Source organism: Rhinolophus hipposideros (assembly GCF_964194185.1).
Source record: "Rhinolophus hipposideros genome assembly, chromosome: 22".
Lineage (NCBI taxonomy): Eukaryota > Metazoa > Chordata > Mammalia > Chiroptera > Rhinolophidae > Rhinolophus > Rhinolophus hipposideros.
Genome location: NC_138068.1, coordinates 23,848,085 through 23,984,878, shown reverse-complemented (window position 1 = coordinate 23,984,878; position 136,794 = coordinate 23,848,085). Strand labels below are relative to the sequence as shown.

The window sequence follows — 136,794 nt, the reverse complement described above, 5'->3', positions numbered from 1 at the left end:
ATGAAATAGTACCATTTGAGACAACATGAATGGATCCCGCTGAGTAAAATAAGTCAGACATAAAAAGTCGGGAACCTTATGATTTCATTGATATGTGGGATATAATACTGAAAGCAACAAAAGAACAAGATAAACTAATAAAGCAACGAAAACTCATAGACACAGACAATAATTTAGTGGTTATCAGAGGGTAAGGGGGGCGGGGGTGGTAGATGAGGATAAAGTGGATCAAATATATGGTGATGGAAGGAGAACTGACTCTGGGTGGTGAATGCAGCAAACCTTCTTATTGTCGTTTCCTCAGCACATACGGGAGAGGCCCCCTTGTTCCTCTAGCGCTGTCTGCAAAGCGCAGTGTTGGTATCATTTGGGAGCTTTTGTTACATAAAACACAGTTTTCAAGTTTTGCTCTTTCCATTTATGCCTTTGACCTAATTGTATTTCTCTGGTTGCTTGTGTCTGTGTTTGTGTGTATTACAGGTGGTGAGACTCTTGTTTTATTTCCACATGGATAAACATTCCAGCACTCAAGGACTGCACTGCCACCTTTGCCATGTATCACATGTCCAGAGATGTGTGGTTCTATTTATGAGCTCTCTATTTCATTTAGCTACGTGTTTATCTCTCTGTCAGAAGTACCCTGTAGTAATTAGAATCGCTTTATAGTAATTTTGATACCACTTTTACGCAAAGCTACCCACCTTTTCCTGTTTTTTCACATTGTCAGGCTATTACTGGTCCAAATACATTTTAGAATGACTGTGTTAAGTTTCATGAAAAACCCATTCAGAATTATTATTTGATCACTAAATTTATATATTAATGCAGGCAAATTGATATATTTTCAATACTGAGTTTTCCCATTCATGGACATGATACACCTCTATCTATGTTTTATTTTTTCTTTTTCTTTTTTTTCTTTTTTTTTAATTAAAGTTTATTGGGGTGACAATTGTCCGTAAGTTACATAGATTTCAGGTGTACAATTCCGTAATACATCATCTATAAATCCCATTGTGTGTTCACCACCCAGAGTTAGTTCTCCTTCCATCACCATATATTTGATCCCCTTTATCTTTATATACCACACCCCTCCCCCCTTACCTTCTGGTAACCACTAAACTATTTACAGTGGCCAAGACATGGACACAACCAAAATGTCCTTCAATAGATGAATGGATAAAGAAGTTGTGGTATATACACACTATGGAATACTATTCGGTGGTAAAAGATGATGAAATAGGACCATTTGTGACATGGATGGATCTTGAGAGTATAATGCTAAGCGAAATAAGTCAGACAAAAAGCAGAAAACCATATGTATCACTGATATGTGGTATATAAACCAAAAACAACAAAAGAACAAGACAAACAAATGAGAAACAAAAACTCATAGACACAGACAATAGTTTAGTGGTTACCAGAGGGTAAGGGGGTGTGGTAGATAAGGGTAAAGGGGATCAAATATATAGTTATACAAGTTCTACATATGAAAACTGGAGTTTCCCTAACCTCCCACTATTATCAACCGCCAAGAGGAAATCATTTTCAACTGTTTTAGCTGAATTGTTCAGATTTGATTACCATTCCTCATATAGCATGCTTCTATCGCATTCTTGATGTCTCATTCTTAGGCATTGCTATGGACTTCCCACGATGGAAGCTGGTGATAGAATGTTCTGTTGCTCCTGACCTCACACCGCACATGCACACTTTCTATTCCCCATCACCCTGATATCATTACATTATAACTTTGGATAACTGAATAGTCAGTGTCTACACTGTAACGACCATGAGATGGGCATTTACAGCTGAATCCTGTAACATTCCCAGCCTTGCTCACATTGATCTCTCACGTGTATGTTTGTGTCACCACCACCGTGACCAGGATGCAGAGCAATCCCATGACCATAAAGGTCTCCCTGCGAGCCCTTTACAGTGACCCCATCCCGACCGTACCTGACCTCTGCAAATGCCAGTCAGCTCTCTAGTCTATAATTTTGAGAATGTGATATGAATGGAATCATATTACATGTGACGTTTTGAGATTGACTTTATTCACTCAACATAATGCTCTTGAGAAACTTACAAGTTGTCACACATAGCTGAGCAGTATTTCCTTGTATGGAAACATCACACACCACAGTGTGACTAACTGTACACTTATTATTAGACATTTTTGGTTGTTTCCAGTTTTTTGCTATTACAAAGAAAACTGATATGAATATTCGCGCATAGGTTTTTGTGTGGATGTAAGTTTCATTTCCCTGACATAAATGCCTGGGAGTGTAATTGCTCGGTCATATAACTCACTTCCTCTCCTGAAAGAAGTTGGGATATGATTCCTTTTGTTGGATACAGGCACTTTACAAATTCTGAGTTCCACATTGCACTTGCATTTGGGCTAAGATTTACCAGGTCCACCAATAAAATATTAGAAAAAGGAGCTATTTCAGGGGAGACCTTGTTCCCTCTGAACCCTGGTGAACCCCCTTCCTTCCTTCAGGTGAGTAGCTCTTGGTGAGGGTGGTGCTGATGAGGCCACAAGCCGGCCACATCCTAGGGTCTGAGCTTGGGAGTTTGGGACAGAGCCCACAACCACGGACCCTTCTTGGCCTGGGCTCCCAAATGGGGCATCTCCATGAAGACCTTTGATGGGGTGAGCAACCCAGTGGAAAAGAAGAGGTCCCAAGCAGGGAGGTAGCACTATTGATTGTAGGCCTATCCAAGTGTCTCTGAAATCTTAAAATGAATAACTCTTCACTCTGTAACTGCTTTCACTGCCTGATTCTATTTCAGAATCTAGAAGCAAGAACTGTCTAGAATCTGGTAGCAGTCAGCTGTATCTCAGCTCTTTCAATTCATCCTAGGACCTTCCTCTTATATCACAGGAGGCGGGGCTTTGCTCCTCTCACAGAGCAGAGTGTCCAGGTTCTCCCAGCTCACATGTGGACAGAGCAGGCTCCACAGGCCTCCAGGATGACCGTCCCTGCCTCCTGGCCCCACACCCCTCCTTGCCTGCTGCTGCCCCTACTGCTGGGACTCACAGGTGAGCATACCTTGGGGTATAAACCCCTCTCCAACCCCCCGGTCCTCCTGCTGCCCCTGGACTCTTAGGGCCTCCAGGAAAACACTGTGTCACCCAGTGTTGCCATAGAAGGCTAAGGACTGGGCATTATCTGAACATGAAATCAGGGGTCTGAGCATTTTTTCTGGGGATCCACTGCCTGCAGTGGTGACCAGAGGAAACAAAACAGATGATGGTCCAAAGCAGAACAGCGACCGCTCTGTGCGTATTAACTTGTCTAATCCTCACAACATCCCTGTGTGAGAACTATGACAATTTCCCCTAATGTGCAGATGAGGAAAATGAGGCAGAGAGAGGGACTTGTCCAAGGTCGCCTATGTAGGCAGTGAGTGGTTCAGCCAGGATTCAGTTTAGTGCAACCAGCTCCAGAGTTTGTTCTTTGAACCATGTTATGCTGCTCAGCTTCTCAGTACAGGCTGATCGCACAAAAATCAGACAACACTGAGAAGCGTCAGAATAATTATCATCCACCATGCCCCTGTGATATCAGGAGAATTCAAATCTGCTGTGCTTACTCACACACTTTTGTTAATGATGTGCTGGGTTGTTCTTATGTGCCAAAATTTTTCTAACCTTCAAATATGTATTATATTTTCACTTAGTCCTCTAAACAATATGTATGGTAGCATGCTGGGCCACACGTTTATGTATACCAGGGGTGCCAGAAAACATATACTCGTGATTTGTATTCATCTTTTGTTGTCGGTATATATTATTTCAATTTTAGTACAGTTTTGTTTTCTTTCTTAAAATGTGTATACATGTTTTGCACCCCTGTATATATACGTATTTGTGAATGCATGTATCTGTGTGTGTGTGTGTGTGTGTGTATGTGTCAGTGGGTGTGAGGAAGGGCACACACACTGTCATGCAGGGTCTCAGCTCCCACTCCCCGCCCAAGAACGCAGGACATGGTAAGGCCAAAAAGGAACACCCACGGAGCCATAGATAGGGAAGTCAAACCAATATATTCTCGCTGGCGGCAGGGCTGGAGACACAGGAAGCAGGATCTGCATAATCTGCCTAATAGCTGTCCACACTTGCCAGCCACCATCTTCTTGCTAGCCCCCATTCTCTCTGCTAGCATAGCCACGGCAGTTATATTAGTGGCCAATGGCTTACAGGTTACAGCTGACGGCCAGCTAGCCACAGCTGATGGCCATCTGATCACAGTCGATGGCCATTTACTACCTGAGCCAGCACCCTTCTATGTGAGGCCGAGAGCCTGGAAACTGCTTTTTAGGGCTTTGTCCCCACACACACATACACACATGCACAGAATTTTTCAAGCATCTTTCCTTCTTCTCTTCAAATCATTTTGCAGTCTTCATGAAATTCACTTGAACAGATGTTTGGTTTCTCTGTGTCTCAGCCACCCCTGCTCCTTTCTGCTTCTCCAAACTTAGCAGTTTCCTCCCCCGATCTCTTAAGAAAAACATCGTTCTCTGTTGGTAAAATGAGTGGAACTTTTGTGCATTACTATCTTGGAGTCCCTCTTCCATGATGCATGGGGTGAGGAATTAAGAAGGAAGGATGGAGATCAAAGGTCCAGAGATTCCTGCCTGTATGAGCTGTATCTGTAATTATATCCATATCCATATTTATATCTGTATCCATACCTGTATCATCTAATATCAGCGGAAGCCTCGGGAAATCTATTGAGTAATCACATTTCAATTTCTGGAATACTCACTATGTGCAGATACTGTTGGAAATGCCTAGGGATGTATCTCATGCAACCGTTATATTCAAGGTACATCCACTTCTCATCCTTACCTATAGATAAGAAAACAGAAATACAGAAAGATTCAAAGTCACTCAATGGTAAATGGTAGAACAGTGATTTGAACTCTGGAAGTCTGATTCTAGAGCTCATGGGTTTAACCATTACTCTTTTCAAATGCCTGTGTCCCCATTTCCATCCTCTTGAGATTATAGGAGCTCTTGTGAATGGCTGTGGGTGTCGGGGAGAAGGTTTGTGGTTTTCTTCTCGTGGACTCTTCTGCTTTCTGCATATGCAAAAGTTGCTTTTGATTTTCACCAAGTTCTCTACTTGGGAAATTCAGTTTCTGACATAATTTCCACAGATTTACTCCCTTAAAATAGGCTTCTGGGTCTCAGGGAAGTGTCGTACTGGGCAATTCACACATCATTCAATTATTTATTGATACCAACTCTATGCCAGGAACAGTTAGTTTTGGGAACATGGGGTGCTTCAGTAAATAAAAGACAAAAAGTAGCTGCCCTCATGGAGCTTGTGTCCTAGTAGAGAAATAGTAAACAACACACATAATAAATAAGTAAATAATATAGTATATTGGGAAGTGATAAGGGAATATTAAAGTAAATATTAATAAAAAGAGAATTGAAGGAATCTGTGAGGGAGATGTATTTTAAACAATCTGTGTGGGCATCACTGAGAAGAGGAAATTTAAGTGAAGATTAAAAGAAGGTTGGATGGGAGCCATATGGTTACCTGGGGGAAGAGCCTTCCTGACAGTGAGCAGCATGTGCAAAGGTCCTGAGACTAGAATCTTCCTGCTGTGTTGAAGGATTTGGGCTATTGCTCTGAGTAAAATGGTTGCAGTTACAAAGTTTTGAAGAACGAAGTAACATGAGCTAACATGAGTTTTAAATTATTCTAGCATTTGTTTAAGAATAGACTACAACAGGACATAGAGAGAAGCCACCAGAGCGTTTAAGAGGTCATTGCATTAATGTGAACAAGAAGAAGTGGTTTGCACCAGGAGAGTAGCTAGTAGAGATAAGGGAAAGAGGTCAGATTTGGATGCAGCTGAAGAGAAGCCAACAGGATTACCTGATGCAGAGTATGGGGGTGAGAGAGTAAGACTCCCAGTGTTTGGGACCTGAGCCCCTGGGAGAACAAGGGTGCCTCATCTGAGATATAGATGGCTGTGGGAGGAAATCCGGAGTTCAATTTTGCACATGTTAACTGTGAGGTGTTTATTGTGATCCTAGGGAAAATGTGAGTGGACCATTGGACACGCAAGTTTAGAGTTCACAGCAAAGAATGGGCCAGAGAGGTAAATATGAGGATTATAGATTCACAGATGGCAGAGTGTTTGCCGTTCCCTGCTCCTCTCAATATTGATGCCTCTTCTGTCCTCCCTCCTCCATTCTCTCCACTTCTTCCTCCAAGATTCATTCATATTTCTTCCCATTTTTGTCTTAGTAGTTTAGATTCCCCGTCCTTAATCTTCTCCAGACTTAAAAACCCAAACCGCTGATGTTCTTGGTACCTAAGAACCTGCCAGGTGATGGTATGTGGCCTCTTAGGAGGCATATTTGGTTACAAATGATGCTAAGTGGGTGGGTTTCACCAGCTCACACTCTGCAAAAGTGAACAGCTTTTCCTTGAGGAAAAGCTAGGAAATAGAAAAGAACGCAGGATTTATTTGTGGTGCCACTGATTTATATCCCTGCCACCAGAACTCATGCCTGTTTTTCAGGACACTTCAAATAAGAAGTAACGTTTTTGTATTTGTCTGTGTGTCCAGAGACTGCTAGTCACTGAGGCAGTAAAATCAAAATGGAAAGTCTTAGACCTAAAGGTAAATAATTGGTCTAAATGTAACTCTGTTTCTTCAACTCATAACTCATTTTCCAAACATAGTCAACCACCCACAATTCTCTTCAGAACCCAAGTTTGAAGTAAATTGTTTTCTTGCTTGCTTATCCCCATTTCAGTGCAGGTTCTCAAATCTACCAGCCTCTGGAACCACACATTTTGACTTTTTGTTCCTTGAGTCATTTAGTCCAACACAAAGTCTCTCACGGAGCAATCACCTTGTTTTAGTACATTTTTTTGTGTAGTAAAATATACATTACATAAAATTTGCCATTTTAACCATTTTAAAGGATAAAATTCAGTGACATTAAGTTCATTCACAATGTTATGAAACCATGACCACTATACATTTCCAGAACCTTTTCAACATCCTAAATGGACACTCTGTACCCATTAAACAGTAAGTCCCCATTCTTCCTTCTCCAGCCCCTGGTAACCTCTATTCTACTTTTTCTCTGTGAATTTTCCTGTTCTAGGTACTTCATACAAGTGGAATCATATATTTGTCTGTTTATATCTGGCTAATTTCACTTAACATAGTTTTAGGGTTCATCCATGTTATAGAATGCATCAGAATGTCACTGCTTTTCAGGGCTGAATAATATTCCATTTTATATGCATACCACATTTTGTTTATCCTGTATCTGTTGGTGGAAGTTGGGTTGTTCCCACTGTCTTTGGCTATTGTGAATACTGCTGCTATGAATATTGATGTACAAGTGTCAGTTTGAGTTCCCGCTTTTAATCATGGGGGGTATAAACCTAAGAATGGAATTGTTAGCTCATGTGATAACTTCTATGTTTACCTTTTTAAGAAACCATCACTGTTTTCCACAGTGCCTGCACTATTATTATAATCCTATCAGCAATGTACCAGGGATTCCATTTCGCCACATCTTGGCTAAAGCTTATTTTCTGTTATGGCAACGTGTTTCTGTAACTGTCAGGAGAGACGTATGTTGTTGACAGAACAATGCCCCCCCCTCCAGAGATGTCCATGTCCCAATACCCAGAACCTGTGAATATTTTACTTTATACGGTGAAAGAGATTTTGCAGAAGAGATTAAGACACCTTTTTTAAATTTCTTACTGTAGGTTTATTGGTTATGGTTTATAATACTCTGAAAATAATACCCAACTTGAAACATAGGTATGAAGTGAATTAAGTTGGGAAAATATTAACCACTCAATTAATGATAGGTACTACCATTATTTGCTAATACTCCTTGGATGGCAATTTGCAAAAGTCTTATAACAATATTAAATATTGAGACTCTTTTCATCCTTTTTCCAGACTTAATCCATGCTTAAGATAAAGCAATGATCTTTAAAATAGTTTCAATACATTATTAATTATGAAGTATTTGCATATCAAAATATCCTCTTATAAGAGAGTTATTTTTTTCTATATCAGACTTCTGAATTGAAGTTCCAAGGACTTGAAGTTAGAATTTTCAGTTTCAAAGGTAGTCCATATCTCACCTTTAAAAATAAAATTAAGATGGTATTACTCCTAATTAAGATGGTATTACTCCTAAAAATCACAAAACTGTTCAAGTAACTATTTCAGATAATGGCTCATTTTAACACCTGCATGCCCTCTTGACTATGTTCTTATAGTAAACATTGTTTACCATACTGATTCCATGTTTTGGTTTTTTTTTCAAATCCTACTTCTGCCATTTTCTCAATTTGCAGAGTCAGATTATGCTACATGAGGTAATGTGTTTGCAACAAAAAAAAAGCTGTTGCACTCAGCTCACATGTGCACCATTTCCCCCACCTGAAGTCTTTCAGGTATTTACTTGAAATAATCAGTATTTACTTGAAATAATCATATATATTAGTGTAAACAACAGATTTTAAAAGAGATTAGTCTCTTGCTTTGTGAAGGTTTAAACGGTTAATCTGAATTTTGAAAATGGCTTTTCAAAGGAGAATCACTGATTTAAACTTAGTTAAGTTGGAAATGAACAGAAGTTATTACCCTCTGAAAGTTCAGTGGTGATATGCCTGTATCCCATGGACTGGTGCCCAGCCTCAAACATTACATGTAATTTAGCACTGCTGATGGGAGCCTTCCCTGAGAGAGATCATGTAAATTGTCCTAGGGGTCTGGTTCCAAAGAACTATCTTAACTCAGGGATGAAGTGCAGCTGAAAACCTTTCTTGTAACCTTTTGGTAGTTTCATAATACATAACCTTCTTGATTCAATCTAAGTAGGTGAAATAAATACTTCTGTACAATAACGTACAGAGTACACAGAGATAAGTGAATGTCAAGTGGCACTGTTCAGAGGACATTGACACACAGGCTCACCTTAGTTTTTTTGTTTGGTTTTCAGCATGCTATAGCCTTTGATTGGTAGTGGATAACTAACTGCTTTGCTTTTGCTGCTTCTGAGATTCTCTCTTTGTCTACCTTCGATATTTTAATCATAATGCATCTTGGTGTGGGCCTCTTTGGGTTCATCTTGTTTGGGACTCTCTTTGCTTCCAGGGATTATATGTCTATTTTCCTTGCCAGGGTAGGGAAGGTTTCCATCATTATTTCTTCAAATAGGTTGGTAAATCCTTGCTCTCTCTCTTCTTCTTCTGGTACCCCTATGAGGTGAATGTTGGGACACTTGATGATGTCCCAGAGGTCCCTAAAAGTATCTTCATGGGGTTTTTTTTATTCTTTTTTCTTTTTGATGTTCTAATTTGGTGTTTTCTGCTACCTAATCATGAAAATCACTTCATTCTATCTTCTGCTTCATCTGTTGATTCCCTCTAATGTATTCTTCACTTCAGTTGTTGTATTCTTCACTTATGACTTTTTTTTTATGTTTCCTATCTCCATTTTCTATGTTTCCTATCTCTTTGTTGAAGTTCTTCCTAAGATCACTGAGCACCCTTATAAACAGTGTTTTGAACTCTGCATCTGGTAGATCACTTGTCTCCATTTTGTTTAGTTATTTTTCTGGAGTTTTTGTTCTGTTCTTTTATTTGGGACTTACTTGTCTCCCAATTTTGGCTGCCTCCCTGTGTTTGTTTCTATGTAGAACTGCTACATCTCCCAGTACTGGTAGAGTGGCCTTAAAATAAAGTAGGTGTCCTATGGGGCTTAGTGGGGCTGTCTCCCAGGTCCCCTGAGCCAGGTGTTCTAGGTATGTCCCTTGTGTGGGTTGTGTGTGCCCTTCTGTTGCAGTTGAGCCTTGATTGCTATTGGCATGTCAGTGGGAGGGACTGATTGGTTGTGAGGACTGGCCATGACCTACAGAGCAGGATTCAACTTAGCAGTGCTCTGGTGCCTGCTGAGTCTGCCCTTTGGGTGTGTTGTTTGTGGAGGTGGTTGGGTGGTGCTCTGGTGTGGTTTGCAACTGGCCACTGGGTATTGGTTATGGGACCTCTTGAGGGGGTCTCTGGTGCAGGCCAAGGTCAGCTGCTTCCTATGCCCTGCCAAGGGCCACATTGTATGAGCTATAAAGTGACTTCATATGGTTACCACTTGAGCTGGGCTTGATGGTGCCTGGGAGAGGCTAAGCTGTGAACTGAGGCCAGCTGCTGCTAGTGCTGGGCGTGGGGCTGCTTAGCGAGTGGTACTGGGCATGTCCAGGTCAGATGCTGCTTGTTTGGGGTTTGTGAACCTTTGAGATATTTTAGGAGAGTTCACAGTTTGAGTCAAGACAAGCTGTTTGTATGGAAAAGCCACTGGAAGCAGCTTGGATGAGCCCATAAGTTGGGTGGAGTAAGATCTCAGGGAATCACCAGGGCCAGGTGAATGGTGTCGGCCAGGTTGATGAAAACTAAGATATAGTGCCCACCGGTGCATGCTGGGGGTAGGGATCAACAAAGAAACAATGACTCCTGCCAGAACTTCTGTCTGGGAGAAAGCTGCCCCTCCAGCCCTCATCCTGAAGCCAGACAATTCAGTTCCTCCCCAAATGCCCCTAGCATTTTTCAAGCTGCTGCCCCAGTGCTGGAGCTCAGAGCAACTGAGTCCATTGGTGAGTAACTTTATGCACAGGCCCTTTAAGAGGAATGCCTGGGACTTCAGGAGTCCTCCGTCTCACTCAGCCACCATCTTCTCTGGTTTTCGCAGCTGGAAGTTATGGGGATTCCTCTTCCTGTCACTGGAACCCTGGCTGGGCATCCAGTAGTGGGTCTGGGACCCCTCACTCCTCAGGGGGCACTTCTGCAGCCAAGATCTCCCTCCTGATTTTTAACCTGGGTGTGGGACCAGCCCATTCCATGTCTCCGCCACCCCTTTCAGTCTCCATGTGGCTTTGTCTGTATTTCCTTAGTTGTAGGACTTTTGTTCAGCTAGACTTCAGTCTGTTCTGAACGATGGTAGTTCTATAGTTTAGTTGTAATTTTGATGGGGTCGTGGGAGAATGCAATCACAGTGTATATCTACTCCTCAATCTTGAATGGAAGCCTAAAACCCTTATTTGGGGAGATTATCCTAGATATTCAAGGTGGACCCAATACAATTCAAGGGTTCTTATAAAAATAAGGCAGGAAAGTCAAAGGACAAGTGACAACGGAAGCAAGAGGTTGGAGAAATAGATGGGAACCATGAGTACAGGCAGGTGGACAGCCTCTAAAATTTGGAGGAACACAGAACAGATTTTTCAGAAAAAATACAGCTTGGTTGACACCTTGATTTAGGATAAGTACCATCAATTTGGGCTTCTGACCTCCAGAACTATAAAATAAAAAACTTCTGTTGTTCTAAGCTACTAACATTTTGGTATTTTTCTTAAGGCTGCATTAAGAAACTAATATAACATGATTATGTTATGAGGGGGAAAAAATCCCAGGAACCAGAAATAATGTTTTACTTCCTGTTTACACTACATGTTCATTGTGTGTTGGGATCTCTGCACATTGTTTCCAGGCTGATGGAACAGACGCCATCGTGAGCGTGAGGATATCAGTGAAGAGGGAAGGTGAACCATAACGGTTCTTACAGTAAATGCATATCCCACAAAATACATTCATCACCTCTACTCGCAAATCATTTGCCTAAAGAAGTCTCATCATCCCACCCAATTTGAAGTTCCAGAAATGCAACAATCCATGAAGCCAGAAAGCAAACAGCCCGAAATATTTGGGGAAGCATGATACTTCCAGAGAGGGCTTAGATGCTCAAACCCATTCTCTACCACATCACTTAACCTCTCTATGCCTGAGTTTTGTCATTTACAATAAGGTCTCACATTTGAGGCTTGTCGTGAGGGTATATGCAGTGATATAATTAATATATCCAATGTGCTGAGCTCAAGGCCTACTCATGGTGTGGGCTCTGTGAATGAAAACTGTTGCTGATAAACATTTGACAAAACCTACAGGATCACATAAGGATGAATAAATCACTGCTTCGTTTCCCTCCAGGAGGGGCAGGTGAGAAGGAGCTGCAGGTGATTCAGCCTGAGAAGTCAGTGTCGGTCGCAGCTGGAGAGACGGCCACTCTGTCCTGCACCCTGACCTCCCTGCTCCCCGTGAGGTTTGTAGAGTGGTTCAGGCAGACAGCGACAGGCCAGGAGTTAATCTACAGTTTCAAAGAAGGCCACTTTCCCCGAGTAACAAGTGTTTCAGACATCACAAGGGGAAACACCATGAACTTCTCCATCCGCATCAGTAACATCACGCCCGCAGATGCTGGTATCTACCAATGTGTGATATTCCGGGAATGGTTGCCTGATGTGGACTTTAAATATGGACCCGGAATTCAGCTGCTTGTGAGTGGTGAGTACAGTGGGCATCTTTCGTATCCTTGTATGTGACACCTTGTATGTGACAACAAGTAAATCAGAACACCCTCCACTGTTTTCTTGTTGTTGTTGTTGTTTGTTTGTGTTCTTGTTTTTTTAGCAACACCTAAGAATCAGGTGCTGAAAGGGGTGCTTATATCCACAATCTGATTCATGGTCTAATTTCACCCCTTCTGCGTATTAGGGACACTGAGGCCTGAAGAGGTCATGCTATTTGCTCAGGCCCCATGGCTGGTAAATGGTGGGAACAGTCTGGAACCCCAACTTGCCTGGCTCCACAGCCCTTGCCTTTTCCAATCCCATCCAGCCCCTTGGATCCAGGGATGAGGGAGCTGAGAATGTGGGTGACTTGCCCAGTCACAGGGCAGACCCCACCCTTACCTCCAGAGAGTGCTCCCCTCAGTGTGGCCGGGCTTCTCCTTGCTGACACTCACTGAGCACCCCTGGAGGCCAGGCTGTGCTCTGGGTGCTGTAGCAGCAGCAGTGAGCAAAGCAGGCAAAGCTCTTTTTCCATGAAGCTTTGTTCTCTTCCCTCCATGAGGAGAAATCTATCCAGGGCAGGGAGGGGAAGAACGTGTTTCTTTAATTCATCCTCAGAACCATCACACTGAGAAGGAATGCCTAAGAGGCATGGAGTCAGTGTTTTCTCTGACAGCCCTGGTTGGAGGAGGTGCCCAGAGGTTGGGCAGTCACTGTGGTTCTGCCTGAGTCACACAGTCACTGAAGCCTCCGAACAGAGTTGGGTCACCTCAGAATATCTGTCCCTCACCCAGGGAAGAGAATCCCCATGTGAGTTACTTCGGTGTTGCCCCATTGAGGCAACAAAGTTTAGGATCATTTAGGATTTTCTACCACAGGTACAGGATCCTGAATCCTGGAATGTCAGCATACAAAGGATCTTTAGACCATCCAGCCCAAACCCCCATGTATAGATGGAAGCCTGAGGCCAAAGGGTGACAGAGAACTTGCCCACAGTCACATGGTCAGTGATTGAGGGGATTGTTCCAGAACGCCATCTGATTCCAGGCTAGCTCCTTCCTGCCCCAGAGAATGGACACTGTTAGCATTGAAGAGCCTGGTGCACAGTAAGCACTGAATTAAAGCTCATTATAGCAAACCATTGAACATGGATCCAGCATTTCTCTTTTTCATGTCGGAAACAAAGCTTTTTCATTTGGGAAAACAAAGCTTCAGAATGCCCCTCGAATTCATACCCTGAGGCCCAAGGTGATTGGGAACCTGTCCCAACCTTCAGCCCCATCACCCCAAATCAAGCATTTATATCAGCACCTAGAGCTGCTCACTGTTTCAACAGCTGCACATACTCCTTCATACGGAGATAGCACCACTCATTTACAGTCTTCTGTTGATGGGTCTAAGTTGTTCCCAACCGCGGCCAATAAAAGTGCTGCAGTGGACACCCATGCCCATGTGTCAGTCTACTTATGCGGAGCCTGCCCCCTGGGAGTGGCATTGCTAAGCCAGATGGAACATGTACTTTAACTTGTGTAGATATTGCCAAATTTCCCTCCTAGACATAGCAATTGTGCCACCTCACCATCCCCTGGACATAAGCAGGAAGGTGACTTTGTCCTGAATTTGCCGATATTACAAGAGGGCCCAATGGTGTGTCCCGTGCCTAAGTAGTCACAGGTAGCAAGTGGCTCCATTGCCACTCAGATCTGCTGCCTCCTGGTAGAGTGCTTGTTCCTCCTCCCATGTTACCTGCCCAGATGATGCCCTGGGTGAGAAAGCAGGGATGTGGGAGGGGGCCAAGAAGCAGCCGTTTGCCAGATGCTATATCTTCTTTATGGCATTTACTGCTTATAACCAGTGCTGAGAGGGAGTAGCCATTGTTGCCCCTTTAACAGATAAGGACACTAACAGATAAAGATCAGAGAGAGGACCTGACCTGAACAGGAGGGGGAACCAAAATTTAACCCCCAAACAGCATAACGGCTCCCTGCAATACCCTACTGTGCCGATCAAAGACTGGAGAAAGTTCCAGCCCTCTTATTTTAAAATGTCATATTGTTCTGTTCTTCACCAATAAGAAAAAAAAAAAATTCTGTGTGGGAGGCGGGGCAACGTTATGTCCCAGATCAGACAGATACAAAAATGTCTCATGATGTCTGATCCTGTTCCTAAAAGACGTGGCTCAGCATACGTAAAAGTATTCAGTCTTGTCCCATGTGACAACATGGATATTCTAGAGGGTCTTATGGTAAGTGGAATAGGCAAACAGAGAAAGACAAATACCATGTGATTTAACTTATATGGGGAATCTAAAGAGCAAAATAAATGAACAAACAAAACAGAAATAAACTCACAGATACAGAGAACAAACTGATAATTGCCAGAGGAGAGGGAGATTAGGAAATGGGTGTTAAAGGTGAAGGGGAATAAGAGGTACAAACTTCCAGTTATAAAATAAATAAGGCACAGCTATATAGTCCACAGCACAGAGAATAGGGTCAATAATATCCAATAACTTTTCATGATGATAAACGGTTACAGGACGTACCGTGGTGATCACATCATAGGGTATATAAAAGTCTAATCACTACGTTGTACACCTGAAACTGATAGAGTACTGTATGCAAACTAAAAAATTTTTTAATCATTCAGGAGTTTGTTTTCCCCTTCAAGGTGGTTTATTTGCTTCACTGAACAGCCTACAGGCACAGCCTGGGGACAATAGCCTGGATAGAGCAGAGAAGGGCCACTGTAACCCCAGCAACACCGAGTACCCCCTTTTCTGTCAGAAGATAAGGAAGGAGAGGCATTTCCTAGAGGATGCTGGGGGCCACATGTGAGCAAGAGTTCATATTCTAGACTCAGTTATCAGGAACCCACGTCTACCAATTATAGCAATGGGGTCCTCAGGCCTGGGCACTCAAAGATGTCTCCTCCCTATAATTGCCTGAAGGCAAAATCTGAGAGGGAGAAGAAGGTGGTAGTCAGTTGTGGGCTCCTGCAGGTGGGAATATTTGCTCCGTAGATAAACATGAAGCTTGGGGGTCACAGGAAATACCCCTGGGATACTGGGGCATGAAGAGACAGTCCGATCATTTCTTTCAACCACACTTTTCTCATCTGTAACATGGTGATAATCATGGACTCTTTTTTTTTTTTTACGGGGAAGGGGAACAGGACTTTTTTGGGGAACAGTGTGTACTTCCAGGACTTTTTTCCAAGTCAAGTTGTTGTCCTTTCAATCTTAGTTGTGGAGGGTGCCGTTTAGTTTCAAGTTGTTGTCTCTTCAGTCTTAGTTGTGGAGGGCGCAGCTCAGCTCCAGGTCCAGTTGCCATTGCCATTGCTAGTTGCAGGGGGCGCAGCCCACCATCCCCTGCAGGAGTCAAACCGGCAACCTTGTGGTTGAGAGGACGCGCTCCAACCGCCTGAGCCCCTGGACTCCTTTTAAGAGAGTGAAAAAGATTTGAGGACTCTGTGTGAATCACCCAGCACAGAGTAGACACACCCCAAATCAGGTGTCATTTCAAGGTTGTGACCCAGTTCCCATTGCTGAGTTTTCCTCATCTACACAAAGTGTCTGTGACTCTTCTAATTTAATAACAATTAAGAAATTGTTATTAACCTCTATCTTTCTCAGCACTCAGTGATCTTTGTTTTCCACCCAAAATTGACCCAAGAGAAGAACCCAGATTCAGAAAAACATCCGTTCATCCACTCCCTTCAAATTCAGGGACTGGCACAGATTAGCCCCACTGGAATATCTGTGGAAATGATGAAAACTATGGAGTAAATAAATAAATTCCTAAGGGAAGAGCTCTGGATATAAATGAAGTCTGGGTTCCAGATACACCTGTGTTTGTTTATTTTGGGGAAGCATCTTTTGTTTAACTCAAAGCAAAAATGCTTCCACTGCCTGATTTACCCTCATTGCAGCCCCCGGAAGTAGAAATGCCTGCTGTTGCATTTCACAGAAGGAGCTGGACTGTGCCCCAGTCACCCCTCTGGTCACTGGGCCGGCCTGGTTCCCGCTTTCACTGTCGTCCTGCACGTCACTGCTTCCCCTGCATTTACTTCTGTAAACGCTTTCTCTGAAGTTGGGAAGCTTTCCAGGGGAGGCCACCTAGGAACAGTTAATACAAAGAGGGAGACCGATCAGTAATTTTGTCCCCGTGTCCAGACTGGTGTGAAATCACGCAGCAGAGAGAAGAAGGTGGACTTTGAACGCAGGCCTGGAATTGCATGTCAGCCCTGCCCCTCACTCAGAGGTGAACTCTGAGGACCTGTGTGTCCTCCTCTGTAAGATGAGAATGTTGACATTGCCCTCCCAGCATTATTAAGGATTAAAAAATAATATATGTGAGGCTTCTTTAACAGTGTCACATGCTTATATTTAGTGGTGATAACCACAATCATCGTTATTGTTCATTTTGCTCCTTTTGTAGCCAAACCCTCTCCCCCCGTGGTATCAGGCCCCAAGGGGAGAGCCCCACCTAAGCAGACAGTGAGCTTCACCTGTGAGTCCCACGGCTTCTCCCCCCGAAAGGTCACCCTGAAATGGTTCAAAGATGGGAATGAGCTCCCAGCCTCCCAGACCACCATGGACCCAGAGGGAGACAGCGCTTCCTACAGCATCTCCAGCACAGCCAGGCTGGTGCTGGCCCCGGGGGACATTCACTCTCAGCTGGTCTGCGAGGTGGACCACGTCACCCTGCAGGGGGGCCCTCCTCTTCGTGGGACTGCCAACTTGTCTGAGACCATCCGAGGTAGGTTCCCTCCCACCCAGAGGAGCCCACACCTGACCCTCAACCTCCAAGCCTGCTTCTCCCCCTGCTTTTGCTCCAGGCCTGGAATTTCCTGGGATCAAATTCCCGACAGTCCTTCCCATCACCAAGTATCTAGATGTCCCCATCACTTTTCACAAGATCAACACCTACCACTGTACTTGATGGTCATCTACTTTACCAATAGCAGCTCTAATTACTGAGCACCTACTGTAAGCGAAGCCCCTGTGTGCTTGGTGATTTCATTCATTTTGCCACAGTTAGTACATTCCAACTGCATGCCAGGGCCTATGTTGAATTCACTCATATTACACTAATAGGAGCTACAAGTCCTTGAGCACCTACTGTGTGCTGGGCACCGTGCTTAGTGATTTCATTCATATGCAAGGAGTACCCTCAGTGTTTGAGCACCTGCTGTATGCCTGGTAGTGTCCTGGTTGGTCCCCTTGCTGTGGGGGGAGGAGCTAAGTTATGGAGCCCTCCCCTGTATCTGTCTGTTCCTTGAGGTCAGAGCCTCTGCCCTGTGTTGTTTCAGTTCCGCCCACCCTGGAGGTGACCCAACACCCTGTGGCAAAGAATACGGAGGCTGTCACCTGCTGGGTGAAGAAGTTCTACCCCCAGCACCTACAGCTGACCTGGTGGAAAAATGGAAACTTGTCCCGAACAGATATGGCCTCGATCCTCACAGAGAACAAGGACGGAACCTTTAATTGGATGAGCTGGCTCCTCGTGAATTTATCTGCCCACAGGGAGGACGTGGTGCTCACCTGCCAGGTGGAGCAGGATGGGCAGCCGGCGGTCACCAAACAGCTTACCCTGGAGGCCTCTGACCACCAGAAGGACCAGGGGTCAGACATAAATACGGGTGAGGCCACCAGTCCAACTGACTTGGCTTTTATTATATAAATGTTGTGTTTTTCTAAATGTTAAAAGTAGTAATTCATACTTATTATAGAATAATCTAGAAGTCTATAGATAAAATATTTAAATGAGCTCCCCCTCCCACATCCCACATCCAAGAGTCACCACCAGTAAGAGTTAGTTCACATTGTTATAGATCTTTTGACATCAATATACATTGAAGAAAGCGATAAGGGAGGACTGAGGTCATGTGTTCACAGCACCCTGCCTCTTGCTCTCCTCACCGACAGTTACTGCGCTCACCACCCTGTCAGCCCCCCGCCCTCCTCCTAGGTCTTTCTCACTGCTGCCTCATCTCTTTTCCATCCTAGACTTTTCCATCTGGTCCAGGCACCCAGGTGACCATGAATGGCCACAGAAGGGGCCTCCTTTTTTCCTTGGTTGATGACAGTGAAACAGCAATAACCCAATTGCCTCCTGCCAGTTTACTGTAGGAAAATTACAGTTCATCTCTGATCTTCTCTCCTGATTCAACCTCACTGAGTTTGGAGTTTCACAGAAGGGACTGGGGAACAACTTCTTGTCCTCACACCAGGTGATTGGGCTAAACTAATGATTCTACATCTAAGTCCTAGAATATGTTCCACCAGCTTGTACATCAAATATGTGCTAATTAGAGACATGCTCTCCCTCAGCTGGGCATTACCCCAAGATATATACGTCCCATTGTCTATAGGTATAGAGACCCATTTTTTGTGAATAAAATATGTCTTATTTCTCTCTCGTGTAACATCAGGAGGGCATTGGGCCTGGATTCCGGGAGTCTTTACTACAGAAGATCTTTCAAAGGCCCATGTTTGTCCCAACATGTCCTATGATGATGTCCTACCTGCTGGGTCAGTGTAGGCCATCTAGTGTCCATGTCACTGCCTGCTGGGAGAGTAAACATAGGAAGGGGAGGACAAGCAATTGCCCTGAAAATAAGAGTTACACAGAAGTTACATAAATGGGTCCACTAACCTAGTCATTTATGCACATCCGGTTGTAAATGTAGTCCATAAGTGTATGGTCATGATTAATGACATTAGTTTTTCTACAAAACTAACACCATTATATACTTTATAAAATTGACAATAATTCCCTAATGTCATCTAAGTGGACGATATAGTCAAATTTCTCCAAACTTCTTTTATAGCTGTTTTTTGTGCACCAAAATTGGTTTTGAGTCATCATTAATAACTGGGTAGAACTTTCCTGTGAAATCACCTGGGCCTCGGGAATCCTTTTCCGGATTTGAAAAAGATTTTGCATAGTTTAGGACTGTTCACATTACTCATTTCATATTGGGTGGATTGTGGTAGGTGGTGCTTTTTGAGGAATTTGGTCCACTTTCCCTATGTTGTCAAGTCTGCTTGTAGCGTTGTTTATAATCTTCCCTCATTATCCTTTTGATATCTGCAGGATCAGTGCTGATACCCCATTTCATTCTTGATTTGGACGTTGCCATTTCTCCTTTGCTCATCAGTCTTTGTAAAAGTTTTTCACTGTTATTGATCTTTTCAATGAACTGCTTTCTTTTAGTGATTTTCTCTATTGTTTCTCCATTTTCAATTTCATTGTTTTTTTCTTCTTTTTACTTTAAATTTCCTAGCTTCTGTTTTTTCAGGGTTGATTTTGCTCCCCCTTTTCTTGTTTCTTGAAGTGGAAACTTACATCACTGATTTTAGAATTTTTCTTTTTTCCAATGCCACACATGGGTCACCATCTGTGCCTGTGGAGTTAGGAGAGTGCAACTTATGATACCTGGTCATTGCGTTCTTCTCCAGTCCTCAGGTGCCTATCCAGTCTGCCTTTCTCTTCCCCCTCTCAGAGTCCTATGCTTGTACCTGGTACCATTTCTAGGGTTCAGAGTTGTACTGAACTAGAGAGCAGGAGAGATGAGACTCTGCCATTTTGTCTGGACTGACTTGGGTTTGTTTTTTCATCTCTGCCTTCTGCTGGGGCTCAGACCAGGCTGTTACTTCCTGGTACTCTCAGTGTGCCTGACCTAGCACCCTTGCTAAGTATTAGGGTAGAAAATGGTTTTTGGCTTGTCTAGATTGACAGGCTGGAGCAAAGTGCAAGAGGCCTATGTGACCCTGTGCACTGGGTTGCAACATATTACCTCGGTGTCTGAGGGCTCTGGCCACTCCAGCCCTGTGTCAATGGGCCTGGTGTGAAGATGCATGTCTTTTTGTTGATGATTATGGTATTGGGGTCTTTTGCAATATTTCTATCCTAATGGACCTCTCTCTGTCAATATAGGATAATCCAGGCATGTTAATGGACTTTAGAGTTTGTTGGGTCATTTTGATAGTAAGAGAAATGTTCTGAGTCCTTTAATGTTTCTGGTTCTCTGCTGCTTTTCAGAACTTCAAATGTCCCTGCCCACCTTGTTCCTTTGTCTCCTTATCATTCATTTGCCAAACAACGCTTCTTCCTTTATTTCTTTTGCCTTTTCCCCCCGGAAGTTATGCACCATCAATCATGCCTGTCCCTTTAATCGCATCTGTCCTTTTAAAATGTCCCTGCCTCCTTGTATTAGTTTCTTATTGCTGCTGTAACAAATTACCACATATTTAGTGGCTTAAAACAACACAAGTTTATTACCGTACCGTTCTAGAAGTCAGAAGTCTACAATGAGCTGGCAGGACTATGTGCCTTCTCGAGCCTGTAGGGGACAATCAATTTCCATGCCTTTTCCAGTTTCTACAGACACCCACACTCCTCCGCTAAGGGCCCCACAACACTCTGAGCTCTGCTTCCGTCATCACATATTCTTCTCTGAATCTTCTTCCTCCTCCTTTAACTTATAAAGATCTTTGTGATTACATTGGCTCCACTCGGATAATTCAAGATAATGTCGTCATCTCATGATCCTTAACTTAATCACTACTGCTAGATGCTTGCCATGTAAGACAACATAATAACAGATTCTAGAGATACTGTGCTGACCCTTTTAAGTCAGGCGTACTTTGAAATCCCTTCCTGTGATCTGAGCTTTGCTCTACAGGACATTTTTCCAATATTTTCAAATTTAAGGTAGATATTATATTGGCATGATTTCTAGATAACTCTTAGTCTCCTTTGTTAGCTTTCCTCATGTGTTTCTCCACATTCTTTCTTGTGGCTGAGTGAAGATGAGATGGCAGGCTTGTGACAGATTGTGCACTAGGATTTGGTGATTTTTTTCCCCTTTTGACTCACAGTTATTTTGAAGTTTTGGAATTTTTTCTTCCAGTAATACTGAGAGCCAGTTTTGCGTAGAATTTAATTTCTTTTTTTGTTTGTTTTTTTTAGTTTTGGAAAGGATAATTTTGAAGATAAGTAGTTAAGCTGTTGCCGTTGTCTTCAGCAGCTCAGAAGTGGACTGAAGATTTTTGAGTGCTTTGATCCATAAATCCCTATCCCCCATCTCTGGGTCCCATACTTCCCCATACAGGCCCTGCTCTGGCAATCAGGCCTACTGAAGTGAAGAATTCAACTTTCTCTGTAGTTCTGCTCTTCTTATAAAGATGTCCTGGCCCAATCCTCAGCTTATTCTGCCTTGTGGCTCTAGGGGATAAGAATCTGTTAAGCTGTCAAGAAGTTTTCTGGCTCACACTTACCCTGTAACTTGTGATTAATCATTCTTAGCTTTCTTGTCTTTCTCCAAAAGATCAATGCCCCACCAACAGCCATCCAATCCCATAGTGCTTATTACCATTATCCAACTCATTTTCAAATTCCTTTCTGGTTACACTATCCCAGTTCACCACCAGCAAAAAGTTTAACAATTGCACCAATAGGGCAAAACAAAGACCGCAGGTCTCATGAGTGAGGCCACTCTGAGGGCTCCCTCATCTCCTGAGAACATGGGGTCATCCATCCCCACCCTGGTGGAAATCAACACAGCCTTGAAATTCTCCCACTGTGAAACCTCTCCTCACTCTACTCCAATGACATGTTGATGTTTGTTCTAATAACTCTGAGAGGTTGAACTTGTCTTGATCTAAAAGGCAAGGTCTCAGGGTCATCCTACAGGACAACAGTGATGGGTTTCCCTAGGTGTGAATCCCACTAATCTTGTGATTCTCCCTAAACTCTCTGAGCATGTTTCTTCATCGGAATGAGGATAATTCTAACTGCCCCATAGAAGTGTGAGGACCAAGTCAGTAAACCAGGAACCACACTTCTGCATCACTGAGTATACATTCCCTCCACCCCGCCCTCAAGGAGGACAATGCTGGCAGCCTAAAAAGAGGGTGAGTGAGAATGAGGAACCTCTTTACCCTGGTTACTGCCCCAAGCCTGAGCCCAGGGCAGGATGTAGGTTCAAAACCTGAGTGTTGATGGGCCCACGTAACCTCACATGGAGTAAATGGAATGGTCTCCTGTGTGGTCCCACTAATGGCTTCTCCTGTCCCTTATTTCCAGGCCCAGCAATGTCTACTCAATTCCTCATCGCTTTCCTCCTGGGCCTCAAGGTGCTGCTGGCAGTCATTGTCTCTTCCATCTATGCCCACAGGAAGCTGAGGGCCTGACTGTAAGTTGTTGGGCAGGGAGGGCAGGCCAAGGGCTGTCCCAGGAGGGGTAAGGTCAGGAGGAGGGGCCGGCACACAGGTCACACAGGGTCAGGGCCCACGGGGAGTTAACAGAAGGTGACACACCTCCCTCAATACCTTGAGGAGTCTCAGGGGTCCTTTGAAAAGGTTCCCAGCTCCGAGGAAGTGTGTGGGATCTTGCAGGAGGTGGGCGGGACCAAGGGTTTTGAAGGGTGTCTACAGCATCCTGGGGCTTCTATGGAAGAAGTGGGCAAGGGGGCTGACTGAGGGGTAGCTGAGTGAGTGGTTCCTTGGAGACCATCTCTAGATTATTTCCTCACTCAGACTCCTTCGGACAAAAAGAATCCACATTTTAGAGTAATGTTAAGAAGTCCTGGATTGGCTGCTCTGAGGACTGTTTCCTCTCTGACCCTCTGCGTGAAAAGGAAGGACCTGGGGAGGAAGGCTGAGGTGGCAGAGTCCTATCTTACAGGCTGCCTGTCCTCTCATGACAGGTGTCCCAGGAGGAGGACAGTGGGGACATAAGAGACATGCAGGGAACATTTCTTGAATGATGAGCAGGTATTTAAATGTTGACATGTTTCCCACAGCTCCTTCCTTCCCTGGTTCGTGCCACCCTCAATTTCTGCTGCCCGTTCCCTTCCCTAAAGGGCCCAGCCTAAGAGAAAGAGCCGACCAGAAGCTTCCACAGACTCTGCTTTAAGTGCCTCCCCTCCCTGGAGACCTGCCTGCCCACAGCTCCTGCTGCTCCTTCTCACGGTCCTTGATGCCCCCAGAGCTGGGTCTTTATACACGGTCCTGAGCAGGGGCCATGGGCACTAGCTCTAGAGACGGACTCACAGCATCTCCCTGGAATGTGAGAAATGAATCAAGTCTACACATATCAGGATATCTCTCATCCATCGCCTATAGACTTGGCCGTGACCTATACATTCATAACCATGCTCTGAAAGAGTTATTCTGGTTCCAGATTCCTGCCTACCCTTGACTCCCCGGTCTCATTGAGGTTCTCTATTGCCTCTTGAGTACAAATAACCCCCATCCTGGTTTTAAGAAGAAAAATGATTTTTCCTCTTTCTTAAATGCCCTACTTCTCAAACCCAGAAAGTTTTCCCTCCTCTCTCTGTGATGGGAAGACTTGTTCCTCTATCATCTTGCATCTCCCAACCCTGTTGCTCATGGTACACATGCTGTGAGTGCCGAAGCCTTGGAGTCATCCTCGATTTCTCTTTCTTTTATAACCCATATTTAATTCTGCCTTCAAAATGCTTATGTCCAGGGTGAAATGGTAAATGTTTAACAATCAACTCTTCCAAACGGGAAAAAAAAGCCTGATTTTGTAGTGCTTGTCGGTTTCTGTGGTGTAAGTACTCCTAATGTGGCCAATTTCAAGCTACCAACAGTTTAACAGGCAGCTGGCAAAATCCTGAGATGTGAAAACTGGCTCTCCCGAGTGCAAGCCTTCCCCAGCACACCACTGAGTTATGTCCACAATCTGCACACTTCCCACCCCCACTACTACTCCCTGGTCCCAACCACCATCATTTCTTCCTGGACCATTGCTATAGTCTCCAACAGCCTTTGCTGTTTCCGCCACAGTGATTTTTTTGGAAATTAAAGTCAAATACTATACTACTCTACTTCTTCCCCTAACCTATCTGCCTGCCTTACTCTCTCCCTTTTTTCCAGTCTCTGTTCAAATGTCACTTTAATAAAGGCACCTTCCATAAACCACCCTACAGAAAATATAAATTCTTCTCTCTCACCCTAGCATTCCAATTCCTCTTACCCTCGTCAATTTGTTTCCTTAGCACTGACATCCTAATTATAGACAGCCCTCACCTTACATGGTAGCACAGGACCGTAAAAGTGACTGCAAACTAAAACAGTGGAACGTGACCTCAGTAATCAATGAGGAAAATAATGATTGTTCTGTGACCTTTGAAATTTTTTTTCAAAACATTAGACATTTTCTTACTGTCAGTTATAAATGCATAGAAAAATAAAAAATAGTAAAACTGATATTTATTTAGCATACTGTAATTTGAAACAGTAGAAACATTGAGAATTGAACTGTTTTATTTCTTTGTAAAAACTTGTCAAGAGTATTTTGAACAGTACTTGCCTTCTTGTCGTATAATTTACAATACAGAGCAAACATCTTTTCTATGCCCGTGGTGAGCTATCATATTCCTTTCTAAGCTTGGATCACCTTTCAACATTTTATCCCTGTGCTTTTAATATTGTAAAATCTTTACAAAGTGTCCTTTCATTGGAAGTCTTTACTGGTGTCACTTCCTCTGGGACTTTTTTACTCTTTTCCTTACCACCATTTCCCTCATTTATGTGGTAAGTTTGCCTTCACTCAGTTTCTCTGGCTGCATATCTAGAATCTTTCTAATAGTATCAGTTCCAACACTCCCACGGTCAGCTATTTCTTCTATAACTTTATTCACATGCAATTTGAATTTCACTTCCGGCCTTATCACTGTTTGTTTCCCTATTGCACTTTTATGTTTGTTGCCAATTCTTTTTTGCAATTATTCATTTCTGTAAAATGCCACGTGGGTTCCTCGCTGGCAGATGAGGAAACAACACAACTCCATGCTCTCTGTGTGGAAGCTCAGTAATAGAGTCACAGTGACTAATCCCTACAGACCCTGGAAAAAGTGACGTAATTAGTTACCGACCATGATGAGCATCTGTTGGTTACACAGTGGTTCATGGATGGAAGAAAAGCAAGCAGCAACGTGTGTATTTTATGCAACTGCTCACAGTAGTTACTGTGGTAACTGAAATTTGAACCAAGTGTGCGGGACTGATGTTATTTAATTAAACTGTGGTAACTAAAATTCATGCATATCAGCACTATGCAAAGTGAGAACTGCCTGTATGTGTTTGTCTCTTCCTCAGATAGGATGTCAGTTCTAGCAGTGAGGCACTACCTGTATCCTCAGTTGCAGAATAGTGACTACCATATAATATAGACCATCACATTTTCCTAAATAAATGAATGAATACTTCACTGAGGACAATGATGACTACTACCCTGTTTCCCCAAAAATAAGACCTAGCTGGACAATCAGCTGTAATGCGTCTTTTGGAGCAAAAATTAATATAAGACCCTGTCTTCTATTATATTATATAAGATCCAGTCTTATAGTAAAATAAGACCGGGTCTTACATTAATTTTTGTTCCAAAAGACGCATTAGAGCTGATTTTCCGGCTAGGTCTTATTTTCGGGGAAACACAGTAGATGATGGATTTCGAAATAAAATGTGTCATTCAATCACCTGGCTCTTGTATTCTAAAATCCTTTCATTAAAGACAACTCTCTCTTCTTAGTGTTTAAAACATCCTATCAAATAGACTTATTGGGGTTATCACTTTGTGAGGTATATAAATGTCTAATCACTATGTTGCTTTGTACACCTGAAACTAAAAAAAAATATTGGTCAAAACAAATCCCATCAAAAGTTCAACATTCTCCAGAAAATAAGAAAGTGGGGGGGGGGAAACACCAACTCATTGGAATGTGTCAAAGTGGCATGGAAACCAATTAAAAGACCTTCCAATGGCTAAAACTGGAATGATTTGAGCAACATAATATAGTGTTATTGGATTATGCTAAGGTCTGAATGTTTATGTCCCCCCCAAAAAATTAACGTTAAGATCCTAACATTAGAAGGTGGGGGGCCTTTGGAAGGTTCGTAGGTCATGAGGGTAGAGCCCCATAAATGGGATTAGTGCCCTTATAAAGAGATCCCATAGAGCTCCCTAGCCCCTTCTGCCATATGAGGATACAATGAGAAATCTACAGCCCAAAAGAGGGCCCTCACCCAACCATGCTGCCACCCTGATCTCAGACTTCCAGCCTCCAGAGCTGTGAGCAATAAATTTCTGTTGTTTATAAGTCATCCAGTTTGTGATATTTCATTACAGCAGCCTGAATAGACTAAGACAGATTATAACCTCAAATATAAAATATATATCTGAGTCCATATTGATATAACTAAATAATTGAATAAATTAATAAGTAGTGGAAAACAAAAATATCTCCTGTTCATTAAAGTCTGAAATAATTTATATAGTTACTCCACCCTAAAGGAAGGGAAGCCTAACTCCCTACTTCTGAAATGCAGGCTACACATGGTGACTCTCTTCCAAAGAGGACAGAATGGAAAGGAAGAAAAAGAGTAACTTTACAGTGGGAAAACCTGGCAGATGCAATTAAGTCAGGTGGTCAAACGTTCATCAACAGTCACAGATCAACATCAATTGTCATAAATCATGTCAACAGTATGCACCCTTGATATAATGCGATGAAAACGCCACTTTTTCTCTGTAACCTTTCTTCCCCAAACCTATAACTGAAGCCTAATTTTGATTAAAAGAAAAAGACAAATTGCAATAGAGAGACATTCTATTATATACCTGACCAGTACTCCTCCAAACCGTCAAGGTCATCAAAAACCAGGAAAGTCTGAGAAGCTGTCACAGCTGACAAGTGCCTAAAGAGACATGAGGATTAAATGTAATGTGGGACCCTGAACGGAATCCTGGAACAGAAAAGAACATTAGATAAAAACTAAGGAAATCTGTTATGGACCAAATGTTTGTTGCCCTCCAGAATTCATATGGTGAAATCTAATCCCCAATGTGATGGTATTTGGAGGCTGGGTCTTTAAGGGGGAATTAGGTCATGAGGGTGGAGCCCTCATGAGTGGAATTTGTGCCCTTATAAGAAGAGGCCGGAGAGCTGGCTCACCCCTTCCACAATGTGAGGATGCAAGGAGAAGTCGGGAGTCTGCAACCCAGAAGAGGGTTCTTATCAGAACCAGACGATACTGGCACCCTGATCTCAGACTTCCAGCCGCCAGAACTGCAAGAAATACGTTTCTCTTGTGTATAAGCTACCCAATTTATGGTGTTTTGTTATAGCAACCCCAACCAGCCTAAAACAAAATCTGAATAAACTATGGACTTTTGTTAATAATACTGTAACGAAGGTACCACATTAATTGTAACGAAGGTACCACACTAATGTAATAATAGGGGAAACTGTGTGCAGAGGTATGTGGAAAGTCTCTGTATTATCTCAATTTTTCTGTAAATCTAAAGCTGTTCAAAGTAATTAAGTCTATTAAAGAAATTTCATCATCTTATCCTCGGCTGGATCTCTGCCTCTTGCACCCGCTTGGGGATCAAACCTGTGGTGGGGAGACGTCTGTGTTTATGTACCCAGGCTTTACGTCAGTTCTCAGGTCTGACGTTTCCTTCTCTTTCTTCCTCTGCCCTCTTCCAGAGCTCACCCTAGCCCAGGGACTCAGAGATCCCAGAGGAAGCTGCTGCTCAGTCCCCTATGACATTCATCCTAAACTTGTCCAATTAAAGCCCAGGTCAGACCTCGTGGGACCAGAGAACTTTGCGTTACCCAGGTGAGACGAGGTGAGGTATTTTTGAGGACCTAACTGTAGGGCATTTAATACATGTCCTGAGCCTAAAGAGTCCCAGGTAGAGGACATTTCAAAGAGCATAATGGATGCTGTGATGTAGCAGACTGCAGAAGATGGCTCTCAGCTGCCCTCTTTGGCCTCAGCTGAGGAGAACCACCTTGCCCAAGGTCATGCCTTTAACATGCCACATCCAACGGCTCATCACCATGATGCTATAAAGACCTAGCTCTCTCACTCCAGCTCAGGACAAATCTGAAGAAACATCCTAGCACCAGAGCTCCATAGGAGGTCAACTGAGATCTCCATTAGAACTTCTTCGCAACTCTACTTCTCCTTTTATACCAATCCTGCTTTCTTCTCCTCCCATCCACAGATATTGACCCTAAAACTACTCCCTAAAAATTGACCTGCTTGTTAATCTTCATCTCAGAGTCTGTTTCCCAGGGAACCCAAGCTAGAGGCTCTGCTTGGTACCAGAAAATGTGGAGCTCCCTTTGTCTCTAGGAGCCAAGACAGTTATGAAAAGATGGATTGTGTATACTACCATATACCATAAGCCAAATAGTCTTCTTATACTAAAATCAATGAGAACCCACAAAAGTATTTATGTAAGAGTTGGGTGTAAGCAGATCTGTGTTGTAAAACACCACTCTGGCTGGAGTAGGAGGAATTTTACAGAGGGCAAAAGGAGATGGAGTAACCTAGTTAGGAGGCAATTGTTTTCATTTGGATAGGAGATGGAGAAATAGATTCAAGAAGTATTGAGGCGGTAAAATTAACAGGGCCTAGTAGAGAAATGAGGGAGGGTCTATAACATGAGTCCCTTCTTGGTTTGACCAAATGGGTAGATGATGTACCACATACTGAGCAAGGTGTGGTGACAGACGAGAATGTCTCAGTCGACATTATGAACTCAGTTCTGAATATTTGAAGTATACAGATGAAGAGTTCAAGGTCAAAAGATACAGAGGGTGCCAAAAAAATGTATACACATTTTAAGAAAGGAAAAAATGTATTAAAATTGTAATACTCAATATATACATAACAAAAGATGAATACAAGTCATGTGTATACATTCTTTTTTGGCACCCCAGGTATATAAGTCTGGGTGATGGATTCGAGATTGCTCAGCTACTAGGAAATGGATTCAGGATTTGAACCTAAATTGTATCTGTATCTAAAGCATGTGGTCTTGCCACTGAAAATTCCACCCTCTGAACAGTTTCAAGTTCACTGTAAAGAGTGCTGGAGGTAGAGAAGAATAGGATGGTGAAGGCTGGAGGGAAAAGCCTGTCCAGTTCTCAGCAGGAGCCATAGATGGGCCTCCCAGCATGCAATTCATCATTCCAGAATCATGAGATAGGATGGTGATATCATAGGGGGAGGGAGAGTCTTGTCATCTCATAGAGGATGTTTGGGCTCTGCTCTGCATTCTTTTTTTGTTCTAATACCTCTCCTAGCCTTGATATCCAGACAGTCCATGAAGGGAAGTTAGGTCACAAGGAAGTAATGGGAAACAGCTGTAGTAGTCAGTGCCTGGCTATGCATGCTTGGACATTAAAGGGCCACCAGCTGAATGTGGGCCTAGAGTCCCTGGACACAACCTAAGTGCTTGGGTAGCATTTATTCCAGAGGTTGGAGAGAAGGAGGCCAACAAGCTGGTTCCTCCCTCTTTCTGAGAGTGTTTCTTCTGCCCCTCCACTCCCTTCCTCCAGAGCTGGCCTCAGACCCAGCACAGACAGGAGGGGCAGCCCTCACCTTCCGAGGTGTGTTCCTATGTGTGTTGCTTTCCCTCTTGGCACGTGTACTCCATAGCCCCACCTTCCTGCAGGTACCTTCTATCCTCTAAAGCATAAATCATCACCATCTCCAAAATTCTAACCTCTTTCCCAGATAAACACAATTCCTCTACTACAGGAAAAAGAAAGGAGGCGCTTCCTGTATTGGGATCCCCAGCAAAGACAGGAGCTCACAGCAGACATCCTCTGACACCTACAGAATGGGCAAAAGAGTTTTCCTATAAAGTTCAACTCCATTGCCAAGATGAAGCCATAGAGATCCAGCCTCCTCCCTGCAGCTGTGCAGCTCAGTGAGGCCCAGATGTCAGGCTTACGCAGGAGCTGGACACACACCTGCCCATCACAAGGTTCCAGAAACCCCTAGCCCAGACCATGCCTCTAGGGGTCCTAGACAGGCAAGGGCTATGGAGTAAGGGAGAACCTCTGAGATGGGATGAGCTTGGGAAGGAGCACAAGTCTGCAGGGGCCCAGCTCCTCACATCTGGAACCCCCGGACATTTCCAGCAGCACCTTCTCAGCTTGTAGCAACCTTGTCTATCCGGTTCATAATCATGAAGAAAAAGTGTCAGTCTCACAGCCTCTCCTCTCATCATAATATGCTTCCTCTGACATCATGGAGGCAGGAATTGTCCTCTCTCCTCAGAGCACAGAGTACCAGGCCTCTCCAGGACCGCATTTGGACAGAGCAGATTTCAGGGGCCACCAGGATGCATTCTTGCCTGCCCATCCCGCCCACCTCTGCCATCCCTGGTACTGCTTCTGCTGCTAAGACTTCCAGGTGAGTGGGAACTCAGAGGTGCGTGCTAGGGACTCCCTTCTGCCTGTTTACTGCGTTCTCCCAACCTGTTCCCCTAGAATTTCTTCTGGGAAGGTTTTGTCTGTTCCATCCCAGAACAAGTAGAATTTAGTGAAATAGATAGGGATGGCCCCCAACTCACAAAGTCTCCCAGGGTCTATGTTCCACACCCTTTTGTGCAGGAGATGGACTCACCCCGTGGTCACAGGGCTGAACACAGCACAAATCACAGCTCTCAAATCCCAGCCCCTGGGAACACAGCATCTGTCTTTTAAATTTATTACCACCACACAAATACTACCTGCTCAACAGAGAAAAATATTTTGGAAAATATGACATTATAAAGCAAGACAAGAATCCACAATGCCTTCATCCAGAGATAATCACTGTTAAAAATTTGCAGAAGTTTGAGTGTTCATGGAACATTGGCCAGAAGTGATCACCAGAGGTCTCTTTGGGTTAGGGATGGAGCTGAGCCCCGCTGGCTCCCCAGCAGAACTGCATGGTTCTGCCTCTACTTGCTGAAAAAGCTAAAGGGGCATGTGAAATCCTTTCCCCTAGGCCATTGGTCCGTGATGATAGAAGTTTTGAGTCCCAATTGCCACAGCAGATGTTTGAGGTGTTTAGAGTAGATGAAAGGGAAGCAAGATCATTATCTAAATATGAGGAAGGAGGAGGAAGTCTTGAATGTTTGAGGGAAGAATACAATATATGAGACATCCAAGCCCACTGGAGAATTTTAGCAAACATTTAAAGGAGAATTCGCATCAATTTTATGCAATGTTTGCTTACTTGTTTAATGAGGCCATTATTACCTTGATAGCAAAACCAGTTAAAGACTACAAAAAAATATATATATCTACAGACCAGTGTCTCTCATGAATTTAGATGAAAAATCTTCAACGAAATACTGGTAAATATAATTTAATAATGTGTAAAATTATATAGACTAAGTAGTATTTACTCCAGGCATGCAAAGCTGTTTCATTTGAAAATCAATCATTATAATTCATCACATCAACAGGTTAAAGGAGAAAATTACATTATCATATCAATTGATGCAGGAAAAGCATATGATAAAATCCAACACCCATTCATGATGGAAATATTCAGCAAACTAGAAACAGCAGGGAACTTCCTCAACTTCATAAAGAACGTTTACAGAAAACCTATGGCTATCATTATACTTAACGGTGAAAGACAATGTTTTCTCCGTAAGGAACAAAGGATGCCCATTCTCAATTATTATTCAACAACAGTACTTCAAGTTGTAGGAGAGAGAAAGAGGAGGAGGAAGGAAGGAAGGAAGGAAGGAAGGAAGGAAGGAAGGAAGGAAGGAAGGAAGGAAGGAAGGAAGGAAGGAAGGAAAGAAGGAAGAAAGGAAGGAAGGAAGGAAGGAAGGAAGGAAGGAAGGAAGGAAGGAAGGAAGGAGGAAGGAAGGTAGGAAGGAAGGAAAGAAGAAAAGAAGGAAGGAAGGAAATGAGGGAGGGAATATCAATAAGAGAGAAAGAAATAAAACTGCCTGAAAACATTTATCTATAAAGATACACGTTCTCCGACGTTCATTGCAGTTTTATTTACAGTGGCCAAGACATGGAAACAACCAAAGTGTCCTTCGATAGATGATTGGATAAAGAAGTTGTGTTTTATATACACAATGGAATACTATTCTGCCATACGAAAAGATGAAATAGTGCCATTTGCAACAACATGGATGGATTTTGAGATTATTATGCTAAGCGAAATAAGTCAGACAGAAAAAGTCGAGAACCATATAAGTTCACTGACATGTGGGATATAAAACTGAAAACAACAAAGGAACAAGACAAACAAATAAAGAAACAAAAACTCATAGACACAAACAATAGTTCAGAGGTTAGCAGAAGGTAAAGGGGAACAGGGGTGGTAAATGAGGGTAACAGGATCAAATATATGGTGATAAAAGAAGATTAACTCTGGGTGGTGAACACACAATGTGATATTATAGATGATGTATTACAGAATTGTACACCTGAAAACTATGTAACTTTAATAACCATTGTCACCCCATTAAACTTTAGTTAAAAAAAAATCTCTGAGCCTCAATTTTCTCATCAACATGGAGATAACAATACCCATCTCCTAGGACTACGGTGAGGAGCACACAAGATTGTGTGAGATAATTAAATGACTGAGACTACTCCTCCTTTTTCTCGATAAGCCCAGCCCAGGCAGTGTGAGATGTCTGTGTGTTTGCCTGGGCTCCTGCCTCAAGTTTCCGTGCCAGGCAGGCACAGGGCAGCAGGAACAGTTGTCACCAATGATAGGAAAGGAAGAGCCGGGACTATAAACTCCCATGCCCTCTCATGGCTCTTTTTGCTCACCTTCCTTTAGTGGCTCTCCTCCTAGGCCACAAGGTGCTGCTGTGATGGTGGCCCCAAATCTCCATTCTGCAGGAAGCAGGTTGCCTGACTGTGTATAAGTTGAGAGAAGGCCCAGAAAGGTAAGACAAGGTGATGACTACAGCCTGGTCTGGGAGCAGGCTAAGGTCAGGAGAAGGAGTCAGTCAAAGAAGGGCACACCAGGTCACATGGTGCCAATGGTCATCTGGAGGTAAGAGATGACCTTCCCCAGGCATTTCCTGGAATCCTCTAAGAAGCTCCATCTCAGGTATGATAACCAGGGAAATGGGACTTGATCAAGAGTTTGCAAACAATATCTGAGAGACATTACAGGGGATTAGGGCAAGTGTCTGATCTCACAGATCTGAATATCAACCCCTTACATCTCCCCAGGCTGAACACAGATGCTGGCATGTATAGACCCTCTGGAAACCTACACTCACTGACTGAGTAGACACATGGACGTCTTTCCGCAAAGCTGCTCCCTCCCATGCAGTGTGGTAAGTTCAGTCTCTGCTAGCTCCTTTCTTGCTGAGGAACTCAGCCGGAGAAAAGGAGCAATGGAAGCCTGGGGACATCTGCTTTCTGGCCACCTGCCTCCCACACTCCTTTCCACTCAACAGAGCCTCCAAGGAGGGGGTCTCAGGACAGGACCTGGAGCAGCTAACAGGAGACCTCGTGGGGCTCATCCCACCTCCTTAGGATGGAGAACAAAGGGTCCTGAATCCCACTCTTATGACTAACTTCTCATGAGCTCTACACATCTCCCTCTCAGCCTACGCCCTAACATCAGCTTAGAAGGTTTGTTGTTTTTAATCTGTATAATGGGAAGTGATGTTTTATATTATCCTACATTCTTCCCAATCCTGCTTTTAGAGTATAAATGCTCTAGCATGCTGAATTAGTTTTCTATTGCTGCATTAAAAAATTACCTCACAACTTAATGGCTTGAAACAACAAATATTTCCTCACAGTTTATCTGGGTCAGGAACATGAGTGTTGCTTAACTGGGTCCTCTGGCTCAGGTCTCATGAAGACCGCAGTCAGGATGCCAGCCGCAGATACCATCATCTCAGGGCTTGACTGGGCTTCCGGATCTGCTTCTAAACTCACTTCAGTGGATGTTGACAGGACTCAGGTCTTTGCTATCCATTGACTGAAGACATCAGCTCCCTGCCTCATGGATCTCTCCATAGGGCAGCTCTCAAGATGACAGCTGATTTTCCTCAGAATAAGTGAGAGAGAATGAGCAAGACAAGAGTCACAGACTTTTTGAGACCTAATTTTGGAAGTGACTCCCCATGACTTTTGCTGTATTCTAGTCATTTAGAATTGAGTCACTGGGTGCAGCCCACACATGAGGGAGAGAGATTGCAAAAAGATGTGAATTCCTGGCGGCAGGATCACTGAGAGCCATCTTGAAGACTGTCTACTACCTATGCCAAAAATACTGACATGATCCTTGATTCTCTTTTCCCTTATACTCCACATCCAAGTCATACTCCACATCTTATCATCGCTATGTTCAAAATAGACCCAGAGTATGACAACTTCCCACAATCTCCGAGGTTAAGACCTTGGTCTAAGTCATTGCGGTCACTCACCTGGATTGTTGGAACAGTCCCCTAACTCTGGTATCCTTGTTTCCACCGTTACACGCCTCAGGCTGTCATTCCTAGAGCAGCAAGAAGGATCACTTCACTCTTCAAAGCCACCAGTGCCCTCCTATCTCCACGTAAAGCCAAGAGGAGTCTGTGATGACCTAGGACCCCGTACCCAAGTTGCCCTCACTGCTCTGACTTCATCTCCTGCCACTTTCTCACTTACACCCTGGGCTCAGGCCACAATGGGCCCTTGACCTTCAAAGTCCTCCCTCAGGAACTTTGCTGTTCTCTCTTCCTGGAACCCTTTTCTCCAGGTGTCTGCATAGCTCACTTTTTCACTTTTTTCAAGTCTCTACCCAAACATCATGCTATTTTTTAAAAGACTCCCAACTGTCCTATATAAAACAGTAGCCCCCAAGCCTAGCATTCCCATTCTCTTTATTACATGTCCCCACTCACATGCATGTTAGCTCCTTGGGGACAAAGATGTTGCCTCTTTTTTCACTGTTATTTCCCCAGTGTATAAAACAGTGGCTGTAACCAACCAGATACTTAATAAAAACTTGCTGTGTGAATGACTGCATGCTTCATTCAAGACTTTGGTTACTGTTTCCAATGTAAAACAGTTGGAATTCAAACATCCTTCTCCACCAGTCAGCTGGATCTGGCATTCAAAGCCTTAGCTCTAACAGTCTACGGCCTTGGCTTTGAGCTTAAAAGACCCACACAGGAACTTCGCCTTCTCGTCTCAGCTGTGTCTACCTCACTCTTAGTAATGTCACCTTAGTCTCAGGGTCTAATTCTAATGGAGTTTGGGGGAGTAGTCTGTATATACATTAAATGGGAATGTTTGGTGGGGGCCTTCTGTGTTAATATCCCCAAACCATAACCCATCCCACAGGCATTAGTTTCCTGCCCTTTCCTTTCTATGAGACCTACTAAACTCACCAAACAGCCAGGCACCAACAATAGAGACACCAAGAAATCTGCCTCTTTGTCCCCCAGTAACACTCATCCAGGGGAGCTTTCAATACTAAAGCAGAGTCCCGCCCCAACCAAGTAAGGTCAAAGATGAGGTGGTTATGAGGCCACCAGTGTGTCTTAGTTAACGAGTGTCACATGTCCGAGGTGTGAAGGAATGGAGGAGCCCCAAGAAGGAAGGGACAGCTGTGGCATCCAAAAAAGGTAATGCTATCGCTTCTGGGGAGATCACAAGGGGAATGACACCTGGGGTCACTGCACACACACTTACCACGAATCCACTAGACATTCCCTCCTAGGGGTGTTCTAGTTACTGTGGCTACATAACAAAATACCCCAAAACCTAGGGGAGATAAAAAACCATTTCTTTATGATCACTGATACTTTGGGTCAAGAATTCAGACAGGGCACAAGAAGGGCTAGTCTCTGCTGTATGTTGTCTGGGGCCTCAGTTGGAAAGAGGTGACAATTTCTGGGGACTGGAATCACCTGGAAACTTCTTCACTTGTATGTGTAGTAAGTGATGCTATTACTGGCACCTTAGCTGGGCTTTCAGCTACAAGCTGTACATGTGTCCTTTGCATGAGGTCTCTGCGTATGTGTTAGCTCGGGCTTCCTCATAGCATGGTGGCAAGATTCCAGAAATGAGCATCCCACGGGAGCAAGGGAGACATACTGGGTAGTTTTGTGGTCCAGTGTCCGAAGTCACATCATATCACCTGTGTTGTCGTCACAAGCCTGTCCAGATTTGGGGGAAGGGAAGATATACCCACTTTTCCATGGGAGGTATGTCAAAGACCAAGAGAGAAGGGGGATTTTGCTGCGTTCAGCTCTGGAAAATAGAACCTGTCACTGTTGAAAAGAAGGAGTGTGTTGAAATGATGGATGCTGAAGGGAACACTCTGTTCAGTTCCTTCGGTTCCTTGTCAAGAGCCCCACATAGAATCTCCCTGGGGGAAAGGGGTAACTAAAATAATAAAGTCTTAAGGGAACTTGTCATGTGACAGAACAATCTAACCCTATGTCTGACTCCTCTTTCATTCTGCCCCTTCTCTTCACCACTATACAATCAGCCATTGGGTCAGGAGCAGCAGGGAAACTGAGTCACAGAAGCCCGTGTCTGGCATGCAGCCCATAGAAGGGAAAAGCTCATGGTTGACAGACTCTGGACACAATCTTGTGTGCTGACTGCATCTGCTCAGAAGAAAAGAGGAGGCACATCCTGATGTGGGAGTTTCTCCTGCTCATCTATTCCCTTCTTCCCAGAGCTGGCCCCGGACCAAGGCAGACAGAAGAGGTACCCCTGCTCTTCCCAACTGTGTTTCTGGGTATGTTGCTCTCCCTGCAGGATGAGCATGCTAAGGCCCCTCCCCGTCCACAGGCCTCTTCCATCCTCTAAAACAGAAGCTGTCCTCCCCTTCCAAAGATGAAACTTGTTATTCACCCAAAGCCACTTCCCCAACAACTGCACTCTCAAAGCCAAGGGTGCCCATAAGCCATGGCTCATTCTTACCACTGATACCTCTGGAGTGGGGAGTCCAGGCTTCTCCAAGACAACATTCAGACAGAGCAGGCTCCAGAGTCTACCACGATGCTAGTCCCTGCCCTCCAGCCCCGACTACCCTCTGCCATCCTTGCCGCTGCCTCTGCTGCTGGGACTCACAGGTGAGCACCATGCCCTCAGGTACCACTGTGCGGAGATGCTCACTTGGGTTTGACAAAGGTATCGTTTACCCATTGCCAGTGGGATGGATGAATCTCCAGGGCTTCTTTCTTCACTGCCTCTTCTTCTTTAAGACATTATTCTAAATATTGTCTTTTTAAAAATATCTCCTAAACAAATTCCCCCCAGAATTCTTCTTACATGGAGTGGAGTCCTTTCTTCTTTCATCCAGGTCATTACAGGATTTACCCCACCCAGGCATTTCTCAGTGACAGGCTTCTCCTCATCTTCCAGGAAAAATGATGGATCATTCCCATTTTCCATGTCTGCTATGGGTTTTTTAATGAAGGCACTGGCTTGCAAGGACACTGAGTGAGAGCCATAAAGGCCATTTTAGAGGGACTATTTATATATGCTTATATTTGATTTGTAATATTGGATACGCTGAGACCTGCGTTCATTTTTTTCTAGCTATACTATTATGGACGTTAGCATTTGCCTTCTGGTTTAAACGTGCATTTCACAGGTTTACTAGGGTTGTTAAACATCTTTTCATAGATTTGCTTCTTCTCCTGTGACTACCTTGTTTGTGGGCTTTGCAAGGCTATCTGCCTGTCTCTCTCGTCTCTGTATCCCTCTCAGCACCCAGTCTAGCAATTTGTCCATCCCAGTAGCTAATACATGATGTGGAAAGAAAGAGTTCATGAAACATCAACTTCAATCTGGACCAGGAGGGCCACAGCATGGGACTGGGAGCTGACTTGTATTTCCCTCCAGGAGGGGAAGATGAGAAGGAGCTGCAGGTGATTCAGCCTGAGAAGTTAGTGTCAGTCGCAGCTGGAGAGACGGCCACTCTGCCCTGCACCGTGACCTCCCTGCTCCCTATTGGTGGTTCAGAGGGACAGGGCCAGGCCAAGAGCTAATCTCCACTTCCAAAGGAGGCAATTTCCCCCCAGTAACAAGAGTTTCACACTCCTCAACGAGAAACAACACAGACTTTTCCATCCGCATCAATACTATCACCCCAGGAGACACCGGTACCTACTACTGTGTGAGGTTCCGGAAAGGAGACCCTGATGAGGTGGAGTTTAAGTCTGCAGCAGGCACCAGGGTGTTGGTGCATGGTAAGCCCAGATCGCTGAAAATACACCCCACTATGATTGTTCTAAGATAATCTCAGTTTCTCAGCCCACCGCTCCCCCATGGTTAGCCTTTCCATGGACTTAACCTAACATGTCCTTCACTCTGTGCTACCCTTAACTATAGATTCACATAGGTGCCCCTAGAATTAACTTCTTCCTCATCTCAGAGCTTCCCTACATCCACTCACTTTCAGTGCTGCCTACCAGTCTCTTAAGCACAGTGGGAAATCTGGCTACTCTGGGAGCCCAGGACGCTCTGCAAGGTGGTCTCAGGTCCTCCCCACCTACACAGAGCACATACCCAGTTCTGCTCTTCTGTTGCCAGGTAAGACTGGGAGCAGGAAGTCCACAGGCCATGTCACCAGGTAAGAAGGTACAAGTCTTGACTCTTCAATCCCTCCAAATTGAACCTATGGTTTGGAGAACGGCTTATAGAACCTTCAGGGCACCACCAGTGTTGGTTCCCTCCAATTTCCCTCCTCTCTCCTACAAATTAGGCAATTTTGTCTGGTCTCAGAAAGTAACTGGAGAATGCATGTGGTCAGGGGGAAAATGGGGAGGGAGAGACTTCCTCTACAGGAGATCGCGTTTTTCCAATCTTCTGCATCTTTGGTCTGAATCTCAGATTTTGAAACTCAAAGGTGCATTTATTCTCTATTTCTGTAATGACAGTCTCTCTTGAGAAACATGTATTACACGTATTTGCTGTCTACTTTGGTCACAATTAAAACACACAAGGCTGAGGGGAAGGCATCCATAAAAACTGAACTGCAGAGCTCTGCAGTGACACCAACAGGCATGTTTTATAACTGTATGTCAGAAGTCTACCTCAACTCTGAATATACTCAAAAACACTGAATTGTACACTTCAGAGGGGTGAGTTTTATGCTAGGTGAATTACCTCAATAAAGCTACAAAAGAAAAGTTACAATGTAGGGATACTGTATAAAATTATTTAGGTTTTTGGGAGGGGTTGTTTTGGTTTTTTTCATAAACACCAATTTGAGTTGGGGGGGGAACTAATACATTCAACCACACAAAACACCAATTCTCTATGTGCCTTATTCTTACAAATTGCCAACTCTCTCCATTATTAAAATGTGGGAAGAGAGAAAATAACGAGTTACATGAAAACCATTTGGCACCCTCATTTTTCCCTGATGCAATTGATATCAGGTGTGGCAGGAAGAAGCAGAAAAATCATGTTGAGGGCAAGTTCATACCGTGGGATATATTACCTGGTTCTCAGAATGTAAAGCTCTGAATCTCCCGCCAATAGTTTCTATAACGCTTTAACAATGTTAGACTCGTCCACATAGAAGATTTCTTACCACTGTGCACAGAAGCAGTCAGCCCGTGTAATTTTTTTCTCCCCAAAAAGCCTCCAGCCAACTTCCCTTTACATCTGATTGGTCAGAATCTCAACTCATCCCCCAGCTCAGAGAATTACTCACCCAATCAGCAGCCAAGAGGTAGGGCTGTCATAACTGATGTGGACCACTGAAGAGCCATACTCCGGGGCTGGGGAAATGCCTAGGTATTACTGAAAACACTTGCTGAGCAGAATGGGGGTTCGGTTAGCAAGGTGGGAGGAGGATCAGGCAGGAACAATTGGCAAAACTTGTAAGGGGTCTGAGGATAAGATGGTAGTAATGTGTCAATGTTAATTTCCTGATTTGGATAGTATGTGGCCATGGAAGAGAAAGTCCTTATTTGCAGGAAATACACACAAATATTTGGAGATGGTAAGGCAACATGTCAGCAATTTATTCACAAATGTTTCTTTAAAAAATATATATCTGTCCTGTACTTGCAGATTTTCTTTAAGATTTGAATTATTTCCAATTTAGGGGGAAAAGGTAACATTCTGGTATCATGGAGAAATTTATGTCTGTTGCGAAAAAATAACCAGATACCATGTACTGAGAGCTTACTGTGTGCCAGACTCTGTTGAGTACTTACTCTATATGTGTGAACTTGTTATCTTCACAATGACTATATGAGGTATAGCTGATAACAAGCCTTATTTCACAAATGAGGAAATTGAGAAACAAAGGTTTAGTAACTTGCCTGAGGTCACAAAGCTGATAAGTAGCTGGCTGAGATTTGAACCTAGGCAGCCTGTTCAAGCTCCCTTGCTCTAAACCACCAGATGCTCTCCTTTGATGATCTTCTCCAGTCCAATGACCTTAAGTACCATTGCTAGCCCAAAGACTCCTAAATGTATTTCTCCTAATTTCTCTCCCTTGAATATTATGCCTAATTGCCTATTCAGTGGATCTACTTGGATGCCCAATAACATTTCAAAAACTGACTTTCCTCTCCTCCCCTCAAAACCTGCTCCACCCACAGACGTCCCCATTTCGATTGATAGGAACTCCATTATTCCAGGTAATGCAGCTAAAAATCTGGGAGGCATCCTGACTCCTCTCCTCTCTTACCCCACATCCTTTCTATCAGGAAATTCTGTTAACTCCACCTTAAACGTACCCAGAGTCCAACCACTTCTCTCTATCTCCACTGCCTAGATTCACCCACCATCCTCTTTCGCAATTGCTGCAATTATCTCCTCACTGGTCTCCCTGCTTCTGCCCTTGCCCTCTCGTCCATTCTCAATACAGCCAGCAAAGGATCCTTCTATTAAAACAAAAGTCAGATCCAGTCCCTCTTCTGCTCAAAACCTTACAATAGCTGCTCATATCACTGAAAATAAAAGCCTAAGTCCTTACTATGGTCCCATGGCCCCTCATCACCACCTCACCTCACCCCTCTTTCCTTGCTCTATGTTTCTTCCACAGGACTTACCATATTCTAATATAGTTCATGATTTACCGAGTTGCTGTATTTATTATCTAGTATGTATTGCATGTCTTTCCCCCTCCCCCTGCAATGTAAACTCCAAAAGAGCAGCGAGCTTGATCTTTCTTCACTGATATAACCTAAGCACCAAGAACAGTGCCTGGTACTTAGTGGGTGTTCAATACTTGTTGAATAAATGAATGACTACAGTATATAATCTCTAGTGCTGAAGAAACGAAAGAAGAAATGAAGAGAAGGATAAATAGATGCCAAGAGGCAGAAAGGGGCTACAGAGAACATTTCCTGGTTCTGCCAGCTCTAACAGCTTGTCCCATGACCTGTTACTAGAAGTCCCTAGCAACCACAATGTTTAGAAAAAGCATTCTTTTGGGAAGTCAACCATGACTACTGGACAGTAAGAAGGGGTTTATGCAATAGTTCTGGGGGTGGATCCAAGGCTCACCAATGTCTATCATTTTCCTGGCTACTGAAAGACACATTCTCTGATATGGGACATAGTCACTGGTTATCGTCGGGTTCCAGGGAAGGAAGGTAGGGAAGAAGCAGCTCTTTACTTCGGCTCCTCTAAGGGGTAGGGATAAAATTCTTCCTTGTCTCCTCGCTGGCCCCAGGCTCTCTTGCTCCTGCCCCTTCCTCTTAAGGTAGATCAGAGCACAGAGCCCCAGGCACCATGGCTGGGCCCCAATGAGACACACACCTCCACCCCCACCCTCACCCCCACCCCCCGTGTGTGGGAATGAAGATAGAACAGGAGTACGGGGTGCTGAACCCAGAGGTCAAGACAAGAGGAGACAAAGAGGGTCTGTACAAAGGACCAGGACCTTTCCCAACTTCTATTCAGATGAAGTGCACCCGACCCTCTTAAACAGACACCCTTTGTGTTTCTATTCCTGTAACCAATTTGCTGGATGTACTGGACTCAGTCAAGTTCAAGGAGAAAGCTGCTTCATTCTTCTTCATACTGCCTTTCAAATAAGTTCTACCAAGTCATCCCTCCTAATAGGTAATAACGTACCTATTATTCAGGTAACAAAAACTGCAATCTCTTATTCAGTGGGACGAGCCTCAGGTTGGGAAACTTGCGTGATCGGTGGGCTTCTTGGCCACTGCCCACCTTGCTCTTCCATTTATTGTCCTTCTCACAGCTGCCTCTGGCTTCCCCCAAGATTGGGAAAGAGGGAAGGCAGGGAGAGTTCCCTACCCATTTTTCTTTCCCCCTTCTCCCTTTAGCAACACAATGGTAAGTGGTGGGTGGAGAAGTTCAAATATAATTCTTTCAAGCCACACTTTTTTGAGTTCCTCAGTGATGTCCCCAGGGAACTCCAGGCTGCAGTTCTGAGCAACTGGCCAGCCCCTCATCCTACACTTGTCTGGGTGTGAGATAGTGAAAATTCCGGGGGACATATGTCAAGCTTGCTGAGAGTACTCTGAAACCCTTCAGTCAGCCTGAGGTGGGGTTAAACTCCTTTCCCTCCCCTAAGCATTTTCACAATCCATGCTCTAAAGAAATCCCCACTCTAACAAATCTCACATGATTTATCACCCAGCCTCCCCTTATATAATTTCAGGGTAGCTGTCGGGCTATCACAGCAGAAGTAGTCTTTGGCCACCCCTTTTGCACGTCCTGTGTAGACAGATGGTCCAGATCCTCAATTTGCAGAGACGACTGACATCTGTTGTTCTCAGCGTTGGAGTCTCAGTAATTGAAGTCGCATTTAGCGTCCTGTTGTAAACCTTTGCATGCAGCATTGATGATCAGCCAGACACACTGTTATTTCATTTAATTCTTATAAACAGAGAGTAGATCAGTATTATCATCCTGTTTTACAGAGGAGGAAATAACTTATCCATTCATTTCATCTCATAGGACCAAGGCCAGAAAAAGTTCTTTCTGTCCCTCCTCAAGTGCCTCTCCATAACGCCTCTCTCTCTCTCTCTCTCTCTCTCTCTCTCTTTCACGCACGCGCGCGCACACACACACACACACACACACACACACATTCAGAGTTTAGGTCATGCTCCCAAATTCACTGCTAGTTCTTGGGGAATCAGGAATCTGAAAGACTCACAAGAACCTGCCACCAATGTCACAGTTGCCTGTGATTTTAGGTCATCTGCATGAGAGAGTGTAGGGGCCACTGCAAAACCTCACGTTTGTCATCTGCTGATGCCCTCGCGTGTGCCCTGCTCCATTTCTAGAAGAGCAATCACACCTCTTCTTCCCTTTACCTTCCAAAGCTAATGCAAGCAGCTCTCCTCAGTAGAACCTAATGCAGAACAATGCTGAGGGTTCTGGAGAATGTTTCCCAGGCTTTTAGCCCTGCAATAAAGAGAAGAGCAGACAAAGGAATATGTTGCTACTGTTTTAACTGGTATGTATTTGATTGCTGATGAAGTTGAATGTTTTCTCTAGATTTGCTTACTATATTTTCCATTTTGTGGTAAAAGTGAAGCAGTTGTTATTTTAACAAAGTTCCATTTTTGTAAGGGGAAAAAGCCAATGTGAGTATAGATGTATGTTTTATATATACCTCAGGTGTCCCTATTGGAAACAACTTAGGCCAACTCCTCCAGGTGGTAACAGGCACCACTGTTCCCGTGAAACCTGGTCACACTCAGCAGGAGGAGAATCACTGAGCCGTTACTAGGAGCCAGTGCTCCACACACTGTTGCACCCATTTTACAGGCAAGCAGAACAGGTCTAATATTTTTTAAGTACTACCTTGTGCATTGTGCCCTAACAGTAGTCTAGTTCCATCCGGGGCAGCTCTGCCCCTGAAGCCTGAGATTTGTTGCCTCAAGGAGAAAGACAGAGGGCTGGAGGGGTCCCAGTGAGAACAAAGGAGACCATCTGGTCTAGGGAGGTCTAGGTTAGGAAAGTCCCTACAGAAGGAAAAAAGGGGAACACCTAGCCTTATGACTTGGTGGAAAATGGGAAGAAAAGGGGTGAAGGTGGTTCAGTCGGGAGTTGAGATGGCACCCCCACTACCCTGAGGTCAAAGCTCTGGGATGGGACATTGCATACAATCCCCAACTATGTTTAGAGAGGCCTAAAGCAGAAGCGGCCATGACCTGGCTTCCTAGGGTGTCCAGGGGCCATGTTCAACCTGACTTCTGAGCAACAGATCAGAAATAGGGAAGGAATTAAATGTCTCCAGAAACTGGTGACTGTAGTTAACCCTGAGGAAGGCAATATCTGGGAGCCTTATAAAGGACCTTGAATCCTGTGAATTCTGAATCCTGTGGATGCCCATGGTAGACAAGTTACCAAAATGTTCATAATTCTTTACTCCCTCCCTGTATCCATGCCCTTTGCAATAAGATTCTGCAGCTCCTCCTATCAGGGGGGAAGCCTAGTTTCTATCCCTTGAAACTGGTCTGCTCTTGTGACTTGCGTTGGCCAAAAGACTGTGGATGTGGCATACGTGACGTTGTACCTTACAACTTCTACTTTCTCTCAAAGCTGCCCCTCTCATGTGGACAAGCCCAGACTAGCCTCCTGGAGAATGAGAGACTACGTGGAGGGGAGCTCAGGTGGCCCAGGTGAAAGTCAGCCAACCCCAGTAGCTACGTAGCCAAACTGCCACTGATCTCAAGTGCACGAGCAATCAGTGGAGATGAAAAGAACCATGGAGTGGAGCCCAGATGAAATTATCAACCCACAGACTCACGAATTAAATAAACGGCCATTGTTTTAAGCCACTACATTTTGAGGTGGTTTGTTACACCACAATAGCTGACCAATACAATGCCTGACCTAATAAAATAAATTAAGTGAGTTTGTAGTAAAACATGAGAAGAAAAGAAATAGCTGGCAAAGGAATCCACACAGATGAGCAGATGATTCAGAAGTTCCCCCAGAAGGATGACATAAAGGTGCTGAGGGTTGGTAGAATTTTCTAGGTTTGCGGTCAGTGCAAGAGGCCCTAACATATGGGTCTCCTCAACAGGAGAACAGTAAAGGGAGCAATGGGATTTAGCAGTAATGCCAATGCAAGGCCCCAAAGGCCAGAGAGGACAGCCCACACCTCAGCAGACCCAGTGGAAAGTGCACAGGGATCCAACCGCCTCGAGGAAACTTCAGCTACTTCTGCACCCAGGACCAACTGGAGTAAGAAGGAGGGATGGAATAACTGAAAGCTTGAGCTTTTTTTTTTTTTCTGGAAAAAACTTAATTAACCTGAAAAACAATGATAGCAGCACATACAGTACTCACTCCACCCCATACATGCAACCATATTTTTATTCTTGTTTTATAGGTAAAGAAACTGAGGCACAAAGTGTTCAAATGATTGTAATGACTGGGTAAAGCCAAGATGTGAACCCCAACAGCGCAGCTAACGAGGCTGTCAGAACGCGAAAGAGCCAAAGATTGCTTTCATTGGCTCAGAAACAGGCTCAGAGATGGCAAGTGCGTTTGAAAGGTCACACGGCCAGGAAGAGGCAGACCCAATCCTTAATCCAAGGTCCAGCTGACTTGAGCTCACACTATGACAGCCATGCTCGTCTCCCTCCCAGGGTGTTGAGGACAGCATCTGTGGCAAGTGGTCATTAAAGTTTTTTGGTTTTTTTTTAGGTGTATAAACTATTTATTAACAGACAAGGCCTACAGATCTATTTCTTCTTAGACACACCCACAGTGCGGCCTCGGCGGCCGGTGGTCTTGGTGTGCTGGCCTCGAACATGAAGTCCCCAGAAGTGGCGCAGCCCTCTGTGGGCCCAAATTTTCTTCAGTCGCTCCAGGTCTTCACGGAGCTTGTTGTCCAGACCATTGGCCAGGACCTGGCTGTATTTGCCGTCCTTCACATCCTTCTGTCTGTTCAAGAACCAGTCTGGAATCTTGTACTGGCGTGGGTTCTGCATAATGGTGATCACACGTTCCACCTCATCCTCAGTGAGCTCTCCTGCCCTCTTGGTGAGGTCAATGTCTGCTTTCCTCAACACCACGTGAGCATACCTCCGCCCTACACCCTTAATTGCTGTGATGGCAAAGGCTATTTTGCGCCGCCCATCGATATTGGTGTTGAGTACTCGCAAAATGTGCTGGTACTTCTCAGGGATCACTAGAGACATGACGGCAGCCCCAGTGGCGGCGTGTAGGCCTCCTGTGAAAAAAAAAGATCATTAAAGTTTTGACAGAAATGATTACAGGAACAACTACCCAGGCACGAAAGCCGGAAACCCCTCCACCCAGCTCCTTCCTCTTGCGCCAGCAGCCTTATGGTGCTGTAATGAAAACACTTCCCCAAGTAGTCTTGACCACGGGACTTCAGACTCCAAGACTCACCAGACAGAAGAAAGGTGGCCAGTGTCAGGGACCACAGAGGCATCCTGAGCCCTTCGTCATGCCCAACCCTCCCCACCCGGCCCACTCGCCTCCCTGCTCCCAGCTACTGGCACTGTTCCTTGTCCTCTCAGGTAAGTGGAGTCTGGGACAGAGCAGAGCCCACCCCTGGCTGGTCCCAGAGAAGGGTGCCAGGTGCTCTGGCATGCCTGGGGGGGCTCGACCCCAAGATGGAGTAGGAGGAGGGAGCTGAGAACTTTCCTGACGCCAGCAAAACACAGACCTGGTGTCCCAAACAGCAGAACTTCTTGGGCAGCACAGTGAAGTGAAGCTCCCAGGCTCTGGGCTTGTGCCAGCTGGGTTTCAGCTCAGACACTTGTGTGCCCTTATCAGGTGCCACAACTCTTCTACAAAGCGGGACCACTAATGCGACCTTTCTCTAGAAGTGCTGTGAGTGTTAAATATAAAAATGGTGAGGCTCAGCCCAGGGCTGGTGATGTAATTTTCAGGGCCCAGTGCAAAGTGAAAACACAGGTCCTTTATTCAAAAAGTATTAATAATTTTAAGACAGCAGCAGCAGAGCATTAACGCAAACACGGGCCCCTGTGTGACTACATATATGCAGCAAACACCCAGGAGTCAACACTGGCTCAGCCTGGGACAAAGTTGGGCTCAAATCTCACCACCAATTGCTTTAAGTGACTTCTCTCTGAGCCTCAGTTTTCCCTGTCTGTAAAATGGGCTAATCATAGAACCTACCACGTGACTTTGTTAGGAGAATGCATGCAACAATACCTCTCAGTACAATTGACCTTTGAACAATGCAGGGGTTAGGTACACCAACCCACCATGCAATCAAAATCCACACATACCTTTTGACTCTCCAAAAACTTAACTAACAGTCTACTTTCGACCAGAAGCCTTACTGATAAGCAGTCGATTAACACATATTTTGTATGTATACATATTATACATTGTAGTCTTGCAATAAAATAAGCTAAAGAAAATGTTATTAAGAAAATCATAAGGAAGACAAAATACATTTATAGTACTGTACGTATTTATTGAAAATATCCACGTATAAGTGGACCCGCTCAGTTCAAACCCGTGTTGTTCAGGGGTCAGCTGTACATGGCACAGTATATAGATTTAAAACTGTTGGCTATTATTATCATACCCATGTCTCTTCTAAGTCAGGATCAGACTGATTTAGTTCCAGAGTCTTGGGGCTCCTGGATATTGCTCAGCTTCTGACCCCAGCACCCTCTGGTCCACCAGCAAAATGCTTGATTCTCAGAGTGTTCATTCCGTCTCCTGCCCATATGGCCCGATGCCCCAGGCTCTATTGAGGTGTAGATTCAGTTCATCACACATTGGGTCCTCCAAGATGGTCACTCCCAGGAGGATCCCTGGTGGGGCTCAGGGGTGGGCCCAGATCTGGACGCTCCCTTGCTAACTGGCTGTGACTTGAGGCACCACTTCACTTGGAGCTGTTTTCCTTGAATAATGATGGCTGGTATGTCAAGGATTCACATTGTGCAGAGCCCTCCATCAACTTTTGAAAGGATATTTCAATCTCACACCTGTAGCTGTGGATTTGTCTATTTCTTGTTGTAGTCTATTAGGATTTGCTTCATCTACTTTGAACTTCTGTTATTAGGTGCATAAATGTTTGGAATTCATATGCCTTATTGATGAATTTACTCCTTTATCATTATGAAGTGGCATTCTTTACACCTGGAGATCTTCTCTGCTCTGAAATCTACTTTATCTTATATTTATATTCTTCCGATTTGTGTTAGTATGCTATATGCTTTTCTATCATTTTCCTTTTAACCTATTTGCACCTTTAATATTTAAAGTGCATTTCTTATAGGCAAAAGACAGTTGGGTCTTAATTTTTTATCCAATCTGACAATCTCTAACTTTCACTTAGGGTATTTAGACCATTTACATTTAAAGTGATTTTCTATATGATTAGATTTTAAATTATTACTCTCCTTTTTGTTCTTTGTTCCCATTTTCTTCTTTTCCTGTTTTCTTTTGGTATTTAAAAATTTTTTATAATGCTATTTTATCTCCTTTATTGGTTTATTAGTTATAGCTCTTTATTTTCATAGTTTAATGGTTGGTTTCAGGTTTATAGTATATATCTTTAATTTATCACCGTCTACCTTTAAGCGATATCATACCATGTGTCACTTGAGGACAAGGACGAGGAAATGCATCGTTAGGCGAATTTGTCATTGTGCAAAGGCCTAGGGGCCATGATGAACAAAAGACGAAATTAAATGAAGCACAAGAGAACATGGTGCAGTCAAGAGACACAGTAAACATGAGATGCATGAGGCTGTCATGTAACACGGCACACTGTTTTACGGCAGACTTCTATTTTATAAAAATAGAAACCGGACACTCTAAAACAATGATTAGAAGTATAGTATAGTAAATACATAAACCAGTAACATAGTCGTTTTCTTATCATCCTAAAGTACTATGTACTGTACATACCTGTATGTGTTATATTTTTATACGACACAGTACATTTGTTTACACCAACATCACACCAGCATGTGAGGAATGTGTTGTGCCATGACCTTACCACAGCTACAATGTCACCAGGCAATGGGAATTTTTTACCTCTGCTATAATCTTATGGGACCATCATAGTATATGTGGTCTATCATTGACCAAAACATTGTTAGGTGATATATGACTGTGGCATAAGAACCTTGCAATGGTATACTATTTCCCCAATCCCTGCCTTTATTCAGTTGTTGTCTTGACTTTACTCATAGATGGGTTATAAGCCTCACAATAGAATGGTATTACTTTTAATTATTTTGAGGCCTTGCTTTTCAGATTTGTTAGGTGGGCCCAGAGCACTTCTCTCTGGATAGAGCACCCTCTTCTGCATAGCCTACTCATTGCCCACCAATCATGAAGTTTTCCCGTTTAGCTGGTGGGAACAGGCACTATTCTCAGCCCTGTGCTGAGTGATGGGCACTGTTCTATGCATGCAAGGAAACTACCTGAGGCCAGGAAAGACCTACCTGAAAAGATTAGAGAGAACAGATATGACTGGCTAAGATAACGGTGTTGGCGGTAGGTGATACTGAACTTCTTGGAATTAAGAACGCTAAGGACCAAAGGCATCCCTAGGGTTGAATATGGGGTGTCCCTTGGTGTCAACTGTAAGGCAGTTCTTAGTGGTTAACCGTACACATTTAGCAGAAGACAAGCAGGAAGACAATTTAGAATTCCACAATCCTTTCCCAGGTCCTCTTAGAAAGGAATGTTTGCTTCACCTCCCTGCTCTCCACCTCACTCGCAACTGAGAAACACCATGATACACTGCAAGCTTATGTCACGGAGTGAGACCAACTTATTTCCATGATCTGATGGAAGCACAAACCAAGGGAAACTCAGGGCACAAAGCTGATGGCCTTGTGTTGAGCAGAACCCTAAGTCACCTAATCTGAGTTCAAATCCTGGCCACGACACCTACTGAATGCATAGTTCACCTCTCTGACCATTAGTTTTCTCCTCTCAAAAATGGAGACAGTAGTAGCACCCACTCATGGAGTGGTGGTACCTGTGTTCATAACCTGGGTGTAGAAGAACCTGCATAGGCTGCCTCCACCCTCTTTCTCTGAGCCCAGTCTGAGGCCAAACTCAAAGTTCAACCTATCTCCCAAATAGACCCCCTTCACAACACATCAAGAAGTGCTGCTGAAGGAGTCACAGGAGGCAGGGAGGGCATTTACATGTGGTACCACAGCACATAAACTTTGTGTGATACATTTGAGGGTTAAGAGAAGAGGCTCCGGAAAGGCTTTAAGGGTTTGGACTGAGATTCTGTCATGTTCTTTTTGGGTGACATATTAATTTGCTAGGGCTGCCATAACAAAGTACCACAGGCTGCTGGCTTAGACAACAGAAGTTTATTTTCTCACATTTCTGCAGGCTAGAAGTCTAAGATGAAGGGTAGAGTTCTTCGGAGGCCTCTCTCCTTGGCTTGTAGACGACAGTCATGTTTTCATATGGCCTTCCCGTGTGTGTGTGTGTGCACGCACGCGCATGTGTCCTAATCTTCTGTTCTTAAATGGACACCGGTTGTGTTGGATTAAGACTCACCCATGTAACCTCCTTTTTAACTTAATTACTTATTTACAGACCTTATCTCCAAATGCAGTCACATTCTGAGGTACTGGGGTGAGGACTTCAGCATATGAATTGCAGGAGTGGGGTGTACCATTCAGCCCATAAATGGTGATCCTGGAAAAGTCACCTAACCTTTCTGTGCACTCAGTGTCTTCTGTTCTAAAGTGGGGATAATGCTGCCCACCTCACGGGAGCATTGGGAGGCGTACATGCCATAATACTAGATGTATTCCCTGGCATATGGTGAGCCTAAGTTCTCCATTCAATAGCTCTGTTATCTCCAGCCAGCAGCTCCTCCTTCAGTTCCGTTTCCAACAACACCCCCAGAGTGTCCTGAACAATTTGTTTTGGGCCAGCTACGGACGAGTGTGTGTTAAACTTGCCTCGTAGGGCTCCAAGTCCTTCCTGCCCAGTGCAAGGCCTTTCTACCTCTCTTGTAGGAGCCTGTGAGTTGAGCAATGGCAGTGAGTGGCAGGTGCTGCAACCCGAGGGTCCCATGCTGGTGGCAGAAGGTGAGACACTCTTACTGAGGTGTACAGTGATCAACTCCTGCATCCATGCCACGATGAAATGGATCAAGGTGAGCAATCAAGAACAGCGGGAAATTTATAACTTCCAATATGGCTTCTTCCCTGGGGTGATGCCCGTGATCCAGCAGACCCCGGAGTCACATAATTGCGACTATTCCATCTACATCCACAACGTCACCAAGGAGCAGGCAGGAACCTACCACTGTGTGGGGCCTGATGGCTTGAATGAGCACTCCAAAATGCAACTGGATGAGGGCACCTCAGTGCTTGTGAAGGGTGAGTATTGGGCCCTGCAGGTCATAACATTTTGCTCTGATCTATCTCCCTATATGAGTCACCTTTATCTGCAATCGTGCTACACACACAAAATCTCAGTGACACACAAAAATTAGCATATCTCACTCACACACATCGGCCGCTGGGGTGGTTCTATTCCACGTGTCTCATTCCAGGGCCCAGACTGGCCAGAGTATGTTTTTCTCCTGGAGATGGCAGAAGCATAAGAGAGCAAGTCCCAAAGCCCCCAGCACTTTTCAAGCTTCTACTCTCATGTCTGCTAACAGTACGTTGGCTAAAGCAAGACACATGACTCAGCTCAAAGTCAAGATCATTTAATCTACTACACTCCCCAAGGAATCAGTCACGATATTTTTAAGTTCCCCAATGATGACCTGGATACCCAAATCCTGGGTCTGTCATTCAACAGAAGTGTATTCTTGAGTCCTTCACTTCAGCTCTATATAGTTCAAGTGCTTCACTTGTAAACTCCGCAACGCGATTCCTACTTCAAGAATCATTCAGGTGATAAAATGGAAGCAGAGATGTTTATGAAACCACTCTGTAAGTTGCTGACATGGAGAGGATCTGTGTATGGTGAGGGTTCATTTTAACTTAATATAAGCATTTCAGGAAGACTCCTCTGACTCCTTCCAAGCTGTGACAGGTTCCTTCTCTTGGTCCTGCAGTTCTCTGGGTTTCCAACCTCAGTGTGATGTTCTGGACTTCCTCCACCACCCCCAGCCTGAGACCCTCTTCAGGGCAGGATATTTGTGTGTCTTTTTGAGCTTCATTTTCCCCAGTTCTAGCATCAGCACATAGTTGATGTTGAGAACTTTTTCATGGAGTGACTCAACTAGTGAATAATGAGGAAATGTGGGAGGGAGTAGTTGAGTGAAAAAAAGCAAAGAAGGGGGAGGAAATCAAATCAAATGAGTGAGGAAATTAGTGGACAATGGAAGAAAAGGGGGAATACAACAGTGATCTCTCTTTGTCTTCAGGAGCTGGGGACCTAGAGCCAAACCTCTGGATTATCCAGCCCCAGGAGGTAGTGTTGGCAACCACTGGAGACACTGTCTTCCTGAACTGCACAGTGCTTGGAGATGGTCCTTCTGGACCCATCAGGTGGTTTCTGGGAACTGGTCTGAGCCGGGAGGCCATTTATAACTTTGAAGGCATCTCCCAGCCCAACGTGACAGCGGTCCGGGCCTCCAACAGCGATTTCAGCATTCTTCTGCAAGGTGTCTCCACTGAGCATGCAGGCACCTACTACTGTGTAAAGTTTCAAAGGAAACCCAACAGGCAATACTTGTCTGGACAGGGCACAATGCTGAGGGTGAAAGGTAAGACAGGTGGTCTAAGAGCTACTGGGGGAGTGAGGGAGGTGGTCCACAAGGAACATTTCACTATGTCCCATACAATCCAGCTCTTCTCAGCCTCCATGGCTTTACGTAGCTGTTTGCTCTGCCTGGAATGCTTTCTCCTTTTCTATGGAGAACTCCTATTCATCCTTCAAGACCCAGCATACATAGCCTCTCCTCTATAAAACCTTCTCCTTCTACCAGGCACAGCTCATTTCTCCTCATTCTGGGCTCCGCAGAACTTTGTATAAACTGTTAATGATTCAACAAACATCTATTGCATGCCTGTTGACTGCTCTGCATTGTATTTGGTGCTATACATAACACAATGAATCAGACACTGTTCCTACCGCAGAGATACTCAAGCAGGTCTAACTAGTCCTTCATAATTATAGGGTTAGACTTCTAGCCCTCCTCTCAAGTAGAAACTGACAGACTCAACTTGATAACTCTAGCTCCAAGCACAAGGATTCAGGAAGTGGTGGGACAGAAAGAAAGAGGAAATATAAGACCATTTCTCTCCCTTGCAGCAAAGCCCACTTCTCCCCAAGAGATACAAATCATTGATCAACCTGTAGCCAGGACATTTCCATCAGGTGAGTGTACCTACCTTCAGTGGGGTTAACCAATCCCCGCAGGCAAGGGGGGTGGGGTCAAAGACAGCTTGGCCATGGGAAGGGAGTGGTCTCAGATTTCAAGAGTCCATGTGCCATGAAGAAAGTTTCCAGGACTCCATCTCAACTGCAGAACCTGGAAACCCAGAGAACCATGTTATAGCTCAGAGAAAGGATTGTCTAACAGCCGGGGCTAACTGTTCAGTGGGTGGGCTTGCTTTAGAGTGAGTGAGCTCCCATGATTCCTTGCAAGGATACACTGTGAAACTGTGCATAACAGTGCCGAAGAACATGGCTGGGTAGCCAGGCTTCCTGGATTGAGCCCCTTTTAGCTGTGAGATTGTGAGCAGGTTGCCTCACTCCTAGAATCTCTGGTGTCCTGCTCTGTGAACTAGGGGAGAGGGGGGGTAAGAATCAGAGAGCCTCCCTCACTGGGTTGTGTGCATATCAAATGAGTTACACATGCCAAGAATCCAACACTACACCTGTCACACCACCTGTTAGCACTCAGGGGTACTCGGTAACTGGGGGGACCTGGGGATAGAGGTGGCCACGTTAGCCTTCTGATGCTCACCCGTATGCCTGCCATTTTGGGAGCCAGACCATCTGGTCCCATCACTTCTTTGACACATGTGGCCCTAAGCAAATCCCTTCTCCATTCTGGGTCTGTCTCCTCATCTATACAAATTGAATTCCTATCCTACCTTGCAAGGTTAGTTTGAGGATTATACCGTGTTTCACCGAAAATAAGACTGGGTCTTATATTACTTTTTGCTCCAAAAGATGCATCAGGGCTTATGTTCAGGGGATGTCTTATACGAGCATCCTGAAAAATCATGCTCGGCCTTATTTTCCAGTTGGGTCTTATTTTTGGGGAAACACGGTATTAGGCAATGAAGAAGCGCTTAGCTCAGGACCTGGGGCAGAGGAGCAGAGCAGCCAATAAAGGAAAGCAGTTTCCTATCATAGCAGGTCCTTGAATAATGTTGTTCCCATCATTTCATTATAATATTGATGAGATGTCATAGGAATTTAACTCTTGTGGATATCAATTAGCCTATGGTAAAGTTCATTTTGTTATATGTATTATATGTTTCACTTAAAGTTGCAGAATCTCAACAACGTTAAGTGAGGACTTACTGTATTGTCAAAGGTCAGGGATTCTATCAAGATAATTAAAGGTACAGGTAAGATATTGAGCAAAGCCTTTTCGGGCCTGGGACAAAGGGAGGAGAGGACTATGAGTTTCTCTTCCAGTATAGAAAGGATGTGGCCCCAGATGTTATAGGACAGCTGAGACCAACCCCATTCACAGGGGTCTGCTGAGGGCTCACCTGGGGTCCCTCCTAACTCTCCTTTGTATTCCCCAGGCCTCCTGTCTGTGCTCACAATTGTGGTCCTGGGGCTGAAGACAGTGACCTTGGCTGCACTCGTGATAGCTCTAGCTGCCTGCGGGAGAAGGGCAGGACGAGAAGATATCAAAACACAACGCCCAGCAGAGCTGTATTTATCTTAACGTGGGGCATGGGGTATGAGTGAGGGGTTAATCCCAGAGTGGTCCTCTGAGTCAGAGAGGGGCCAGGGCTCCCCAACCATTTCTCTGCCTCTAATCCCAGCTTCCAGATACCACCACCAGCTGCCCCCCACCTCCAGGCCTCATGGAAAACTCCAGGATCCCTACACCTGGTTTCAGATCAGCTGGTGAAATACACACACTTGGCACTGGGCTTCCATCTGTTGTGACTTCCTCTCTCTTCTCAGCCTGATCAAGCCCTCCTTGTCCTTCAAAGCTTTATCCAGGTGTCACGAGTGCCTGTAAGGGCAGTCACCACATTTCAGTCTCTTCCTGAAAGTCAAGGGGACATTAACCTCTTGGCACAGCCCTACGTGCCTGTGTGGTACCTGTGATGCTAATAGGGAACAAAGTCCTGACACACAGGTACAGACAGAGTGAGTAACACAGCTTTATTTGGGAGCCAATGTCCCTCTAGAGGCCAATGCTCTGGTAAGCACAGAAGGTTATATGAGATAGAATAGACTTTAATAACAAACCAAGTCGCAGAGTCAATCAAGGTGGAGAAGGTCCCTGGTCTGGGAGAGACGACCAGACCCACGGCGAGTCCGAGGCCAGCTGGTCTTGCAAGGAAGAACTTCGGAGAGTCCCGGAATAGTGCAGCTTACACCTCGCAGAGGGCTCTGTCGGATCGCCCAGACGAATGAATGTCCCCGAGGATCATTCCGGAGTGTCTCCCTCAGAGCCTGGCAAAGGGGCTTAGCCAGAGCGCCCCGTGGGACCATTCATGGCGTTGCTCTGGAATTCTGCTTTTATCCTCTTTTCCTGGGACTAGTTTACTTCTTAGGTGATAACCAGAAGTTGTTTGCCAGGAATTGTTTTGGTGAACGTGTTTACCACTCAATTTTGTTACACTCAGTTTCACACATAAATATAAGCATGTTTACTTTCATGTGTATGTTTTACACTTAAATATGTTTACTTTCACTTTATTCTTATCAGTCTCTCACACCTACTAGTAAACAACTAGTAAACAAGACTCAATCCAATAACAACCTTGTTTATAGTATATTTCATGCGCTCTATACACCAGGTCTCTCCTCAAGGCCCTTGCTCCTGCTGCAGTGTCTGCTGCTATCCTCCCCCTTCCTTCTCTTCACATTTTCTCAACCTTCAAGATCCAACTCAAAAGGGATCCCTGAGCGTCTCTGTGCTCTCCCAGCCACACTGCCTGTGCCCCTCCATTTACATCCTTTGCTTCCCTTTCCTGCCTGTTTTTCCTTCCCCACTGTGGCTGGCTTGGGTAGCTTTAACAGTTGAAATTCAGTTTGGGCAACTTTAACACAACTCTTAAATAACAGTGGCTTAAACCAGAACAAAGTTGGTTTCTCTCATAATATCCAAGCATAAGCAGGTGCTGCAAAACAGCAGCTCCCTGGTACTGAGACCCAGGATTCCTAGATCTTGTTGCTCCACATCCCAGGTAGCAAGACCAGAGAAGAAGGCAGTGAACCTGAGCATGACCCTCGACTTCAACTGCACTGCTAGAAATTTGTCCATATCACATGGTTATACCTAGCTGCAAGGATGGCTGGGAAATGTAGTCTTTACTTTGGCAGCAAGGTCCCCAGCTGAAAATTTTCACTACAGAACAGAGGGTAAATATTAGTAGATAACGTAACCAGTAATTTCCATCTCAGTGGCATCAAGGCAGCCTCTTACTTGCTCTGTGAGATACCTGAGTTCCATTCCCAGCTGAAACGGCACTTCTTTGTGCCACCACCTAAACTAGGGCAGCATAATGGAAGGCCGTCATTCTGAAGAAGAGATTTTGTCCCCCAGGGACATCTGGCAATGTCGAGAGACATTTTTGGTTGTCACTACGTGGTGGGGGAGAGGGGTTGCTATTGCCATCTATGGGGTAGAGGACAAAGGTGCTGCTGAATACCCTATAATGCACAGGACAACCCCCACACAGAGTTGTCTGGCTCTAAGTATTAGCAGCGCTCAGGTTGAGAAGCCCTGGTGTAGGGGGAAGCGTCCATTTCCTAGAGTCAGACATGCCTAACTTCTAACCCTGAAGCCCCCACTCCCTCCCTGTGTGCCCTTAGAATGGGGAGAACAACAACGTGGACTTTTCTGCATTGTACCAGAACCGATTCAATTCAACATTTGCTGAAGGCTTACTATGTGTTGTGTGCACTGTGTACACTCAGGACATGTGAACCCCCTTCTCTCTTTCCATGCAAACATTTATTAACACTTACTATGTAGGGAAGTGGAGTAGCCTGGATGTTTTTCATCATAACAACAGAAAAACAGGTTGAACAAGCCTGAGACAATAAAGACATTAATACAATTGAATAAATCATTGAATTACCAGACATCAGAAAGCACGGATATGCTGGGCTGAATAACATCTCCCCATACATACACCTCCAAAGATATCCGTATCCTAATTCCTGGAATCTGTGAATGTTACCTTATATGGCAAAAAAGGACTTCGCAGATGTGATTGACAACCTTGAGAGGAAGAGGTTACCCTGGATTAGGCCCTGAATACAATCACAAATTGGGAGACACAGAGGGAGAGACAGAAGGAGATTTGACACAGAACAAGAGGAGGAAGCAATGTGACGGCAAAGGCAGAGATGGGAGCCACAAGTTAAAGAATGCCAGCAGTCATTGGAAACTGGAAGAAGCAAGGAACAGATTCTCCCTGGCGCCTCTGGAGGGAGTACAGCCTGCTGACACCAAGATTTCAGCCCAGTGATACTGCTTTCAGGCTTCTGGCTTCTAGAACTGCAAGAGAATAAATCTTTGTTGTTTTAAGTCACCAAGTTTGCTGTCATTTGTTACAGCAGCCACAGGAAACTAACAGCAGAGAGGCATGGAACTGGGCCTGCGAAATAAATACAGGTGGTTTCCTGCTCTGTCCCTGAAAACCCCCTCAGCTTGCAGGGCCCTGCCACCTGCCTGATCTCATCTCCCATCACCATGCCCTAAAACGACTCTACTCTGCCATCCACCTGGGCCTTGGTCATACCATGTTCCCTAATTTATCCAAGTCTCTGCTAAACTGTTTCCTTCTAGGGGCTTCACCGACCACTGTGTCCACCATGATATCACTCTCATTTCCCTTATGCAGCTCAAGTTTACTTCACAGCACTTACTGTTACCTGAAATAAGTGTGTGTGTGTGTGTGTTCTTGATGATTGTTAGTTGTCCCCACTAGAATTGGAGCTCACTGAGAACAGGAATCTAACCATTCATTCCGTCATAAAAAGTGGCTGAAGGCTGACAATATGCCAGGCACTGATCAGTGTGCTGATGAGACAGGTTGTTAGGTAGACAGGGAGGTCCCTGGTAGGAGAAACAAAGACAGCCATATCCTGAAACTCCAGGTTCCAAAATGGCTCATTTACTCCAGGACAATATGTAATGGTGACTTGAGGTTAATACCTTATCTCATAAATCCCTTTGCCTGGACAAATGGAGCAGATCTGATAGATGGGAATGGGTTATTTCATTAATCCTGTCAGGATGGGCAAACAGAACAAACCTGATAGACGAATTCCATTAGAAGGTGCCAGCTTCCTTCTCCAAGCAGGCAAGGGAAGATATAAAAATAAGAGCTTTTGCCTTAGACAGTGGGCACCCCAGTCAGTGACCCCCTCTCGTTCAAGAGCTGTGACACTTTACTTTTAATAAACTATCCTGTTTTGCAGTTCCTCTCCTCTCCCTGGTCGGCGCTTCCATTCTTCAGCTTCACGAGACCACATTCCCGGCACTCGGAAATATCCCACATCACTGAGAATAAAACAGAAAAGTCAGCTCTCTCAGAGCTTCCATCCTACTGGGGGAAGATAAACAAAGAGCCAATAAACATAGATAAGTAATATGTCACCTGGTAATAAGGGCAAGAGAATAATAAGGCAGAGTGGGGGCAAAGCAGGTGTCAGAACTAGCTGGAGGTGAGGTGATCAGCTGAGGGTGGTCAAATAAGGTGTCACTGAAAAAGTGACATTTGACCTGAGACCCCAAGGGAGAGAGGGAGAGAATCTAGCAGATGTGTGGAGAAAGAGCTTAATATAAGCACAAAGAACAGCAAGTTCAAAAGCCCTGAGGTAGGAGTATGTTTGGCATTGCAAAGAAACTGCGCGTACTAAGCAGAATGCTTGGCACATGTAAATCACCATAAGTATCTGAGGGGACATACAGGGTAGAGGTGAAGTTCATGGTCTCGGGAATCTGACTGCAAGGTCAAATACCAGTTCTCCCACTGTCTCTCGGTGTGTTTTTTCTCCCAGTGTGTCTTGGGTTTCCTTATCTATAAACTGGCAATAACATTCATTAGCACCTCCCTCTGAGATGGCCTTGAGGCTAAAATGCGTTAGTGCATTAAAGCATTTACCGTACAGGGGAAGCACTAAATAATTGTTGTTAGGTGTTGACAGCATAAACTGCCCTCACCATGTCAGGAAACATGGCAGCCCACAGTGCCTGGGTCCCTCATGTTGTGGCTACAGCCACTAGAGGGCCCTGAGTCTCATCAGATTCTGTTGGGAAATCTTAAGAAAAGACATTGACGTGATTTATAGGGATATGGGGGGGGGGGGGGGGCGTTCCCAAAAGAGAGGGAGAGACTGCTGGCAAATAAAACAGATGGTGGCCAATTCAGGTCGCTTGGGCACTTGGGGAAAACCTACCTGCTCTTGACAAAATGAAAGAGTGGGGAATGAACTGAAGTCAAAGTTCTTCAATCCTGCCACTCCCCTAGTCTGGGGCCTGGGGCCCTATACAGGCAAGATGACCAGCCAGACAGAGGGGGGCAACCACTAGCCTGCAGAAGCTCCTAGCAGGGGCCCCCAGGCTGCTTTTAGTTCACTGGGCTTGTGCCTTGGGATCCAAACTGCAGGAGGTCAGTGGCTGTAATCCAGTTCTCCCTGAATTAGAGCATCTGTTTCTCTCCCTCCTCTTTTTCTGTCTTCTCCTTTTCTACTGCTCTTCTTTATCTGTCCCCTTCCCCTCCTGTGATTCTTTCTCCTCTCCTTCCCATCAAGGGCCCCCCACTTGCTCCTGCAGATAAGGCCTAGAGCAGAAGGAAGAGTGGGAGTGTCCAGACACCACTCAATAGAGGCAGGGGGCAGGGAGTGGGACCAGGAATGGTCCTGGGTGATTTTGCAACAGAAAGGAGAGTCTCAAACCACAAAGGTTGTCCTTCCATCTGACCTACCTGTAAACCTATTTATAAAAACCTGAACCTAGACACTAATTCATTTGACATTGACATATAAACTTAAAGTATCTGTTGCCCAGATTTAATATACACCAAATTTCCCAGGAATGTAACTACTATGTTAATTGAGGAAAGACCAAACTTTATATTGTTCATATTGTTAAGAGGCTTTTTTTTTTTTACCATTTTGAGAAATTATGTCACCCACAGCAACACATTTACAGTATTTTAATCACTCATAAAACAGCCCTGTACATAGAGGCAAGCATCTAATTGCTTCATTTTGTCTTGTATTATACTTACACCGGAGGATTGAAGTACAGATCATTTTATTCCAAATTACTTTCCCTTTATTTCTCTAGTTAGGGCATGATCTTGATTTTTTTCAATAAGTGTGGGTTAATTTTATTATCTCTGAATTCCATTTAAAGTAGTAACAGGGTGATACAAAATGTCTGTCATGAAAAAGGGGGTGTGGGTCTGAGAGAGCTGTGAACACCGGGCTGGGCTACCTCCCACCTCCCACCTTGCTCAAAAGTAGGCCCTGAAGCCCAGAGAGGGCAAGAGACCAGCTCATGACACCCAGCTTGTCCAGGGAGAACCCAGCACACGACCACAATGAAAACCGAAGAGAGTGGCTTTGCAGTCACGTCACTTGGGGACAGCGCATTTGCAGATGTGAGTGCCCAGGCCATTTATCCTCAACACAAAGGCATCTGCTTTATGGGAAATGAAAAGTTTTATTTATTGAAATTAGGTCACATCCCGCAGCCAGCTCAGCACTCCTCAGGTACCTGCCGGGCTTCCTTGTTCGCAGACTCTGACCTCTGCATTGCTCACCTGGATGTTCAGATATTCAAGGTGTCATTCACTCGTTCCTTCATTAGTTCAGCAAAGAGCCAGTAAGGAGCTATTTAATGCCAGTGACTGCGGGTCAGAGGAGACAAAAGGACATGTGCTGAGGGCTTACTAAGTGTCAAACATTGCTCTGGGCACTTCGCATTGAATCGTCACAAATCCCTCTGAGGTAGGTACTGTAAGGAACTCCATTTTACACATCAGGAAACTGAAGTTCAGAGAGATCATTTGCCCAAGATCATATAAGCGGTAATAGCTGGGCTTCCACCCCAAGCTGTCGGAGTCCAGAGCCTGTGCTCTGAAGCAATATTGTGCTGGAGACAGCCACAGGCCACGCTGTCCCAGGGAGTATGGCGCTTGGGGAAGGGGAACATTTAACGTGGAGCCACGGAGCACACACAGGGGACTGTCTGTTGGAGCCTGGGGACGTAGAAAGGCCTCCTTGAGGAGGAGACACTAAAACTGATACTGGAACGAAAACTGCCAAAGGGAAGAGGAAGAGAAGCACACACCCCAGGCAGGGTGGCAAGAAGGCGAAGAAGCTGAGGACCTAAAATACAGGATTGTATCTGAAAAGATGTCCTTGGAGGCCTGAAGAAAGCGAGGGAGCAACTTGGCCACCCGTGAGCGAAAACTCCAGACAAAGGGAGAAGCAAAGGCAAAAAGACTCTGGTGCAAATGCGTGTGTGGCACATTCGAGGAACAGCAAGAAGGGCCGTGTGACGGGAGCAGAGGAAGCAAGTGAGACGCCTAGGAGGTGAGGTGGAGGGGTTGGCGCCTATGACACGGGTGTTGCAGGCCCTGAGGCTCACGCAGAGTGAGATGGAGGGCCACGGAAGGGCTGGGAGAGAGGAGTGACATGTCGTTCAAGGTCTGTTTTTGTTCCCTAGAATGTGAGCTACAAGAGGGCAGGGGCTTTGCTTTGCTCGCTGCCCATCCCTAGCCCTGGAAGAGCACTGGGCTCTTGATAACACTCAGTAAATATCTGAACAAGTGAATGCACGAATGAATAAATGAATGAAATGACGGGATTAGTTCATGAGCAATTGCGACTGACGCCTTTAGCTATCCCGCCTCCTACAGGTATGTTTAAGATCCTCCCCGCCTCTCCTCCTGCGCGCCGCTCCCACCCCCGCCGTTGGGCTGCGGGTCCGCGCCACGGCCGCCAGAGGGCGCGCAGCCGCGGAGATCCCGCACGGAAGACTTTGCGTGAGGCACCGCATGGGGCGGGGCCTAAGGGCGGGCACCGCGAGGCTGCGCTGGGTCCACCCAGGGGCGGAACGCGGCTGTAGGGCTGAGGCTGTGCGGCTGGAGCCGGAGCGCTTTGGGCGGTGCACGGGGTGAAGATGGCGGCCGAGAGGCAGGAGTCGCTGAGGGAGTTCGTGGCGGTGACGGGAACCGAGGAGGACCGGGCCCGCTTCTTCCTCGAGTCGGCCGGCTGGGACCTACAGGTAGCGCTACGCGGCGGGCTGTGTCGGGCAGGCCGGGGGCTGCGGGTCGTGGGCGCCTGACACGTGAAGCCCGTGGAAGCCGAAGCGCACAGTCATCCCGTCGGGCCGCGGCCCGAGCCAGGCCGCAGGGGCCTGTGGCCGCTTGCCACGCGTCGCCAGCTCGGCTTCGACGTGGGACAACGCCGGCCAGCCCGGGCCCCGACCGGCTGTGCGTGACTCAGTTTCCCCTTCCGCGTCGCCGGTCCGCTGGGCCAGCGAGGCTTTGGGTTGTGCCGCCACCCGCGTGGAGAGGGGGCGCCCGGGGGCGTGGCGGCCGCGCCGGGTGTCGAAGGGACCAGGAGTGACCGGCTCCCGGGGGGGCGGCGCCGGGGACGAGGGGGTCCTCGGCTTCCATGCCCGCAGCCCCGGCCGCGGGTGGGGCGAGAAGCCCGGCCCAGGATGCGGCTCACGCCGCCTTCACCTAATAACCGGGGAAAACGGCCTCGGGCTGGCGGCGCGAGGGTGCAGCCTGCTGTCCTTAGTGACCTCGTCTGTGAAACGGGGGTCTCGTGGAGCTTGTCATCTAGTCCACTGGCGCGTACGACGTCCCGTAAATACTTACCGATTACGGCGTTAAGACGAGCTACGCGAGGCGGAGGTGCTCGTGGCCTCCTGGGTCGCCCGTGCCCAGCGCGACGCCCGGCACGTCAGAGGTGCCCAGTCACTGCAGAAACAATTCCGGAACCGTGCCCGCCTCTCCTACGTCTTAGGTGGATGATTCGCGTTTGAGGACCTACCACGAGCCAGGTGACCTTTGCACTTGGCAGCTGAGGTTTCGGGAGCTTAAGTTGCGTGCTCCCGGCCTCACTGGCCACCAGGTGAAAGACGGCGTCGGAACTCAGAGCCCGGACTCTGAACCACGTGCCCTGCACTTTACAGACGTTGATTTGCTTCCTTCTGGCACCACTGAGTTAAGATGAGCCCCATCGTACAGAGGAGGAATCGGAAACTCCAAGGGTAAACGATATGCCCAAGGCCACAGAACCAAGAAGTCCTAAGTTTGGGATTTGAACTGGGTCTTCCCAAAAGTAGGAGTTAGATGAAGCATCGCGCCTCTACAGGCCCGGTGTGAATGAAGCTTTTGTGCAGGGCAGAAATACAAAATGCAGCTTCTGCCTGAAAGACCTAGAAGCTCACGGTGTTATAATTGGCAGTTCGTCGGTCCCAGTCTCCTCGCACTATAGGTGGGGACACTGAGGCTCGTGCATGTGACATGACTTGCCTGGCAGGGCCAGAACTTGAATGTAGGCCCCCACGAATACCAAGTCAGTGCGTGTCCCATGACACCTTTTTTCTGTTGGGCCTGTTATGTCCTGCAAAGGCACACTGCCTCCAGCAGATTGGTTATATGCCATGAAGGCACACTACTCCTAGTAGGATGATTATGCCCCACAACAGCTCACAGCCTGCTACAAGGCTGGTGACCTTGAGGACAGGAGCCATGTTTTTTTCATCTCTGTAGACCTCAGTGCCTTTATTCCTTTGTGCAAAGTAAATGCCTGTCCATTGACTCAATGAGAGAAACATACAGCCACAAATGGCCAAAAGACTCCTATATTCCTCATGTATGAGCTAAGGCATGACTATGCATAAATATTAATGCATCCTTTCATCCATTGTGCAGGGTTGGTGGGACGGGTGTCCCCATTGCACAGGTTAGGAAACCGGGCTTCAGAGAGAAAGTAAAAAGTAGCGATCAGGAGTGGCCTCACAGTTCCTGACTCCTGGCTGTCACATAAGGACTGAGAATAAGGGCCTGAGCAGACTACCTGGGATGGAACCTGGCTCTGCTCCTTACCAACCTTGTGACCTTGGGCAGTTTTCTTAACTTCTCAGCACTTCTGTATCAACTATAAAATGAGACGATAATAGTACTAATTACGTAGGGTTCTTTGAGGATGAAATGAGTTAACATGAATAGTTACACTCAAACAACGTGGCACATGAATGCTCAATAAACGTATACTGCTTTTACTAGATCACATTTCCTAATAAAATGAGAATGAGGAGTGTCTCCATCTCAACTTCTTGCCTTCTTTTCCCCATAGCAGGTGGAATTTGTTTCAGGTAATGTAAAGACTAACAGTTGGGCTCTCGCCTTTTTCTGGGTCTAATTTTTCTGAATCCCCAGAGACAGACCTACTTGTAAGTGTGGGCCATGTCTTTGTGTCTTTGCTCCTTCATGCTTAAAGAAGATATGTGTTAGATGAAATCATAGTTAAGGATTCCAAGTTACTATCTCTCTGTTTCAGATCGCCCTAGCGAGCTTTTATGAGGATGGAGGGGACGATGACATTGTGACCATTTCGCAGGCAACTCCCAGTTCAGTGTCCAGAGGCACAGCCCCCAGGTAAGGGCCAACTTTAATTACTGCTACATGGGTGTGTTTCCAGCGGTGATGAGGAGCTGTTTCCTGACTTGTCAGAGGGTTCAGGCCTGGAGATAGGGACCAGTGAGTTGAGTGAGAAAGAGACCGACTGGTAGGTAGTAGTTCCTTGTCCAGATGGAAAATGCAGACTGCATTCTCAGAAGCCAAGTTTGTGCTACACCTCTGAGCAATTCTGTGTGGAGCCTGCCTTCCTCCACTCCAACCCTATTTGACCTGACTGTGCCTTTCCTTTAGAGATAAGCATGGTACATTCAGGTAGAGACTCGTACCTGAAAGTAGTTTATGGTCTAATCCTGGAGGAAACCACAGAACCTGCTTTTAAGATGTTGGAGGGTTTTTTATTTATGAAATGTGAGGAGTCGCCTCTCCATCTCTGGAAGTTTTTAAGTAGAAACCAGGGGACTTCCTTTCAGGGGTGCTGTAGATGTAGACGATTAGGCCCGATGACTTTAGAAACGTGTTTTTTGTTTGTCCGTTTGTTTGTTTTGACATTGTTGGATGCCTATTACCCTATTAAGAAGTCTTAGAGAAAATAAACTTGTGTAACCCATCTTTTCCAAAATTTATTATAGAGACTATATCTTAGGCGAACTTGTGTTAAGCATCACGATCCTATTTCCTTCCCCTGCCCCGCCACCCTGGCTCCAAGGTTCCCACAGCAGATCACTGCTTCGATCTGCAGAGTGAGAGTGCTGGTCTTCCAGGAGACAGGCAAGGCCTCTTCCTACAAAAGGCGCTGAGCTGCACCTGCTCTCTCTGCTTTAGCCTGATTTGCTTCTATTGTCTGGTGTATGTTTTCACCAGAAAAACTTATTTGGGTTTAAACTCAGTCCCAGAATACAAATATAGTATTTCTTTGCCAGTGAAGTTGTAAATTGTATTTCTCTGTAAGGGCGTCTGAACCTTAAATTACATCTCCTCTCTTTGAAAGAATACTAACCCCAGATCTCATTGCTTCCTTAACTTCGTTCCCTTCCTCCCATTTCCAGAGGAGAGGGGTAGTAGGCAAGTGATCTTTCCATTACTGACTGAGGGAGAGGGAGTGCTAACCTGTGAGGTGACGGTGAAGGCACTGCCTGGGACGTGGTTGCTAGGGGAAGGGCTCTTGCAGCCCTGATAGAGACCACTGATTTCCTGGGGGTGGGGGGGTCTTTCACAGCCACTCCAGGTTACTGTTGGGGTGTTGGCATGTCAGAACTACAGAGGCAGAGAAGTTGTAACTTCGCCTCTGAGGTCAGTCACATATTCATGCCTCCCCTCTCTAGGAGTCCCTATCAAAGGAGTAGTTTCACAAAGCACGGGCCTAGGAGCCTGACTGCCTAGGTTCAAATCCCAGCGCTACCGCTGTGGAGATTTGTGATCTTGGGCAGCTTCCTTAACATCTCAGGCCCTCAATTTTCCTCACTTGTCAAATGGGAATGGTTAGTAATGCCACATGGGAGATTAAATTAGTTAATACTTATATGGCACTTAGCACACAGTAAATGTTAGCTGCAGTTATTACCATTTTATTATCATTAGCATCCATTCTCACATTCCCCATTCTTTATGTTCCCTGACTCATTTCACAGCAAGTACATATATTAAAAAAAGTAGACATAAACGTAAAAGAATCAAGGAAATAGTGTTTAATGTTAAGGCTGAGAGGAGTAAACAGCCGAACACATGCCCGCCTAAAGGCTTTGCTTTATTGCTTTGGCTAAGCCTTAGGCTTGGTACTGGGGGGAGGGAGGGCACAGTTCGTTGCATTGTTGTCCTTGTGCAGACGGGAACTGCCACATTCTCAGAAGCCATGCTTGTGCTAGCACCTCAGAGATTCTGTGGGGCCTGCTTCGCCCCCCACCCCCAACCCTGTTAGACCTGCTGCTGGGCTCTCCCTGTACCCCAGTGTCATCTCACATATCTTTCATGTCGTCACTGCTGCCATGGAAGGACAATTAGTGAGTTCTTCCTTTGACTCTAGAACAGGGGTTCTTAGTGTGGAGGCCCTGAACCCCTTGGAGGAATCTATGGAATGGATGTGAGAAGGTCCATAAATTACCTGAAATTGTAGGCAAAAATTTGTGTGTATGTTGTATCTTTTCTGACAAGGAAATTCATAGCTTTTGTCAGATTTTCAAAGGACTGTGGGCCATAAAAAGGTTAGCCATTGCTATAGGAGAAAGTCTCAACTCCTCAATGGTAACAGCTGTCGTGCACTGAGCACTTACCAAGTGCCAGGCACTGGGTTAAGAAGCCTTTGCATACACGTGTGTTTAGCCCTCACTATAACCCTCTGAAGTGGGTATGTTATTCCCACTTTACAGATGAAGACACTGAAACTGAGCATTCCCAAGATCACACAGCTAGTAAAACAGGAGCTTAAATGCAGCTCTGTTTCTGCTCCCAGCATTCAGCCAGAGCGGTGTACTGCCAGCATTTGCTATGCTGGAGGGTCCTCCAGCATTTGCTATGAACCTACCATCCTAATCTTAACCCCTTTTCCTCATTTCTTAAATCTTTATTCCAACCAAACTGATTTCTTTGGTGTCTCAATTTTGCCTTATTTTTTGCTTCTGCCGTTGTCTGAGCCTCTCACCTGACTGGGCATGCCCACTCTTTCACTTTCTGCCTGTCCACATCCCACGCTTCTTTCCAGGTTTAGCTCCATCCCCACCTTCCCTATTGAGTACGTTATCCCCAACCCAGAAGCGGCATGCCGCCGTCCACTCCTCCAGTCCCAAGTATAATTCATTCGCTTCTGTGACCACCCATATCCTTGTCCTGCTTGGTGACATCTCCTGTGCTGTCTTCAACTCTTCTCTCGAGATTTAACTTAATTTTGTCTCCCTAAGTACATCATTAAGTTCCTGGACATGGGACGACTAGTGTAGCAGGAGCACCCACATCTGTCTAGCTCTGCCAGGTGTTCTCACCTACGTTCTCTTCTTGCACTTCAGTAGCTGTGGAAGTCGGTAGGGTGCTCACCAACCATTCGTAGGGCAAGATGCTGAGTCTGTGAAAGGTTGAGTAACTCACAGCTGCTGTTCTGGCAGATTCAAGCCCAAGTCTGTCTACGTCCAAAGCTGCTGCGTTCTCCCTGTCCAGCACCTCCCACCCTTGTCCCTAGCACAGGGTCAGGCAAGACGTAGCAGTTCACTTCCTTTTTTTTCTTTTATCCAACAAAACTTACTTCCTTAGAATTTCAGGGACTGCCACTGTGTGATTCTCTTAAAATTCTACTGTCCAGTGTGGTAGCCACTGGCCTCATGTGGCCATTTAATGAATTAAAATTAAATAAAATATTCCATTATTCATTTGCACTTTGCCACATTCCACATGCTCAGTAGCTACATATGCCTAATGGTTTGCACATTGGACGATGCAGATGCAGAATTTCCACACCACAGAAAATGTGATCTGCAAAGGACATTTGTGCCCCTTCAGGGTGCCAAAGTAGCCTGAGAGATAGAGTTTTGATGATGAAAAATTGAAATTTCTAAGACATTTTGCCAGTTTGTAGAGGGCGCAGATAAAATATTCTGAAATTGATGGTCCCTGAAGACATCCGTACCATTAAGTAACTCTCAGAACAGTGATTTCCAAACTTGAGCGTGTGTCAGAATTACTTGGAGGGCTCCGTAAAAGCAGATTGCTGGCCACTCCTCCGGAGTTTCTGATTGAGGAGGTCTAAGGTAGGTCCTGAGGATTTGCATTTCTCAGTGTCACAGGTCATGCGGATGCGCCTGGTCCAGGACCAGCACTTTGAGAACCACTGCTCAAGAGTAGTATTGAAATGTGCCACACCATGCGTCAGTCCCCCGACTGTTCACAGAAAGCCCCTGAGGCTGGTGACATGATTGTCTCCATTTTCACATGCGATAACAAAGGCTTAGAGAACTTCACTACCGGACCCAGGGTCCCAGGGTGGGAGGCTCAGTGGGGATCAGACCCAGGTCTGTGGACACCAGAGTCTGCGTCAGATACTATCAGTCTAGGTGTAAGAACTTTTGGGGAAAGAATCAAACCCATAGCCAGAGCAAGTGGTTTGCTCAAGCAAGTGTACACATGTGTACTGGAAGCTGTTTGACAACAGAGAACGTGTTTCCCTAGTTGTTTTCTGAAGCATGTCGTGTAGAGCATCAGGGAGTGCCGAATGCCCAGGTGGTTACTCTCAGCTGACTCAAGCAGGGATGTCTTTGCCTCATCGATTGGTGTTTGTCTTCCCATTTCTAGTGGATTGAACCTCAGAGCCTGTTCTGTCCCCGAGTTGTCTCTTTCAAATAAATCAAAACTGAACTGGAGCTTGCTTTCTAGTACACAAGTCCTCCTCTGGCTATCCTCACTAACTCTGTGTTACCCTCTTTCCCCCAATATCATAGCGAAACTACTATTTTCCCTTAAGAAATGCAGAAAATGTTTTTATAAATTATGTGTCTCGTGATCCTTGAAAAACTTAAGATTGTTCCTTGAGTACAAATCTAAACTAGGGAAAAAAACGGCAGTGTAAGACAGTGTCGGAGGAGAAAGCTAACCCTCTCACACCCATTTTGCGTGTGCACGCCACCATACCTACACAACTCTGCGTTTTTTCCTGAACACTAATAAATACTCTTGACTCACCTTGGTACAAGCACAAGGCCTTCCTGCCCACATACTCATTTCATGTCTACGTCTGAACGATGTTTCCTTCCTCTGATGTTTCTCTTGCTCGTCTTTGTGTCTGTGCATACGCTGCTTTCCTGTAGTGTCCTGCTGGTCCCCTTTCCCTGCCAGCCCCACCACCCTTTGTCCAGTTGACTGTCCACCAGTTCTTCAGCACTCAGTCCGAATGTTGCATTTTTCTGGGAATCTTTCTTGATGTTTCTCCTTCCCCACTCAGAACATGTGCTCGTACATCCCATTTCCTTCCATCTGTCATAGTCCCTGTTGCACAGTATTTAATGAGGGGTTTCTTGGCTGAAGTGCCACTAGTCTAGCAGCAACTCAAGAATAAGAACCATGTCTTATCATTTTTGTAGACCTCGCATCCAATTCAAGTGCCAGGCACAGGCCTTCTCTCAATATTTAAAAATTAAACGATGAAAATAGCTATTCAGTAGTAAGTTTTTAAAGTAGTACTCTCTTTTTGATTGATTCTCAGTCCTGTGTGACCTTGAAGAAATAAATGCTGCATTATTTTGCACATAAACTTAGAGAGATAAACCCTTTTCCACAAAGATCGTCTTCTTGTCCTACCAAAAAAATCTAACCCCAGTATCCTCAACCCCTTAACAGCTGATGACAAGCGTTACCTTGCTTTAAATCCCCCGGATCATTTTGCTTTTTTCTGTGTCTCCAGCGATAATAGGGTAACATCCTTCAGAGACCTCATTCATGATCAAGATGAGGAGGAAGAGGAGGAAGAGGGCCAGAGGTGAGTCTTTGGTGGGGGGCACAGGCCAAGGGAAAGTCCATGATAATGTGTAAATCATCTAGAAGGATAAACACATTTGGTTATCAGTAGCTGTTACACCTGTGAGCTAGTCATACACACTCCCTTCAGCTTAGAAGTAATCTTTGTCCCGTGTTACTGTTTTTCTTTTGGGGTATTCTGGGTTTGTTTTTGTTTTTAATTGTTAAAATAATGTGTATTTATTGAAGAGTATTATGGAAAAGGAACAAATAAAGAAAAAAGGCATTTGTAATACACAACCCAGAGGATACAAGAGGTAACCAGGTACCAGTAACATTTTTGGTGTTTCCAGCATTTTCTTTTTAATTGAAAAAGCAATGCATCACATAATAAACAGTAAAAGGCTTATAAATGTATATTCCCCCAATATACACAAACATTGTTTGTTTGTTTGTTTGTTTTTAACCTTAAGGAATGTTAGTGAAGTTAGTGTCCATTGTAGAAAATACACAATAGTGTAATGAAAAAATATAACATCTACCATTTGGTAACTACAGTTAATATTTTGGCATATTTCCACCCAGTCTTGGTTCTGTGTATGAGTATACATATACTTTGTTTTATGTTGTATTTCACATGGTGAAGTTCAGATTATTTGGTTGCTTACTTTCATTGGATTAATGCTACATCTTGAACACTTCTTCATGTCATTAAAATTCTCCATAAGTGTTTTCAATTACTATAATGATAATCCATTATATGGGATGTCTGGCATTTAGATTGTTTCATTTTTTTACCACTGTAAATATCAGTGCTGTCAACATCTCCGTCTATTAATCTTGGACTTTGTTTCAGATTATTTTCCTAGAATAGCTTCTAGAAATGAAAATACCAGGCCAAGGGCATGAATATTTTTAAGGTAGTTGATCACAGGCTCCTAGTTCTTAAGCCAACACTTTGAGATTCCTTCATAAAGACCTTATAGTCCATTACGTAGAACTTCATCTACCTGGAATGAACAACAGTGAACTGGCTGCAGCCTCATTTCACAGGTTTTGCTTCTCCGTGGGCTCTGCCTCAATCTGCCACACATTCCTAAGGAACACTGTATAATGACCGTTACGGGAATGCTGTTACCTCATCATGGACACTCTTTGGGAAGTGGCCTGAGAAATTACATGAGCTCTAGTCTCTGTTTTCATCCATATACACTTTACGCTGCCGCAGGTCCTTCTTAGATACACTCAAAAGTTCAGAAATAAATACTAACTGCAGGGTAGGGTTTTACACTTCTTGAGTACCAGACAATGTTATCACGTATGTGAATGCCCAGCTCCTAAATGACCTCCTCCTCCCATCCTGTCATATCTTCCAGGCATTGGTCTATCTTTATTTCATATCCTGATTCCTTCCTTCGCCTCTCAGCATTTCAGACCTGATGACACTGGGTGGTGTCCTCGCTAAGGCCTATGGCTTTGCCTTGCATTCCTCAGGGAATGTCAGGAAATAGAAGGCTGAGACTAATTTTTGTAGGTTCTCCATTCTCCCCATCCAGGGACATGCTGCTGACTTAACTGTGAATAGGAGTGATAAGGGGGCAGTTAGCCAGGCTATGTGACTACTGGTTTTCTGACCCAGGTAAAAAAAAATGCTACTTATTCTCAAGCCATGCTTGGCTCCTTGCGAAGCCCAGTGTGGGTATCTTGGGGCCTGGATTTGAGCTTCCCTGACCTTCGCTAGTCCCCTGTCCTCAGTTCCCTCCGTGTCTGTCACAAGAGTAGCAAAGCAAGGCTTGGGTGAGCTCTCAGTGTGGTGTCACACCCCCTTACATGTGTGCGTTACTCTGTGCTTGTTCTTTTGCATACATCTGCTGATTTGAACCTCATGGCCCTGACTTAAGGAGCAGGTAGGTAGGGCATGTGGTGCTTCCCTCCCATGTCAGAGACAAGGAAAGAGGTTCAGGACAATGCACTGGCTTGCCCAGAGTCGCTCAGCAGCAGAGCCAACACTAGAGCCTTGCTGGTTGTACTAACGTGCCACTGCCACCATTAACCCAGAGCTGCTAGTGGTAGCTGCTTCTGATTGTGACCATAGCTGCAGTATCCTGGAGAGATGCTGGCCACCGGACGGAGAATTCCCAGCTGGGACGTGCTATCGTGCATGCCTGGAATGCCCTCCCCTGATTTCTTCACCTGATAGCTCATCTTCCTTCTCCAGACTCAGCCCAGAAGACACCTTCTTAGGAAGCCTTGACTGTCCTCCCCAGCTCAGTGTTCCCAGAGCACCCCTTAGACTGACCTCTATTGCTGTTCACACTGCATTATGCCTGCCTGCCTCCTTACACATGTCCCTAAATCGATAGTAAGTTCTTAGAGCTGGGCATTGTACCCTTCGCCTCAGTGTGCCCAGCACCTAGCCCAGAGCCTGGCACATGCTCTATTCATGTTTTCCAAGTGCATTCGGTGTTAGATGTGTATTTTCTGCACAGGTTTTATGCCGGAGGCTCAGAGAGAAGTGGACAGCAGATCGTTGGCCCTCCCAGGAAGAAAAGTCCCAACGAGCTGGTGGATGATCTCTTTAAAGGTGCCAAGGAGCATGGAGCTGTCGCTGTGGAGCGAGTGACCAAGAGCCCTGGAGAGACCAGTAAACCGAGAGTGAGCATGGAGGGTCCTTGTCTGTGTCCACAGGACTCGGGTTCCAGAGTGGGAGAAGGAGGTCTTCCTCATCCCGTGCCCAGTAATGACTTAAATTCATTGTGTTTTGTTTTCATTTGCTCACTTACTCTCATAAGCAGAAGAGCAGCCCGTTTTCCCCTATCCTTTACCATGAAATCAAGATTTGGGGCAAAGTTTTCAAACCTGTGACCTATAATCTGGATCAGATCCTACACATGTGTTTTATGTAGCCTATCCAATTTGACTTACTCAGTTTTTTGCTTTATTTTGTTATCATTGAATTAATAGTCACCTGTTTTACGTAATTCTGGATTTCTGTCTTCTTTGAGAAAATCAAAAATTCTTCAGTGTTATCCTGCACCCAGATACCTACATGGCCGTGATTAACTAGAGCTAGTAGCACCTGTTCCCTTTAGCCCAGCAGCACTTCTCGCCCCAGTCCTCTCCTCTCAGTGGCCGGGCATGTAGCTGGCCCTGCAGCACTGCCCGGGCCTATAACTCTTGAGTTTGATACCCAGAGAAAGCATGTCCAGTAGTTAAACTTTCTGTACATCATTTTATCTGAGTAACCCCACCACCATAGACCCACTCCTCAAGTGTTCATGACTTTGCCTTCTATAGCCATTTGCAGGAGGTGGCTACCGCCTTGGGGCAGCACCAGAGGAAGAGTCTGCCTACGTGGCAGGAGAAAGGAGGCGGCACTCTGGCCAAGATGTGAGTGCATCTACCTTCCTACGGGGGAGCTTGTGAACTGTTCTGCCATTTGGGGGAAGGGGTTGGTCACATGTTGTGCGTGAACCAGCAGTCTCTGAAAAGAAGGAGACAGTGCCCTTGCTCTGGTTCCTGTACAGAGGCTGACTTGAAAATCAAAGTCAGCTCTCATCTGGTCAGGCAGGGGCCTCGTGAGAAGGAGTGGGCAGAGGGGATAGACAAATGAAGGACATTTCTGGGCATACCATAGACCTCAGGCAGAGGGACAGTTTTCTGGTGGTATGAGCATAGCTAAAGAATTTGGTCTCCTTGAAGCTGAATAATAATGAATGTCAACTATAATTTTGTATATATGTATATATATATATACTTGTATATACATGTATATGTACATATATATATAGTCACAGGATGTGGAGTACAGCGTAAGGAATAGAGTCAGTGGAACCGTAATGCTCTATACGATGTCAGTGGGGTAGGAGATTGGGGGAGGGGGGTTATCACTTTATGAGGGGTATAAATATCTAACTATTACAATTTGTACACCTGAAACTAATTTTTTTTAAAGGAATTTGATCTTCAGACTGACCACCCAAAGAGGACTGAAATGCAACTTTAAAATAGTTTTCCTTGTTATTTTCCCATCCTGTTTTCCCTGTACATAAGGGTGCCCCCTCCAGCAAGAGTAATCATACTATATAAACAGTTTTAAGCTTTCTAAATTTAACATTATGCCATAAACTTTTTCATACAGCTTTGTCACCGTTAGTTTCTATATTTGCTTTTAATCATTTTGGGTTTATTCCAAAGTAAAGGCAGCAAGAAGAAAATAAAAATTCTATCCACCTGAGGCAACATCTGCTGTAAAACATTCATTTTTAGCCTTCTAGACCCTCTTCTGTGACTATGTACAGGGAGTTATAAATATCATTTCTGATGACTGCAAAATAATCCCTGAGTGTAGTTGAGCACGGGCTACATGCCAAGCACACTGGCAGCCCTACAGATGAAGCCACAGCTTTGATTGAGTCACCTGCCCAGACCCACTGAGCTAGTGAGTGGCAAAATGAAGGCACAGACCCTGGGCTGCTTAAATCAAAACCCATTGCTCTTAACCTGTGCCATATTTTTTATTAATACTTGTTTGGTGGTTGTTGGTTAGTTTCCTCGTGTGTGTGTGTAGGAGTGCGTCTGTGTTCTAATAATGACACAGTAAAATAGCAGAACACACAAACTTGCAGGTTCACAGTGGTGTGCTTGCCAGGTTGCTGACAGTGTGTGGACTGACTGCTTGCCTCCTGTTGTCACAGGTTCATGTAGTGTTGAAGCTCTGGAAGAGTGGATTCAGCCTGGACAATGGCGAACTCAGAAGCTACCAAGACCCATCCAATGCCCAGTTTCTGGAGTCTATCCGCAGAGGGTGAGCAAGAAAAGCCTTCCTCCGGGTTCCATGTCCGTGAGTAAGATGGCAGATGGGAAAGAAATGGCTGATCCGAATGTTTACGTTTAAGAAGTAAACGTTTTTAAGCAGATTTAGCACAGCTGAGATACAGATTCACAGATCTGCTCCAAAAATATTGTGTGTCTGATTTTTCCCCCTGTGGGCTTGGGGCAGAGCCAACTGACTTAAATGACATCAGGCCTCGGCCTTGACTTTGAGCAGGCAAGAGAAGGGGGAGGCGGATAGGAGCCACTAGAATAGCCAGCTCCCTGTTGGGGCCCAGCAGTTTTCACAGTTGGAACTGAGAAATTTATTCTCACACCATCACTCATCCCCATCCTGCTCTGTGTGGACCCCAGCATGGCCTTTCCTCCCGCAGGGAGGTGCCAGCAGAGCTGAGGAGGTTAGCTCACGGTGGGCAGGTGAATTTGGACATGGAGGACCATCGGGATGAGGACTTCGTGAAGCCCAAGGGAGCCTTCAAAGCCTTCACTGGCGAGGGTCAGAAACTGGGCAGGTAAGGGGAAGCATGGGGAAGCGGGACCACATCCGTCGTTCCTGCCAGGTTCAGCAGACCCTTCCTGTTTACCCCTCACTTTGTATGAACCTCCACTCCTTACACAGTACTTCACATTTTATTTTTGTGGGAGGGAGAATATGGAGAACACAGGCTTTGACATTAACAGACCTGAGTTTAAAAATCTTTACTTTTTAGCCATATGACCTTGGACTACATAGCCTCAGTTTGCCCAGCTATAAAATGGAATTGTTCAGAGTCCTTACCGCCTTGATGATTGTTGGGAGCACAAAGAGCACTGCCTCCACAGTCATTGTAAACTGCTTTGACTTAGTAATCTGGGGAGTTCAGGGCAGGGGTGACCTTGATGGCTTAGGCTGAAACACACACACATTTGGGTCACCTGAAATCAGGATTCAGAGGGAATACGGAATCCCTGCCTGTCTCCCAGCAAGCCCCGTAGTGGGATGGTTCAGGACCCAAAGAAACTCGAGGACATTGTTGCCCTTAACAGGCTGCTGATCCACCATGATGATAGCTCATCTCTACTTCTGTGGCCCTTCCTGACACTCACTCTGTCACTTGTGTCCTTTTCTGCCCTGTGGCCTCTACCACTGCCTCCATCTTGCATTCAAACCCCTGATAGGATCTGATCGGTTGATAGTCACTGTGTGTTGTCCCCATCGTCATTCCTGCCCCCTCCTCCGCCTGCCCCCCCACTCAACCTTTGGCCATGGCCATGGGGTCACTTTGTCACTATTCTTCAGAGGGAACTGTGCACATGAGAGGCGCTCGAGCATAGTACAGACCTTACTTTACAAAGGGAACACTGAGGCTCGTGGACTTGGTTTACCCTTGCATGCGTGACTGGTATGTGGTAGAGTCGGGACTGGACCCTAGGCCTTCTGGTTGGCCCTCCTTCCCACACTCGTCCTGCCCAGCATTCACCCTCTCTGACCTAGGTGTGGCAGCTCCTGAACTAGGCACTGCCCTAACCTCACCCTCATCTACAGGGATCAGAGTGTGGCCCGCCCTCAGCAGTGCTCTTTGCGATGCTGGCTGGCCCTCTCCTAGAATCCCGACCTCCCTCTTGGCCATTCATACCTCCTCAGGAGCAAGGGTCAGAGCTCAGGACATAGCTCAGGACCAACCTAGCTCCGCCCGTCCCGTTCTCGCAGTTCTCCTCCGTCGTTAGGGCCCATGGGTTAGTCCAGCACAGCTATGCTCAGGGTGGTCCATCTACAGCTTCTCTTGGCAACTTTGTAGAGCACAGATAATTTTTTTCTTTCACTATTAACATAAAATGTGTTTATAATTTTTAAAGGAAGAAGAAAATACAGATAAAGGATAAGAACTGTTCTTAAACCTAACTCCCAGATATATCCAGTTAGTATCTGGGAAGTGTCCTCTCAGTCTTATGGGGGGAGGGGGGGGAACGAGAACACATGCTGTTTTATTACTTGCTATTTTGCCTGATCAAAGTAATAAGGCTGTCATTCCATATCAGTAGATGTAGTTCTACAGTATTATTTGCAATGGTAATAATTTTCTGTCCTGTTTATGTGCTGTAATTTACCCAGGCCCTGCTGGTAGACGTTTTAGGCAGCCACCCGTATGACGAACAACATTGCAGTGATTGTCTCTAACTAGATCTTCATGTGCCCTTTCATCCTGGGCTAGAAGTGGAATGGCTGGCTCCAAACAGCTTCACCTTTTTAAGATGTTGTCAAATTGCCCTCCAAAAAGATTGCATCCATTTTTTACCTGCCAGCAATTATAAGGAAGGTCTCAGAACTCAGAACACCGTGCAGTTGGGTTTGTTTGGTTTCATGATACTAACAGGAAATGCTTTTACTATTGGAAGTTCTAACTATATAATGTGTGTAAGAATCCACATCTCAAAAAATGAAGATATTTTTAAGAAAGTCGATTCTAGCAAGATGGGAATACATACTTCATTAGTGTGGCGGATGAACCCCACAAGTTGAGACAGAGCTGGATAATCAGGTGTGATGTTAGCTAAATAAATGTTCATTGCCAGTTCCACTTTCATTTTACGTCAGTTCTGGCTTTTTATGAAAAATCACCTTTTAAAAAGTTTTATACAGCTAAGTGCGATGGGATTTTAGCTTTTTAGTCTAAAGCAGATGGACAGTGTTTTTAGTTTTTCCCATAAATTTTATCGTGTTTTCCTTTGTCATCTTGTCAACTGAAATGATTAAGAGCCAAAAGTTTAAGAAAATTTTCTCAGGTTTGCCTCAAAAATTAGTCAGTCTTGGGTTTTTTCCCTGATAATCTGGAAAAACTTTAAAGTGAAAGAATAGATTGTTTTCAGTTGAAAAAAATCTTTCAGTTACATTAAAGGTTTTTTTGTTGTTTTAGGTGTTGGATTTGTTTGTTTGGATAGGAATCAGTCTGAAGGTTTGAGAAAGAGTAGCAAATACCAAGAGTGCACTTGGGTGGGATGGGGTCATTGCAGCGGGGGGGGGGGGGGGGGACGAGCTTTGGCTGCTCGCTGTGCTTTCTGTAGTGGTCATTTCTGTAAAGGGGATGGCAGGGTGTCAGGACTTACAACTGTGGCAACAAAGCACCTTAGTGCCTGCTTCTTTGCCACTACAAAGGAAATGAGCAGTCAGGTGATTGAGACTCTTGAGCTGAACAAGACTCAATTTCCCTGTGACTCATTAAATGATATTTGCAGGGAGATGTTAAAGAAACTCTTTCTGTAGATGTCTTATCTGACCTGACCATTCCTGCCCCTGGGCGAGATGCCCTCACTGCTACAGATGGCCCAGCCACTGCTGCAGAGGAATGGCTCAGGTGAAAGCAGTCCTTAAGAAGTGCCAGACAGGCTGGTTCCCTTGAATGCACGTGTTGGTCCTGCAAGATGATGGCAGCAGTTTGGAGCTAATGCTCTTTGAGTGTCGTGCTCCAAATAAGAAGCACGAGGCCGGTGTTGAGGTTTCTCCTCCTCCACTCCCACCCTCCGTGAGGGCAGAATGGGCGGGGAGCGCCTCTCAGCTGACCTTCCACTTACAAGCCATGGGTGGACAGTAGCATCTCGGAGGGATTTGGGTCCAGACTGTAAGCAAATACTAGGTTGGTGCAAAAGTAATTGCGATTTTTGCATTTATTTTTAACCTTTTAAACCGCAGTTACTTTTGCAGCAACCTAATATAAATGGAACAGGATCTGGAAGAATGATAGTAATTGGCTATTTGAGTGTTTTTCTGCTGTTAGCTAAGCACTATACTAAGCATTTCACATGTATTACGGCTTTTGATCCTGTTTTGATCCCCATTCTACAAATAAGGATTATGAGGCTTACGAGGTCGTCACACCCAAGGCCACACTGCTGGCCAGTGCAGAGCTGGGCTCCATCCAGTCTCTGCTCTTTTCCCCCATGCTGCCTTGCAGCCTAGATGTTCCTACATAGATACGTAGACTTTTATTTGTGCTTCGACTGTATTCTGGGTATGCTGCATTATTCTTAAGCTATTGACTGAACTAAGAGATTTTATTTAACTCCTACTTTATTGATGAAGAAACGTCATCTTGGGATAATGTTCCTGAAATCAGGTCTATGCCTGACTCCCAGACCTGGGGGAGAGTGTGGCAGGAGTTAGGAACTCAGGGACGTAGATTCAGACAGCTTGGATTGTATCCCAGCTTCACCTTGAACCAACAATGGGATCGTGGGCACGTTGCTTAATCGCACTGTGCCTTGTTTATAAAGTGGAGATGATGAATGAATCCCTTCTTGACAGGATGTGGTGAGGATTAAGTGAACTGATAGTGTAAAGTAGTCAGCGTAGGGCCCAGCTCGGTGACGCACGCTGCACAGTGTATGCTGTGTTCATCTTGCCTCCCCACCCACCTTACTTCGGGTCTATGAGAGAAACCATCACGTGCAACCAGCCAGGGCCATGTATCAGGTCTTTTCTTGACCTTCACATGATGAGCACCAGCTCTATGCAGGAGGCTGTGCCGGGACGAAAGCCAAAAACATCGTAGGACTTCCTGAATGCCCTGTGTTGAGCCGTCTGCATACGTTCTCTCTCTGCTCCTCACAGCAGAACAGTTCCGGTGCTACGTACACGTGGAGACACTGAAGCCCCAGGAAGATGAATGACTTGCTCAAGGCCACACCTCTTGTTTAGTTTAGTGGTAGAGCTGGGACCAGGTAGTGGGCCTTGTGCTGTTTCCCCAGCATCACACTGACTGACTCTCCATCTGCCATTTAGTGGACTGCCTAACCTGCAAGGTATGGAGTCAGTAGAGATAGTATTCCCATTGTACAGAAAAGGAAATTGGGAAGCCAAGATGTACAGTAACTTGCTGGGTCACACAGCTCATAAGTGAAGGGTATATCAGATTCTCTGGGAACAGAAGTTTGAGAAGACATTTTCAATGTAACTTGTTTTCCTAAAGTAAACCATAGAAAGTAAAGCTTGACAAAGACCTAGCTGTGTTGGGCCTTCTGATCCTTCTGATTCCTATTCTGTGTAGGAATACACAGAATAGAGCGAGAAAGCTTGTTTATTGCTCAAGTTTTTAGAAATTTAAAAACTGCTCTACAACATGTGCTTCTCTTTTCTCATCTATAAAATGGAGATAATGCTCATCTCAAAGGATGGCTGTAATGATTCGGTGAGGCCATGGACATTAAGAAACCCTAGGCAGTGCCTGCACAAACATAGTTTCAATATCATTTCCATTTTCCCTCCTTCCTATCCCTACCCTTGCCTGAACTGATAACGTCAACTACTTTGGAATGACAGCTTTTTCTCATTTTAGGTTAACTGAAAATGTAAGAGCTCCTTTCTGACAGACAGTAGCTTCAATGAGTACCTGTCATTTCCTTGGAATTGTTATAAACAATTGAGGGACAGGCTGCCTACAGAGTAGTTGGAGAGTCGACCTAACACCCATAAAACTAATGAACAAAACACAGCAGATCTCAGGCACTTACAGGGGGAACGCTTAACCTTCCACTATTCCCCAGCACCTCTGAAGCCATGTGGTGGTGTAACTTCTCTGTGTGTCCCGGCCCACATTGGAGTGCCAGGTGCTGTGAGGCTCCTCTCATAGCTAGTAAGTGTAGCCAGCATTCTCTTCTGAGCTCCACTTTGCAATTCTCTAAGCCTATATTTTTCACATTTGCAGAAAAGAATTTCACTTTTTAGTTCTTTGTTCCTAGTTACATGTTGTAGGGCAATGTTTTGCAAAATGTGTTCCATGAAATTATCTGCAAGAAGTTAACAAGTGTAACATGTAAAAAGGATGTAGTGGTGACTCATAAGTTTGCCTTAACTGCATGATCTCTCTCAAGACCTTTAATATGCTAGTGGCCTGTGATGCTGCTGGTGTAATAGGTGGCATTTCTGAAACTTTTCGGAGATCATCTCAACAGACTAGGGTCCCAGGAAACACACTTGGAGAAGTACTTCTAGTTGTATTTACTAAGGATACCCTTTCTAGATTTAAAGATCTGAGGGAAGGGAGAGGTGTAATGAGAGGCTTTAGGGAGAAGCAAGCAAACTTGAGGTCTAGGCCAGAGCATCTGCGAAGGAAAGGGCTGAGAATGAAATGTATGGTGGTTTACAGGAGAGAGGTGAAGGCTCCAAACGGTGTAGAGAATTGGGAGTTCTGTGTGTATTTTGTGATGTCAGCCACCCTAAGTGCTTTATGTAATCCCTTTAATGCCCACAAAAATTGAGTAAGGCAGGTAGCCTTAATCCTTGTAAAAGATTAAGGATGCTCGTTACTCCCCTTATTGAAACCAAGGGAATTGGACTGCTCAACACCTCATAGCCATTGAGTGAATTCCAACCCCAGTCCATCTGATTCTAAGAGCTGAGCTCTAAACATTGCAACAAATACCATGTCCTGTTCCTATTGTGTAACGAATCCCGGTGGTGCCGGGCACTTAAACTGGCCTTTAGGAAATCTCGCTCCCCCACTTCTGATAGTTGACACATAAGTATGAAATATGCACATAACTGAGGCTGCAGTCGGGAATGCAGGTCTGAATATTCCATTACAGGGAAAGAGACTAGACTCATCCGTTACCCCATCGGCTGCTACCAGGCAGTGTCAAGCCCCCCTCCACTGCAGACGTCGAGTGCCCCCTCCCCATTCTGCCTGCAGCCTCTCCATTGAGACTAAAATGCATTCTGGTCTGTTGGGTCCTCCAGCCTTAGGGCCCAGTCTCTCCTGCCCCATGCTGTCATGCCATGCATACTGCTCTCCTTCCTTCAAGCCTTTGTTCAGGTGAGGACACAGATGAAGAGGGGTTTAGTAACATGCCCAAGATCACTAGAAGTGAGTGCTAGCAGTAACTCAGAGTTTGCCGTGAGTTCTGCTGGATCTGTACATTTCATCGTGGCAGGCATTGTGTCTCGGTCACTCCTGTTCAGCAGCACCAAACACAGTGCTTAGTGCAGCAAAGGCTCGGTAAATATGAGGCAGGGTCCCCTTCCTGCTAGGGGCCTTGTTTCTGTCATGCCCTGACACAGTCCTCTCTCCTCAGCACTGCCCCCCAGGTGTTGAATACCAGCTCTGCAGCCCAACAGGCAGAAAATGAAGCCAAAGCCAGCTCTTCCATCTCAATCGACGAGTCACAGCCTACCACAAACATCCAAATACGGCTTGCCGATGGCGGGAGGCTGGTGCAGAAATTTAATCACAGCCACAGGTACCTTGCATTGTGTGGCCTATCTTGTTCTAGGAGGGTCCCAGAGACTCCCACGAATAAGTGGGAAGCGGGGAGCTGTTCCTCCTCACACCAGCAGGCACTCCATGCTTTCCTCAAAGGAAAGTATGCAAGTCTGAAGCTTTGGTTCTGGTCCCCACTTCCATTAAATGTAGCCAGTGACTGCTCACTTCCCTCGTGGGGGTCTCCTTCCTCATCTGTAAAATTAGGGGATTGGAATCCTAAGGCATTTTTTAGCCACCAAACTCTTTGTTCAAAGGAAATCTCATGCTAAAGCCCAAGTATAGAACAGATAAAATTTGAATTATTGTGGTTAATGGAGGGGAGAGGGGACACAGTGCCAGCATCCCACCCCACAAGGGATTCTGAAAACCACTAGGTTATTAAGGTCTTCCAGATCTTGCTTTTGAGAATTCTAGAATACCTGCTCTACTATCTCAAATCACCTGGGCTGGATCAAAGCAAACTGTGCCTCCCCCATTTTAAAGAAGGAAAACTGAGACACAGAGTGATGAAGTGATTAGTAGGGGAGGATTGTTGCCTGTAAATATATTTGGCAACTCTTTTTTTCTAGAATAGCAGTGTCTACATTTTATCAATCACAGATCAGCTAAACCAGAATGCACATGCGGATGGGACTCAGGGAAGGGCTTGATAGTCCTTGAGTGCTGACAAGGTTCATATGTGGAGTAAGCTGCAAAACAAGCTCCGGGAACACACAGAGGCTTTGTTCAAACTCTTCTTGTTCAGTAGGAGCCATTCACTGTACTTCAGGTGCTTTGTGTGTAAGGGGATGAATCCGTCTCATTGATTGGAGTACATTGCCTCCGTTTCATTTCACTCATTAACTCCAGCCTTTCAGCACGACTGCTGCTCATTCCCCAGGGTGGACAGCCCATCCCAAGAGCTTACCAGCTGGGTGAGAGCTTGTCTGTCTGATGAAAGTCTCTGATCAGTCCCTTAGATGTGCCAAATTGTGGATTTTAAGGGTTGGGGACAGAAAGAAACTTCTATTTAAGTGCCCTAAAGGAGAAGGCTATCTGTTTCAGGTGACTCCGGTCGCATGATCACCAGGTGTAGGACACAGGCAGTGTCTAAAGAAGGGACTCCTGGCACTCAGGAGTTGCTGACCTTCAGTAATTCTTCTCACTAATAGTTTCAGTGATGTTCAAAAGACATATTTTCTGCCCTTGTGGAATTCATGGTGTACAGCAGGAGACAGACATTAACCATATCCCAGAATCATTTGATTATAAATTTGATCAGTACCATGAAAGCAAGATCAGGGAACAGAGACCAGGAGCTTTCGGGGAAGGCTGCCCTGAGGACGAGGCCTGAGGCTGGATTAGGATTGCAGGGAAAAGGATCAGGCAGAGGAACCTCGAGAAAGAGGACGCCAAATGTAGAGAGGGAGCAGGCATGAGGAAGAACTGAAAGGAGAACAAGGCAAAGGAGGGGGGTATAAAATTAGGCCTTGGGACCACAGCAAGGAGGCTAGTGTTTCTCCCAAAGACAATGGGAGCGACCATGAAGGGTTTTCGGCAAGGGAGTGCCCGATCCGGTGTGCTTCCAGAGGAGAGCTTTGGGTGTGCAGAAGGAAGGGGCTGGGGCAGGGGCTGGGGCGGTGAGGAGCCTTCCTCGGGGTTAGGATTTGTGTACCACCGAGAAAGGCTCTGCTCACCCACCTCTCCGCTCCCCCCTGCTCCCCCAGGATCAGTGACATCCGACTCTTCATCGTGGATGCCCGGCCGGCCATGGCTGCCACCAGCTTTGTCCTCATGACTACCTTCCCTAACAAAGAGCTGGCTGATGAGAACCAGACCCTGAAGGAAGCCAACCTGCTCAACGCCGTCATCGTGCAGAGGTTAACATAACCGTCCCCTGCTGGGCAGCCTCACCTTCCTCCTGTGTCTCCTGTGGCCAGCCGCCCTTGGGGACCGCCCCTCCCAGCCTCTCCTGCACACCCAGCAGTCCAGCGCCACATCTCCTCTGTAGCTCTGGGTTCTTAGATCTCAGTTGGACATTTGTTTTCTCTTTAGTTGCATTTCCTGGGTTTTTGTGACGATCAATGGACTTTAAAGAAAAAAATAAAAACAACCAAAAAAATTGAAGGAATATCACCAGCATGTTAAACGGAACCTCTCCCACTGAAGCAGGCTCTGATTGCTTTAAAGTCATATTTATCCCCAAAGCGTGTGGAAAGAGCCTTCCTTCCGTGCTCTCTGCATAAAAATTGCTTGTGGCACACAATACCCGTCCACTAGTGTGTCCACCTGCCGCCCTGGTCGTGACTAGTGGAGATTTTCCCCATTTATAGGGAAGGAAGTGAAAGGACTTGTAGAAAGAGGTTTTGCAGCCACTCGTTCCCATAGGCACAAATCTCGCCGAGACAAAACCAGGCAGCAGCAAGGGGCGCCTGAAGTGAGAGATCAGGTCTAGATGCACAACCCCTCAGGCGACAGTAAATACTTGCCTGTGCTCCTTTTGCTCAAACCCTGGGAAATCCGAGCTCCCAGGCCTTAGCCAGTTGGGATGCTAATTACACCTGCCTGCCCAGCCCTCCTCCCCCCTCATCCAGGCTGCGCTCGCCCTGGTGATTCTCAGCTACACCATCATTGTACTCTGCGTGGAGAAATCCGTACCTAGGACGTTAGACGGGTATCTTCTCATTGGGAAACAGCTCATGCCAACCCAAATGAGTTAAGAGTCAGGTATCTTAGCAACAGAATCGAAAAATCACTGAGCTATTCACTAACGATGTGCGCAAACCCCATGTATTAAAGAAGGGGGGTTCCCTGTGCTACCAGCCCCTTTTCCTGTGTAGCATTTACAAGAGGCCTCTGCTGAGTAAATTTTGAGGGTAAGTGTAATGTCTGCCTGGCTTTGGTGTGCAGGTTCCACTTAAGGTTCTCTGCCCTGCCCTGCCCTGTTCGGACTTGCGTCAACTTGGGCAGTAGTCCCAACCCGGTCAAGACCTCCCCCATAAGGGTGCTTTCTGTGCAGATTTGGGAGGGGACGGGAGGCTCACTGGGGTCTTGAAAGCCTTTCCACCGCCCTGTTAAGGGAACCATAGGCTTAGAATCATCACCGACTCAGAATCTCCTGGTTTTGAATCATAACGTGCCTCAGTCTTTCTAAGCAGTCATCACCCACCAACCACTCCTGCTTCACACCTTGCGGCAAGCCAAGAAGCAACACTACTTCCACCCAGAGCTGGGAAGGGCTTGGGTTGCCGCCAAGACCCATCCTGAGAAAGGGACATGGCTTGGTGCTTCTGATCCCAAACTGGCAGGGGCCTGCCAGGGCGACAGCGTCTGCCACACAGTGTCCTCCAGGATGGAGGCAACTAAATGCAGATCTGGAAAAACTTTGTATATTATTGTTGCCTTGATCATTAAAAACCAGAATGAGGACAACGGAGTTTTGTACTTTCTAATGGGTTGCTTTGAAGTTTTTTAATAGCAGCCATTGTAAGTACTGCAGTGCCTCACAACAGTCCCATTTTACAGTGCAAAACCTGGCGTCCAGGTCTCAGAGCTGGTAAGTGATAAGCTGGTAAGTGCTTCCAAAGCGCTGTGCTCTTAACCACCATGCCCCTTGTACGTACACTCTGTCCCCAACCCCGCCAGGGACACATACCCTCACCCCTCCCACCCGCTTCAGGGTTTCCGCTTAAGTTCTTTAGTACACACCACCAGCAATCACAGAAACAGCGCTTAAAACCTGCGTCTAGGAAAGTACAAGGCCTCCCGGGATTCCCACCTAGCCCTGGGAAGTGATCTAATTATCGCAGCCACCACAGTTCAGACCAGCTAGGTGTGTGGCCCAAGGTCAGAGGGATTGCCAGCCCCAGAGCCAGGGATCACACTGGATCCAGGCTGTGTAAGGATGTTTTCAGTTCTGGTCTTCTCTTCTGGGTGGCCCACAGGGAAAGGTCCATCCACCCAGAAAGCCTGTCAGGTTTTTTTTTAAAAAAAGGATACTCAGCAGACACTGGTTCTGCTGCTGAATTCAGAGCAGTCGATCTCAACTGAGGCATTTTGTTAATCAGTGGGAGCATTGTGGATCATCCCAACAATTGGTTGGCAAGCAGGGAACCTCCCAGCATTAAACGAGCCGGCCAAGAATATATTGCAGTGCGTGGGACGTGTCCTGATGGAAAGGTCCAAAAGTGATCACAGTGAAAAAAGCAAGTTAGTAGCCGTGAGGATGCCCTCTCTAACAAGTTCGTGTTAAACTGGTGTTACTAGGAGACGTGTGGTGTTTCTGTTTGGTCGTGTAAACTATACACCATGCCAACAACCCCGTCAGTCCAGTTTGGGCCACAACTGGTGGCTTCCTCAGCAGACGGCCATGGGAAGAAGCAGGCACGTGGAGTGAGATCGGGGCACATCTATGGCTTTGAATGGCATTGCCGAAGTGCCCTCCAGAGCAAGTGTCCCTTGGTGTGCCCACCAGCAGTACGAAGCTTGCCAATTCCCACCAGGCACTTGAAGTTGGCTGAGCTCATTCCGGGGAAGTTCCTGGAGCAGAAGTGTGGGCTTCATGCTGCTCTCTCTATCCCAGCCACTAGCATTTTCAGAGGGAGCTGACTTGCTCCCAGGACCCATTAAAAGGAGGTCTTCTTCAAAATGGGTTTTGCTCCTGTGTCATGGGCTGTCGCTGTGGCCTCCCATCCCACCTCTTCCAGGTCCACTCTTTTCCAGACCAGGACGGGGAAGCAGAACAGAAAACACATTGTTGACTTCTAGTGTCCAGTCTGGGTCCCAGGCTGAGCCAGCTCCTGTGCTGTGTGACAACATCCCTTTCGCTGGCCCATGCCTCACCCCACGTCCAGTCCATCAGCAAGTTCTCTGGGTTCTGCTGCAAATGCTTCCCAAATCCAGCCATTCGTTGGCCCTCCCCTGGGATCTCCCCGGCCCAGCCTCTCAACAACTACAGTGACCTCTGTCCCTGAAGAGCCCCGGAGGACCTGGCCCCTGCCCATCACTACCCCTTTGTCCTGCCTTATTTTCCTTCTTATGCTGTCTCCATCTGATGCACCATATACTCTGTTCGTTTCCGTCATCCTTCCACTGGGTTATAAGCTCCATGAAGGCAGTGGCTTTTGTGTTCTTCACTCTTATACCCTGAGTACCTGCCACAGTGCCTGACACATAGTGGGTCCTCAACACATAACTGGTTAGATGAACCTGTGAAATGAAGGTAAGACCTCCCTGTCTAAAGGATGAAGGCTATGATGCCTTAGTGTCCCATGTAGCAGTGCTTAGGTAATGGCGCTCTCCCTTGCTCCCAAAGCAGGTTCTCCTTCAGCCACAGGGGGGCATCGTTCTAAAGGGCACCTGGGGCCTCCTCCAAGGTTTCCAGGTTCTTCCAGCAAAGACACTAAGAGAAGATGCAGCTGAGAGCAGATGTGTATGTGGGGTGGGAGAGCAGGATGTGAAAGGACTGCACCCAGCACTTTCCTGCCCTGCCTGGGCTGGACTCGGAAGTTTAAGGGCCAATTACCCTCCATGTTGAGCCCGAGACCCTCGATGCCAGGACCAGGTCTTCAGCCACTACTGACGATAATAGCACCTGCCATTATTTGAGCACAACTGGTTCTGGGCCTTGTATGTACCTGACCTGCGCTTTGACAACAACCCAAAGGTACCATGGTTAGCCCATTTTATGGAGGAAGACACTGAGGCTTAGCGCCATGAAGGAATTTAACTGAAGTCACACCCCAAGTAGAAGGCGGAAGCAAGATGTGAATCCCTGACTGCCTGAGCCCTTGGCTTTAGGAGGGGTTAGGTCAAGGCCAAGTTATAGTAACTCATCTGGAGTCTGCCAGGCTGTTCCAGTGAGGGCTGCTGGGGCCTGTCTGGACCACGATTGAGGGGGTAGACACAAGGAAATGGATGATTCACGAAGAAACTCAATGTAGTCTCACTAGAGAATCTCAAATATGTGTCCCTCTTAGAGAGGGTCAGAGGATTCATAAGGTGTCCATTTCCAAGTGGTCACAACATGAAATGCATCGAACTACGTGCAAAACTGCCTGCATCACCTTCTCCTCCACCGTCTTCCACCACGTCATCCCTTAGCGTCCTCTCCTCCCCACCCCCCCATCCCTACACCTCTCCCGTTGTCTTCTAGGACACTCCACTCTCACCTGCCCCCTCCCAGCTTCCTTTGCTACTTGTTTTTTTGTTAAGTTGGTGGGTTTTTATGAGCACTTTATTACTTTCTATCACAACAAGATGCTCCAGGATTATCTTGCAAATTTTCTACCCTAGTCATAGAATCAGCCATTTTTACAAGGAGCCCTGGCTTCTTTCATTGCGGAATTGTATTAGAAACCAAGATCTGGGCACCCAATTCTTTTTTGGGTGTCTTTCTTTTAGGCCATCTCAGCTAACAGAGCAAAGAAATATACATATGCCTGTATACTAACCTATAATATCCATAAGTATTCCTATATGTAACCATCTGTATCTATATTAAATTAAACATGAGCTCTTAACTGAAGGCTCTTTTTCACAATGTCTACTTCTTTGCTGAGATTTTTCTGGGGTTTTTTTGTTGTTTGTTTCAAGGGAATTTGTAAGGATTATTGAAGTATTTTTATGATGGCTGCTTTCAAACCCTTCTCACATCATTCTAACATTTGATTCATCTCAATGTTGGAATCAGTTGATTGTTTTCTCATTCAAACTGTGATTTTTTTGGTTCTTATTATGATGAGTGATTTTCAGTTGTATGCTGGTCATTTTGTCTCTTATGTCCGGAAACTCTGGATCCTATTTAAAGCCTTCATTTTAGCAGGCAATCACACTGTTTAGATTTAACACCCAAGTCCTGGACTACTTTTGTGGGCTGTGATTCCAATGACAGTTTAGTTGTCAGAGGCTTTGCGGTATTATTTTGGTCCGCTTGGTTTGTCGGGTGTTACTGGGTCTTCCCCAGGCTTCTGTTCCTGCTGTCATGAGGGTGGAAGGGGTTTCCCCAGGCTGGCCATCCTGTGTCTCTAGGCGGGGAGGGAAGTGTCAGACCTGTGGTGGTTGCTTGTGGTGGTGAGGTTTCTCCTGCTTGTTCCACCTTCTCACCCCTGTGTCTCGCTGTGGGAAGGAGAGTGCTTCCCCCGCATGCTTCTTGTTAACAGGGTTCCCCATCAATCTCCCTTGTCAGTTGTGTTGGGCACACTGGACATTTACAGAGGTGCCCCCATTGAATCCAGGACTGCCTACGTGGGCTGCCTTCTGCTGCTAGGTTGGGTCAGGAAATGCCATGTCAGGGTTCCTTCTTCTGTGGGATGGGGAGACATTAGATGCCTACTTCTGTATTGTTCCTCCAGCCCTGGGCTTCCAAACCAGGTCACCTTCCTCTACCACCTGTCACAGTGCTCTTTGAGTTGCTTCTTGCTTTATCATTGTGCTTAACAGGGAAGAGCAGGAAGGAATGGGTCTATGTCATCTTGTCTGACCAGAAGTCCAGTAAGTGCATTTTTTAATGCTATGGATGTGTGTTGCCAAACTACCTTCTTGAAAGGCCATTCTAATATCTATTCTCTCAAATAATGAGTGAGTGCCTGTTCTCATTTTACAGAGGAAAGTGACACTCAGAGTAAGGTGACCTGCCCAATGTCACACAGGAGCACATGGTAATGTCGAGTCCTGCCCAAATCCTGCGTTCTTCCCCTGGCAGCCCCACCTGCCACCACCGTGGTCAGCGCCACTCTGCAGCACTCCAGGAAGCTCACAGCCTGGCCAGAAGAGCAGGCCCAGGAGTTCACGCTCTGGGGGAACTGAAAGTGGGCGGGGACCCAGGCCTGAGAGAGGGGAATCAGTCCAGAGGGCACATCCCTGAACCTGACGTCCACATCCCCGCCCTGCACCATGCTCTGCCCAGAGCCCCCGCTCCTGCCCCTTCCAGCCATCTGTGTTATGTCAAAACACTTCAGTCTCCAGGCCACTGTGAATACTGCAAGTGTGAATTCAAGGTCTTCAAGTGTGGGGACTCCTGCATGTCACTCGTGATTAGTGCCACCAGTCCTCAGGACAGGAAATAGCAGGAAGAGCCAGGCACCTGTGATGGAACAGGTACAGACTGCTCTGGGGGAGTCTGAAGACCCTGGTCTAATCCTGGCTAAGCTGATCTCACTGGGCAAGCCGCTGCCGCTGTCTGAGCTTTAATTTTTTTCTCCCTGTAAAATGGAAATAATCGTTCCCATCCTTCAGAGAATCCATGCTGTGAATAGGCTGGACAGACTGTAAGTCCTATTAAAATGTGAGAGATGGAAAGCTCTAAAATGACAAATCAAATCTTGTCTCTCGCTGACTCAAAACCCTCTAGTGGCTTCCATCACATTCAAATTAAAACCAAGGCCTCACTGCAGTACCTCAACCACCTCTCCCACCCTGCATCTCTCTCTCTCTCTCTCTCTCTCTCTCTCTCTCTCTCTCTCTCTCTCTCTCTCTCTCACACACACACACACACACACACACACACACACACACACACACACACACACTGTAGCCACACTGGCCTTCTGGCTGCCCCTGGGGCTGACCCAGCAAGAGCGCATCTGGGGCATTGCATCTGCTGTTCCCTTTGCCACACATGGTTTTCCACAAGATGACTGCATGATCGCCTCCCTTCAACTCATTCAGGTAGCTGCTCAAATGTCACCTCCTCAAAGAGGCCTTTCCTGGCTAAAGCAATACCCTTCACCCCTTGCTTTCCTTTACCCTGCCTTAATTTTCTTCCTAGACTGATCACTTAAAGTGTGTGCATGTGTGTGTGTGTGTGTGTGTGTGTGTTTTCCATCTCTCTCCAGAAGCTCCATGGAGGGAGGGACCACGTCTTCTCCAATCACTTCGTCATCCCTGACCCTAGAACAGTGCCAGGCACGCAGGGGACTCCTGCCTTCCTGCCCCCAGCTTTCCCACTGCACCACCCACCTCGCCCTGGAAACTTTCAGAATCCCTTGTGTTTCTTCTTCTCTGTGCAGGGCTCATATCTGCAGGGGAACTGCTCTGTGCTGGTTCCCTGACCACCTTGCATACGTCTGCCTAGGTCACGTAGGCAAGGCTTAACCACAGCTGACCTAAGCCTTGGTGAAACGCTCTGGGATCCTCCCCAAACATGAGAAGTCAGCTGGTGTTGAGAGGAGCTGCCACAAGGCCATTCCTATCTTCATGGAGGCTGCAGTCATAGGCTGTTTCTCATCTGCCTCCCAGGTTCTGATGAGGTAGGGCTTCCCCACCCCAGAGCCCCCTGCCCTCCTCCCAGTGGGGTACAGCTACAGGCTGTCAAACTGCTTAGCTGCAGCACGGACTTGGGCCCATCACTCCCATTGCATTTGATCTGGCCCCTTTTGTTCAGTGTATCCTGTGGACAAGGGGTGGGGGGAGCTGACACCATTGTTGCTCTTGCTTTCGCTGTCTATGTTAATAATAAACCATCCCAATCTAGTGGGGCTTAATGTGTTCCCACCTGCTAACCCTACAACAGATGGCACTCTAATGTAGCAGCTCCTGTACTTGGACTCCGTTAGCCTGTCTGATAATATTACTTTCCCGTCAGCACGATTGTCCCCTCGTGCTCCCCTCATCCTTGGTTGTCCCTGCCCCCACCCTCCTCAGGAGCCACTGGGGTGGGTCCTCAGTTACTCAGAAGACTGAACCAAGGAGCATCTTCAGACCACCACATGGAACAAAGTCAGTCTTCACAATAACAATTTTTTTTAAAGAACACCATATTCGCCAAGCCAAATATAATGATCCCATATAGATTCTCCACGTTCACTCTACCTCCACTTGTGCCCATCATATGAGTAGCATTTATATTCTTCCCCTGTGGCTCCACAGCACTCAGAAAGCGGCAGAGTCACTGGGGCCAGACCGACCTGGGCACATTTCTGGTTCTATGTGGTGTGTTATTTTCCAAGGCTGTTGTAGCAAATTACCACAGACTGACTGGGTGGCTTAAAACAACAGAAATTTATTCTCTCACAGTTCTGGAAGCCAGAAGTCCAAAAACTGTATCGCTGGGACAAAACCAAGGTGTTGACAGAACCATGCTCCTTCTGGAGGCTCGAAGGGCGAATCTGTTCCCTGTATCTTCCAGCTTCTGGTGACTGTTACTCGTTTGCTTGTGGCTGTATCCCTCCAGTTTTCATGGCTAGCATTTTCAAATCTCTCAGCTCTGTGGTCACATCACCTTCGTGTGTGTGTGTGTGTGTGTGTGTGTGTGTGTGTGTGTGTGTGTGAGAGAGAGAGAGAGAGAGAGAGAGAGAGAGCGCTCTGCTTCCTTCTTATGTACATACAATTACATTTAGGGCCCACCCTGATAACCCAGGATTATCTCCCCATCTCAAGGTCCTTAATTTCATCATATCTGCAAAGCTCCTGTTTCCATGTAAGGTAACATTTATAGATTTCAAGGATTAGGACCTGATTTCTTTGGCAGATTTCCCAGTTTGTTGTTTTTTTCTTTTATCCATTCACTTGCACCCAAGGCCCCAAGAAATCCCACGGTGAGGGTGGCAGCAACAACATGGCCTGCATCAGCAGGAGCCTAAATCCCTGAGACATGGGACCCTTCCCTGCCAATCACAGGAGCTATGGTCCCAAAAAGGCAGGGCAAACTCCTGTTGCTTTTTCTTTCTCTCTGTTCACTCATTGATTGGTCCCAAACACAGATAAAAGGGTAAATAAGTTCCCAGATTTCTGATTGGAAGATCAAAAAGAGGAGTCCCAGCAAGCCAAAAACTCACTGAGGCAATCACAAGAGGGAAGAGCTCGGGAAAGCAATAAAATTAGTTATGAACACCTGAGCTCATCCCCCTGTTTGGTATGTGTGAATTAAATACTAAACAGTTCACATAGACTTTGAGAACTTACTACAAGACAGATTACTGCCCAGGTCCCAAATAGACCACTGAGTGGTGCACACACAGGACAGATCTAAAAGGCATGGGAAAGTCTCTGAAAATAGAAATGACATTGAAGTCACAACCTACAAGGTCTGCTTGGACCTCACAGCCTGAGCCCAGTCTAGTCAATTGACTGCTAAAACAAAAATATCACCATTCCCCATAGGATTTTAAAAAGACTCTGAGTATTATAACATGATATTGAGAATCTCCAGGATATATTCCGATATTACCTGACATAGGAAGAAGCATGAAAATCTCAACTCACACGGGAAAAGACAGTCAACAGATGCGAATGCTGAGATCACACCGCTGTTGGAATTATCTGACAGTCTTTAAAGCAGCTACTATAAAAATGCTCCACCAAGTAAGGGCAAACCATCTATGAAGAGAGAAGATTTTATTAATTAAAAACTAGGCTTAAAATAACAACTTGTCTCATAAGAAAATTTTGTGAAAAAAATTGATAACTACGCTATATAGTATGAACATAGAATCAAAACCAACGTGGAATGAAACTCTCCCAGTTATTCAAAGCAAATAACTAGAACATATAAAGAACAAAATGGAACTCTTAGAGCTGAAAAATAAAGTAACCAAAAATTTAAAAACTCTTTGGATTAGTGCAAAGAATGGAGATGGCAGAGAAATAAGTCAGTGATCTTGAAGATAAAAAAAATTGAAGTCCAATCTAAACAATAGAGAGAAAAAAGATTGGGGGTAAATAACCAGAACTTCAGGGACCTGCGGGACAATTCCAAAAAAAGCTAAAGTTTGTGTCATGAGAATCTGAGAACACAAGAAAATAGAGTAATGTAGAAAAATATAAATATATATGAAGAAATAATGGCTGAAAACTTCCCATGTGTGGTGAAAGACATAAACCTACAGGTTCAAGGAGCTGAATGAACCACAAATAGGCTAAAATCAAAGAAATGTCAGCTCTGTTTTTCAGATTTCAGAGCTGCAAGGAAGGAATCACTTCCCCTGTCATCAGGGGTGCTTACACCTTGAGACTCAAATGATTCCCTGTTTCCCTCGTAAACCATAAAGATAATAAACAAAGAGAGTAAAAATAAATGCAATCAGTTCAGAATATTACATGAAAAGTCACATCTCCTGCCATTTCTCCCAGCCCTACCTCTTAGAGTCACTCACTATTTCTGTTGTAAGTTCTTCTAATTGCTAAAGGGTGGTTTTCAAAGATTTGAACACTTAACATTTTTATTAATTAAAAACTAGGCTTAAAATAACAAATTGTCTTGTAAGAAAATATCGTGAAAAAAATTAATAACTAGGCTATATATAAACGTAGAATCAAAATCAACATGGAGAGAAACTCTCCCAGTTATTTAAAAAAATCTTATGAATGTTGCCCTAAATTTCCTTCCCAAGAAATCAGTGTGGCTAAAAGTAACCAGATTATGTTAAGCCCTTTTTCGATAACACCAGAAAAGTCTACACATACTGTCTCTGTAAAATGCACTGTGAAGTTTAGACTACCCTAGGTAACATTCATCTTGTGAGCTTCAGGAACAGCCTTGAAATACATTTCCCCCCCTCTATTCCAATTTGCCACAATTGTACGATGTGCATTAGCTAACAAGTTTCTCCTGATACTGATGATAAGATGTAACTCCATTTTGAGAACGTTGGAAAGTGAAAAAAAAAAATAAATGTTTACTTCAAATGGAGAAGCTGTGGTTATTAAAAAGTATGATTATTTTGTCTCAAAAAGAAAAATCTTGCAAATGTTTAGTAAGTCCCTTGTGTTGCACAGCACACCTCAGTCCTGGGGTCCAATTCATCTTAGGCCTGTTACATATCACCACGGAGAGCTGACATGGTAGTCACGTTTCTTTTCTGCAAAACAGTGAAGAAAGGTGGTGCGAGCGTGAGGTTCTTGGTGAATCACCGCAGTAAAAGGTAAACAAAGTCTTATTACCATGGATTTAAAACAGACTCAAAAGCTGGTCTGTTTTGAACTGATGCCCAATCTACAGCCCTAAGAGAACCAGTGGATCACAATGAAAGTGAGGGAAGCCACGTGCTGCTGGGCTTCAGGGAAGACTGGACCGAGGAACTTTCTGCAGTCTGACTTTCTCTAGGTGGTGGCCAAGGTGGTGTGTGGTGGGGGAGGGAGGGGCGGGAGCAGTGTCCTGGCAACTGCTGGGCTCTCTCCCTTTTTAATTTTGTCTCTTAATATTCATTCTTCCCTTCTTCTATAGGCACACAACCCCTATTTCCAGTTAGGCGCATGCCGCCCAGAATGAAGATTATGTTTCCCAGCCTCCCATGCAGCTACATTTGGCCACACCACTAGATTGTAGCCAATGAGGTGTGAAGGGGAGACACGTGTGTACTTAGGTCATGCACTTAAGGGAAGAGGGAGATGCCCTCTCGTTCCACCCCCAGCCCCTTTCCACTGTTTGGACCATGCATAGGAGGGGCGGATCCTAAGGACAGAGAGGCACAAGTAGAAGGAGCATGGGTCTGTGGACAGCCTGCGAAGCCCAGCTGTCGTACCTGCCTCTGGACTGTTGTAAGAATGAGACAGCAATTTCAGTCACAAGGTCAGTGAGATTCTAGGGAAGGGGACGTAGATGATTGGGAGAATGTCAAAGAACTTGGAGGTCATGTTCCAAATGCCTCAGGAGCACAGGTATGGGGACCCAGAGAAGGATAAGTCCACATCTGCCTCCCTCAGGTCTGGGACTGTGTCCCGACACTGTCTCTGGCCACAGTGCCTCTGGGTGTTCCTTTCACCTCTCCCACCCCAACACACACACAGCTGGTCAACTGCTTCAGGTCATGGCCAACCCTGGTCACCTCAGGGAAGCATTTCACTACCCTCCCGTCTGAGTTAGACATCTCTGTTACATGTCTCTCATACCGTAACGCCATGCATCACTCTCACAGTACTTATAGATTTAAAGCGTTACATTTCTCCGTATGGGTTTTGGTGGTCTGTCCCTCACCAGAATGTAAGTTCTGTGAGGTCAGGGACTGAGTCTGTCTCTTACGTTGCTGTTTCCCCAGCACCGAGCACAGGGCATGGCGTATAGCACGTGCTCAATGAAGGCTGTAAATGGAATGAACGAATCCAGGGTAAATACTGAGTCCTCCTCCAACGCAGAAAAGCAGAGCTCACTATCTTGAACCATTTATTGAAAGCTACCGCGCACGCACATCTGCACTGACTTCTCGCGACCGTCCTTTTTGCAGGAGGACTATGTATGCACTCAGACGTGTGGTCCTGCTCAAAGTCACCCAGTCAGTCACTGAAGGACACCCCAATATTCCTCCCATTTCTCAGATGCGGAAACCTGACGCCGGCATGTCTGAAACCACAGAGAAAGGAAAGTTGGGGGGGGGTGCAGGCAAGGCGGCCATCCAGACGGCGGCATCCGCACGCCTCGGGGCTTCCGGGCTTCCGGTTCCCGGCCCCGCTGCCTGGGCTCGGGGACGCGCGCGCCGGGTGGGGCGCGCACGCAGGGCGGGGCGTGCGGGGGCGCGCGCGTGCGCAGGCGTCGCGCTGAGGGACGAAGCAGAGCCGCGGACTCGCCGCCAGGTCCGGTCCCGGTCCACGCCGCCCATCGCGCCGCCCGCCCGCCCCGCGTCCGCCGCCGCCGCCGCCGCCATGGGAGTGCAGGTGGAGACCATCTCCCCCGGAGACGGTGAGTAGGCGCGCCCGGCGGTCCCGAAGGCCCCGCCGCCGGGGGCATCCGCTCACCGCGCCCGTCTGTCTGTCTGTCTCTCCAGGGCGCACCTTCCCGAAGCGCGGCCAGACCTGCGTGGTGCACTACACGGGTGAGTCGGCGGGCCGGCGGGGTGGGGGCCCCAGCCCGGGGCGGCCTGGGGGCAAAGGCCCGGGAGTGGTGGCCGCGAGGCCCGCGTGGCCCGAGGCTGCGGCCTGGGCGGTGGCAGCGCCCCCGAGGGGGCGGCCTCGGGCCTGCGGTCCCCGGGCGGGTCGGAGCCGGCGCTCGCGGGCGCTGACTGCGTGCGTGCCGGGTGTTACCTCCCCCTTCACGAGGGATTCCGTGCCTCACATGCTCCCCTTGTTCCCACTGCACAGATGGGGAAACTGAGGCTCGGGGAGGCGAAGTCGCTGGTCCAAGGTCACACGCTCAGGAATGGGCAGAACCCGGCCAGCGACCGTCAGAAAGGATCTGTGCCATGTCTGTCCCGGTTGACACCCTTCCCCCCTTCCGGCCCGGCCCTCCCTCCGATGGAGATAAGAAGGGCGAGGTACTTCCCAGTCTGCCGGGCCGCCCCTGCCCCCGTCTGGGGAGTCGGGCTTTGTCCCTGTGCCGCGGGTGGAGGAACGTCCCGGTGCCTAAGTCATCGCTTGGGCGCAGCCTGGCCTTGGAGGAACTAGGTCTGCATGGGCTTTTTTCCTCTGTTTGCTCTTCAGCCACTTACACGTCCAAGCCTCGGTGGCAGTGATGGCCCAGCCCAGGCTGACGGAATATGCAATTTAGTCCGGCAACCCTTCTAGGAGTAGAGACTTGCTCATCCCCATTTTAAAGATAAGGAAACTGAGGCCAGTTCGGGTAATAAACAGTAACGTAAGCCAAAGGGAATGGTAGACTTTCAGCCAGAATTGGGACATCATAGTCGGGTGCCTGTAAGACCGTGTCTTACTCCATGCCCTTACAAGGCCTTCCTGTGTGGTATTGGGGAGGGGGTGGGGAATCGAAGCAGGCGGAGGCTCCCTGGAGGTGGGGGTGGGGGTGATTGCTGTAGCCACAATTGCTGATAGGAATAATTTTCCCTCCCCTCCTCTCTCCCCTTTCTCCACCCTCCCACCCTTTCTCTGTTCCTCCTCCTCCTCCTGGGTAGTAGTAGGCTGTGGGGAGTTCTTTCTGAGGGAGCTGCTCAGGGATAAGCCCTCTACCCTTCTAAGCCCTGCTCTTCTCTCCCAGATCATCGGGGTATGTAGGGGGACTCTGTTGAGTGAAATGACTTTCATTAAGAAGGGAAAAAAGGCATCTACCATTCCCTCTTCATGTGCCCTTTCATTTTTCTGGCTCTGTTATTTCTCTGGCCCTTCTCCATGGGTAGAAATGGGGGCAAGAGGTGGAGGGAGTTAAGGACTAGAACCTTAAAAGGCTACAAAAGGAGAAGGTATTGAAATCCATCTTTGTAGGGAACAGTCTCATGCCGGTGAATGAAACGGGAAAGTGGTTTTTGACATTTGAAATGACTGTCTTTTTACACCATGGTCAGCACCTGAGCCTAGGGGGTCCAGTGGAGGAAAGCTCGTTGGTTGGGTGGATTTTGATCAGTGGGATAAAAAGAGTAACCGTTTCCTTTTGCAGTGCTGGGGTGAGTGGGCAGTTCAGTCACTTCCCACAGCCAACTGTGCAGACTGGGACTCAGGCGAGGAGGTGACCCCACTTCCAGGTCTGTGCCCCTTGTCCTTGGCTTATCCACTTCTGGTGCTGATGGCAGGACTGGGACACCAGCACGTAGGCAGAACTCCACTTCACTGTGCCTCTTGGTGAAACATCCCCACACAGCATGTCTGGAGCCTTTCTCTGCGAGAACAGATGTCCCTGGGACCCGGAGCACCATCAGGGCGCCCTGTGCCTCTTCTCCAAGTCTATGTTTTCCTTGCGTGTGGCACCCACCCACACGTTCCCAGAACAGCAGCAGGACCCTGGCATCCATTTGGACAAAAGCTTTCTTTTTAATTTCATTTTTGATAAGCCCTACAATGACGCCTTAGTGAGATGTCAGCCTTTGCCTCCTGCTCACAGAATAGGCTGTTCTCAGGCGGCGGCTTTGTTCCTGTGGGTCTTTGCCACCAGCCTCCAAGGAGGAACCTGTTTGAGACCTGTGGGGGCGTGAGAGGAATGGGTAAGGCACTTTGAGATTTCATCTGTAGTAGTTAAAGCTTTTAAGCAACCTGGAACAGAATCCATTTGAGGGAACATGATTGGGGCGGGGGTTGTGCAAGGATCTTAAGATTCAAAGGTCTTCAAAGGCAGGAAGCCCACTGGGCCTTAAGAACAGAGAAGAAATTCTCATGATGCCCCTACTTTTCATGTCTGCTTTTCTCTAGCCGGCTGCCTCAGTAGTTTCCTATTGCAGATTGCTGTTTTTCTGTTTCTCCCAAGTGGATGGTGGAAGTCCCCTGTGTGCCCACCCACCCTCCTCCATACCCCCCTCCATGCCCAGTTTCTCTGTCTCCTTTTGGGTGTCTAGCTCAGATTGCTTGGCTGTGTGACTCCACCGATTACAGTTCCTAGGAGGGAGAGTCTGATTGACCCAGGTTCTGGGAAGGTGACCACTCTTGATCTAGTCCACTCTGGCCAGGCATTCACTACTGCTGATTTGGGAACAGTGGAAGGCAGGTATTGCCAAAATCCCCTCTCGGCCACCTAAGGTACGCATAGCATAGACTTTTACCGCAGGGATGGTGTAAATGTTACGGGTGGCTGCCCGTAGTAGCCCGGATGCTACCCTCTGGTGCCTTCTGTGTGGCCTCCAGCAGAGTACAGCATGAGCTTGGCCTCAAAGAACGGCCTGCATCACCTCTGTGGTACCAAAAGGAACAATGAAAACTTGACTGTCACCGGCAAGCACCTCCTAGCAGCACGACGGGCCTTGAGGTAGGAGGAAGGAGGTAGAAAGAGAACCTGCCAGCGATGCGCCTGGAGGCCCAAGTGCATCCTCACGGCTCCCTCGCCTAGGGAAGCCTCTGCGTCGTGACCATGGAGCTTGTCCTGCCAGCGAGGCTTACGTCCCTTCTGCTCACGTCAGCAGCCGCGTGCCTGCCATTGTCAGAGCAACCTCAAGTGGATGGAGGGAAGTCTCTTTAATCTCTTAAATAGTAATTGACATCTTGTCCTTGAGATCAGGTTTGTCAGTAGCCTGGCTTCTGACTTGAGAAAAACCAAGGGTGGTCCCTCAGCCCCCCCATCTCCTCAAAAGGTCCACTTGGGGCAGCTGAAGGAGCTCCCAGGGCAGGTCTGACCACTTGCCTGCAGCCTCCCTGCCCCCCACGCCTCTAGCCCCTAGCTTTTCTTTAGCCTGTGTCTCTTCTCCTCTCCGCTTTATTCCATCCACTCCCCTGCTGGTGTTTCTTGGCTGGTGAGCTGATGTCTGGAGGAAGCCTTACTCCCAGCAGAGACTCCGCAGATGGCTTCCCCTGTGCCGTCTTCACGTAGACAGGCCGTAACTATTTGGGCTGGGCTATGACAGGACCCTTCCTTCCTACAGCAGATGTTTATTGAGCAACAGCAACAAGTCAGGCACTAGGGACATGGCCAGTGAACTAAATAGACTAAGACCTGATCTGGTGGGGCTTACCTCCGGTGACAAGACTAATAGCATGAGGTGGTGAGAGGCACTGTGGGGAGATGAAAGCAGGGTGAGGGTGTCGGCGGCGTGGGGCTTGGTTCAATAAGGGCCGTTGGAAAAGGCCTCTGCCAAAATGATATTTCAGTATTTACCCAAAGGAAGCTGGGGAGTGGGGGACATGGCTGTCTAGAGGAAGAGAATTCCAGGCAGAGGGAAGAGCTAGTGGAGAGGCTCTGAGGCTGGCGCATGCTTGGTGTATTAGAGGAAGAGCAAGGAAGCCGGTGAGGGGGGAGTGGCAGGAGATGACGTGATGGTGGAGCCGTGTGGGTTGTTACATAGGGTCATTGGCTTCCTCTCAATAAGGTGGGATCAGTGGAGGGTCACGAGCTGGCTTGGGTTTTAACAGGCCCTCTCTTCTGGCTGCTTTGTGGACCTTGAGCTGTTGGGGCCAAGGGCAGAAACAGGGCTCTGGTAATACCTTAGGTGTGTAGTGTGCCATCCTGGGCAGATGGGCAGAGATGGTGCCAGGTGGACATGATCCCCAAAGATGTGGGTCCTTTGCTTGGTTCACATCTTGCCTCTGCCACGTAGCATATTGAGAGCTTGGCAAATTGTGCTACTTTTCTTAGCTTCCATGTGCCGTCTGTAAAATGGGAGTGATGACGGCTGCTGTGAGGAGTAGCTGAGGCGAGTGCATTCCGGGAGGGGCAGCAGCGGCGTGGTGCTGTTACTGCACATGCTGTCGTTAAGGCCACTGTGTCCCAGGCACTGCCCGGTCGTTCGTCCACCCGGCGCCTCCTGTGATGTCTAAAGTGGGAGAAAGGCAGAGCCCTGGTCTCAGCACTGCAGCGCCTGGAGTGGCCCAATTGTACGTGCAGTTTAGGCTCAGTGGAGGTGGATGGGCTGAGACCTCACCGTCCTTTCATTGTACAGATGGAAGAGATGGGCACCTACACAAAAGAGATAAATCTGAGCCCGGATTCATCTTAACACAGGCCTACATGTTGCCTACGGAGTATATTGGCTAAGAAAGCCACAGCCATTCTCTTAAATTTGAGGACCAGGGGAGGGTTTTACTGTTGTTTCTTGTGGGTATGAGAGGGGCACAGTTGGGTTGTACCAGCTTGGCTGTGTGAACAAGTTATGGTGTCACTCCTTTTTCTCCTCAAGTTTCCTTAACATCATGGGATTTTAACATTTTGAAAACAGATCTTGTTACGGAAACATTATTTCCTTTCCTCTGGAATTGTGATCACTGAAATATACATCCTACCAATGCCATTCTCTTCTTCCACAGGTGAGGGCAGAAGGCTCGCTGGTCTTAAGTGAACCAGAGGCCCCACAGCATTCTCGTGTGTATGTGCGACTCTTATGAAGTTTTCAGAAATAGAGAAAAATCAAAGTAGAATAATAAACACCATGTGCTCACCACCTAGAATCCACGATGGTTGACATTTTATCATATTGGCCATTTCTACCTTACAGAATATACTATATGTTTTGGGGGTTTTGTTTTGTTTTTTGCTGAACCATTAAAGTTACAGACATCATGATACTACCTGTAAATACTTGAGCATACTCTTAAGAATGAGGATATTCTGTTTGTCCTCCTACTGGTCACATCTAAGAAAATTGAAAATGACTCAGTAGTATCTAAAACCAAATTCATATTGAAATTATCACAGTTGTCTTCAAAGTGTTTTTTTGTAACTTTTTTTTTAAAAACCAGAATACAGTTGAGGTTTATTCATTATGGTTGGGTATTATATCAGTAGTATCAATCTGGAAGAATCCTCACATTGATTTTTCGGTAGTTAAAAACTGATTTTTGTGAAGTGTTATTAATGTGTTCATTATATCTGTAAACTGGAGAATCATTTGTCTGCCTTCAGATTTTCTCTAAAAATAGTATTGTCACCTGCTGTTTCCCATGGAAAAGACCGGGGGTATTTTGGATAACTTAATGCGTCTACTATCCAATTCTCCCTTTGGTGCTCATGGCAGTGTTTACTTGTTTTTATTTTTATATGTCCTCTCCTGGTTTTTACCTACTGAGAAACTGAACTGAGTCCTTGCTTTCCTTCCTTCAGCTCCCTTTAACTTGGACCAGATCAATTCTAGCAGTTCAGAAAGGAGGAGGAGGACAGGGGGAGAACGGAGAAAGCCTCCGCTCCTGGCTGCTGCTGTCTGTTCTCGTTGCCTTTACTCTTTCCCTCCCAGGAGCTCAGGCCACCCTGGCCTGCATTCAGTTCCTCACACACACCACGCTCCCCCGCCCCCCAGGAAGGTCTTTACTCCTATTAGGCTTAGGTGCCACCCCTCTGCCCCCACTCCACATCACAAGACAGGCTGCTATCACAGCTTAAATGACACCCTGTCACTGGGTCGCCCCTGACCCGTGGCTAGTGGTTCTTCACACATGCACACTCACACCTGATTCTCCAACAAGGCACCCATCCATTTCCTTCTTAGCCTTCCTCACAGTCAGGCTGTGTGTGGTCGTGTCTAGTCTTTCTCCTGGAGGCCAGAGCCGCTCTGGTGGTGGTCTCCAGGGTCTCTCCCCGTCAGTGCCTGGCATGGAGTAGGTACTCTGACTGAATGAGTGGTTAGATACTCCTGTTTCCTTTAGGTGAGAATAAGAAAGAATATTTACAACATTTTGGACTTTGCCCAATCCCTAGGATTAATGAAAGTGTGACCACTCCTACCTCTCACACCCACTGCACACCGGTGAGCACACCAAACCCTTCCCTCAGTCAGTAGATAAACGATAAACGTGTTAGGAGCTGGGAGAGGAAGCCTCAGCCTTCCCTCGAGGGCTTACCTTGGAGGGAGTGCCTTCCCTGGTGCTTAGGTTACAAGGGAAGTGCCTGGAGCAGCCCAGCCCTGGGGCTAGAAGTGCCACGTGGTGTTGGATGTGTGTGTATGGCTCAGGCGAGAGGAAAAGGCTTGCCAGGTGTGTGCAAAAGCCTGGATGGAGTGGGGGGAAAGATGCCTTTGGTTTTTCTACAAGTACTTACGAGGTGTGATCAGAAAATATGGTGAATGTTTACATTTTTGAAGGGGAGTAATAGCAACGTGTCTTTTACTGTAATTTTTAATATTTAAACATTCACCGTATTTTTTATCACACATTAAAAATATACAAGGCACTGTTCTCAGTACCCAGAATATCGAAGAAAAAGACACAGGAGGGGGCAGGAGAAAGTTGAGATTTTAGACCAGTGAGGGCCTCAATGAGAAAGGGACATTTGAACAAAGACCTGAAGGAGGTAAGGGAATAATCCATGTGACTATCTGGGTAAGAGCATTGTAGGCAGAGGAAATAGCAGAGACGCCCTGCAGTGAGAGTATCCCTGGTGTGTGTACAAAACAGGGAAACGATGTTCTTGGAGTAGAGAAATCAGATGAAGTCAGACTGGCATGGGATGGCAGCTCTAACGGCTTTGTAGGCCATACCATGTTTCCTCGAAAATAAGACCTAGCCGGACAATCAGCTGTAATGCATCTTTCAGAGCAAAAATTAATATAAGACTGCGTCTTAAGACGAATTAGAGCTGATTGTAAGGCTAGGTCTTATTTTCCAGGAAACATGTATTAAGGACTTCAGCTTCTATTCTGAGGTGAGATGGGGAGCCATGGGAGTGTTTTGAGCAGAGAAGTAATAGGGTCTGACTTGTATTTTAAAACAATGTTCCTCTGGCTGTTGAGTCAAGTTTAAACTGTAGGAGAGGAAGGGCAGAAGCAGGGCGGCCAGGGAGGGAATTACTGTAGTAATCTGGAGCCTGGCACCAGAACTCATGCCTTGAACCATTGTGCCCTACAGCCTCCTGCCTCTGTGTTTTCTGGAAAACAGAAAAAGAAAAGAAAGCTAAAGATGATGCATATTTTTACTATTTCCAGAGAGCCACTGTTGAACTGTGTTTCCTTCTGTAGCCCCTGCCCTCTCCCCTATGAGACATAATGTGGCAGTCCTCTTATTTGTATTGTGATAAAGTGGGAAATGGAAAGGCTTGCCCAGAAGGACATGCACTCTGCTTTGTGTTCTGGGATCATGTGTGTGCTTCCCCTCATGGGCCCTCCTTTGAAAATACACTTTGGTCATAGAATCTAAAGGGATTTTAGCCAAAGGTTAGAAGCATTTCCAGATGGGAAATATTCTTGCACTCAGTTTATGTAATAGAGAGGAAGAAACTGGGTTTTTCTTTGGGTAGGCATTCAATCTTTGATCATGCCACGTGTGGGTTATTAGAACTCCAATCCAGGAAGGTTGCCCTGTGAATCAACCACAGAGGCTGGGAAATAGGACAAAGACGTGAGCTTTGAGTTAATACCTTAGTTACCTCGGTGTGTAGACTCTCTTCATCCATCATGGTTGGGACAAGTGGATAGTTGATATGTTAATCATAAAAGTAACGTGGCTTCTGTACATATTTTATTTCAAATCCAAACATAACATTGACTAAAGGGCCATGTCTTTCTTTGAGGATGGCTCTTTTGGTAGTTTCCCTTCAAGGTTCTTGCAAAACCTAATTCTGGCTTTTGAAGTAGAGCAAGGACTCTTTTGAAGTAGATCAAGGACTGTTGTGAGGTCATCTAAATGCCAACCCTTTCTAGATTTTTAAGATTTCCTTCTCCAAACATACATTGGTCTCATCCACACACAGTTATTCACCAGCAATGTTTTTTGGTGACTTGCTTTTATTGAGTCTTTCCCAGCAATCACTTAGGACCACTGTTTCTCTATTCACAGTCATATCATTTGTTTGCATGCTATTTAATTATGTCATGAATACTCAGTAAGTAAAACTGACATAAGTAGATTTGGGAATAAACATAGCTCACTGACCCTTGGTAAGCATAAAACTACATGGGAAAGGAGTGAGAATAAGCGAGAGACGGGGGGGGGGGGGGCATGAAGGAACTTTCACCAGGCTGGTGCTGTGCAGGCTGTAGTTCTTGTAAGTGTCTCTGTCGAGGCAGTTAAGTAAAAGGTGTGTGAGAGAGCTTCTGCATGTGAAAAGAAGGGAGGGAAATAGCTAAGCCTAAGTCACTGCCCATTTATACCTAGGATAGTACATCCACTTGGGAATGTTCCAGGTGGCTTCAGATGCTCATCTGCAGGAAAATTGGCAACTTTTGAATTTGGATTTCCCACCACCAGTCAAACATTGCACTTCGTACTTAGGAAATTACCTGTTGAGTCGTAAGTAGAAAGGTTTTCTCCCTCCCCCAGCTGTAAGTGGGAAGAACTTTCTTTGGTTTTGAAAGTTTAGGGTTTGAGATGATCTGTTTTGTTGTCATTGTTTGACTTAGGTGTGAGGTTTTTGTTTGTTGTTTTTTGTTGTGTTTCTTTCAAATCTTAAAACTTTCCGTATTTTGGACCCTGTAAAATGCTGCCTGTGAAAACCACCTGCAAAGATCCGTCAGCAGCTAAAAACCACATTGTGAGTCATGAGCTGTACCTACAAGTGCTAAAGCCCTAACTCCACAGGTGCCTTCTTCAGTCATCTTCCCATACCCGGTGGAGGGCATGTGGCAACTCTGCCTTCCAGGAAGCAGAATGCACGGAAGTGGCTCCATTTCTGTTGGACTGTTAGCGAAATAACACCCCGTGGTCCTCTTGAATCGCCACGTCCTGGCCTTGGGTCTTCACCACTGCTTCTGTGACTTGGGCCACTTTGCTCAGCATCTGCGGGTTCCTTCTGCGTGAGAGCACTCACACAGATGAGCGGCAGGAAGGAGCAGCCTGCTAATGGGCACATGAACTCAAGGCGTCCCCATGCCCATCTTTTTTTTAAAGCCCTCCTGCTCCCCCTCCAAGGATTTGAGTCTGGTTCTTCCCCACAAGAACAGCTAAACATTTTGGGAGGAGACCCAAGCAAACAAAGGTGATATCAACTGCCTTGCAGCGAGAAGCTGCTTTAATAGTCCCTCATGCAACTGTAGCTTTCATTCTTTTCATGGTCTTGTGCTTTTAACTGGAGACCCCCAACTTTCAGTGTTCTCACTGATTAGCATTTTAAAGGTGCGAAAAGTAAAAAATGCCATTCTGGGATTACCCCTCAGCTTCTTCCTGCCATATAGGAAAGAAGTCTAAATATGGAAGCCTCGTGCTTGTCCTGCTGGTTCTTAAAAACCATGCAAGTGAAGCAAATCTGAAAGTGCTCTTGAGTGCCAGCGTTGTGAGTTGCCAGGGTTTGAGCTGAGTGCCACAGGGACACAGAACTCTGAGTCCAGATCTGTGACCTTGAGACAGTTCTTGAAATCGGGAATGTGGAACTATCCCAGGCAGATTCTGGGTCATGAGGTATATAGGTTTGTGTGTAGTCAGAAGTGAAATCGGTTAGTTCTGCCAATAGGTCACGCTGGTGATGATTTTTGCTTAGAGTGGCCTTTGGAGCTTACAGTGTCAGCTGTCATGTCTGAATTGTAACCTCAGTTGCCTTTGCTCAGCAGAGCGTGCTTTCTCTAGGAAATCACGGCACTAACTTGGCAGGTGGTTTCACTGTGAAAGGGCTCCAGGTCCTGGCACAGAGATGGCCAGAGTTAAAATGAGAGCAGCTGCTGAGGCTTGTTGCCTGCTTTACCTGCTCCTTCCCCAGAAGAGGAAGCACCTTGCCATCTACTGCCAGGTTGGATGGAGGAGGTGAACAGACAGAATTTTAGTAAATCTCACTTTTTCCCATTAAAAAAAAAAAAGTTTTATAGAGGCATAACTGACATGCAATAAACTGTTCATATCTGATGTGTAAAATTTCATAAGTTTTGATGTGTTTCTTTGTTACCCTTTGAAACCTGCCCCTTTGCCCATCTCCAACAACCACTGATAGGCTTTTCTGTCAGTGTAGATTAGTTTGCATTTTTTAAAGCTTTATATAGATGGAATTGTACAGTATATGCTCTTTTTAAAATGTTTTCAATTAGACTGGTCAATATTATATTAGTTTCAGGTGTCAGTAGGTACTTTTTCTGTCTGATTTTCACTTGGCATGATTATTTTGAGATTATTTTGTTATTCCATGTATCAGTAGTTCATTCCTGTTTATTAGTGAATACTTTTGTATTGTATGATATATTTGTTTATCCATTCACCAGTTTGGCAGATATCTGTTGTTCCAGTTTTGGGCTATTTATTACAAGTAAGTCTGCTATTAATGTTTGGATGTAAGTCTTTTGGTATGGACACAGGTTGTCATTTCTCTTGGATAAATATCCAGGAGTAGAATGGCTGGGTCATATGGGAGGTGTATGTATCACTTAAACTGCCAAGCTATTTTCCGAAGTGGTTATTCCATTGTGTATTTCAGCCATCAATGTATGACAGTTGCAGTTCCTCCAGTTCCTTGCCAATACATATTATGATCAGTCTTCTTAGTTGGACTCATTCTAATTGGTAGTATTCATGTCTCATAGTGGTATTACTTGGTATTTTTTAATGACTAATAATGTTGAGCATCTTTTCATGTGTTTACTTGTCATCTGTGTATCTTTTTCAGTGAAGTGTCTGTTCAGATTTTTTGCCCTTTTTTAATTGAGTTGTTTTCTTATTGTTGAATTTTGAGAGCTCTTTATATATTCTGGACACAAGTCCTTTGTCAGATATATGCTTTGCAAAGATTTTCTCCCAGTCTGTGGCTTGACTTTGCATTCTCTTAAAAGCATCTTTTAAAGTGCGCAAGGTTTTTGATTTTGATGAAGTTCAATTTATCCTTTTATGGGTTAGGCTTTTTGGCTTTATATTTTAAGAAATCTATATAAGATGTAGTCACAAAATTATTTTCCAATGTTTTCTTCTAGAAGTTTTACAGGTTTCTTGTTTGCCTTCAGGCTTATTATCCATCTTGAGTTGATATTGATTTGATACGAGATATGTAGATCCAAGTTTATACTTTTTTCCTCTTTCACAGGATTTACTTTACATGTTTTAACAGCCAGAACACTTTTAAGCAGACATGACTGTCCTTGTCCTAAATCGTTTATTAGGTAAGAATTTTACAACCATTACTTATACTAGCGGTGACGGTGGAGCTGGAGAGTATCGCGCCTTCTCCAAGCTGCACGGCGAGAACCACCGATGGTATGGTGGAATTTGTGGCCCTTTCCAAGGCCACAGCTGTGGGCCCAAGGATCTCGGCCTTCGCATCACCCTGCGCTTGGGGACTGGTTTGGTGATCCACTGGGTGTCAGGAATCCGTCTGACAGCTTTGTGGAATGGCTCAATGACTATAAGCTCACAGAATTTGTACGTGGGGTCTTCAACAACCCAGTAAGAATTCAGGACTCTCACAGCCTCTCAGTGGCGTCCAGCTTGCTCCTCGGCAGCAGACAGAAGGCTTCCAGCAAACCTCAGCTGGTTAACACCGTGATGGACAGGCTTGACGTAGGTTCCACCCTGAGGAACCCGGCGTTTGTGGCCACCACGGTGCACATGAATTCGATATATGACATAACCTAGTTTGGCCTTTTATCTCATCCTATGCGCTTTATTGGGCTGGGGGAAGAGGGCCGAGGGGGCTGTGGAGCACAGAGCGCTGGCAGTGCTGCAAGCAGTGCCCCCTGAGAAGAAAGCGCATTACATCCACTGCTTCTTCCTCCGGAGCTCCTGGATGAACCTGTAAGCGCCCATCTTGGTTTACCTGATGGCTGCGGGCAGGTGGGAAAGAAAGAACCTTTCTCCCCACAAGTTTGTACTTTTCGTCTGTGGATATCCAATCATTCTAGCCCAGTGCATTTTTCATCTTGGGCATTGTTCTCATCTCTGGAAGTTTGATTTGAATCTTCCTGTCCTTACTAATTCTAACATTGTGCCAGTCCTGGGTTGGTTTCCATGGATTGATTAGTTTCCTCATTTGGGACATGTTTTCCTGTTTCTGCGTGCTTGGTAATCTTTGGATGCTAGACATTGTGAATTTCACCTTTTGGGGTGCTGGATAGTCTTATTCCTATAAGTCATCCTGGGCTTTGTACTGGGAAGTGCTTAAGGAAATAGGAAATAGTTTGATCCTTCTGGGTCTTGCGTTTATGATTTGTTAGTTGGATGTGCAGCAGTACTCAGTGTCAGGCTGGTTCCTCCCCACTAGGTTTGGAAGGTGAGATCTTCCTGGGTAGCTTACCAGTGCCTCCGGAACCATGCCCTTCTCCTGTCTTTCCGGTGGGAACAGGCACTAATCCTTCCGACCCTTTTGGGTGGTTATTTTCCTAGCCTTGAGTGGTTTCCTTATACATGTGTATTGATTAGTCCTCTGCTGAATGCTTACGGGGACCCTCTGCAGATCTCTGGGGATCCCTCAATAACTCTTCTCCCTGGTACGTGTCCTGTGGACTCAAGCTGCCTTGAGCTCCATCCCAGTACCCTGTCTCTGGAAACTCCCAGGGATGTAAGCTGGGCCAGGCACGGCTCACGTTGTTAGTTTCCTATCCCTGAGGGATCACTGTCCTTCATTGCAGTGTCCAGTGTCTTAAAAACCATTGTTGAAGCCATTATCTGGCTGGTTTCTCTCCCTTTGTGTGTGTGTGTGGGGTGGGGGGGTTGTTTTGTTTTTTATTTGTTTGGAATTTTTTGTTTTGTTTTGTTTTGGGTTATTTAGGTGTGAGAGTAAACCTGATCCCTGTTCCTTCATCTTGGCCCAAACTGTGACCTGTTTTGATGTCATAGCTTCTCTTACATCCTGCATTCAGCGCAGACCAGCCTAATTCCCACTCCAGAAAACACTGTATGCGCAGTCATTCCTGCTTCAGGGACACTGCTTTGCCTCCTGCATCAGCTCCTCCCCCACTCTGACAATTTACAGCCATATATACAGTGGTCTGTTCCTCCCCACTGGGGGAGGCCCTCCTTCTAGCACCCCTTTGCCCCTACAGCCTGTGCCAGCTGTGTGATATCCTGCTCAGCTCTGAGGATATTGTTAACCTTTTGGACTTAGATTATAGGAAATCCCCTCCTCAGGCCTAAGGAACCCCACCATTACCAACACCAGCACCCAGCCCTTCCCTGTGAAGAAGATTTCTCCTAGAAAGTAGGTGAAATTGACAGCTGGTAACTGGCCTAAAGTTCTGGAGCAAGGCTCATGTCCTCTTCCCAGGGACAATAGTTCATCTGAAATGGAGAGGAGAACAAGATCCTTGGCAAAGCTCCTGCTTAAAGCCCCTCTACTCAGAAATTCTACTTGTTGGCATTTACAGTTTTTTAAAATAAGAAGAGGCATCACCCCTCAATGTCCCAGGAGAGCTTAAGAGAGCTGAGGTTAGACAGACATCTCCCAGACCCACAGTCTCTTCACTGAAAAGCATCTGCTTCTCCAGGGTTGCTCAGCAGCAGGTAGAGGCGGGCCGCACCTTGTGCTCCCAGCTGGTTACCAGTCAGGCACTGAAGCATCTCACCTTCAGGCAAAGTGGGACGGATGCGTGTGACATCTGGAGGTTGCTTGGCAATGCATTGGATCAGGAATAAAAGCAAGTTTAGGGAATATGTCTCAGGACCGTGTGGTTTTCATTGCATTCAAATACTATCTTGCCCTGGTTGGGAACATGTTCAAATTTGGCAGGAAATAGGATAATTCGTTTGTAGGTATACTGTATTTTTAAAACTGAGTTGCAACCCATTAGTGTATCATGAAATAAAGTTAGGGGTCACAGTCAGCACTCTTTTTATTTCTTCTTTTTTATTATTTTTTATTGGGGAATGTTGGGGAACAGTGTGTTTCTCCAGGACCCATCAGCTCCAAGTAGTTGTCCTTCCATCTAGTTGTGGAGGGCGCAGCTCAGCTCCAAGTCCAGTCTCCATTTTCAATCTTAGTTGCAGGGGCCGCAGCCCACCATCCCCTGCGAGAATTGAACTGGCAACCTAGTTGAGAGCTCGCGCTCTAGCCAACTGAGCTCTCCGGCTGTCCCTCAGCATACTTTTAAAAAGTGAGAATTGTGTCCCATGGAGTAACTACCTCATGTAAACGTTGTTTTGTTTATGTACATGTATGTATGTGCTGGGTCCTGATGTCACACTCGGGTCTGTCGTCACAGTCAGTGACAGCTCTTTGTGACGTGACTTGTTGAGTTTCATTTCTCTTAGTCCTCTCATGGCAGCACTACAGTCAGTGAGGTAAATGTCCAGTAAAGATTTCCTTCATACCAGTTGGGTTACAAGTAACTGGAAACCTGACTTAAGGCAAAGCAGACTTGTAATCACCTTAGAACACAAGTCTTGGAGGTGATTTGGAGCTGGTTCAGACCAATGGGATGGCTACTCTGTGCTGCTCCTGACCTTTTCGTGCTTACCAGGTGGCTGCCATGGCTCCAGACATCACATCCTCACACGACAGCATGCAACAGGAAGGGAGGGCAGGAGCTTTCTTCCTGAGTGTGTTTTTCTTTTTTACCAGTGAGTCAGGTCTTTCCTGCAAGATTCCAGTAGACTTCACAGTTAGTCTCAGTGCCCAAACTGGCCCATATGCCCACCCAGCGTCAACCCTAGTCTAGGAGAAAGGCTCAGATTGATTCCAGTTCATCTGTTGGGCCAGGCTTTTGCTGCTCTTGGAAAGTTGATACTTGGTTAGGAAGGGGGCTGGGGGTACCGAGTCTGGATTTTCCAAAGTCTAGAATGTGGCACAGGCTGGGTTCCCGGTGCCCCTCTGGGCAGGTTTTTCTCTGTGGGTTTTGTACAGCCAGATTTTGCAGCTAGTCGGGGCTCAGGAGCCAGGGTCTACTCTCTCATCCTTGGCCCTTTCCCAGAAGGAGGGTTCTTCATCTAGTGACTTATCCATCATGGCTGCTCAGAAAGCCCCAGGACTCTACTCAAGGTCTGCTCTGAAGAGCGCATACCAGGAAGAGGCTATATCTGGGCTTCAGTCTCCTTTGGAGCTCACAGTCCCCATTGGGCTAAATAAAGCCTTTTGCTCGAGCCAGACCCCACTGCCCACTGGCTCTGACCTTAAGCAGGTCACTGAGCCTGGGAGTTGGTGCCCTTATTTCTGTTACAAGCAGTCTCGGGGGTGGATGGAAAGGCTCCCTGCCTGGCCAAGAAAGGATCTGAGAGTCCTAGCTGTTCGTTGCCTACTCTCACCCTTAACGCTGAGTTCAGTTGGATTGGATTCAGTGTATGAAGTTAAAGCTCAAAATGGGGCAAAGGGGCTGTGTGTGTGCAGTGAGTATGTGGAGGTGGAGACCTGTTCTCCCAGGTACTCACTTACAGAAAACTGTTCAAGTCCTGTCCTTGTCATTTCTTTAATCAAGTAGTGAGTGTGTTCTGGTACAGAGGTGAGCTTCATGGACATCCCAGCTTGCTAGTTCTGGGGTTCCAGTTCCTGGCTCTGCCCTGACTTGGCGGGGGTGGACCTCTATTCTCCTTTCCCACAGTCCTTAGCTCCTGGATCCAGGCCCTAGGCAGTGCGACACCCTCTGTCCTCAGGACATCTCCCGTCCTGCTCTGTTAGGATAGCACTTCCGTCCCCATTTCCTCTTTTGTCAAAGTACAGATAGTCTGGTGGCTGTGATAAAGCTCTCAATTGATCTCTGCTTCCTCAGCCCACTTACAAGTGGTGACATTTTTTAGATTGGGATTTTCCTCCTCTAAAAAATACAAACATAGCAGAATTCTGTATTTTGCTGTGTCTTGAGCGGTGCTTAGAACCATGGGGGGGGGGTGCCCACTCAGACTCTAAGGGAATCAGCTTCGTGTGAATGATGTGGCAATACCTGGCTGACCCTTCCAGTCTGGGATTGCAGTGCGCCAGTTTTCAGAACCTGAGTCACAGACAGCTCTCACATTGGCTGACACTGACTTCCTGAGAAACCAGTGTGATGTTCTTTCTGGACAAGAAGTTGCAGGTGTCTGTTCCTCTTTGCTCGTGGCACTCGCCCTCTGGAATTCCCCCTTTTAGTAGAGAGTGCCATCATGGTTGTCTGGCTTCTGGGAAACTGGGATAGTAGAATGAACACGCTTCAAGTATAGCGTTACTAGTTCAGCAACTTCACTTCGTTCTGCCTCAGTACCTTCATCTGTGAAATGGGGACAGTACCGTGGGGAGGATTGAAAATGTTTATGCATGGAAAGTGCCTAGCCCACTCCCTGCCCCCAGAACTGCTTCCAGAACTGCCAACTGGAGTTGTTAGCTGTTCACTGAAAGAGGTTTTCTGTGTCTTTTCCAGCGCCACTTCTCTGATTCTCCGACACCAGCTGGTATCCTACAATTCAGTTCAGTTCTGACACTACCCACATTTCTGTAAAAGGTGACAGGTGATTGAGGAAGAAATATTGTTTCTTTTACTGTATGTGACTTTCAGCCATTATGTGCACCTGAAGGGCCTACAGTTATTCTTAGTCTGGGAGGAAATCTTCAGGGTGTTGGAAATTCACGCCAGGAGTGTGTACACTTGCCCAACCTCCAGACCGAGGGAGATCGCTGCTGCCTCTGGTGGTTCGCGTACTGGTTGGAGTCGGGAAGAGCATCCACAAGCCCGGGCAGAGGGTCACCTCAGCTCCTTAGGGACCCTCTGAGGACACAGGACACCCTCCCTGGACGCTGCAGTTTCTCCTCAGTCCGGGGCCCCCTGCCAGGCCCTTCAGGGCTGGCATCTGGGATTTGCACTCTGCTGCTGGCTTCTGACTTGCCTCGTGTCGTTACTCCTTGTTGCTCATGTTACAACTGCCCTTTTTCACAGGGATGCTTGAAGATGGAAAGAAATTTGATTCCTCCCGGGACAGAAACAAGCCCTTTAAGTTTATGCTAGGCAAGCAGGAAGTGATCCGAGGCTGGGAAGAAGGGGTTGCCCAGGTATGCTCTCATTTGTTTGTTTTGTTTCTTAGTGTCTGCCTTTTAAACTATGTTTATGGGTAGGACATTCATATGGTTCAAAAATCAAAACAGGTGCAAGTGAAAAATTTCACTCCCACCCCATCTGCAAGTAATTCCTGTTATGAATGTTTCTTGTGGAGTTTCTTTAAGCACACGGGTATACAAAAACGTATGCCTATCTTCTTTTCTTTTTACTTTTAGACATACGCACACATTGTTCTGCGCTTTACTTTTCCACTTAATCTATCTTTGACACTTTACATACCAGGACAAAATGCAAAGAGCTCTCTTACAGCTGCATTTTGTTTCCTTCAGTGGCGGACTCCAATTTATGTGACCAGTACCCTATTGGGGGCCATTTCGGTTGTTTCTAGTATTTTGCCCTTGTAAACAGTGCTGCAGTGACTAATCTTGTGTGGACTTTATTTTACATTTGTGCGAGTGTTGCCACAGGTGGATTGTCCGTAGTGAAGTGAGTGGCTCGGTGGTTGTGTGCAGTCTTGGGCATGTTACCAAGCGGCCACCTGTAGCGACTACACTGAGCCGCCTGTCCTCCCAGTCCCGCCAGTACAGTGGGGTGTGAAACTTGGCTTCAGGACACTGTCATGAGTAAAATGTTGTCTTGGTGTAGTTGTGACCTGTATTTGTCTTATTGACTGTGTTGTGTCGGACCAGTTGTGTCAGACCACTTCTGAGAGGTCATATTCATGGAGAAAGTTATTTTGTTTGTCTTGAATCTGTTTCTTCACCTCTCCCCTCCCCGTTTGTGTAAACAGCTTTTGTTCTGCCAACACTATGAAATTCCCAGTAGACAATAGGGGACCCAGGGTTGCCAAATTTCAGTTGGATTCTGTCCTTCCATGGAGCCCAGGAATTTTTTTCTTGGCACTGACCAGGTAAAGGGATGTTTACAGTGGCCCGAGACCCAGGGGGCTTTATATTATAATGAGGCCCTGCATGATGGGTAATTAGGCTATTTCCCTCTCACCAAAGATGATTGGAGATTTAACCAAAGTGGAGAGAGAGATTTCTGTCTTTCTCTTTTCCGGAGTAGACATTGCTCTACCTCCTCTATAAAATATCCCTGAATTATCTCCAAATAAATTGCTTAACTCTCAGAAACATTGAGCCATCCACTCCCAGGTGTCTAGATAATCTGTCCCTGCAGGGCAGAGGGTTGACAGTACAAGGACATGGGCTTTGTGGTTTACTTCCCTTTGGAAACCTCGCCAACCATACCTTTCTGTCTCATCCTGTCTCCCGCCCCCTGCATCTGGCCAGCTCTTGAGTCTGTAGCCCATCCCCCATCTCTCGTGCCAACCATTGTCCGCACCACAACTCATCTTCTGTGGCTGTTCCAGCACTGGAACAATCATTGTGTGTTCCAGGAGCTGTGAACTGCCCCTGAGATCATGTTATCAGCCTATTTCACATCCCAGGCTTGGCACAAGGCATGGCAGGGTGTTGGGGAGATGCCCAGTCTCCCCCCAGCCCCAGTGTCCTTTGGGGTCAATCACAGCTCTGTCGCTTGAGAAATCTGGGTGGTCTGAGAGCGACGTGCATCTTCTTTTCAACTCCCCCACAGAACACGTCTTCCGGCACGGGAAGAAGGGGGTGGTTTCGTGCCCCTTCCCGGTTTCCCCTGATATTGGTATTCTGGTTTTACATGTTTACAGGTGTGCAGTCCTGCTTCAAGTACTGTTTCAGAACTTGCCTTCTTCATCTACTGATGTGCTTGGAGCTTCTTTTACATTTAAGGCCACTAGATTCTTTCTAGTGGCTAATCCGTGGTGTAATTGTGCCTTTGACACACTCCCCTCGTAATGGACATTTGGGTTGTTAGCAGAAGATTCTGGAAGTAGAATTGCTGGGTAAAAGGATAGGATCATTTTGAATTTTGTTGTATTAAGCCCTATGCTTTTAACTGTCCTTACTTGCCACCTTGATCCAGCATGTCCCTGTTCCTGAAGGGAGCTGTGGGAAGTGAGACTTCTGAGTTGCATTAGAAACTTCATTGCAGCCCACTGCTTCTGCCCTAGTCACCGTGTCTTGGGCTGGGTAAGAGAGCCCCTAGTGCACATGTGGAGACTTAAAAGACAGGCTGAAGGATGGAGATACGGCAGAGAATGTGCTCGCACTTCAGAAAATAGACATTTAAACTTAGGTTTGTATTTGTTTAGAAAATGGAAAAAGTACAAATATGTATTTTAATTTTTATTTATTTTAAGTGTGTTTTTCCAGGACCCATCAGCTCCAAGTTAAATCGTTGTTTCCATCTAGTTGTGGAGGGAACAGCTCACAGTCTGAGACCCACTTGGGGATCAAGCTGGCAACCTTGTTGGTAAGAGCACCGTGCTCTAACCAACTGAGCTAACCAGCCGCCCCCAAATATATTTTTTAAAGTGGAAATTTTCCCTCCACCCTGGCCACAATATTCGAGCCTCTGCATAGAAAAACACTGGCTTATATAGGCAGGTACAAATATAGAAATAGTGTCTTCTTTTTCACACAAGTGGTGGCATAGTGTACGCTGCTTTGTACCTCTGTAAAAAAAAGCATAGTCTTTTTTACCCCCTATATTTCTGAACTATTGAGTATAAATATAGAATGTACAGAAAAGTAGACTACCCCAAAATATTACCCGGTGTGTGTGCACGCGTATGTGTGTGTGTATAGCAAAGTTTTGATTAAAAGACTCCTTTTTTAAGAGAGTAGATGCCACGTCACATGTCCTTTGACAGACAGACCACTTGAAGGGTTAGGTGGTGACACTTCTGGATAGAGTCAGGTCAGTAACACTTGGGCAGGGGGCCTAACCGTTTTGGGATCGAGGGGTTTTTATTTACCACTGGGCCCCTGGGAACCAGATGCAGGGATTGTCCAGTCTGGCTGCCGACCTCCATGTCCTGCATAGGGCAGGGGCCTGCCTGCGCCCAGGCAGCTGCACAGACACTGGAATGTCTTAGTCACACCGTCCTGGCCAAGGGACACCCAGGTAAACAGCTCTGCTTCTTAGGGAGACAGTTGGGGAGTGTGTCCAGCTGATTCTTTCTTCCTTGTTTTCTTCACAGATGAGTGTGGGTCAGAGAGCCAAACTGACTATCTCCCCGGACTATGCCTATGGCGCCACTGGGCACCCAGGCATCATCCCACCAAATGCCACTCTCGTCTTTGACGTGGAGCTTCTAAAACTGGAATGACAGGAATGGCCTGGCCTCCTCCCTGAGCTCCCTGTTCTTGGGTAAGGAACTTAATGCTGAAGGGCCTTTAACTATCTTTGCTCTTCCTGTGTTAGGCCCAGTGTATGATGGGTAACAGGGAGAACCAAAAATGCCATGGGTTTTCTTATCCCTACATTCTACCTCTATCGGGTATCCTTTCAGTTATCAGGGTATACCTTGTACACCTTGAATGTAAAAGTCTGTCACTTTATGGAAAGGGATGGCATGTGTTCTGGAATGTACTAAAACGGGATGGGGCAGCTGATGGTAGCCGTTTAAATGAAGTATTTTTATATGTAGCTTATACCTTAAAACTCAGTGGTGAAGTGGAAATATAGGCCACATTTGTAGTGCCAACATTTTAGTTCTTTAGAACTAAGACTGTTGATGACTTTGCTTACCTGCTCCTAGTCTGTGCATCTCCCTGACCCATAGCTTGTGGTTACTGCCAGTTAGATGACATGAGAGGCATTACCACCTAGGCCACCTGCCTCAGGGAGCGAGCCCAGAACAGTTGAGGCCAGCTTGTTACCAGTGGGTTGAAACACAAGACCAGAGAGTATCTGAAGTGTAAAGGGTGCTCTCAGACAGTCCTGGGCTGGGGGCAGGGGGCGGTTCTTAGGGACCTGAGTCGGCCTTCCTGTGCAACAGGTGAGGAAACTGAGGCCCAGGAGAAAGGCCTCACTCAAGGTCACATCCAGGCAGTGGCAAAGAAGGACCAGAAGCCCTTTCCTGCTGTCCTGCCCTGGACTTGTTTTGCTCCCATTGCCCTCATTTCTAGGAAACCAAACTCAGTGTCCTAATGGCACATAACTTTTCGTGTGGGTGTTCAAATCATAAAACACGTGAACATTGTCATCTCTCCAGTTGGCCCAGACCTCTACCTTTGCTCCCGTCCTTCCCCTGGGACCAGAGGAAAGAAGATGACAATGTTCATGTGTTTTATGATTTGAACACCCACACGAAAAGTTATGTGCCATTATTAGGACACTGAGTTTGGTTTCCTAGAAATGAGGGCCACAGCCAGGGGCTGAGTGAGAATGCTTCTTTTTGAAAGCTGCAACAAGTGGCTACCAGCCTGTTGTGATGGTGTAACCTGATCGTATTGTGGACTTCTTTAAGGAGGAGGGCTCTTTTTTATTATTAGCTGGTTTTCTTTTTTAGTGGTTTGAGTTCCACACACCTGTATCATGCAGTCCTGGTCAGGTTTGAGGACTCTGGCTCCTCCCCCTGTCATTCCTACCAGGAAGGAGCCTCTGACATTTTACACAGCCTCCCTCTGCCCAAAGGTCTACATCTACTCCAAACCCTCTTTGCTGTTCTTTGAGAGCTGAGTCCTTGGAACATAAATGTACTTGAGGGAGCCTTGGCGTTATCCTGATTTGGGAACAGACTTTCTGTAAATCTGGTCGGATGGAGGGTGGGGAAGGAAAGAGAGGGATGAAGGGCACTGCCCCGTGCACTGCCAGAGAACATCACAGCTTCTTGGAAAGGTCTTGAAGGAAAGCCCAAGGACAAACCCAGAAAGTTATAGATTTGAGTGAATGAATGAAGACAGCAGACATTTTTTAAGTCTTTTCAACCTGGGGAATATCAGCTCAGGGCTTTGTACGGGAAAGTCACCTGGGAAGCTTGTAAGACTTCCCTGAAGCCCAGGCCACACCCTGGATGGAGCACTGCCTCTCCTGCTGTCCTTAGCAAGGTGGTAAATTTAATCTTAGGTTTAAGGGAAAAAAAACAACTAATTGAAGCAGGAGGGAACTTGCTCACCTTGGAATCCAGCCTGAGCCCAGCTGGCTCTCCCCAGTTGGAGCAGAAGGGTCCAAGTGAGACTTCGCAGCTATTGGGGAAGGGACTTGGTGCAGTGGCCAGCCTTGTGGCTGTCCCCATTGCACACAAAGAGCTCTGAGTTGCTGGAACTCACAGATTTTCTGTCCCCAACAGATGTGCCATGGAGGGATCTGGCGCCCCCAGACGCGCACACGCATCTGTACGGAGCTTTTCCTGATGTTCCACTACACTCTTTGTATAAACATCTACCCCGACTGAATGTGTTCTGTCCTCCAGCTTTGCTCTTCCCCTTTTCTCCTCGTATGTGTGTTGACCTAAACTATATGCCATAAACCTCAAGTTACTCATTTTATTTTGTTTTCGTTTTGGGGTGAAGATTCAGTTTCAGTCTTTTGGATCTAGGTTTCCAATTAAGTATTAGTCAAGTATTAACAGCACAAGTAATGGGTTAACTTTAGACTAGGAATTGGTGTGGGGGGGATGCAAGAATCTTTATTTTATTTTATTTTTTTGGATTAAATTTTTATCTATTATATATTAAACATTCTTGCTGCTGCGCTGCAAAGCCATAGCAGATTTGAGGCGCTGTCAAGGGCCGAATTATTCTCCAAGTTGAGAACTGTCCTTGGGTTGAATTAAGAGCCCTACCCAAAACAGAAGTGGGGCGGGGGACAGCCCTCGCCTCCACTGCCCCATCTCACTCTCCCCTGAAACCCTCTGCCTTTTAAAAGCAAATCGTTTTCACTGAGTCTCTGGACACTACAGCTCTCTGTCCCGGGCCAGCAGGGACCGCTGCCGCCTTCGTGGCCTGGCTCACCCCACCCCATCCTGTGGTTTTTCTAATGGATAGTCAGGACTTTTATAATCTCATAGCTATCCAGGCTCCACTTCCTAAATTTTAAGAACTTGAATTGAAAGTTTAAATTGCAGGTGCTGTTTGTAGACACTTAACACCCAATGAAAGCCCAGCCATCATGACAAATCCTTGAGTGTTGTCTTAAGAAAACGATGCTGGTCATCACAGCTTCAGCATCTCCTGCTTTTTGATGCTCAGCTCCCCCTGCTCATCTCAAAGTTTCCTGGCTTTTCCTTCGCCCCTCTCACTCCTTTGCTGTCCTGTGTAGTGATTTGGTGAGAGGAATTATTGCTGCCTACCGCCACCCCACCCTCCGCACTACATATGAGTTTCAAGTTTTATTATTGCAATAAAAGTGCTTTACGCTGGCTTTTCTCAGCTCTGTGTGATGGTGGTTACTTTCAGGTGCCTCCCCTGCCATTTGGTGCGGGGGGATGAGGCTGGAAATGTGACAGTGGGGGGTGTAGTGGCAGACGTGTCTTGGCAGAAGAAGTGCAGCAGGGACACCCTTTCCTGTTGGCCTCTCTGGGAGGCGGGGGGCAGCAGGTTTGCGTCTTCACCGGTGCAGGGAACTACCTGGAGGTCAGGCTGGGGTTGGCAGGGAGCATCTCCTCACCCGTCTTCAAATGTTGATTACCTACGTGGTCTGCGGAGAGCACTGTGCTAGGTTCTGTGCGTTACCAAGAAATGGGAGGTGTAACCAACTCAAGAAATGAGCCACGACCAATTGGAGATGTGCTACCAGCGAATTGATAGTTACCGAGGGAAGATGTGGTTTTAAAGTGGTGCTCCTCAGTGATGCTGGGTGTGGAGGTCCTGGGTGGTTGCAGTACCTTCCTGGCCCCCCTCCTTCCTCATCACAGAGAACCCCCAAAATGCCCCCATACCTTCATAGGGTTTCCAAAATTGCCTTGGTTAAGAACCTTAGATTTTAAATAGGTTGCCCTAGTAGTTGCTTGATTTTCCAAATCCATCCCTTTATTAATTTAAGTTACCAGAATAGTATTATAGGATCGTATCTTATTTTCTCCAAATTTTTTTAAAAGATTTTATTGGGGAAGGGGAACAGGACTTTATTGGGGAACAGTGTGTACTTCCAGGACTTTTTCCAAGTCAAGTTGTTGTCCTTTCAGTCTTAGTTGTGCAGGGCACAGCTCAGCTCCAGGTCCAGTTGCCGTTGTTAGTTTCAGGGGTGCAGCCCACAATCCCTTGGTGGGAGTCGAGGAATCGAACTGGCAGCCTTGTGGTTGAGAGGCTGCGCTCCAACCGAGCCATCTGGGAGGCAGCTCAGCTCAAGGTGCCGTGTTCAATCTTAGTTGCAGGGGCAGAGCCCACCATCCTTGTGGGAGTCAAGGAGTCGAATCGGCAACCTTGTGGTTGAGAGCCCACTGGCCCATGTGGAATCGAAACAGCAGCCTTCGGAGTTAGGAGCACGGAGCTCCAACCGCCTGAGCCACCGGCCGGCCCCTCCAAAATTCTTTTAGAAAGACTGTCAACAAAGGATTCTTACAGTGAGCACCCATATACCTACCTATCACCTAGCTTCTAGTATACGACATGTTACTATATCTGTTTATCACATTTATCCATCCTTTTATATCACATTTCAAAATAAGTGGCAGACATCACTACAGTTCCTCCTAAATACACATCATTAGAATGCCGTATTTGTTTACACTTTTGTACCTAAACCCCTATCAAGATAGAACGTAGCCATCTGCTCAAAGTGTTCTTACGTCCTTTCCCCCGATCAGTCCCCACCTACCCCAGAGGAGGCAGTTTTAATTTGTGCTACCATAGTGTTGCCTGTTACAGAATTTAAATAGGATCCTACAGTATGTCCTCTTAAGAGCTTAGTGTGATACCTTCACTCGGATGTGTACATAGGGAAGCTGTTAGTTGTTCAGAGAAGTGCTGTGGAGCGGGAACAGGAGTCTGACAGGTAGAAGCAAGGGGCCCACAGATGCCCACATTCTAATTCCTAAAACCTGAGAATTGTTATCTTATATGACAAAAGGGAATTTGCAGAAGCATTACTTGAAGGACCCTGAGGTGACGAGATTATCGTGGATTATGTGAGTGGGTCCATTGTGATCACCGGCTCCTCACATGAATCAGAGATGTAAGTACAGAAAGACATCCAAAGATGTCATGCAGCTGTTTTGAACATGGAAGAAGAGGCTGAGCCAAGGAATGCTGGTGGCCTCTAGAACATGGAAAAGGCAAGGAAATGAATTCTCCGGGCTCCAGAAGGAACCAGCCCTGCCCACATGTTGGTTTTTGTCCAGTGAGACTCAATTTGGACTTCTGACCTCCAGAACTGTCAGATGATGAAGCTGTGTTGTTTAAAGCCACTATGTTTACCGTCATTTGTTACAGCAACAAAAGGAAACTAGTACAGGGCCTTCATTTTAGTTTTCGTGGGTAACAGAGAACAGAATAACCCAAATCAGGATTTTTTGAAAACCTCCAGAATGTACCACCCTAACAAGTCAGACTTCCGTTTTTCTCCTTCCATTCCTGTTCTTGTCCTAGATGCTTATAGTTTTTAGTTTTAATCACAATCTAGTACAAATTTTACATTCTACTTTTTTCCCCACTTAATATTTTATCAAGAGTATCTGTCCATCTTGCTATATGGTCTTTGTAACTATTTGAAGAGGGCTGTAAGTAAAATCAAATGACTGTACTACATTTATTTAAGGATAAAAAAAAATTTTAAGGCAAAATCATGATTCAAATACAAAAAAACATGTTAAAAGTTTAACATATTGATTAGTGAGAGAACCAGCAAGATGTTTTATTTGGTTCAGAGGAGACTCCACAGAGCAGATAAATACACAGTAACGCCTCGCTACGTGTCATCCATAGGTCCTGGGAAATTGCAACTTGAAGCGAAACGGTATCATGAAACCAATTTTACCCTAGGCTAATTGATACAAGCAAGAGTTAGATTCCTACTGCATACTTCTGGTCCCCAAAACAGCACTAAATACCCAAAACACATCTAATATTAACCATTGAAATAAATGTGAACTATGTGTACATTTAAGAAAGATTAGTAAATGAGAATTATCTTCCAACTCACTCCAGTTCAGAGTCTCCAGTAGGAGCCTCTCCTGGCAGCTCAAAGCACAAGGTGGGAACCCAGCCTGGACAGGATACCTTCCCACACACTCCCACACGCACGCTGTGACAATTGAGACATCACTTCTCCTAACATGCACCTCTGGGATGTGGCAGCAAACCCATGCAGACATGGGAAGAGCGTGCAAACCTCACAGACAGTGGCCCTGACTGGGAATCAATTTTATTTTTTTCTCATTTGTTCGTTACAACAAAACCACATTATTCGAGGACCTGCTCTATAATACCAGTAGGATACAAAACTGGCAGAAGTGGCCAGTATCCACAAAGCAATGCTCAATGACATTCTACTGGACGCAATTTGTATTTCTGTGGTCAAGACTCACCTGCATTCTTCGTTTTCCTCAATTTACATCATTGTAAAGTAGCTTAAAGAGGTTGAAAGGTGGGGATGACCCAGAAGAGGGGGCTAGCTGGAACACCCAGTTATCAGGGAGGGGCAGAACCTACTTCAAAGTCTTACACGGTGTTGCCTGGTACTGTCCCACCTACCCACTTTCCCCTCACGTTCATTGGCCAGAATTAAATCTGGAGAATTGTCTGATCTGGACCAATTGAGACACGCCCCCTCCCCATTTCCGTTAGTGATGGGGATGGGCTCAGGCTCCTGGAAGCTCCGAGCCCCTGAGCCCCAGAATGGGATTAGGATTCTGTTAAAGAAGTGGGGGAACCAGTGAGGCCGGCTGGCACTGGCATACGTTGCTATTGACATTTTTATCTTCTTTCTGAGATGCATTATAGTCACAGTCCTGCGATTCAGGAAAACTTTCTAATTCTGTTTCTGACCTCGGCTAAGGCTTAGACACCACATTACCCTGTTTCTGGGTTTTTCCGTTTGTTGAATGGACTTGGGGTCCGGTTGGTGGGTCAAAGTGACCAGATGAACTTAAGATAACTTCCAACTCCAAAATTGTAATTATTTTAAGTTTGATGGTCTTGTGAGAAACTTCCTGCTGTGGAATCCACACAAGCCCTCCCCCTCAATAACCATGATGACAGCTTGCCTACCAAAAGGCAACCCATTGACCCCCACTTGTTCCAGGAAGTGGCTGGCAACAGAAAACACTCCCCCCCTCCTCTTTTGAAATGTCCCCAAACTGCTTGCTTGCCCCCTTGCCACTAACCTCGGGTGGCCAAATGTACTCAAAGACCAGTTAGTCTCCCTCATTCCACAAATCCTACCCTAACAGGATGTTTTCCAAAGAGACAATTTGTCAGTATGTCCTTTTTACTTAATAAAACATATTTAACACTTTTGAACCCCTGCTGAAACAAAGGTGATGGCAGAAGGCTTTTCTTCCCTCAAGCTTAGGAACAGGCTTTATTAATTTTGTGTTCTTAAGATTTATCTTTGACACATGTAGGATGTGTATATAAGAATTCTGCCTTTGACATGCTCCTGCTTCCTGGATAAATGTGGATTCGCTTTGGGTGACAGCCTTGGACTACACTAGCTTCTTAGGAACCATTGAGAAACCATAGTTTAGGGATTCTCGTTCAGCCCTCTAATTAAATCCAGAGTTAATGAGGGACAGCTGACACCAAAAATGGATTAAAATTAAAATGCCAAGGGCAGTACTCCTCTGGCTTCTGCCCAGAGTATGTCAGTTGAGTTCCTCGAGTTCCGTACATGCATAGGGCAGATTGGTTACGGACCTGTCAGAGGCTGGGCTTGCCGCAGCAGCTGCCCCATAGGGCACACAGGAAAACAGCTGTCAGTTTTTATTAAGAAGGTAGAAACACTTGCCAGTGAGTATGTAAGACTGGAATCTTATTGAATCTGTCTACTAATTACCACCGTAGTTTTCCTATTTTGGAGTGAATTCATATATTTCTCAATGTAGTACATGCCCAAGATGTAGGGAAATAAATTCCTTAAATCTGTAAAATATATTTATGGTATGCCATCCCTGTGATCAGTGCTGCTCTAGGTGCTAGGAGTGAATCCAGGATAGGACAAAGAAAGGCACAGCCTGCAAAGACCTTCCATTCTAGTGGAGACCCGAAACAGGAATAAATAATGTCAGCTATCCAGAGTGTGAAAGCAATGAGGAGAGTGAAGTAGCCAAGTGAACGCTTGGAGGAAAATAATTGTAGGCTATGAAACAGCAAGTGCAAAGGCTTTCCAACCCACTTTGAGGAGTGGTGAATTAGGAGTGCTGGGAAAACAAAAGCAGTATGTGGAAAGCAGAGATGTGAAGGACAGACTTGGGCAGGGACCAGGTAAGACAATGCGTGACGTTACAGATATAGTGAGTGTAATGATGCCATTGGTGGATTTCAGTTGGGGAGTGATACTTGTTTTTTAAAACATGTCTCAAGAAACTGGAAAGTTGCCCGAAGGGGATCATGGTAGCTAGTCTCCAAAGATGGCCCCCAATGATTCCTCCACGTCCCTTGAGTCTGGGCTGGCCTCCTGACAGCTTTTAGCATTAGCAGGGAGTGAAAGGGATGTTCTGGAACTTCCAAGCCCAGGCCTTAAGAGGACTGCCAGCTTCTATTTCCTTCCTCTTGGAACACTGGCTCTTGGGCTCAAGCTACAGAGAGAGGCCACATGGAGGAGAATTGAAACCTACGGCCCACCGTTCCAGCTAAGGACCCAGCCAACTGGCCAGCACCAATGACAAGCCAGGTTGAGTGAGCCACCTGCACATTCTGCCCAGTTGAGCCCACAGATGTCCACAGCCCCAGCAACACCACGTGAATAGAGGAACACCTCCTTCAGCTCAGGGAAACCACATAATGAGATTTAATAAATTGGTTTTGAAGTGGTTTATTTCATAGCAATAGATAACTGGAACTGGGGCAGGGTTGGAAACAGGACACCAGTGAGCCGGCTATTGGAGTCATTTAGGTAAGAGATGATGGAGGCTTTGGCCAGACGGGTAGAAATGAGGGTAGTAAGTGGTCAACTTCGTGATACACTTTTCACAACAGAAAAGCAGTGTTTCCTTGCCTGGCCCTCCTCACTCCAGACCACTCCGTAGAGACAATTATTTTAAACTCTTAGCTCTTGGTTCTTACAGTCACCACCATATTGCATCAATTGCTTAATACTGGGGGTTTTTGTTTGTTTGTTTTTAAGAAAGAAAGATTAAAGTACACCTTTGAGTGGAAAGAGCCTTTATCTTAAGAAACAAAACTTTAGTAGATATGACCACCAAAAATTAAAAGGAAAAAACAAAAGTTCTGTATCATAGAAAATACCTAAAACAGTTAAAAGATGAGTCTTGATGGAAAAAAAAAATATTTGTAAAATATAGCTTTCATACTCGTACACTAAATATATAAGCAATTCTAAAGAAAAAGACAATCCAATGGAAAATAACGTTAAGCTGCTCTAAGAATTTTTATGTTGCTGCGTCATAATGTATCACTTTTAAACATCTTCCCATGTGGCCTGTCATCCTCCGGTACACAAGCCCAGGCTTCTTCACAGCTTCCAAGAAGATGAGAGGAGACACTTCATGGCCTCTGTAAAGCCTCGGCTGTGGAAACCATCTAGTGCCATTGCTGCCACATTCTGTTGGTCAAAACTCACAAGGCCAGCCCAGATTCAAGCAGATGAAGGAATAGACTAACTCTCTCACTGGAAGGACTGACAAAGTCACATCACCCAGTGGTGTGGCCATAGGCAGGTGTGAGTCACTGGGGACCATTATACCAGTCACGTGATGTGTAAAGGTGTCTTCCACCCTCACGATTGATTGGTAGTTTGGCTGGGACTATTATTCTGGATTGGGAAATATTTTCCCTAAGAGTAAAGGCCTTGCTGCATTGTCTTGTCGTTTCCAGTGTTGAGAAAGGTGATGCCATTTTAATTTCTGTTCCTTTGTATGTGATCTCTTAGTCCTCTCTGAAATCTTTCTGGATCTTCTGGTTATCTGTGGTATGATGACATTTTATAATACGGCCTTGTGTGAGTCTTCTTTTTTTCTTCTTTTATTTCCTCCTCCTCCTGTTTTTCATTTGCTGGGCATTTGGAAAGTCATTTTAGTCTGGAAACAAGTGTCCTTCTGTTTAGAGGTTTGTATATTATTTCTTTGATAGCTATATTTTTCACCAATACATTTTCTCACGAAACAGAAGAGTGGTGTTATTTTACATTTTTGCAAATCTCTTTAATGCTTGGCTTGATAGAAGACAGCTGAATTCTCTCATTACTTCTGTATTCCATCTGTTGCAATGTGTTGTTTTAGTTGAAGTATATGAAGAAATTCCGACTAGGCACATTTTAAAAGGAGCTTGTGTCTGAACAGATAGTACAGAAACCAATATAACTAGAAACCTGGCAACCATCTTTTTATCTTAGGACTTTGCTAAATGGGAAATATTCAGTCACCTTTCTTGAAAAGCATATATCCAACCTTGCATTGGTAGAAAATAAAATTGACTTTGTACAAAAACCACTTAGCACTTCATTTGGAAGTCTGAATGCATAATTTTGTGAAGAGAGCAGTCAGAGAAATCATGTATCCACTACGTGAATAAAACTAGCCAAGAAAGAATCTACAACTGGTCTGACAATTGCCATTGCAAAGTGAATCAGCTGCCCAGAGTAACGAACTTCTTCCACCAGGGATATGAGTGCATGGATTGGACAGAAGACAAAGCTTCGATAACCTGCGGGTGTGGATAAGACTGTTTGGTTAGGTACTCAACTCATCACAAGCCACTAGGTATTCCACATGAAGGGACGGTGACAGCTACACAGGACTGTGATCTGGAGGTTATTGCACATAATGAAGAGCATGTCCGCCTTCCTATTACTAACTCAGAGACCATAGACAGCAATATAAGACCAAAGTTACAAAGCCCTAAAATTCCCTAGCGAGAGAATGACTGTTTTTTATGTACTTTGGTCTGAGCATGTGATTAGTAAGTATTTGATGGAGCAGATCAATTCAGGAATCCAGAAGAAAGCACCCTTTTACTCTAAAATTTTATCCTGCCCATGCCTTGGAATGAGTACAAAGTGGTGTATCAAAATTTTTCTCCCTTGGATCAACGAACAGGGACTTTGAGAGAACGACAGCAGCAGTGGTGACAGGAGCAGCTGTGGTCCCTTGGCTCTTGGGGTCTGTCAGGCCAGAGCAGTGGATAGTGAGAATCCAAATGAAAACACAGACAAAAATATAATGGATTGGTATTCAGCAATAAAAAGGAATGAACTGCCAATACACCCAGTGATATGGATGAATCTCACAGATATACTGAGTAGAAGGCAGACTTATCAAAGAGTACGTTCTGTGTGGTTTTCTTTATCTGAAACTCTAGAAAAGACAGGTCTAATCCATAATGACAAAGCAGATCAGTGCTTGTCTGAAGCCTGTGATGGGGGCAATTGACTGGGAAGGGGCATGAAGGAGCTTTTTGGGGTGATGGAAATGTTCTTTATCTTGAGTGTGGTCACATGGGTGTATATATTTGTCAAAGCTCATGGAAATGTACCCTTTAAGTGGGTACTTTCTATTGCATGTAAATTGTACCATAAAAAGTTGATTTTTTTAAAGAAAACATCTGGGTCTTCCATTTCCAGACAAGATGTAGTAAATGGATTCCATCGTATTCTTCCACTTATTACAACTGAAAATTTGACAAAATACATAAAACAGCTGGCTATTGGAGTACTCTGATGGTGGAAAAAAGGTGGACTGGCGAGGAAACTTGGGTCTCAAAGGATGACCTAGCTGGGGGTCTTCAGTGTCTGTACCTCTTCCTAAATCCCAGCCTGGGCACTAGAGAAAACCACAACCCCAAACTACCACTAGGGACAAAGTCCCAAGGACAGCCTGCTTTCTTGGGTCAGAGGACGGGGAAGAGGAAAGCAATGAAGGACAGATCTTTTGACAATACTTGCTCTTCTCCAGGCAAACACTGTGAAAGAAGCCGTGGCCCTCCCTCTCCGCAGGCTCTGCAGAGACTGGTGTGGAGCTTGTTGGCTTTCCGTACTATGCACTAATGTGTGTGGGCAGCCCTCTACTTCTTACCAGTGATGACATGTGGAGCTCCATCAGCTCCACTTTGCACTGATGTGAACAGAGGGGTTCCCCCTCGCCCTCCCCTCCCCATAGAGTGCTGTGGAGACTGAAGGTGGGAGCCTGTCACTATCCTTGCCCTGGACTAAGCAAAGGTAACAAAGAGGTAGCACCCATCCCCGCACAGCTAGGGTGTGTGCAGAAGGTTACAGAGAAGAAGGAGCTACAGAAAGAGATTCTTCCCATTTGTGTATGAAGTCTGGGGCACACCACCAGGTGACTTATGCGTGAACCCACCAGAATGATCGTAGCAAAAGCTTTGACAAATGTACTGTGATGTGGAATACCGCATGGTTTCAGATTGGCCTCTGAGTAGCACACAAGCACAGCAGACCAAAATATAACTGAATTTGAAACTAAACTGACATTCAAATTCACAGAGCACAAAAGTGAGCCGTAATGTGCATGTTCTGAACTTAAACAAGTTGAATACATGCTAAAATAGGAGACTTTAAAAGAAACCAGAGTCTTGTAACATAATACCCAAAAAGTCCAGGATAAAATCAAATATTACGTGTCGTACCAAAACCCAAAAAGTCTCACTGGAATGAGAAAGGGCACTCAACACATGCGAACGTCAAGGTGACACAGATGTTGGGATTGTCTGCCAAGCATTTTAAAGCAGCTATCATAATAAAAATTTAAAAAAGAAAGAAAAAGGAAAGCTTCAACAAGTAACTATACACACTCGTGAAAGAGAAAAATGGAAAGTTTTAAGAAAGAAATTAATTTAGAAAGAAAAAAATGGAAATTTTAGAACTGAAAAATACAATAACAGAAATAACATGCTTACTGGATGGACACAGTGGCAGAATGGAGATGACAGAGGAAAGAAGCAGTGAACTTGAAGATAGACCAATAAAAATTATACAATCTGAAACAGAAACAATAGATGAAAAAAATGAACAACTTCAGGGCCGGTGGAACAGTACTAAAATACGTTTACGTTATTGGGAGTCCCAGAAGGAGAGGAGAAAGAGTGGAGTGCAGAAAATATACTTAAAAAGTAACAGCTAAAACTTCCCAAATTTAGCAAAAGACAAACCAACAGATTTAAGAAACTGAGTGAACCCCAAACCAAGAAGACATAAAAATGCTAAAATAGTATGCACTAAAAGGCAAACTCAGAGAGACAGAATAGAATGGTTTCCAGGGGCTGGGTGGAGAAATTGGGAAATATCGGTCAAAGGGTACAAACTTCCAGTTATAAGATGAATAAGCTTTTGGATATTATTTGGAATATTATTCAGCCATTAAAAAAAGAATGAAATCTCTCCATTTGCCACAACATAGATGGACCTTATGCTAAGTGAAATAAGACAGAGAAAGACAAATACCACATAATCTCACTTAAATGTGGAATCTACAAAAAAACAAACCCCGAGCTCATGGATACAGACAACAGATTGATGGTTGCCAGAGGCCACGGGGGACAGGGGGCAAAATGGGTGAAGAAAGTTAAAAAGTACAGACTTCCAACTAAAAGTGAATCATAGGGCAGTAATGTACAGCATGTTTAGTTTATAAATACTATACTGCATATTTGAAAGTTGCTAAGATGGGTATTAGATTTGTTGGGGTGATAAATGGGAGAGGGTTGGGGGCCAGGATGAAATAGTGAAGGAATTAAGAAGTACAAATTGACAGTTACAAAATAGTCACGGGGATGTAATGTACAGCATGGGGAATATAGTCAATAATATGGTAATAAGTATGCATAGTGCCAGTTGGGTACTAGACTTATTGGAGGGGATCACTTCATACATTACATAAGTATGTAACCACTACGCTGTACACCTGAAGCTAATATAAAATAATGTTGAATGTCAACAATAATTGAAAGAAATTAAATTAAAAAATAAATAAAACTGCTTTTCCTGTAATAAACACTGCATTCCACATGGTAGTTAATCCAGAGAACTTCATTATACACTTGGCTCCCAGCTCACCTGACTCAGCGACAGGCATTTGTTTCAAGTTTGGTAACAATTTGGAGTGGTTAAACTCGCTTCAGACACAGATGGTGCTCCATCCGGTGTTCCACACACCCTGCATTTAAACAGCACATGTGAAATAAGCAATGGCAGCACTGTGGTTGTGAGAGGCAAAGAGCTGGAGTGACCTCATGCTGTCATGCCGTGTGCAAATCACACTCTGAACCTCATGGGCTCTCTTTTGCAAGTGTTTCTTAATGTGTCTTTTCCTTTTTGCAAAAAAAAAAAAAAAACAAAAAACGACATTAATGTGACTTAAAAGTATTACTTCATTACTATTTTCCCTTTTTGTACTGCATTGTATTTAGTTATTTTTCCCTGCCACAATTATATGTGTGTGAAATCCAATAAAGGAAAACTGTCACTATCTGCATTTTTCTGTTCATTCGTATTACTCATTTTGTGATTGTTCATGCTTATTTGTGATGATAAATAATTATGTCGCATGGCGGTGGGTAGAAAACAGCTGGTGCGTGAAGGCCAACTCCGTGGCAGGCTGACCACCGGAAACTTCCTATCGACCTCATGAGATGAGTTTTTGTCGCCCCTTTTACAGTGAGCATACTGAGGCTCAGTGATGAGGGGAAATGAACCCAGGATTCTGCCAGGGAATAAGTGACAGAAGGAAGATTCAAACCCAAGGTCAGCCAGCCTCCAAAGCACGTGTCCGAAATGCCAGTGAGTGTTGAGACCCTGCCAGAGCAAGACACAGGGACGTGGAGCAGGGTGGTCAAGGAGGGCTTCTTGGAGGATGGGGTGCTGGGAGAGACGTTTACAGTGAAGCATCAGGACGAGCATGAGGAGCCAGGGAACGGAGTTTCCAGCTCAAGCCCTGTCACTCCCCACCTATATGGCCACGGAGTTCCCTCTCTGGAGTTTTCAAAGGATCCCACAGATCAGGCTTAGACAGTGCTCTGGGTAGTGAGCGTGGCTGGTGAGTATGACCTAAGAGCTGGACACCAAGCTCCCCGGCGCACCCCACCCCTTGCACCTCTGGAGTTAGGAGTCCCGCCCCTACCTGGAAGTCCAGATCGCATCGTGGCTAAGGACATGAGCCTGGCCTGGAGTCCCAGGCCCACCACCTCCTACCCAGATGAGTGATCTCGGACATGCCACTTCTTGTCCCCGATCTCGGTGTCCTAAACAATAAAGTAGGCTCATCAGTATTGACCTTAAAGGGTAGTAGTGAAATTAAACAAAATAATAATACTTGATACTTATTGGACAAGTCTGACATGCCAACACTGTTCTGAGAATTTTATATTTTTCTCATTAAATCTTCTGAACTACTCTGTGAAGCTATTATTGTCATTCACAGACGTGGCACTTGAGAACGGGAGTGGTGAGGTTACTTGCCCCATGTCATACCTCTGTTCTGCTGAGCTCAGTGCCTGACTCACAGGAAATGGTAGCTATGATCATAACTCGTTCTGACAGACGCCCCACACACACATCTTAACGTTTCTGGAATGAGGATGTGCCCCACAATTGATGCCAAAGGAATGTGCCAACCAGCCAACCAGCGGAGGGTGACTTAGGTGTTTCAGTGTCTGCTGTCTAACTGCTCAGATGGCTGCGATCAAGCCTGATGGAATTTTACCAGATCCCAAGTTTCACTTAAAATGACCTCTAAACTGATGCCGTGTGGAAATAAAAGGTTATCGAGTGTACGAGGGTTATCACCGGCCAGGCAATGCAATTAGAAGAAGTAAAAGAAGAAGTAAAAGTTGCCAAATTCAGTCAGAAAAAGTTTAGAATATTCAAATCGCCAAAGGAGACCGTGATGCGCAATTTTATGAATAAAAACATACTATTGTCCGTTTTTTAAAGGGGCACCCAGATATGCTTTTTTTCCATCCAAAAGTCATTAAATAGATATATCGTCCTTTTAAATATCATCTTATAATTGATGGTGCCATCGAATCAAGTAAATCCAGAAAAACAGTCAAGATTCTTCTGGTTGCAAGCAACAGAAAACCCATTTCAAACTGAATTAAGTGAAAAGGCATTTCCTTGGCTCTGGAACCTGAACCCGCCTAAGTAAGGGTAGGCAGTTGGCTTCAGGCGCAAACTGGACTGAAGGGATTAAGCTACATGGGCAGGCCCTGGTCTCTCCGCCCCCAGCTCTGCCTTCTCTGCCATGGCTTTATTCCCAGTGGAGGCAAGATGGCTGTCAGCAATTCCCGCTGTCAACCCTCCCAGGTCTGAAGCTTCCAGACTTCTCTACAGTGTTTCCACATCTTGTGTTCAAAGCCGGAACCAAGCAAGTATGAAGCCACCATGTCGTGGGAAATTCTCTGTGGAAAGGGCTTGGGTGCAGCAATCTGATTGGTGGTGGGAGGGGCTTGTCTTAAAGCTTCATTTGCATAATAAACATCATTTTATCTAGGTGCATATTTTCGGGTGATAGAGGGTTTTCTGAGGGAGTTGGGAGGGGATTAAGTACCCACCAGCCCACTCCTTGGTACCATCATTGTCATTACCAATTTAAATTAGAGGAAGCATACCTAAATTCAAGACAGGGCACCTGTGGCGGAAATCCAGACCCCTCAGCTGGTGGGGAAGATGTATGGGGTGGGAGCAGGGTGCATGGAGAAGACCTGCCCAGCATGGTAGGACTTTAAACAAGGATGATAACTGAGAGGACAATATTTATGACAGAAAGCTGTTAATACAAATGAAAAAGGAAAATTATGAGTATATATAGCGTGTGTGTGTGTAAAATTAACAGTGGTTAAGAGCATAGGATCTGGAGCTAGATTGCTTAAGTTCAAATTTCGTTTTCACCTTTTACCTTGGGTATTTTACTTAAACTCTCTATGCCTCAATTTCTTCATCTGTAAAATGGGGCTAAAATGGAGGAAAAGTGAGGATTCCATGAGATAATCCATATAAGGCGTTTAACTCTAGTCCTGGCATTTAGTAAACGCTCAGTGTTAGTGGTTAATCTTGTTAGTCTCCTGTGCAGGGTCTTCATTCCTCCAGCCGGCTCCACCCTAGCTCCGGAACCAAGCACCCCACTGCTGCCAGCTGCCCATTGTTCCTGCCTTCCGGCTCTGGCTGCTCCCAGAATCCGGCGGGAGCAGCTCTAGTCTAGGCTGGAAAAGCATCCGGACTCTGCGCAACTGTCCCTGCCCCCTTATGGGCACTCAGCCAGGGCCCTCCTGCCTGGAGCGCCTGTCTGAGGAGTGTGAGGACTGAACTGAGAGTCCTGGGACCTCAATCCTACTCGCCTCAGTTTCCTCTCTTGAAAAAATAGAAAACACAGAGATGCCCACCTCACAGGGCCAAATGAGGGTTCAGTGAAATCACATATGCAGGAGGCTGAGCACCACGCCTGGCTTCCCACCAGGAGCACTCTGTCCTCAGAAGTACTGTCTCACTCAGGTCAGCTCTCAGAATGCCGCTCCCAGCTGGGGTGCAGGGGGACTGATTCAGCCCCTAATGTCTGGGCCTGAGCAGATTTCTCGGAAGATCTTGTTGCTTCTCCCTATAACCTCCTTCCCCCAGCACCAAGCAAAAAGTGGGTGAAAGGGTTGGGCAGCTTTCCCAGGCTGGCAGCTGGAACAGACCAGGATCTGGATAGTCTGTGCTACTGAATTGCTGTGTGACCTTGGGCAGGGCCTTCCCCCTCTGTGCCCCTTTCCCCTCTCTATTGGTTTAGGAAGGCAGTTGCGGCTCCTCCCCCTGGCTGTACCACTGGCTGGCTAGGTTACAATGAGATAGCTGTTTGACCCCTCCACTGCTCAGTTTGTCTTATCTGCAAATGGTATGTAGATTAATGTGACAACTCCTGATCTCCAGATGTTTCTTTTGTCATCTGCCACCCTCTCCCCCATTTCTCTGCTCAGAAGAGGAACTGTGCCACCAGACTGAGGCTGGCTATTTGAGACATCTGGAGAGTAAAGCTGAGCCCTAGCAGCATGTTTGTCTGCGCTGGGCAGGCCCGGACCCGGCGTTTGATGTGCTTTCTTCCCACCTCCGCTCGGGGAAGTGAGAGTCCACCGGCTGGCTTTCACATGGCATGGACGGCAGCATGTCGAGTGTCCATGGCGCAGGAGAAAACTTCCTGTCAACAGAGGGAATTTACTCAAGATTTGAGAAGGCCCTGGGGCTTACCTCACATCACAACTTCAAAGCCTAACCTCCGTTAGGTTTTAACTCCGTTAGGGAGTTAATCTCCGTTAACTCCCCCAAAGCCATCCCAAATAGTCACCCCCAAAGACATCTTAGGAATATATTGTGCTTCTGTAAGCACACACAGTCTTAGAATAAGCCCCCCTCCAACCTGCCGCCCTCAAGCCCTTCTTTGCCAAGCTCCTGCTCTCAAATGTGCCCACCCAAATTCATCAAAGGGCTCAGTAGGCAAAGGGTCTTCCCCCTGGGGTAAGGCTGAGTTGGTCTTCGGTCGGATCTTAGCACATCTTGGCATGAGTGGCTGAGACTGCCCGGTATTCATGCTCCCCTTGTTCCTTCATAACAGAACCCCATTATTATCTGATAATGAGCCCAGCCCCCAGACTCCATTTCCCAGCCTCTGATGCCAGCAGTGTGGTCATGTGATTCAATTCCTGCCACCTAAGTTGAAGTCTCCCTGGACTTCCTGGTGGGCATCCTAGGAGATAGGGGAGGCCGACTCAATGGGAAGTCAGCTTTTTGTTCTTCTGCTTCCTTTCCTGATGCCTGGAATGTAGCTGTCCTGTCTGCAGCACCAACAGCCATCTTGGGTGGTGCAGGTAATACACAGTAAGCCTGAAAACTCTGAAGACAGAGATGTTTTAGTGTATAGTAAATGCTTCATAAAATCTCCTGTAAAATGGAAGATGTGCCACAAGTCTGATGTGGTTTCGTGCCCATCTAGGGGAGCCTTCCTGTATCAGGTAAGTCACAGAAGGGGCCTGCAAGAGTTATCTCTGGATTGGCTGAGGGGGCCTGAGGACATTTGCTCCAGCCATGAAGGAGGGCAACTCTTGGGCAAAGCAACTCCGACAGCTGGTGAAGTGGGGCTTTGAACATACATTCTAGCATTCTCTACACCTTCCTTCTCCTGCCCAAGTCCCCGCAGAGCCCCCACCCTTCCCACCCCACAGCCTTCTTCGGAAGCTGGCTCTCTGCCAGACAAAGGGTTTTCCCAGCTGGCTGTCCAAGCAGCCTTCGGAAAGGTGGTCAGGACTCCCCAAGATGTGGAGCACAGAGTGAGAGAAGCCCAGTGGAGAGACACCGGCCTTGCAGTGACTGCTGCTCTGTGTGCTAGACAATCCCTACTCAGGTCCCCCATCTATAAAAGGAGGCATAATACT

General features: G+C 45.9%; 5 protein-coding genes and 2 pseudogenes across 10 annotated transcripts; 5 read left to right on the top strand and 2 right to left on the bottom strand.

Moving 5' to 3' along the window:
• Positions 1–2,946: 2,946 nt before the first annotated feature.
• On the top strand, positions 2,947–22,616 carry LOC308491090 (signal-regulatory protein beta-1-like; the record flags this gene model as incomplete). Its single annotated transcript, XM_081034009.1, has 5 exons — positions 2,947–3,049; positions 12,057–12,410; positions 16,855–17,175; positions 17,729–18,058; positions 22,510–22,616. 5 exons carry the CDS (start codon positions 2,947–2,949, stop codon positions 22,614–22,616), a joined length of 1,215 nt encoding a protein of 404 aa, XP_080890135.1.
• Positions 22,617–30,444: 7,828 nt separating this feature from the next.
• LOC308490971 (signal-regulatory protein beta-1-like) lies at positions 30,445–41,968 on the top strand (annotated as a pseudogene). The gene is made up of 4 exons: positions 30,445–30,671; positions 37,186–37,320; positions 38,096–38,442; positions 41,922–41,968. The product of its transcript is annotated as a signal-regulatory protein beta-1-like (transcript).
• Positions 41,969–45,601: 3,633 nt separating this feature from the next.
• SIRPB2 (signal regulatory protein beta 2) lies at positions 45,602–57,860 on the top strand. Its single transcript, XM_081033388.1, has 5 exons — positions 45,602–46,698; positions 51,169–51,534; positions 52,536–52,877; positions 53,426–53,491; positions 54,880–57,860. The coding sequence occupies exons 1-5, from the start codon at positions 46,422–46,424 to the stop codon at positions 55,023–55,025; spliced, it is 1,197 nt and encodes a 398-aa protein (XP_080889514.1). The 5' UTR covers positions 45,602–46,421; the 3' UTR covers positions 55,026–57,860.
• LOC308490781 (small ribosomal subunit protein uS13-like) lies at positions 45,895–46,353 on the bottom strand (the record flags this gene model as incomplete). Its single annotated transcript, XM_081033389.1, has 1 exon — positions 45,895–46,353. One exon carries the CDS (start codon positions 46,351–46,353, stop codon positions 45,895–45,897), a length of 459 nt encoding a protein of 152 aa, XP_080889515.1.
• A 4,149-nt stretch (positions 57,861–62,009) lies between the features above and the next one.
• Positions 62,010–85,973, top strand: NSFL1C (NSFL1 cofactor). The gene is made up of 9 exons (XM_081033387.1): positions 62,010–62,570; positions 64,862–64,959; positions 70,319–70,393; positions 72,861–73,026; positions 73,669–73,761; positions 75,069–75,178; positions 75,579–75,716; positions 82,249–82,413; positions 84,143–85,973. The coding sequence occupies exons 1-9, from the start codon at positions 62,466–62,468 to the stop codon at positions 84,303–84,305; spliced, it is 1,113 nt and encodes a 370-aa protein (XP_080889513.1). The 5' UTR covers positions 62,010–62,465; the 3' UTR covers positions 84,306–85,973.
• A 10,415-nt stretch (positions 85,974–96,388) lies between these two features.
• On the top strand, positions 96,389–120,693 carry FKBP1A (FKBP prolyl isomerase 1A). Of its 4 annotated transcripts, none has more exons than XM_081033309.1 (6): positions 96,841–97,026; positions 97,112–97,159; positions 97,425–97,727; positions 114,314–114,426; positions 117,519–117,688; positions 119,613–120,693. In XM_081033309.1, exons 1-5 carry the CDS (start codon positions 96,990–96,992, stop codon positions 117,645–117,647), a joined length of 630 nt encoding a protein of 209 aa, XP_080889435.1. In that variant the 5' UTR covers positions 96,841–96,989; the 3' UTR covers positions 117,648–117,688; positions 119,613–120,693. The 4 variants fall into 4 exon arrangements, with proteins under 4 accessions (XP_080889434.1, XP_080889435.1, XP_080889436.1 ...); XM_081033310.1 differs by lacking the exon at positions 97,425–97,727 and adding an exon at positions 113,801–113,888 and having other exon boundaries at positions 96,973–97,026; XM_081033308.1 differs by lacking the exon at positions 97,425–97,727 and having other exon boundaries at positions 96,389–97,026.
• Positions 108,574–109,417, bottom strand: LOC308490707 (large ribosomal subunit protein eL15-like; annotated as a pseudogene). Its single transcript has one exon. The product of its transcript is annotated as a large ribosomal subunit protein eL15-like (transcript).
• Positions 120,694–136,794: the final 16,101 nt, after the last annotated feature.

Bases quoted from the DNA above. Each gene is read 5' to 3' on its own strand.
- FKBP1A (XM_081033308.1), top strand. From the start codon at position 96,582: ATGTATGCACTCAGACGTGTGGTCCTGCTCAAAGTCACCCAGTCAGTC. The intron at 97,160-114,313 runs GTGAGTCGGCGG...CCTTTTTCACAG, and splicing joins CTGCGTGGTGCACTACACGG to GGATGCTTGAAGATGGAAAG. The intron at 114,427-117,518 runs GTATGCTCTCAT...TTTTCTTCACAG, and splicing joins GGGAAGAAGGGGTTGCCCAG to ATGAGTGTGGGTCAGAGAGC.
- NSFL1C (XM_081033387.1), top strand. From the start codon at position 62,466: ATGGCGGCCGAGAGGCAGGAGTCGCTGAGGGAGTTCGTGGCGGTGACG. The intron at 73,762-75,068 runs GTGAGTGCATCT...CTGTTGTCACAG, and splicing joins GGCGGCACTCTGGCCAAGAT to GTTCATGTAGTGTTGAAGCT. The intron at 82,414-84,142 runs GTACCTTGCATT...CTGCTCCCCCAG, and splicing joins AAATTTAATCACAGCCACAG to GATCAGTGACATCCGACTCT.
- SIRPB2 (XM_081033388.1), top strand. From the start codon at position 46,422: ATGATTACAGGAACAACTACCCAGGCACGAAAGCCGGAAACCCCTCCA. The intron at 51,535-52,535 runs GTGAGTATTGGG...CTTTGTCTTCAG, and splicing joins CACCTCAGTGCTTGTGAAGG to GAGCTGGGGACCTAGAGCCA. The intron at 52,878-53,425 runs GTAAGACAGGTG...TCTCCCTTGCAG, and splicing joins CACAATGCTGAGGGTGAAAG to CAAAGCCCACTTCTCCCCAA.